Source organism: Amblyomma mixtum, unplaced genomic scaffold (assembly GCF_055824585.1).
Source record: "Amblyomma mixtum isolate Tamu unplaced genomic scaffold, ASM5582458v1 scaffold_27, whole genome shotgun sequence".
Taxonomy (NCBI): domain Eukaryota; kingdom Metazoa; phylum Arthropoda; class Arachnida; order Ixodida; family Ixodidae; genus Amblyomma; species Amblyomma mixtum.
Genome location: NW_028317724.1, coordinates 526,680 through 662,500, shown reverse-complemented (window position 1 = coordinate 662,500; position 135,821 = coordinate 526,680). Strand labels below are relative to the sequence as shown.

At 48.2% G+C, this 135,821-nt stretch overlaps 2 protein-coding genes and 1 pseudogene across 2 annotated transcripts; 1 reads left to right on the top strand and 2 right to left on the bottom strand.

The window, feature by feature from the left end:
- Positions 1 to 33,164: 33,164 nt before the first annotated feature.
- On the bottom strand, positions 33,165 to 69,699 carry LOC149324521 (branched-chain alpha-ketoacid dehydrogenase kinase-like). Its single transcript, XM_089565460.1, has 11 exons — positions 69,130 to 69,699; positions 63,966 to 64,034; positions 63,584 to 63,694; positions 63,468 to 63,515; positions 63,284 to 63,403; positions 61,304 to 61,402; positions 58,356 to 58,429; positions 55,270 to 55,398; positions 49,898 to 49,990; positions 46,869 to 47,030; positions 33,165 to 33,721 (listed from the first exon to the last, which is right to left on the bottom strand). Exons 1-11 carry the CDS (start codon positions 69,283 to 69,285, stop codon positions 33,577 to 33,579), a joined length of 1,206 nt encoding a protein of 401 aa, XP_089421586.1. The 5' UTR covers positions 69,286 to 69,699; the 3' UTR covers positions 33,165 to 33,576.
- On the bottom strand, positions 37,526 to 40,425 carry LOC149324522 (uncharacterized; annotated as a pseudogene).
- Positions 69,700 to 71,178: 1,479 nt separating the features above from the next.
- LOC149324520 (large subunit GTPase 1 homolog) lies at positions 71,179 to 135,161 on the top strand. The gene is made up of 15 exons (XM_089565459.1): positions 71,179 to 71,473; positions 79,816 to 79,948; positions 83,617 to 83,740; positions 88,025 to 88,111; positions 89,235 to 89,321; positions 95,996 to 96,142; positions 102,932 to 103,013; positions 107,592 to 107,640; positions 111,668 to 111,774; positions 123,445 to 123,546; positions 125,774 to 125,919; positions 127,427 to 127,548; positions 127,864 to 128,069; positions 129,496 to 129,543; positions 134,542 to 135,161. Exons 1-15 carry the CDS (start codon positions 71,396 to 71,398, stop codon positions 134,695 to 134,697), a joined length of 1,674 nt encoding a protein of 557 aa, XP_089421585.1. The 5' UTR covers positions 71,179 to 71,395; the 3' UTR covers positions 134,698 to 135,161.
- The last annotated feature ends 660 nt before the right edge of the window (positions 135,162 to 135,821 follow it).

The window sequence follows — 135,821 nt, the reverse complement described above, 5'->3', positions numbered from 1 at the left end:
GGCTTGCGCGGTGGACTGGACTCAGGTCCTGAGGTGAATGACTCGAAGGGCTGGCGTCGCGACTTGCTGGGGGTGTCCGCTACATGGAAGGCTACCCCGCACCTCCACCAGATGTCACGTTGTAGTGACGGCAGTCCAGTGGTCAGGAAGACACCAGAAAGACTTGAAAACGAAGCTCTTTATTTGGGCTGACTTGCGCCCGCAAAAGAACTGGATCACTCGGTGGCGGCGTAAGCAACAAGTGTACTCGTCAATCGTCGAACTACGAATGCCTGCTGCTAGCGGCATCGGTCAATTTAATGCCGGCAAGGAAACTTCGAGATAACAGGTCGAGATCATCTAGAGTAATCTAGAAACAAGTAGATGCAGCTGTTCATGGCTGTGAACAATCGAGATTAGTCCGGTCGCTTCTCGCGTCACGAACAAAAATGATAACACCCCTTTTGTGCGGCCTTGCGCGAACGAACGGACGCTACAATGATACGTGGCAATATATATAGATATAGATAGATAGACGATAGATGGATAGATATAGATAGATATAGATGGATAGATATAGATAGACAGATAGAGATAGATATAGATATAGATGGATAGATATAGATAGACTGATAGAGATAGATATAGATAGAGATATAGATATAGGTTGGTTGGTTGGTTGGTTTGTGGGGTTTAACGTCCCAAAGCGACTAAGGCTATGAGAGACGCCGTAGTGGAGGGCTCCGGAAATTTCGACCACCTGGGGTTCTTTAACGTGCACTGACATCGCACAGTACACGGGCCTCTAGAATTTCTCCTCCAAAGAAATTCAACCGCCGCGGGCGGGTTCGAACCCGCATCTTTCGGAGATATAGATATAGATATAGATAGATATAGGTATAGATATAGATAGATATAGGTATAGATATAGATATAGATAGATATAGATAGATATAGATAGATATAGATAGATATAGATAGATATAGATACAGATAGATACAGATAGATATAGAGATGGATGGATGGATGGATGGATGGATGGATGGATGGATGGATGGACGGACGGACGGACGGACGGACGGACGGATGGGTGGGTGGGTGGGTGGGTGGGTGGGTGGGTGGGTGGGTGGGTGGATGGATGGATGGATGGATGGATGGATGGATGGATGGATGGATGGATGGATGGATGGATGGATGGATGGACGGACGGACGGACGGACGGACGGACGGACGGACGGACGGACGGACGGACGGACGGACGGACGGACGGACGGACGGACGGACGGACGGACGGACGGACGGACGGACGGACGGACGGACGGACGGACGGACGGACGGACGGACGGACGGACGGACGGACGGACGGACGGATGGATGGATGGATGGATGGATGGATGGATACTTTTATTCATGTCAGTTGTCATACAACATAAATCAGGCCTACCAAAGCCTCAAGGGGCTTGAGTGGCAGCGCCTGGCAGACAGCGAACATTGGCAAAACAAAGGAAAATAAAGACGTTGCAATTAACTTTGCAAAAAAAAAGAAAAAGGTCAACACACGTAGTGAAACAAATATATAGCTATTACAACATCAAGAGAGATTACAGTAATTTGAAATTAATACAGTAATATATTGTTACGGGGTTGGAGAAACGCAGGAAGGGCAAGGCCGGAGAACAAAGGAAGAAGAGGTTGAGAGTGTTGTGCCCCGCTGGACGCTGATTCCCGCTCGCCGATCGAACCTCTCGCCGCTGGCCTGTTGAACCAGCTAGAACACCCCGGCTATAAAGATTATAGCCGTAACATCTTGGTGGAGGTGCTGGGTAACGATCTCAGCAACAAAACGGCGCAGCAACAACTGGAGCAGCCCCGCCGGCGTCGTCGCCTTGCCGGCCTGGAACCGCTGACCGAAACCATGCAGTCTCCCGAAGAGCCATCCGCAGCACGAAGTGACGCTGCGATCCAAGTTTCAGACCAGCGTGTGGCCACAGCGACCGGTTCAACGCAGCACTATCGGGAGCCTCGCAGTTTCGCCGGAGCAGCAGGCGAGGACGTGGAGGAATGGCTGACCCATTACAAAAGGGTGAGCCGCTATAACCGCTGGGACGCCGCCACTCAGCTAGCCAACGTGGTCTTCTTTCTGACCCATACAGCTTTGGTGTGGTTTGAGAACCACGAGGACTCCTTCACCACCTGGGACCGCTTCGTAACTGAACTGCGACAGTGTTTTGGCGATTGCCTCGCGCGCCGCAAGCGGGCCGAGCAAACGCTGGCACATAGGGCTCAGTTACCGGGCGAAACGTGCACGACCTACATAGAAGAAATACTTAAGTTATGCAAAACAACGAACGCTAATATGACCGAGGATGATAAAGTAGGACATCTTCTGAAGGGAATTGCAGGAGATGTGTACAATTTTCTAATCACCAAAGGTGACTTGGGGGCCGTCTCAGACGTCATTCGGCACGTCCGCACATTCTAGACGTTGAAGACTCGTCGTATTACGCCTAAATTTGGGCGACTGGCTAACGTTCCAACTGTGGCCAGCGTCGAAGAGCGTTTTACGGATCTCTCAACGACGATCCGCCAGATCGTTCGCGAGGAACTTCTGAGATTAGAGCCCCATGCACGGTGTCCTCCATCTGTGCCGTCTGAAGTTCCCGTTTATCAAAGTTCTCCATTAGTAGTCCCCTCGATGCCTGGGCTGAGTTCTGTAAACACTGCACACACGTCCAGGTTCGGTGGACCCAGTCATCCCTATCACTCCTACCCACGCTTGGCGGACTTCGAATTGAACTACGATCCAGATTATGAACATCGTTCAAGACCGCCTGCACCCTCCTTCCGGCGCCCAGCCAGAAGGCCTGAGGACGCGCGTGGGTATTCAGTGCTTCCCGCCTCGTCAGAGTCTTCAAGCGAACAAGCTCCTCGTCGCACAGCTCCCGTTTGCCGCCGCTACGGCATCGAGGGGCACATTGCTCGCTATTGCCGCCGCCGTCCACCACCTCGATACGAGCGGCCCGTCCATCCTCCTCCGCCGGTCAACAATTCGTACGACCCTCCTTTTCAACGGCCCTTGACCTCGAGCGACTATCCTCTGCCCGACGGACAACGCAGCCACTCTCCCGTCTCCGACCGAAGTTTCTCACCACCCCCTTCCTCTTCTGTGCGCCGTTATTCGTCACCCCGGCGACGTTCCCCATCGCCTTCGCCGGGAAACTAGTCAGCGCGGCCGCGGGAGGTGAGGCCGCTGGAGACTGTGCGCTGCGTTTAGAAATTCCTCCCTCAATTGTTATGCTGAAGAACACAGTTCATGTGCTTGTAGATGGTGTGCCCACAATGGCGTTTGTACATACACGGGCTGTCTCATCGACTACGGAAGATCGCAGCTAAGCATGATGTGCAGCTGGTCTTTTCAGCTGATAACAAGGTCGGGAGAGTGTGCGCGGCAGTTCGGAACAGGCTAGACAAGACACTGCCTCGAAAATACCCGTGGGAGTGTACTGCCAGTCATGCCAGCGATTTCACCGCCTGCGAAAAGGGGGTTGTGTACAAGGTGCCATTGGCCTGCGGGAAGGTGTATTACGGCCAAACGGGCAGGTGCATCAATGTGCGGCTGCAGGAGCACAAGAATTCACTGGACTGCAGGAAACCGGTGTCTTCGAACCTTGTTTTGCACTGCCGTGAGTGCAAGGATCTCGGGACCAGCAAGTGCTCGCCGAACCTTGACAACACTACGATTGTGTACAAGAATGACAACGTGTTGTGTAGGGAAATTTACGAGGCATATAGTATCGCCAAGGCTCACAACACGTGCGTGGCCAAACCGTCCGTTACTATACGGGAAAAAGAGGTAGCTTATCTGGACAAGTGCTTTGCGTCTTGATAGCAGGAGCTGGCGGTGACTGTTGTGTTTAGTTTTCTTCTTTTGGTTTTTGACCAACGATTTTATCGCACTTTCTTCCTTTATAATTCTACGTGTTTTCGAATAAACTTCCAGTTGTTAGTCAGCGCTCGTGTCGTCTACTTCTTTCTGTCCTTGTGTGTCGCGCTAAATTTTTCAAGATGTATGTTAACCAACTCGCCCAATCTGCAGTTTTGTTAAATTACATTTCTAGTTCCTTGGGCTCTGTTTCATGTTTACCTTTCGACTTTAATAACCCAGCGGTTCTGTGTGCTCTCATCGCTATTTGTATATGCAGAGCTAGAACGGCCTCTTGGTATGCGCGACACCACCTATGCCCTTGTGATGTCCAGGCCCTCTGTGGCTGGTTGCAGCCCTCTCCCGGCCATTCGTCTAGGATCTGCCGCATCTTATCGTCGGAGTTGTGGCGACAAACTCGTTTTTACAAGGATCATTTGCGGGTTTTTTGTGGTAGTCACGGAGGCCAACGGCATCATCGGCTGCTTTCTGAGTGGATGAGGACCGCCGATCAACTTACGGAGTTCCTCTGGAGGACGATTCTACCAACTTTGCCTAGGAAGAGGGAGGCCCATAGACCCCAGGGAAAGCTTCTGACCCTTGGCGACCGTTCTGTGGAGGAGAGGCATCGGCATATTCTGGAACTTGGTCCGAAGTTTTGTCTTAAGCCAGATTTGAAGCCAGTCGAACTGTTGGCGATTCCGCGGATGATCGCTCGACATGTACCAGAGAAGGACAAGGACAAGTTTGTGACTGATGCTTCTGAGGCTGTTATCGGGAAAGGCAGGTTTTCGTCAGGGTCCCATCGCAAGTTCCAAAGGGTTGTGGACCATTTGGTAAAAAGTAATTTGAGGCCTTTGGTGTCCGACAAGGAAGGGTTCTTCGTCATCGTCCCTGATGAGGTGTATCAGGAAAAAGCGAAATCGGCTCTGCTAAAAAACTTCAAAGAAGTGGGTCTGAAGCCAGCCGTTTCCAAGCGAAAAATCATTGCCTGGTTAAAAGGCAAGAAGCTTGATGGTTTGTGCGAGAAGGTAAAAAAGGCAACGCAGATCCATCTTGACCTGTTCTTCACTGCGAAGACGCATAAGCCGGATATTCCTTTTCGGTCCGTGGTGTCTGAACGAGCAACTTGGCAGCACGAAGTGTCGAGTTTCCTCCTGAAAAATTTGAGACCCCTCAGGATTAACGATCCTTTCCTTGTCCCAAATTCTATGTCGGTGGTGCAGTACCTGTCGCAGCAGAACCCTGGAAATTGTAATGTACTTAGCGTTGACGTTGAGGATCTTTTCTATTCCCTTCCCCATGCTACCTTAATGAAGTGCGTCCATGAATGCATCGTCGAAGACAATGATGAGATCGCCTTCAGAAACGCCTGCAGCATGACGGTGGAGAGTTTCCTCGAGCTACTTTCAGCCTACCTAGAATCGACCTTCATCATGTGGGAAAACAAGGTGTACGTTCAACGTTCGGGAGTGTGTATCGGCTCTCGGGTTGCTCCAATTCTCAGTGATATTTTTCTATCGAAGGTAGACAGGAATCTGCAAGCTGATTTGAAGGACGTCACAAGACGAATTTTCAGGTAGTTAGACGACTACCTTGTCTTCATCAAAGGGGCCAGTAGCATCCGAACGACGCCTGATATTCTCAAGATCTTCAAGGATAGAGGTCAGGGCCTCAACTTCACTTTTGAAGTGCCAAGAGAGGGTTGTATCCGGTTTTTGGACCTGGAGTTGAAGTTAACCAATCAGCATGTTTGCTGGGTGTATGCTCCAAAGGCGGGTAAGCCCCTTCTAAACTTCCAGTCCCAGCATTCAAGACTTGTCAAGGACGGCATAGCCATGTCCGGTATGACCACAGCCCTGAGGCAGTCGTGTCCCCACCGACTTGAGGAAGGTTTTTTGAGGCAAGTGGCCAGACTACAAGAAGCTGGTTACCCTCAAAAGCATCTTGCCCGGCTTACGGAGCGACTATTGCTAAAACTGAAGCGCGAGGCTTTCCCCTCGGTTCAGGAACCAGCGGACCGGCCACGCCAGAAGGTTGCATGTTTGCCATACATACACGGGCTGTCTCATCGACTACGGAAGATCGCAGCTAAGCATGATGTGCAGCTGGTCTTTTCAGCTGATAACAAGGTCGGGAGAGTGTGCGCGGCAGTTCGGAATAGGCTAGACAAGACACTGCCTCGAAAATACCCGCGGGAGTGTACTGCCAGTCATGCCAGCGATTTCACCGCCTGCGAAAAGGGGGTTGTGTACAAGGTGCCATTGGCCTGCGGGAAGGTGTATTACGGCCAAACGGGCAGGTGCATCAATGTGCGGCTGCAGGAGCACAAGAATTCACTGGACTGCAGGAAACCGGTGTCTTCGAACCTTGTTTTGCACTGCCGTGAGTGCAAGGATCTCGGGACCAGCAAGTGCTCGCCGAACCTTGACAACACTACGATTGTGTACAAGAATGACAACGTGTTGTGTAGGGAAATTTACGAGGCATATAGTATCGCCAAGGCTCACAACACGTGCGTGGCCAAACCGTCCGTTACTATACGGGAAAAAGAGGTAGCTTATCTGGACAAGTGCTTTGCGTCTTGATAGCAGGAGCTGGCGGTGACTGTTGTGTTTAGTTTTCTTCTTTTGGTTTTTGACCAACGATTTTATCGCACTTTCTTCCTTTATAATTCTACGTGTTTTCGAATAAACTTCCAGTTGTTAGTCAGCGCTCGTGTCGTCTACTTCTTTCTGTCCTTGTGTGTCGCGCTAAATTTTTCAAGATGTATGTTAACCAACTCGCCCAATCTGCAGTTTTGTTAAATTACATTTCTAGTTCCTTGGGCTCTGTTTCATGTTTACCTTTCGACTTTAATAACCCAGCGGTTCTGTGTGCTCTCATCGCTATTTGTATATGCAGAGCTAGAACGGCCTCTTGGTATGCGCGACACCACCTATGCCCTTGTGATGTCCAGGCCCTCTGTGGCTGGTTGCAGCCCTCTCCCGGCCATTCGTCTAGGATCTGCCGCATCTTATCGTCGGAGTTGTGGCGACAAACTCGTTTTTACAAGGATCATTTGCGGGTTTTTTGTGGTAGTCACGGAGGCCAACGGCATCATCGGCTGCTTTCTGAGTGGATGAGGACCGCCGATCAACTTACGGAGTTCCTCTGGAGGACGATTCTACCAACTTTGCCTAGGAAGAGGGAGGCCCATAGACCCCAGGGAAAGCTTCTGACCCTTGGCGACCGTTCTGTGGAGGAGAGGCATCGGCATATTCTGGAACTTGGTCCGAAGTTTTGTCTTAAGCCAGATTTGAAGCCAGTCGAACTGTTGGCGATTCCGCGGATGATCGCTCGACATGTACCAGAGAAGGACAAGGACAAGTTTGTGACTGATGCTTCTGAGGCTGTTATCGGGAAAGGCAGGTTTTCGTCAGGGTCCCATCGCAAGTTCCAAAGGGTTGTGGACCATTTGGTAAAAAGTAATTTGAGGCCTTTGGTGTCCGACAAGGAAGGGTTCTTCGTCATCGTCCCTGATGAGGTGTATCAGGAAAAAGCGAAATCGGCTCTGCTAAAAAACTTCAAAGAAGTGGGTCTGAAGCCAGCCGTTTCCAAGCGAAAAATCATTGCCTGGTTAAAAGGCAAGAAGCTTGATGGTTTGTGCGAGAAGGTAAAAAAGGCAACGCAGATCCATCTTGACCTGTTCTTCACTGCGAAGACGCATAAGCCGGATATTCCTTTTCGGTCCGTGGTGTCTGAACGAGCAACTTGGCAGCACGAAGTGTCGAGTTTCCTCCTGAAAAATTTGAGACCCCTCAGGATTAACGATCCTTTCCTTGTCCCAAATTCTATGTCGGTGGTGCAGTACCTGTCGCAGCAGAACCCTGGAAATTGTAATGTACTTAGCGTTGACGTTGAGGATCTTTTCTATTCCCTTCCCCATGCTACCTTAATGAAGTGCGTCCATGAATGCATCGTCGAAGACAATGATGAGATCGCCTTCAGAAACGCCTGCAGCATGACGGTGGAGAGTTTCCTCGAGCTACTTTCAGCCTACCTAGAATCGACCTTCATCATGTGGGAAAACAAGGTGTACGTTCAACGTTCGGGAGTGTGTATCGGCTCTCGGGTTGCTCCAATTCTCAGTGATATTTTTCTATCGAAGGTAGACAGGAATCTGCAAGCTGATTTGAAGGACGTCACAAGACGAATTTTCAGGTATGTAGACGACTACCTTGTCTTCATCAAAGGGGCCAGTAGCATCCGAACGACGCCTGATATTCTCAAGATCTTCAAGGATAGAGGTCAGGGCCTCAACTTCACTTTTGAAGTGCCAAGAGAGGGTTGTATCCGGTTTTTGGACCTGGAGTTGAAGTTAACCAATCAGCATGTTTGCTGGGTGTATGCTCCAAAGGCGGGTAAGCCCCTTCTAAACTTCCAGTCCCAGCATTCAAGACTTGTCAAGGACGGCATAGCCATGTCCGGTATGACCACAGCCCTGAGGCAGTCGTGTCCCCACCGACTTGAGGAAGGTTTTTTGAGGCAAGTGGCCAGACTACAAGAAGCTGGTTACCCTCAAAAGCATCTTGCCCGGCTTACGGAGCGACTATTGCTAAAACTGAAGCGCGAGGCTTTCCCCTCGGTTCAGGAACCAGCGGACCGGCCACGCCAGAAGGTTGCATGTATGCCATACATACACGGGCTGTCTCATCGACTACGGAAGATCGCAGCTAAGCATGATGTGCAGCTGGTCTTTTCAGCTGATAACAAGGTCGGGAGAGTGTGCGCGGCAGTTCGGAACAGGCTAGACAAGACACTGCCTCGAAAATACCCGCGGGAGTGTACTGCCAGTCATGCCAGCGATTTCACCGCCTGCGAAAAGGGGGTTGTGTACAAGGTGCCATTGGCCTGCGGGAAGGTGTATTACGGCCAAACGGGCAGGTGCATCAATGTGCGGCTGCAGGAGCACAAGAATTCACTGGACTGCAGGAAACCGGTGTCTTCGAACCTTGTTTTGCACTGCCGTGAGTGCAAGGATCTCGGGACTAGCAAGTGCTCGCCGAACCTTGACAACACTACGATTGTGTACAAGAATGACAACGTGTTGTGTAGGGAAATTTACGAGGCATATAGTATCGCCAAGGCTCACAACACGTGCGTGGCCAAACCGTCCGTTACTATACGGGAAAAAGAGGTAGCTTATCTGGACAAGTGCTTTGCGTCTTGATAGCAGGAGCTGGCGGTGACTGTTGTGTTTAGTTTTCTTCTTTTGGTTTTTGACCAACGATTTTATCGCACTTTCTTCCTTTATAATTCTACGTGTTTTCGAATAAACTTCCAGTTGTTAGTCAGCGCTCGTGTCGTCTACTTCTTTCTGTCCTTGTGTGTCGCGCTAAATTTTTCAAGATGTATCTTTATGAAAATGCGAGATGAAATATGTATCATTGTAGATAGCAGCGCTCCCTCCTTTCAGACTATTCACCAATGACCATGTTTTCTTGCTGTTAAAACGTGCGTCATTAAACTGAGACCTAAAGTGGTTGCGCTTGGCCAGGTAGATCATGGCGTTGACACGGTTTCGTTCACGTTTAAACTGCAGTCCTAGCTCAGAACAGTTTGGGGCACGTCTTGATCGAGCCCAGAGCAGATCCTTCTCTATAATTGCTTCCAGTATTGCGGGTGACATCCACTTACTGTCTAAATTTCGTTGTTTAACTGTCACCATGCGGGAAGATTCTGCTTTGTGTGAACGAAAAACATCGACGAACCTGTCATATAAGTCCGCAGGGGACACACTGTGAATAAAAGAATCCCAATTATGCTTTGCTATTCTTTCATCAAGACGCTTATAATCAAGTACTGATACCTTTTGCTGGCTGTGCATAGATGCAGGATGGCTGGAACTATCTGTTAACGAGCAGCAAACGAAATAATGGTCTGCAAGCTTGAGCTCAACCACAGCAGACCGCACCGACAGGTTTTGAGAACGCACGTTGATGTGGTCGATGCAAGACGCGACCAGCTGCCGAGATAAGTATTCCTCACGTGTAGGGCTGTGGATTGTAGTCGCTAGTCCCCATTTTGATAAAGTGTCCAGATAATCTGCGACCGTTGACACAGTGGGGCGTAGAATATCGATATTCATATCACCAATAATGCAGACGTGTTCTTCGCGGGAGAATGATGATATTGCAAAATCAAGCTCAGCTAAAAAGATTCGACCGTTACAACACGGAGGGCGGTAAATTGTGAGAAGAACCAGCGACAACCGAGCTGTACTTAGGCGGAGCGCAACTACTTCTGATTGAGTGAAAGGAATACTAATTTCAGAAACGGACTAAGAATTCTTAAAGGGTCAGTCTACTGAATTTTATCGACCATATTTTCTTTGCGGCAATCGATAGCTCTTTACTCAAATTACCGTTTAGCCAGCTGTGGTGCTAAGGAGTGCGGTAGAACATTTTAAAATAGAATTTATTAATGTGGGAACACATCTGTATGAGATGGTAGTCTCATCTGGCAACCATCTGGATTTCCGCCGCGCGGCGACAAACATGGCGGCGCCCGTCGAAGCCGGACCTCTCGCTTCGGACTGAATTCTCGTTGTTGCTGCCTTTTTCAGTGCGTTCACTGGCCATAAATAGGGCGCCTGTATTTCGCTTCGTCTCATCTCGCATATAAGAAAACATATAAGAGATAAATTTGCTTTATTTTAATAATTAGAGCGACGATTCAGCCGCTCCTAGGCTTAAGTGGAGAGTCGGTTTGTTTACAGCAATGGTTCCCGTCCTGACGACCAGAGGGCGCCACTATAGGCTGAGTTTATTTTTGCGTCTCTGCTAGCATATGCTGAACTAAAAGTGGGAATGTGCCTGCGTTTTGCGTACGTGTAACTATAAATATTCATATTGACAGAAAAAGTGAGCGGTACGCCTTCTACAGTTTACTAGAACAAAACGTGCGTTTCTCTGACATTGGGGCATACAAATGGTACGTAGTATATTCACTTATGCTTCTACAAAAAAAAAAGACTACCACTTTCTTGAACAAAATGAACGTTTGGGGTCGCCACCATGCTTTTTACGCGACTTTTAACGCCGAAATAAAATATAAATTCCTGCCTAAACCGGGCGCAGACCCCTCGTTATTGATGTTATAGGGTGCCAACTACCAGAATATGCCATTATTTATACACTCATCTCGGTGAGTAGACTGACCCTTTAACAAAAACTGCGATTCCGCCTCCATTTCTTTGTAAACGAGTGTAAGAATATAACTGGTAGCCTGGCAGCGAGAAATGTAGTAACACGTCTGACGAAGCGTTCACTTCCGTGAGAGCAACGACTTCAAAACTTGAGTGAAAAGGGTGAGTTAACGCACAAAAATGGTCCCAGTGTTTCCGTATACTGCGAATATTAATATGAGTAAACTGAAATGAATTGCCTGTTTGATACTGAAAGAACTTCCGGACTTCAGAAAAATCGGAACACTTCACGAAACCTGTATCAGACATGGTTATGTTAGTTTCTCAAGATCCGAAAACTTGTTGATGCGAATGAGAGGTGCGCCTTCGGACTGCTTTGCAAGGACCTTCCCATTTTTGGTCCAGACGAACTCAAAGCCCTTTTGTTTGCCCCGAAACCTTGCTAGTCGGAACAGCTCACGATTAACCCGAGACAGGTTATCGTTAAAAAATAGCCGAGGAGACTGGTCGTCTTGCACCAAATCAGGAAGGCCCTTCCGAGCTCCAAGCCATTTCTACTTAGCAGAAACCGACTGAGTCTGCACTAGGATCGGTGGGATATAGTCGCCTCTGGATGGCAGCCGATGGACTGCTGAGATATCTGCTGGTTGAAAATCGGTAATGTTTAGCTTGCCTGCTAAGGTACTTAAGAAAGTGTGCAAGTTTTCATCAGATTTAACTGGAAGGCCGTGAATCTCGAAGTTACATCGTGTGCTGTATTGTTCGAGATTTATCTCTCCACTCATCCTGTCAATCACTTGTGTCTGGGAAACTACTGTTGAAGACAGTAGCCTGATTAGTGGTCACTGTAGCAAGCACAGAGTCATACCGTAACGAAAGGAAATCAATAGCTGACTGTATGTCCTCGACTGCTGAAACAACCTTTTCAATAGTTTCCTTGGCCAACAATAGTTCTTCCATTTTCACCATCAGTGCTGATAGTGGTAGTCAAAGTATCCAGCTTCACATTCAGAGCAGACAGTTGCTGCGAGAACGAACCACCATCGGGGTGGGATGCTACGTCAGGTTGCGCCACCGAATCATCCTTGCATGAAGGACACTTCCACGTTTCACGTGTTACCGTACTCATCTTCTTGTAGGCGTTATCAGTAACTGACGAGCAGTTTTTCCCCAGGTGAAATTCGCCCTCACAGCCACAGCAAGTCATAAATTTCCAATCTTTCGGCATGGCCTTTGAGCAAGAAGTACACAAAGAAGACATGGTGCAGTCAGCGGCAAAACACGAAAAGTGATTAATTACAACAGGTGTAACCAACACTCACCTGCCAATGTTTAGACCGGGACAAAGGTTTGCCGCTGACTGCAACGGTCCACGAAGTTGACGGCCTTTAAATAGTCGGTGATCGGCACCAGGGGGACATCTTTGGCAGGTCCAGAGCCATGAAGGCAAGGATGGCTTGCTATGTCGAAACAGCAGCTTTCTTGAGAGCCGCATGCGCAGATCAGTCACCAGAAGCAGTTGCGAAGGTGATGCCATTGCAGATACGAGCGGCTTTCCGGCTGATACTGTTCCGCGGCTTGCAGAGCCTGCCAAAAGCGAAGCAAATGTTTAGACCGGGACAAAGGTTTGCCGCTGACTGCAACGGTCCACGAAGTTGACGGCCTTTAAATAGTCGGTGATCGGCACCAGGGGGACATCTTTGGCAGGTCCAGAGCCATGAAGGCAAGGATGGCTTGCTATGTCGAAACAGCAGCTTTCTTGAGAGCCGCATGCGCAGATCAGTCACCAGAAGCAGTTGCGAAGGTGATGCCATTGCAGATACGAGCGGCTTTCCGGCTGATACTGTTCCGCGGCTTGCAGAGCCTGCCAAAAGCGAAGCAAATGTTTAGACCGGGACAAAGGTTTGCCGCTGACTGCAACGGTCCACGAAGTTGACGGCCTTTAAATAGTCGGTGATCGGCACCAGGGGGACATCTTTGGCAGGTCCAGAGCCATGAAGGCAAGGATGGCTTGCTATGTCGAAACAGCAGCTTTCTTGAGAGCCGCATGCGCAGATCAGTCACCAGAAGCAGTTGCGAAGGTGATGCCATTGCAGATACGAGCGGCTTTCCGGCTGATACTGTTCCGCGGCTTGCAGAGCCTGCCAAAAGCGAAGCAAATGTTTAGACCGGGACAAAGGTTTGCCGCTGACTGCAACGGTCCACGAAGTTGACGGCCTTTAAATAGTCGGTGATCGGCACCAGGGGGACATCTTTGGCAGGTCCAGAGCCATGAAGGCAAGGATGGCTTGCTATGTCGAAACAGCAGCTTTCTTGAGAGCCGCATGCGCAGATCAGTCACCAGAAGCAGTTGCGAAGGTGATGCCATTGCAGATACGAGCGGCTTTCCGGCTGATACTGTTCCGCGGCTTGCAGAGCCTGCCAAAAGCGAAGCAAATGTTTAGACCGGGACAAAGGTTTGCCGCTGACTGCAACGGTCCACGAAGTTGACGGCCTTTAAATAGTCGGTGATCGGCACCAGGGGGACATCTTTGGCAGGTCCAGAGCCATGAAGGCAAGGATGGCTTGCTATGTCGAAACAGCAGCTTTCTTGAGAGCCGCATGCGCAGATCAGTCACCAGAAGCAGTTGCGAAGGTGATGCCATTGCAGATACGAGCGGCTTTCCGGCTGATACTGTTCCGCGGCTTGCAGAGCCTGCCAAAAGCGAAGCAAATGTTTAGACCGGGACAAAGGTTTGCCGCTGACTGCAACGGTCCACGAAGTTGACGGCCTTTAAATAGTCGGTGATCGGCACCAGGGGGACATCTTTGGCAGGTCCAGAGCCATGAAGGCAAGGATGGCTTGCTATGTCGAAACAGCAGCTTTCTTGAGAGCCGCATGCGCAGATCAGTCACCAGAAGCAGTTGCGAAGGTGATGCCATTGCAGATACGAGCGGCTTTCCGGCTGATACTGTTCCGCGGCTTGCAGAGCCTGCCAAAAGCGAAGCAAATGTTTAGACCGGGACAAAGGTTTGCCGCTGACTGCAACGGTCCACGAAGTTGACGGCCTTTAAATAGTCGGTGATCGGCACCAGGGCGGCATCTTTGGCAGGTCCAGAGCCAATGAAGGCAAGTATGGCTTGCTATGTCGAAACAGCATCTTTCTTGAGAGCCGCATGCGCAGATCAGTCACCAGAAGCAGTTGCGAAGGTGATAGCCGTTGAAGATACGAGCGGCTTTCCGGCTGATACTGCCCCCTGGCTTGCAGAGCCTGCCAAAAGCGAAGCAAATGTTTAGACCGCGACAAAGGTTTGCCGCTGACTGCAACGGTACACGAAGTTGACGGCCTTTAAATAGTCGGTGATCGGCACCAGGGCGACATCTTTGGCAGGTCCAGAGCCAATGAAGGCAAGGATGGCTTGCTATGTCGAAACAGCAGCTTTCTTGACAGCCGCATGCGCAGATCAGTCACCAGAAGCAGTTGCGAAGGTGATAGCCGTTGAAGATACGAGCGGCTTTCCGGCTGATACTGTCCCCTGGCTTGCAGAGCCTGCCAAAAGCGAAGCAAATGTTTGCCGCTGACTGCCAAGGATGCTTTATGGCACATATGAACCTTTATGGCACATATGAAGCCTGCTTATGTTTCGGCCGCTTGGTGGAAACTGCGCATGCGGCGATCCACGGCAAGGAAAAGTGCTGGTTCTTAGGCTGTGTGGACTGGGCGTCGTAGGTTCTGCCAAGTGCAGCAGCAGTGGTGATTTTCTTATGTAGTCCGGTTTCCTGCAGATAAGCAGTGACCACAGCGTGGTGATGGTCACGCCTTCTCGGTTAAGCTGACCTTGGATAATCGTCCTTTATGACACATACGAAGCCAGCTTGTGTTTCAGCCGCTTGGTGGAAACTGCGCACGCGGCGATCCAGAGCAAGGAAAAGTGCAGGTTCTTAGGCGATGTGGACTGGGCGTCATAGGTTCTGCCAACAGCAGCAGTGGTGATTTCCTTATGTAGTCCGGTTTCCTGCAGATAAGCAGTGACCACAGCGTGGTGATGGTCACGCCTTCTCGGTTAAGCTGACCTTGGATAATCGTCCTTTATGGCACATATGAAGCCGGCTTGTGTTTCGGCCGCTTGGTGGAAACTGCGCATGCGGCGATCCACGGCAAGGAAAAGTGCAGGTTCTTAGCTCTGTGGACTGGGCGTCGTAGGGTCTGCCAAGTGCAGCAGCAGTGGTGATTTTCTTATGTAGTCCGGTTTCCTGCAGATAAGCAGTGACCACAGCGTGGTGATGGTCACGCCTTCTCGGTTAAGCTGACCTTGGATAATCGTCCTTTATGGCACATACGAAGCCAGCTTGTGTTTCTGCCGCTTGGTGGAAACTGCGCATGCGGCGATCCAGAGCAAGGAAAAGTGCAGGTTCTTAGTTCTTAGGCGATGTGGACTGGGCGTCGTAGGTTCTGCCAACAGCAGCAGTGGTGATTTCCTTATGTAGTCCGGTTTCCTGCAGATAAGCAGTGACCACAGCGTGGTGATGGTCACGCCTTCTCGGTTAAGCTGACCTTGGATAATCGCCCTTGGCAGCACATGCGAAGGCTCCTTGTGTTTAGGGCACGTGGTGCCAACAGAGCATGCGACGATCCACGGCAAGGAAAAGTGCAGGTTCTTAGCTCTGTGGACTGGGCGTCGTAGGTTCTGCCAACAGCAGCAGTGGTGATTTCCTTATGTAGTCCGGTTTCCTGCAGATAAGCAGTGACCACAGCGTGGTGATGGTCACGCCTTCTCGGTTAAGCTGACCTTGGATAATCGCCCTTGGCAGCACATGCGAAGGCTCCTTGTGTTTAGGGCACGTGGTGCCAACAGAGCATGCGACGATCCACGGCAAGGAAAAGTGCAGGTTCTTAGGCGATGCCGACTAGCCCTCGTTGCTACTGCCAGATGAGAGAAGCAGCAGCGGTGGGTTCCTTATGTAGTCCGGTTTCCTGCAGATAAGCAGTGATCACAGTGGGTAGACGATCACGCCTCCTGGGTTAAGGTGAGATTGGATAACATGACTTGAAGGCGCATGTGAAGGCTGCTTGCATTTCAGGCGCTTCTTGCAAACAGCGCATGCGGCGATTTGCGGCAGGAAAAGCAGCAGGTTCTTAGGCGATGTCGACTGGGCGTCGTTGCTACTGCCAAATGGGAGAAGCAGCAGCGGTGGGTTCCTTATGTAGTCCGGTTTCCTGCAGATAAGCAGTGATCACAGTGGGTAGACGATCACGCCTCCTGGGTTAAGGTGAGATTGGATAACATGACTTGAAGGCGCATGTGAAGGCTGCTTGCATTTCAGGCGCTTCTTGCAAACAGCGCATGCGGCGATTTGCGGCAGGAAAAGCAGCAGGTTCTTAGGCGATGTCGACTGGGCGTCGTTGCTACTGCCAAATGGGAGAAGCAGCAGCAGCAGCGGTGGGTTCCTTATGTAGCCTGGTTAAAAGTGCACATGCGCGCACAAGGAAAAAAAGGGGGCCGGGGACAAACCAAGTAACGCATAAGAGTCGCCAGGCTAGGCGAGTTGCATGCCGAGCTTTGCTAACCCACCAGGTCGCGTGCAGCATTTCTTCACTTCCTTGCGCAAGGAATATGGGGTGGGGGGAGGACAAACCAAGTAACGCATAGGAGTCGCCAGACCAGGCGGGTTGCATGCCGAGCTTTGCTAACCCACCAGGTCGCGTGCAGCATTTCTTCACTTCCTTGCGCAAGCAAGATGGGGTGGGGGAGGACAAACCAAGTAACGCATAAGAGTCGCCAGGCCAGGCGGGTTGCATGCCGAGCTTTGCTAACCCACCAGGTCGCGTGCAGCATTTCTTCACTTCTTTGCGCAAGGAATATGGGGTGGGGGAGGACAAACCAAGTAACGCATAAGAGTCGCCAGACCAGGAGGGTTGCATGCCGAGCTAGACTACCAGACTACAACCGCCTGTGTATTTTGTTCTTATGAGCTCATAGAATTGATCTGTCATTGTTTCATGCCTTAAGTCACGGTAATTTTATGTTCTATCCATCATGTTGTATGTTCTATTCTATGTTCTTTCTATTAATTTATGCCGTATATCACAAAATTTTATGATGTATTCTGTATAGAAAATGGAATTTATTTATCAGGGTGTACTGTGAGCTGTACTGTGTATAGCATCTTTTTTTGCATATAATCATTGACACTGTACAGCTGCCAAGTGCATGGGGGCCTGCAGCTCTGTCAAGCTGTCGTTTGTGACAGCTTTTACTGCCGGCCTCCAGTGTCGACCGTGTACCCTACGAAACAAATAAAGAGATTATTATTATTATTATTATTATTATTATTATTATTATTATTATTATTATTATTATTATTATTATTATTATTATTATTATTAGCTTTGCTAACCCACCAGGTCGCGTGCAGCATTTCTTCACTTCCTTGCTCAAGGAATATGGGGTGGGGGGAGGACAAACCAAGTAACGCATAAGAGTAGCCAGACCAGACGGGTTGCATGCCGAGCTTTGCTAACCCACCAGGTCGCGTGCCGCATTTCTTCACTTCCTTGCAAAAGGAATATGGGGTGCGGGGAGGACAAACCAAGTAACGCATAAGAGTAGCCAGACCAGACGGGTTGCATGCCGAGCTTTGCTAACCCACCAGGTCGCGTGCCGCATTTCTTCACTTTCTTGCTCAAGGAATATTTCAATTTCAATTTCAATTTCAATTTATTTTCGAATTTCTTTTACAGGAAATACAAACACTTTTTGGACCCATAGCCAGCGGCTAGTTCGGGTCCAAGTACACGAAACACGTAAAAGCAAATTCAAAAACGGCGGACATATACAGAAAAGCGTAAGCGTTGTACAAGATTAAAAGCAAAGCAGTCTAAATAACACTGGTAGATAACATTCGGCGCGGCAAAAGAAAGAAAATAGCTTTGAAAACATGACATGCAAAAAGAACTTTCGGACATATAAGTGTTAGTAAAAACTATCGTGTTACATACAAAGTACATAATAACAGAAAACTGTGACGAAAAAAGAATTTCAGGTTAAATCAATTATTTCAATTAAGTGTTTTTTAAACATACCAGCAAAATTGTGTGAGTTTTTAAGAGAAATGGGTATCGCGTTCCAAATTTTTACCCCAGCAGACTCCACTAAACGCTCACCATATACATTGCGGATGGTAGGGAGGTTGAAATTGCCGAAAGAGAGGTTTCTAGTGGACCGAAGCGGGAGATGTAGTATTGATGCATGAAAAGGGTGGTTGTGTCTTACTATGTTGTGAATACATACAGAGATTTTTAATCGGTACAATGAATCAAATGGAAGGATCATTGACTTGCGGAATAACGGTTTGCTGTGCTCATAACGGTTGGACTTGTTTATTATTCTTAATGCACGTTTTTGAAGACGGATAATAGGATTTAAATACGTATGGTAAGTTCCACCCCATGCTTCGACACAGTATGATAGATGGCTTTCGATGAAGGCGAAATAAAGCATTCGTAATGTAGAGATGTCAAATAATTCCTTAACCTGATGAAGAGCATGACATCCAGATGCCAACTTCCCGCAGACTGCCTCAATTTGGTGTTGCCAGTGTAAGTGGCTGTCAAATGTGACACCAAGATATTTAAATGAAAATGTGTGTTCTATTAGTGCATTATTTACAAGGATTCTGACATCAGTTGGGGCGATTAGTTTTCTTCTTGAATGGAATATCAGGTATTTAGTTTTTTTCGTGTTTATTGTCAGCTTGTTAGCTGAGAACCATTTCGCTATTTTATGGACTTCTTGATTCGCTTTTTCCTCTAGCTCTTTCATTGTATCTGCCGTTATAATTAAACATGTATCATCAGCATACATCAGAAGTTTTGAACAGCCGATAAATGAAGGTAAGTCATTAACGTATAAGGAAAACAATAATGGACCAAGTACGGATCCTTGCGGTACTCCAGTGTAAAGCTTGTGCGGTGAGGATGTAAAGGAATTCATTACCACAACTTGTTCACGGTCAGTGATATAACTAGTGAGTAGGTCGGAAATATTATGACGAAAGCCGTAGTGTTTTAGTTTTGTTATCAGTATAGAATGATCAACTGTGTCGAATGCCTTTTTTAAATCCAAAAATATTACTCCAACTAACATGCCATTGTGCAAAGCTGTGTTAATTTTCTGGGTAAGTGACAGAACTGCTGTGGAAGTTGAATGGTGTGACCTGAAACCATGTTGTTGTGTAGTGAGGATACCGTATTTATCTAAAAACTTGTTGAATCTGTTTGCAAGAATTTTTTCAAAGATGTTATTAATTGTGCTAAGAAGAGATATTGGCCTGTAGCAATTTGCGTCGTTCCGGTCACCGTCCTTATATACTGGTACTACCTTCGCTGTTTTCAATACAGACGGATACTTGCAAGCATTAACAGAATGGTTAAAAAGCGAGCACAAGACGGGACCAAGGATGTCAAAATTTTCTATCACAGCCCTATTGCTTATGCCGTCTAAACCTGTCGCTTTATTCGTCGGCATCGTTAAAACAACAGACTGTATTTCTTCTAGTTCAATTCGGAACAAAACAAAACTATTTGGAATCTTAGACTCAAGGTCTATTACATTTAAGTCCTGTAGGTTCTGCGCTAGGAGTGGGCCCATAGAGGCGAAAGTTGAGTTGAAGTGTTCCGCTGTCCCCCTGTCTACTGTTTCAGGGAGTATATGCGGAGCCTGTTTGCTACCCACAATGTCTTTGAAAATGTGCCAGAGTATTTTTGAGTTTCCATTTGCCCTCTCTATGCGTTCTCTGTAAAATTCTCTTTTACGAGCCCTCATCATCGTTACCGACTTGTTACGCATCTCCTTAAATTGACGCAGGTAAAAGTCGTTCTCTTTTTTATGCTTCCATTTCTTGTACCAGTAGTCCTTTTTCTTTAAAACTTCAAGAATGGGCTTATTCATCCAGGGACAAATTGGTATGCTGCGAGAGCGACCTTTGATCTTTTCAGTACTGTTTGATATCGCACCTGTAAGAATATTAATAAAGTTTGAAAATTCGGTGTCAACATTCTCGTGATAAATCTCATCAAAATTTACTGATAAAAGATTGTCACGCAATAGTTGGTAGTTTATCTTGTTAAGGCGGTGAGAAAAATAGGTTTCTGCTTTTGGCAAATTATCTATGTCGACAAATATGGGAAGGTGGTCAGACAAGGGGTCATCGAAAACATCAGCAGTAATACCTGTGGTGAAATTAACGAGTGCATGATCAATTAACGTTGCTGATGTGCTCGTAACACGAGTAGGTGTCTTGATAATATTTTGAAAGGAAAAAGACTTGAGTAAATATGCGTAATCGCTGTGATTTGCATTGTTCATATCAATGTTTATATCTCCCACAATAAGAATGCGTTTGTTTGGCTTTCGTGTCAGGAAGGATAAAATTGCTTCAAATTTATCAAGAAAAGAAGCTTGGCAAGAATTAGGAGGCCGATAAACGACACCAACTATGAGCGAGGGTTCTAAATGAATAAAGAGGGCTTCAATGAAAGAAGTGCTACATGTGACATCATGCAAGACAGAGAAATGTTGACCTGCTTTTACAAAAAACGCAACGCCACCGCCGCGAGTGGAAGACAGACGAGGATGAGATGTCATCGTGTAACCTGGAACGACTACACTCTCTCCTTTTTTCAGCCACGTTTCTGTTGTTGCGATTAGGTGAAATGTTTTTTTTTTGTAATGATAGAAAGGTGATAAGTAGATCTATGTTTTTTCGAATACTTCGAATGTTACTGTGAAAGACGGAAATGGTTTTGCTGCCATCCGTTAGCGATGCCATGAGGGAACTGGTTTGTTAGGGAATAGGAAAAGATACAGCTAAAATACTTTGTCGAGGTCTTCTTCGCAAGTCACATGAATGACCCGGGAAGTTTCTGTTTTCCGTAACAGTATTTTGCCTTCAGAAACCCATGCAAAGCGCCACTCATTCTCTCGTTTTGCCTTGATGGCCTTTCCAAGAAGTATCTTTTTCTCAGCACACAGATGTTCATTGATGAATACTGGGTCTTCTTCCTCAAAGCCCAGGTGGGATGTGTTCAGTCTGTGTTTTTTGGCTGCTTGCAAGACCTTATCTCGGGTAGCTCGTGAAAGAAACCGCACTATGATGTTGACAGGTCCCTTGGCCTTCGTTGGAACCCGGTGGCAAACTTCAACATCGCTCTCTGAAAAATCTACTTTAAGTGATTTGGCAACTTTCCCAATCACCTCACCAAGGTTTTCATTCGAAGTTACTGGAACACCTTTTATTTCAATATTGTTTTTCCTGCTAAACTGTTTCAGTTCCACCAACTCTAGCTTTAAGTCCTTCATCTCCTTGTTTAGCTTCAGGTTTTCCTTTTGGAATTCTTTGCTCTGAGTTTTCACTTCTGTCAACCCCTCTCGTAAGGACCTCATTTCGGACCGTAACTCCTCAAAGGTTTCGTTAATGAAGTCCATTGAGGAACAAACCGATGTGATTTCAGTTTTGATTGACTTAGTGGATGCGTCAATGTTTCTGACTTCATTTCTGAGCTCAGATAGGGCTTCCACAAATTTTGAAGTCATTTCTACAAGAACCTTTGCGACCTCTTTGATGCTACCTGGAGCCTTCTCACTCAGGGTGGCAGCGAAGCTGGAAATGGCGTCACCATTTTCACCAGCCATCACGACTCCAAAGATGTGCTCCAATGAATCAATACACGTGTATGATCAATACCACAAGAACATCACAGCTTCAGAACGGTTCAGCAGCCGCAAGGTCTACAATGTAATGCAGAGTGGTGAATTGGTTAACTCACCTGCACACAAGAAGTGGCGGTTAGCAGACGTAGAATGCGCGGCTGCCAGAACCGTTCTGAAGTGTCGATTGCAGTTTGCAGCTGGCTTATATGGTCGACGATGATGACGTCACAGTGGGGCGTTGTCAGACGGTCAGCCACGTGGAATGATAGCCGGTCAGCCTGATTGAGCTCTGGCTGCGTTGATTTCCAACTGCCGGTGCGCCCGTTGGGAATAGGGGGCCGTATCGAAAATGCCTGCACACAAGAAGTGGCGGTTAGCAGACGTAGAATGCGCGGCTGCCAGAACCGTTCTGAAGTGTCGATTGCAGTTTGCAGCTGGCTTATATGGTCGACGATGATGACGTCACAGTGGGGCGTTGTCAGACGGTCAGCCACGTGGAATGATAGCCGGTCAGCCTGATTGAGCTCTGGCTGCGTTGATTTCCAACTGCCGGTGCGCCCGTTGGGAATAGGGGGCCGTATCGAAAATGCCTGCACACAAGAAGTGGCGGTTAGCAGACGTAGAATGCGCGGCTGCCAGAACCGTTCTGAAGTGCGGGGAGGACAAACCAAGTAACGCATAAGAGTAGCCAGACCAGACGGGTTGCATGCCGAGCTTTGCTAACCCACCAGGTCGCGTGCCGCATTTCTTCACTTCCTTGCTCAAGGAATATGGGGTGGGGGGAGGACAAACCAAGTAACGCATAAGAGTAGCCAGACCAGACGGGTTGCATGCCGAGCTTTGCTAACCCACCAGGTCGCGTGCCGCATTTCATCACTTCCTTGCTCAAGGAATATGGGGTGGGGGAGGACAAACCAAGTAACGCATAAGAGTAGCCAGACCAGACGGGTTGCATGCCGAGCTTTGCTAACCCACCAGGTCGCGTGCCGCATTTCTTCACTTCCTTGCTCAAGGAATATGGGGTGGGGGGAGGACAAACCAAGTAACGCATAAGAGTCGCCAGACCAGGCGGGTTGCATGCCGAGCTTTGCTAACCCACCAGGTCGCGTGCAGCATTTCTTCACTTCCTTGCGCAAGGAAGATCGGGTTGGGGGAGGACAAACCAAGTAACGCATAAGAATCGCCAGACCAGGCGGGTTGCATGCCAAGCTTTGCTAACCCACCAGGTCGCGTGCAGCATTTCTTTACACTTCCTTGCGCAAGGAAGATGGGGTTGGAGGAGGACAAACCAAGTAACGCATAAGAGTCGCCAGACCAGGCGGGTTGCATGCCGAGCTTTGTTAACCCACCAGGTCGCGTGCAGCATTTCTTCACTTCCTTGCGCAAGGAATATGGGGTGGGGGGAGCACAAACCAAGTAACGCATAAGAGTCGCCAGACCAGGAGGGTTGCATGCCGAGCTAGACTACCAGACTACAACCGCCTGTGTATTTTGTTCTTATGAGTTCATAGAATTGATCTGTCATTGTTTCATGCCTTAAGTCACGGTAATTTTAAGTTCTATCCATCATGTTGTATGTTCTATTCTATGTTCCTTCTATTAATTTATGCCGTATATCACAAAATTTTATGATGTATTCTGTATAGAAAATGGAATTTATTTATCAGGGTGTACTGTGAGCTGTACTGTGTATAGCATCTTTTTTTGCATATAATCATTGACACTGTACAGCTGCCAAGTGCATGGGGGCCTGCGGCTCTGTCAAGCCGTCGTTTGTGACAGCTTTTACTGCCGGCCTCCAGTGTCGACCGTGTACCCTACGACACAAATAAAGAGATTATTATTATTAGTATTATTATTATTATTAGCTTTGCTAACCCACCAGGTCGCGTGCAGCATTTCTTCACTTCCTTGCTCAAGGAATATGGGGTGGGGGGAGGACAAACCAAGTAACGCATAAGAGTCGCCAGACCAGACGGGTTGCATACCGAGCTTTGCTAACCCACCAGGTCGCGTGCCGCATTTCTTCACTTCCTTGCTCAAGGAATATGGGGTGGGGGGAGGACAAACCAAGTAACGCATAAGAGTAGCCAGACCAGACGGGTTCCATGCCGAGCTTTGCTAACCCACCAGGTCGCGTGCCGCATTTCTTCACTTCCTTGCTCAAGGAATATGGGGTGTGGGCAGGACAAACCAAGTAACGCATAAGAGTAGCCAGACCAGACGGGTTGCATGCCGAGCTTTGCTAACCCACCAGGTCGCGTGCCGCATTTCTTCACTTCCTTGCTCAAGGAATATGGGGTGGGGGGAGGACAAACCAAGTAACGCATAAGAGTAGCCAGACCAGACGGGTTGCATGCCGAGCTTTGCTAACCCACCAGGTCGCGTGCCGCATTTCTTCACTTCCTTGCTCAAGGAATATAGGGTGGGGGGAGGACAAACCAAGTAACGCATAAGAGTCGCCAGACCAGGCGGGTTGCATGCCGAGCTTTGCTAACTCACCAGGTCGCGTGCACCATTTCTTCACTTCCTTGCGCAAGGAAGATCGGGTTCGGGGAGGACAAACCAAGTAACGCATAAGAATCGCCAGACCAGGCGGGTTGCATGCCAAGTTTTGCTAACCCACCAGGTCGCGTGCAGCATTTCTTTACACTTCCTTGCGCAAGGAAGATGGGGTTGGAGGACGAGAAACCAAGTAACGCATAAGAGTCGCCAGACCAGGCGGGTTGCATGCCGAGCTTTGCTAACCCACTGGGTCGCGTGCAGCATTTCTTCACTTCCTTGCGCAAGGAAGATGGGGTTGGGGGAGGACAAACCAAGTAACCCATAAGAGTCGCCAGACCAGGCGGGTTGCATGCCGAGCTTTGCTAACCCACCAGGTCGCGTGCAGCATTTCTTCACTTCCTTGCGCAAGGAAGATGGGGTTGGGGGTGGACAAACCAAGTAACGCATATGAGTCGCCAGACCAGGCGGGTTGCATGCCGAGCTTTGCTAACCCACCGGGTCGCGTGCAGCATTTCTTCACTTCCTTGCGCAAGGAAGGTGGGGTTGGGGGAGGACAAACCAAGTAACGCATAAGAGTCGCCAGACCAGGCGGGTTGCATGCCGAGCTTTGCTAACCCACAAGGTCGCGTGCAGCATTTCTTAATTTCCTTGCGCAAGGAATTTGGGGTTGGGGAGGACAAACCAAGTAACGCATAAGAGTCGACAGACGAGGCGGGTTGCATGCCGAGCTTTGCTAACCCACCAGGTCGCGTGCAGCATTTCTTCACTTCCTTGCGTAAGCAAGATGGGGTTGGGGGAGGACAAACCAAGTAACGCATAAGAGTCGCCAGACCAGGCGGGTTGCATGCCGAGCTTTGCTAACCCACCAGGTCGCGTGCAGCATTTCTTCACTTCCTTGCGCAAGGAAGATGGGGTTGGGGGAGGACAAACCAAGTAACGCATAAGAGTCGCCAGACCAGGCGGGTTGCATGCCGAGCTAGACTACCAGACTACAACCGCCTGTGTATTTTGTTCTTATGAGTTCATAGAATTGATCGGTCATTGTTTCATGCCTTAAGTCACGGTAATTTTATGTTCTATCCATCATGTTGTATGTTCTATTCTATGTTCCTTCTATTAATTTATGCCGTATATCACAAAATTTTATGATGTATTCTGTATAGAAAATGGAATTTATTTATCAGGGTGTACTGTGAGCTGTACTGTGTATAGCATCTTTTTTTGCATATAATCATTGACACTGTACAGCTGCCAAGTGCATGGGGGCCTGCGGCTCTGTCAAGCTGTCGTTTGTGACAGCTTTTACTGCCGGCCTCCAGTGTCGACCGTGTACCCTACGACATAAATAAAGAGATTATTATTATTATTATTACTAGCTTTGCTAACCCACCAGGTCGCGTGCCGCATTTCTTCACTTCCTTGCTCAAGGTATATGGGGTGGGCGGAGGACAAACCAAGTAACGCATAAGAGTAGCCAGACCAGACGGGTTGCATGCCGAGCTTTGCTAACCCACCAGGTCGCGTGCCGCATTTCTTCACTTCCTTGCTCAAGGAATATGGGGTGGGGGGAGGACAAACCAAGTAACGCATAAGAGTAGCCAGACCAGACGGGTTCCATGCCGAGCTTTGCTAACCCACCAGGTCGCGTGCCGCATTTCTTCACTTCCTTCCTCAAGGAATATGGGGTGGGGGGAGGACAAACCAAGTAACGCATAAGAGTCGCCAGACCAGGCGGGTTGCATGCCGAGCTTTGCTAACCCACCGGGTCGCGTGCAGCATTTCTTCACTTCCTTGCGCAAGGAAGATGGGGTTGGGTGAGGACAAACCAAGTAACGCATAAGAGTCGCCAGACCAGGCGAGTTGCATGCCGAGCTTTGCTAACCCACCAGGTCGCGTGCAGCATTTCTTCATTTCCTTGCGCAAGGAAGATGGGGTTGGGGGAGGACAAACCAAGTAACTCATAAGAGTCGACAGACCAGGCGGGTTGCATGCCGCGCTTTGCTAACCCACCAGGTCGCGTGCAGCATTTCTTCACTTCCTTGCGCAAGGAAGATGGGGTTGGGGGAGGACCAACCAAGTAACGCATAAGAGTCGCCAGACCAGGCGGGTTGCATGCCGAGCTTTGCTAACCCACCAGGTCGCGTGCAGCATTTCTTCACTTCCTTGCGCAAGGAAGATGGGGTTGGGGGAGGACAAACCAAGTAACGCATAAGAGTCGCCAGACCAGGCGGGTTGCATGCCGAGCTTTGCTAACCCACCAGGTCGCGTGCAGCATTTCTTCACTTCCTTGCGCAAGCAAGATGGGGTGGGGGAGGACAAACCAAGTAACGCATAAGAGTCGCCAGGCCAGGCGGGTTGCATGCCGAGCTTTGCTAACCCACCAGGTCGCGTGCAGCATTTCTTCACTTCTTTGCGCAAGGACTATGGGGTGGGGGAGGACAAACCAAGTAACGCATAAGAGTCGCCAGACCAGGAGGGTTGCATGCCGAGCTAGACTACCAGACTACAACCGCCTGTGTATTTTATTCTTATGAGCTCATAGAATTGATCTGTCATTGTTTCATGCCTTAAGTCACGGTAATTTTATGTTCTATCCATCATGTTGTATGTTCTATTCTATGTTCCTTCTATTAATTTATGCCGTATATCACAAAATTTTATGATGTATTCTGTATAGAAAATGGAATTTATTTATCAGGGTGTACTGTGAGCTGTACTGTGTATAGCATCTTTTTTTGCATATAATCATTGACACTGTACAGCTGCCAAGTGCATGGGGGCCTGCGGCTCTGTCAAGCTGTCGTTTGTGACAGCTTTTACTGCCGGCCTCCAGTGTCGACCGTGTACCCTACGACACAAATAAAGAGATTATTATTATTAGTATTATTATTATTATTAGCTTTGCTGACCCACCAGGTCGCGTGCCGCATTTCTTCACTTCCTTGCTCAAGGAATATGGGGTGGGGGGAGGACAAACCAAGTAACGCATAAGAGTAGCCAGACCAGATGGGTTGCATGCCGAGCTTTGCTAACCCACCAGGTCGCGTGCCGCATTTCTTCACTTCCTTGCTCAAGGAATATGGGGTGGGGGGAGGACAAACCAAGTAACGCATAAGAGTAGCCAGACCAGACGGGTTGCATGCCGAGCTTTGCTAACCCACCAGGTCGCGTGCCGCATTTCTTCACTTCCTTGCTCAAGGATTATGGGGTGGGGGGAGGACAAACCAAGTAACGCGTAAGAGTAGCCAGACCAGACGGGTTGCATGCCGAGCTTTGCTAACCCACCAGGTCGCGTGCCGCATTTCTTCACTTCCTTGCTCAAGGAATATGGGGTGGGGGAGGACAAACCAAGTAACGCATAAGAGTCGCCAGACCAGGCGGGTTGCATGCCGAGCTTTGCTAACACACCAGGTCGCGTGCAGCATTTCTTCACTTCCTTGCGCAAGGAAGATCGGGTTGGGGGATGACAAACCAAGTAACGCATAAGAATCGCCAGACCAGGCGGGTTGCATGCCAAGCTTTGCTAACCCACCAGGTCGCGTGCAGCATTTCTTTACACTTCCTTGCGCAAGGAAGATGGGGTTGGAGGAGGACAAACCAAGTAACGCATGAGAGTCGCCAGACCAGGCAGGTTGCATGCCGAGCTTTGTTAACCCACCAGGTCGCGTGCAGCATTTCTTCACTTCCTTGCGCAAGGAATATGGGGTGGGGGGAGCACAAACCAAGTAACGCATAAGAGTCGCCAGACCAGGAGGGTTGCATGCCGAGCTAGACTACCAGACTACAACCGCCAGTGTATTTTGTTCTTATGAGTTCATAGAATTGATCTGTCATTGTTTCATGCCTTAAGTCACGGTAATTTTATGTTCTATCCATCATGTTGTATGTTCTATTCTATGTTCCTTCTATTAATTTATGCCGTATATCACAAAATTTTATGATGTATTCTGTATAGAAAATGGAATTTATTTATCAGGGTGTACTGTGAGCTGACTGTGTATAGCATCTTTTTTTGCATATAATCATTGACACTGTACAGCTGCCAAGTGCATGGGGGCCTGCGGCTCTGTCAAGCTGTCGTTTGTGACAGCTTTTACTGCCCGCCTCCAGTGTCGACCGTGTACCCTACGACACAAATAGAGATTATTATTATTATTATTATTATTATTATTATTAGCTTTGCTAACCCACCAGGTCGCGTGCAGCATTTCTTCACTTCCTTGCGCAAGGAATATGGGGTGGGGGGAGGACAAACCAAGTAACGCATAAGAGTAGCCAGACCAGACGGGTTGCATGCCGAGCTTTGCTAACCCACCAGGTCGCGTGCCGCATTTCTTCACTTCCTTGCTCAAGGAATATGGGGTGGGGGGAGGACAAACCAAGTAACGCATAAGAGTCGCCAGACCAGACGGGTTGCATACCGAGCTTTGCTAACCCACCAGGTCGCGTGCCACATTTCTTCACTTCCTTGCTCAAGGAATATGGGGTGGGGGAGGACCAACCAAGTAACGCATAAGAGTAGCCAGACCAGACGGGTTGCATGCCGAGCTTTGCTAACCCACCAGGTCGCGTGCCGCATTTCTTCACTTCCTTGCTCAAGGAATATGGGGTGGGGGGAGGACAAACCAAGTAACGCATAAGAGTAGCCAGACCAGACGGGTTGCATGCCGAGCTTTGCTAACCCACCAGGTCGCGTGCCGCATTTCTTCACTTCCTTGCTCATGGAATATGGGGTGGGGGGAGGACAAACCAAGTAACGCATAAGAGTAGCCAGACCAGACGGGTTGCATGCCGAGCTTTGCTAACCCACCAGGTCGCGTGCCGCATTTCTTCACTTCCTTGCTCAAGGAATATGGGGTGGGGGGAGGACAAACCAAGTAACGCATAAGAGTCGCCAGACCAGGCGGGTTGCATGCCGAGCTTTTCTAACCCACCAGGTCGCGTGCAGCATTTCTTCACTTCCTTGCGCAAGGAAGATCGGGTTGGGGGAGGACAAACCAAGTAACGCATAAAAGTCGCCAGAGCAGGCGGGTTGCATACCGAGCTTTGCTAACCCACCAGGTCGCGTGAAGCATTTCTTCACTTCTTTGCGCAAGGAATATGGGGTGGGGGGAGGACAAACCAAGCAACGCATAAGAGTCGCCAGACCAGGCGGGTTGCATGCCGAGCTTTGCTAACCCACCAGGTCGCGTGCAGCATTTCTTCACTTCCTTGCACAAGGAAGATGGGGTTGGGGGAGGACAAACCAAGTAACGCATAAGAGTCGACAGACCAGGCGGCTTGCATGCCGAGCTTTGCTAACCCACCAGGTCGCGTGCAGCATTTCTTCACTTCCTTGCGCAAGGAAGATGGGGTTGGGGGAGGACCAACCAAGTAACGCATAAGAGTCGCCAGACCAGGCGGGTTGCATGCCGAGCTTTGCTAACCCACCAGGTCGCGTGCAGCATTTCTTCACTTCCTTGCGCAAGGAAGATGGGGTTGGGGGAGGACAAACCAAGTAACGCATAAGAGTCGCCAGACCAGGCGGGTTGCATGCCGAGCTTTGCTAACCCACCAGGTCGCGTGCAGCATTTCTTCACTTCTTTGCGCAAGGAAGATGGTGTTGGGGGAGGATAAACCAAGTAACGCATAACAGTCGACAGACCAGGCGGGTTCCATGCCGAGCTTTGCTAACCCACCAGGTCGCGCGCAGCATTTGTTCACTTCCTTGCGCAAGGAAGATGGGGTTGGGGGAGGACAAACCAAGTAACGCATAAGAGTCGCCAGACCAGGCGGGTTGCATGCCGAGCTTTGCTAACCCACCAGGTCGCGTGCAGCATTTCTTCACTTCCTTGCGCAAGGAAGATGGGGTTGGGGAGGACAAACCAAGTAACGCATAAGAGTCGACAGACCAGGCGGGTTGCATGCCGAGCTTTGCTAACCCACCCGGTCGCGTGCAGCATTTCTTCACTTCCTTGCGCAAGGAAGATGGGGTTGGGGGAGGACAAACCAAGTGACGCATAAGAGTCGCCAGACCAGGCGGGTTGCATGCCCAGCTTTGCTAACCCACCAGGTCGCGTGCAGCATTTGTTCACTTCCTTGCGCAAGGAAGATGGGTTTGGGGGAGGAGAAACCAAGTAACGCATAAGAGTCGCCAGACCAGGCGGGTTGCATGCCGAGCTTTGCTAACCCACCAGGTCGCGTGCAGCATTTCTTCACTTCCTTGCGCAAGGAAAATGGGGTTGGGGGAGCACAAACCATGTAACGCATAAGAGTCGCCAGACCAGGCGGGTTGCATGCCGAGCTTTGCTAACCCACCAGGTCGCGTGCACCATTTTTTCACTTCCTTGCGCAAGGAAGATGGGGTTGGGAGAGGACAAACCAAGTAACGCATAAGAGTCGCCAGACCAGGCGGGTTGCATGCCGAACTTTGCTAACCCACCGGGTCGCGTGCAGCATTTCTTCACTTCCTTGCGCAAGGAAGATGGGGTTGGGGAGGACAAACCAAGTAACGCATAAGAGTCGAGAGACCAGGCGGGTTGCATGCCGAGCTTTGCTAACCCACCAGGTCGCGTGCAGCATTTCTTCACTTCCTTGCACAAGGAAGATGGGGTTAGGGGAGGACAAACCAAGTAACGCATAAGAGTCGCCAGACCAGGCGGGTTGCATGCCGAGCTTTGCTAACCCACCAGGTCGCGTGCAGCATTTCTTCACTGCCTTGCGCAAGGAAGATGGGGTGGGGGGAGGACAAACCAAGTAACGCATAAGAGTCGCCAGACCAGGCAGGTTGCAGTCTGCAAAGCTGTGTTAACGAAGCAGGTCATGTGGGACATTTCTCCAAAGGAAGTCGGGGGGAACAAACCAATGTGAATGGCCTGTTACAGGGCCCCTTTAGTGTCGCAGTGTACCATGTGTCACAAAATTCACCGCATTTTTGAAAAACCAAACAAAAAATTACCGACGATTACGTTACTTCCTAATGCGAAATTTGAGCGCAGCAAATAAGCTGTTTCACCTTTTCGATAGTGAGTCAACCCCAGCTGCGGAGTTGGTTTCAGGGACAACGCCGCCGATGCCGACACAAACAATATGATACCCTCGCTTCCGCAGCGCTAAGAACCAGGTCTAGCCGTGGGAAGGTGGTCACGTATTCGTCGACGTGCCGGGGCCTACGTGAAATAACCGGCGCGTCGGCAACTGAAGAGCACCCTATCCGCCACACAAGAACAGGTGGGGGAGGGACCCTTTCCTCCTCTTTCTGCATGGCGGCGACGGTGTTCTATGCAGTCACGTTATCTTGACTCTCTAGCGGCGTCAGCGGCATCCAGCGGTATCAGTCGGTCGCTGCTAGCGCTGGGGGGATGAAAGGGGGGCGGAGCTGGTTACGAGGCCGACGACAACGCCGACGACGACGCGAAACCCAGGAACGGACGCCAAAGAGCTGCGCTCTAAAACAGCGTCGCACGGGCGCGGTCTCGCCAGTTGTGCGTCGTTAGAAAGAGGGGAGAACGAAACCTCGGAGAGCGACTAGCCTTGTGTTTGTTGTGGCCCTTCAAACCATAGCTCGCCGGCGCGACGCCACGAAATTGCGTCAGCCCATGACGTCAAATCTTCGGGCATATCGGAGTTGTTTCCACTCGATGTTGACGGAGAGGCCGTATCCTTGACAGCGCTAAGTGACACCCCCTCCCTCTTCACTCGCGCGGCGGCGCCGCACCAGAAAGATCTTCAAGCTCCTCGAAGCCAGTCTGAGTGCCTGACCAAAGGGGCTGCGCGCCCAGCGCAAGAAGGAGATTGCACAGCCGATACTTTGCGTGTCTGCGCGCCTGCCTTGGCGCAAAGAACAAATAGATGTGAAGCGTGACTATATATGAAGAGCACTGACCGCTGTCGGTCAGCCTGAGCCGTCGTTTAAGCTTCAGGGAAGCGCGCTCGCTCGGGACCCCACCACTCGCCCAGCCATGGACCAGCGAGGCAGCGCGCGGCAGTCTGTGGGATGGTACCGTCATGAACCTCTGGTCGTCGGACTGTCGCTGTGCCCGGTGAACAAATTGTTTTTTTTGTTTGCCTCTCTCTAGCGTTTGTGCACCTCACGTGCAATAATTCATTTGTATTTTAGTTTTTCTGTAGTATAACTTTGCACGAGTTGCATTATTTTGTTAATAACTTGTATGTGCTCATACGAGCGATTGTGAAATCCTCTGTATTGTCGCTTTGCTGTATAAACTTTGTAAAAACCTGTATAAACCCATTCTCTGGGTTGCGACCAGCAAAAGCTGGGCACCAAACGACCAAACCCTTGTCACTTGGTAGTTGGTCTCTGCTGTGCTTGCCATGCTGAGTTGTGTCGGAGACCGCTAACCCCACACTCTCTAAGGGTGTCTGGGAACGCATGCTAAAGTGCGCGAAGTCGTGACACAATGGCTGCCAGCACAGACACACATCACGGATAACAAGCCATATTACGCATGCATTGTGGAAGCAAACTAAAAGCATACCACCGGCAAACAAACCATGGCAGCATTTGCCTCTGCAGTACAAGGTAAGGTGGAAAGGTGCAACAGGAGGGCACTCTCACTCGAAAGTGGCCGCTACGCATTTTGCTAAATGCCATCTGCAGAGTGCAAAGAAGGATGGTGTCTGCATCTTTCCGCAATCACGGAACAATAGTTCACAAAAGCACCACAGCCAACATGAGAGATCAATCAGAGGATGTGCAGGGTTGTCCATTCTTGGGGCGAACACGTGAGGGCCCAGCTAGGCTCCGCCGACAGCCAGTGCAACTGACCTGGCTCAGCCTTGAAGGAAAGTGAATGACCACCTCCAGCTGGAAAGCCATTAGCCCATATTTACACTTGCAGGTCCATGGTGGACAAGCAAAGAACAGAGAAACCGGGGAACACAAAAGAGAATTTATTTACAAGTGCTGGTACACCTGTGCCTTTCCGCCCAACATACTTCCACCAGTGCTGAGCGCACATTATGAGCTTGAATGAAACTGCTCACATATCACATTCGTCAAAACTATACTGGCTTTCTCTTACGAAGCGTAATTTGCAGTGCCAAAATGGCCGCCTCCTGGGTCACCACCATTGATGGATGGAGCATTTTTAGCCAAAAGAAAGCATACTAAAAGCCACTTGTGTGCACCTGCCCATTAGAAACGTCACATCAGAGAGTTAGACTATAATATTCTAGGGAGTATCTCAAAGGAAGACTGTGCAAGGCATTCCTCGACTAGAAGTCCGCAGCACTTGTCCAGACTCCACAGCAGCAGTCTTGCAAACATAAAAAGGGCAACTGCGGCCATCAGATGCGGAAACTCTCGCATTTGCCGTCAATGTGGCGCAGGCGGAGGTACACATCGGTGCCGATGCCCTGCAGGGTCTCCAGCGTCAGTGTGCCACCCAGGTACTCCGCATATGCACGAGACGTGGGCAGCCCAAAGCCAAATCTGGAAGAAGAAGATGCACCACCTCTCAGGAACAGTAAGCAATGCGAATTTTATCGGACAACTGGCTACCCCAGCCCGGTTAAGCCATTACTGCCCAGCGTACTTGTCAAAGTACAGTGCATTTTTCATTGATAAAAAAAAAATGACAAGCCAATATTCTGATATTTTAACTTCAGAAAACACCCCTATCTGAGCTGCTTCTTCTGTTCTATGGGTTGTGAAAATCAGGTAAAATTGGACGCACGCAGTGCGTGCAACCTGTTTATTTTTTTTACTTTATTTCCAATGCTGTTAGCAACTCTTTAGGACAGTGGGACACATGTGGCCCAACTTGCTTCAAGTGTCAACAAATGGGCAGCGGTGCACCGACATAGTATTTTTTTTCCTGCTAAATACTACAGAATTGTCAAACAAACCGTTGCGCTAGGCCTTTCTGTGTGAACAAGTGAGAAAGCGCTCAAATCGTGTCCCTGCCTTCTTCTGCGTCCTCATTTTTTTTGCGCTAGGTTTCAAAAAATGAAAACCGTTCTATATGCTTCTACAAGAGCAGATGTATAGGTGCCATCAGAAGTAAATGGAAGGCAATATTAACGAAAAAATTTAATCATTGCCCGCTCAATTCTTGCATCCTTAAATACATAAGTGCAGACTAATTGTGATTGTGCTAATTGCACTGTGCACCAACAAGCATCGACCATCATTCTCTAGATTTAAAGAAATTAAATTTTTTTTGACAAAGTCGCCTTCCATTTATTTTTGACAGCAACTGTAGAGTTCAGTGCAACACAGTTTTGTATGAAAAATAAATTTTGAAAATTGAGTTTTTCAGATTTCATTCAGTCAACTGCATTCTAATACTTATTGGAGGAATTTTTAACTCTAATGCAAGTTTTCTTACACAAAGAAATGAATGCGATACAGATACGTACCACATTTCAGGTCCTTTTAAGAACTCATTGGTACAAATTTGTCCTTCCTTTCAGTTTTGCAAAACCAATGACCAAAGCAATAGAAAATGATATCTTTTCAGTTTCTAGAGCCATCTTTAGTGAAAATGCACCATTTGTATGCATGCAAGACATGCGTACAGCTTGCATCTTATAACAGGTTAAGCTGGTTAAGGGGGGATGAGGGGATCAGAGCAAACTTTTTTATTTTTTGACATAGAGTGGTGAAATTTGGCAGGCTGGCTTGAAATAGCATCAAACAGACAGCTACAAAGTTTCATAATGATATCTTAAGTAGTTTTTATTTTATCATTGCTTATATGTTGATCACATGTTGCTTGCTCGTGGAAAGCCTAGCGTGACAGCAAAGTGGGTTAGGAGTCTGTAAATATTTTTAATAGTTACAGTTGAATCCCGGTACAACGAACGCCGCTTCAACAAAATTTTCGCCACAACGAAGTAATCTGCATTCCCCGTGAAACCCCCATAGGTCTTAATGTATTAAAATTTCCTCGAAAACGAAGTACTTTGCGAGCACGTGTTCGCTTCTACGAATTTTTTTTGCAAATTTTCGCGGGTGAGTGGCCCCTCCGTCTTGTCTTTCTTCAGAAGTTGAGTGCTGGAGAGCGACTTTCCCATTCCCGCAGCTAATTTTTTTGCATCGCAGACCGCTGGGGGGGGGGTGTGCGCACTCAATCGCACATCCTCCTCGTGCACACCGCTCGTTTGCTTGTTTTTTTTTTACTCCAGATGCCCACGTGATTTTTGAAGTGACGTCACGCCCCGCTCATTGGCTCTTTGCTGGCCTTCTTCGATTGATGTAGCTCATTGTCATGGTGCTCGGGGTTTCCTGTCAAGCAGGAAAGCACGTCATGATCACGTGCGAGTGGTGTTGGCTGGTAAGTGTTTGCGGCCTCCAAGCGAAGAGGGGCTCCTCGAAAGCGCGCGTAAAATGCGCCAGCGCACGCCATCTGCTAGCGTCTTAGGCCGCGCCATCTGCTAGCGTCTTAGGCCGCGCCATCTGCTAGGCACCGAGTGCGTTTCAGGCAGTCTGCGGACTGGTGGGCAGAGCTTCGTGCCCTGTCGGAGAAAAAAAAAAGGAAAACGCGAAGCGGGCTGGAATTCACCGGAAGTCAGTGCAGGAAGAAGCCCACTCCGCATCACCATTTCTTCCTTTGTGTGTGCACCATTTAGCGTGGTCACGTCGCGTCTCTGCTCTGCCGAATTCCTAGGATGTCGCCGCCAGCGAAGAAGCGGAAGTTTCTTTCGCTAGAAGAAAAACCGCGTATTATCGCCGAAGCAGAAAGCGGGAAGAAGAAGTCGATTATTGCCGCAGATTTTGGCATCGCGCCGAGTTCGTTATCAACGATACTGAAGAGCAAAGAAAACATCGGCAAGGCACTTGCATCGGGCACTTCAGCTCAACACAAGAAGGTGACGCAGCCAACATACGAAGAGCTCGATAAGGCTGTCTACACCTGGTTTGTCGAAACGCGAGCCAAGAACATCCCGCTTAGCGGCAGCATTGTTCAGCAGAAGACCCTCAATTATGCCTGTTTGCTCGGCCTGGATGACTTTAAGGCCAGCACAGGTTGGCTCAATCGCTTCAAAGCGAGGCACAACGTCGTCGGAAAAGTTTTGTGCGGGGAAGCAAGTTCTGCGGACACTGGCGGCGCCTCAGAATGGGTGGTGGACAACATGGCTGATATCATGAGTGGCTACGTGCCGTCCGATATTTATAACGCGGACGAGACGGGCCTCTTTTATGAGATGCTGCCAGTGAGGCCACTAGATTTTAAAGGGCAGCGTTGCCAGGGTGGCAAGCACAGCAAGAAAAGAGTGACAGTGCTGCTGTGCACGAATATGGATGGGCCGGACAGGCGTCCCCCGTTAGTTATTGGGAAAAGTGCTAAACCACACTGCTTCAAGGGAAACAGAAGCCTTCCCGTCAAGTACGTCGCTAACGGGTGATCGTGGATGACCCGTGCCATATTTGCGGACTGGCTTACGGCACTTGACCGCGACATGAGCAGGCAGAACAGAAAGGTTTGTTTGCTCTTGGACAACTGTTCTGCCCACCGCATCGACGACGTCAAGCTGTCAAGCGTTGAGGTGAGATTCTTCCCGCTGAACTGCACTTCCATAATTGAGCCGCTGGATCAAGGCATTATCAGAAGCGTGAAGTGTGCTTATCGGGAGAGGTTGATTCAGCGTATTCTTTTGAATATCGAGACGGGCAGGGAGACGAAGGTGGACCTCTTCATGGCTCTTCAGATTATAGCTGCTGCGTGGAACGTGACGCCTTCCACCTTGATCATCAACTGCTTCCAGCACGCCGGGTTTGTTGACCAGGAGGCGACCAGCACAGCTGCAGCCGCGGAGGATGACGCTCCATCATCGCCGACTCCGGGGATCAGTACGGCCTGGAAATCCCTCCAGGATGCAGGAAACATCCCTGGCGATATCGAGCTGGACGATTTCCTCAACGCTGATGCGGATGTGCTTGTTTTTGAGGAGCTCAGTGATGAGGACATCATTAAAAGTGTTCGCGAGCCAGAAGAGCCGCCGTCCGAAGCTGAAGACGACTCCGCCCAGGATTCATCCGCCTTGGCAACCTCGTCGCAGGTGATGGATGCCTTCGATGTTATTAGGAACTTTCTGGGCTCTCACGACGACGACGCTGCGATGGCTCTCATAACAGAGTGCGAGAGCCGCGTGACACCGCTGCTGGCAGCAAAACGCAAGCAGACAAAGCCTACGGACTTCTGGAAATAAATTTTTTTTTTCGCTCAACTCGTCTGTCGTTTTTCTCGACAACGAAATTCCACGACAACGAAATTTTTCGTACGCCCCGCCGATTTCGTTGTGACAGGATTCAACTGTACTAAGAATTTAGGTCTAGGTCAAGATTCTTTTAATTTTTTTTTAAATTCCTCTGCTCTTTTTCCAAACGACATAGTATGCACCTTCTCTTTATGTTTAGAATGTATCACGCTCCAATAATTGTGTAATAAAAAATTGTGAGGCTAAACGCTAAATCTGAGACTGTTTTGACATAAGGCACATTTCAGCGATTACAACAAAATAAACGGGATTAAAATCGGTGCTCCTACTGCCGTGCTATGCTTTAAGCTAGGTGATAAGCTCAAAACAAACTTTTGAGAAAACAAGCCTCCAAGTTCTTTATTTGCACACACTGCCTAGAATGCTCCTGCACTGTAATATGTGGTGTCCTTAGCAGCAGGTGTCTTCTTAGCCCTTTCAGGAGATGGGCTTTGTGTGCCTTCTTCATTCGCTGAGAGTCTTTCTCAGCAGCCCGCTGAAGAGAGAGGGCACCAGGGCTAAGGCCCAATGTTGAGCACAGATCTGAATAAGCTTTCAGACTGCCCGAGTTGTATCTCGAAACCGCTTTGTGCACTGCTGTTTCCACGGCAAACAGGGAGGCATGCTGGTCTTTAGACATTAGTGACCAAATCACTGAATGGAGACTCTCAGCTGCGTTTTGAGTTTTGCCTCCTCTGCACCGGGCCAGCAACTGAGGGCCCCAGAGGCGCTGGTACACAGGCAGAAGTGCTGCGACTCTAGCTGAGACATTGTACTTATGAGGTGGTGCTGGCTGCCCTTCTGCCTCAGCTGATCAGTGGTTGCACCAGCTAAGGGGGCCAGGGGGACACAGCTCATGATGGGGCTCACCATCTGTCGACACGATGTGGTAGTATGTCGCCATTACTGCCGTTTGCATTTTGTCGACTTCTGAGTGTTTCCGCAGAGCAAGGCCATAGTAGTTGGTAAGTTTCTTGATGAGCTGCTGTGTCAGGCCCCCCTTTCCACCTAGCGGCTCTCCCTTCTTAGCCTTGGATACCAAAGCACGAAGAGCAGCCCCCATTCGTTCCTGCACATGGTTTATGCAGTCTTCTTTTGACAGCTGCACAAAACCATAAACTTCTTCATCGCACAGAGTGCGGAACATGCGGCTGTCGCCATCACAAACTATGTTTGTGTAGCGCAAATCATTTACCCTCAAGGAGCGCCTGAACAGCTGCAGCGCAGCCTCGACCTCCATTCTGCCAGAATTCACGTCAGTGTTTTTCTGGCACTGGTGTTGCTGCTTCCATTCAGCATATTCGGGGTCACTTTCTGCTGGCTGTCGGCTGCACCGAAGGCAGAAGTTGGAAAGAACTATGCAGTCCAACACAAACCCTGTATGGAACTCGATTATACAGCCTACGCCAGTATGGGAGCTGTGGCCGCGTGTCAGCCACGTTCCATCATAAACTACTGTGACATTCTTTGAAAAAGTAGTTTCCATCTCCATATAAACCTTCTTCACTGCCTCTACAGCATCTGTGAAGATGCTGTGTGCAGCTGCTGCTGCGGCAGGCTTGAAAGTTTTTTTCAGGTGCTCTTCATACGTTTTGTGGTGTAACCCACAATGCGAGACATTCATGGTGGCCCAAAAGTCATTAAGAGCAGTTGCCCCTTTCCCAATGCCCTTTATTGCTTGCATTGCTCTGATGTTGACCTCAAAGGCTCTAGAACCGCTCTTCCTTTGTGAGGACCACTCAGACTGGCGGGTACCACAAGAAATGCATGAAAGGACCATCTTCACAGCTAGCCCCAGTTCAGTCTCGCGGTGCACTGTTAGGCCGGGCTGCTGACAAGTTGGGCAAAGCATAGAACCAATTAGCGAGTTCAAAGCTGCAACTTGAACTAGCATAAACTCTTCTTCTGGAGGAGCGGAAATGGTACTTTCCTGTGAGCCAGTCAGCGCGAACTTGCGCTCCGTTGCTGAAACCGCGTGAAGCGATTCGCGAACACGTGACGCTTGCACTTCTGCAGTTTCCGCAGACACAAATTGTGTTCTAAGGTGAGCTTGAATAGTGCAACATTCACTGGGCGAACAGTCAACACTGCAATGATCGGCAAGGACGGCCGCCGGCGCGTCCGCGGCAGCGAGTGTGCGCCTGCGTTGCAGCTCCATGGTAGTGCCGGAACTCGTCGATGGCATGGGACCGCGTTCTCTGGCGGGTGTCGTCTGCGGACAAATCTCGGCGTTGAGCGACTCATCGTAGAAGCACACCTTCGCTGCTCTGCAGTCAGGAGGCAATGACCGTTGCAAGCCCACTCCGTGATCTGTGCTGAACGAACTTGCGATGGGACGCACGTGTTCGGCGGCACTCATTGGCATGTTGATCGTCACCGATGAAGTAACGCTGCGCCCGTGCTTCGACGGCAAAAGATCACTATCACTGGCTGGTGCCCGACTCGGCGCAAGATCCCACAGCACATTGGGCGAAACATCGCCCAGCACGTCGGGCGTGTGCTCCGCCGATTCTGAACGGACGCTCGGCTCAGCCGAACCACCTGCTGACAATCACCGCTTCTTCCTTGCTGTGACGGGCTTGCGTTTTTGCTTGCCATAGGCATGCTTCGTCCGGAACTTCTTTTCGAATGTGCGTGGATCCATTGCGCGTGGTCGAAGTCCTCGAAACACCAGAGAAGGAATGGCTTTCTTGCAGCGGACAAAAGCAGACGCTCCTTGCGCCGGCGGCCATTACGCCGCGGTGCCGGCCAATGAGGAGGCGCCTTGCAACGCGCCGCGGCGCAGAGCCAATCGGGGCGCGGCATTCATTCGCTGCCTCAAGCTGCCGTCCCTCGGTTTTTCTTTTTTTGTGCGCTTGCTAGCTGGCAGGGGAGGAAGGGAAGGGCTGCGACGAAGAGCCGAGGAGTCGTGCTTTCCAGCGATACCAAAATGGCGGCGCTCCGTGGCAGGAAATTTGAGCAGTCACGCCGTGAACTTCACGGCTTTTTCGCAATTTTGGGCGGCTATCTTGATGCCGGCATTGACAAAAATATTTATTTAGAGTGCTTAGAGTTCGTTTTTCGATTAAATATTTAAGTACCAGGTAGAAATGATGCTGTAGATTCCGAAAAGCGTACTTTTCAAAAATAGATTTTTTTCCGCGATTTGATCCCCGCTTCCCCCCTTAAAGGGTAAAAGAAGCAATTCAGAAACACCAAAAGCATTTCTAGCCTTTGCTGAAACATTGCAGTTGAGTGTCACCCTGTGCGCACACAGGTTTAGGCTACCTGGCTTTGTCTTTTATGTACTATAACAACTCTTACCACAACTTTTATGTGCTATACACCACTTTGGGCCATTCCATGTCACTTACGCATCCTCCTGACACACCATAATCATGAACATGCTAACAACTCGTAGGCCCTATACACCTGGTGTTGATTTTAACATGTGCCATGTTTTAGCTTGTGCCGACCAAAAACCTTGTGTCTGGCGCTCTTTGGCCTTAGATGCCCTTGTTAGCATCATCATCATCACCCTGTGCACACACTGGCGTCGAGCCTATTCCACCCAACAAGTGGTTCGAATGAGACGTGAAAATGTGAGGCTGAATATGTGAGGCTGAATGACATGGAGGTGATTTGTATAGGCTGGTGCTTGTACTCACAGACTGCGACATACCGTATTTACTCGCGTAATAGGCGCACTCGCATAATAGGCGCACCCCTAGTTAGGGCGCGAAAAATCAGATTTTTTTATTTCCGCGCATAATAGGCGCACCCCGAACTTGGCACTGTGATCATACTGTATTTACACGATTGCAAGCCGACGCCTCGCCACCCCCCGCTTCCCAATCTTTATTTTAACAAAGTTTTGGCTGAACTGACAACTAGTCCCTACTAGTGCTGCTGTCGTCGCAGCTGCTGCGGACCCACAGCACGTACAACGACATCGCGTAGAACAGCCGCACAGTTTTCAGGGATGCTCACTTTAAACGCCTGTTTGGAAAGCTTCATCTCCAGCCGGAAACGTTCCCGACTTAGGCCCACGAAAACCTCGGCGCTTGGAGTCGCGTACGAAAATTTAGGAACGCCGCAGTCGCAACTGCCGCACTTCTCGGCCATGTCGTATTTTCCGACCTGCCCCACGCTTGCCGTGTTCGAGAGCAAACTCCCAGCTGTGTAGCTGTTAAGGTGCTTGCCTATCGAGCTAAAACAGCAACGCTCCGCGGCAAAGCCATAAACCACGATTACTATCGCGCTACCGCAAATCCCGCCACTTGACAACAACAACAACAAAAAAAAAAAAACGAGCTGGAGATGCTGATGGCGATATAGATAGCGAAAGCTCGCGGCGGAGGAAAACGACGATGATGATGATGAGCTTGACCTTGGGCGCTCTCCGTGGGCGGTATCTGGAAGCTCCTGTGCACGTGTGTGGCCTCCGCGATCAAGCGCCCGTTGCGCTCAGCCGGAGCCGATCGCGGAGGCCTCGGCGCGTGCATTCCAAAGGCTATTCCCGCGTGGGTCGTGGAAAGTTTGGGTGCGGTCCTTAGATGGATCTTTTTTTTTTTAACATTTTCTTCGCGAAAACGGGGTGCGGCCCGTACACGAGTGCGTTTACGCGGTGTGTTCAATTTTGCGAGTCGAAAAATTTCCGGAAATTTTACCCCGCGTAATAGGCGCACCCCGAACTTTGAGCCGGATTTTCTGGAAAAAAAGTGCGCCTATTATGCGAGTAAATACGGTATTACTAGCGCTAAAATACACTCAAAGGACAGATGCTTTAATGGTGCTTGCACTTGACAGCATAGCTATGCATCTAATTTTAACACAATTCATTGTTACTGATGGGCGCCCCGAATGCTAAGGTAGGCAAGCAGCAGGATGGAGACCATGCACAGGCCCTGGAGATAGCAGTGGGGAGGTATCAGTTGACTCCGCAGAGAGAAATAAAGTACAGATCATGAATACCTTCTTCCATAAACGAGAGAAAAGGAAGTGGATGTGGAAGAGCCCCGATCGCGAGACTAAAAATGAAATCTACTTCATACTGTGCGCTCACTCTTCCATCGTAGAGGATGCGGAGGTCTTCGGAAAGGTGTGTTGTAGCGACCACAGAATGGTAAGGTCTCGAATTAGCCTAGACTTGAAGAGGGAGCAAAAGGAACTAGTGAGGCTGAAGCCCATTAACGAATTAGTGGTTAGAGGGAAACTAGATTAGTTCAGAGCTCGCTTCAGAACAGATATTCGGCTTTAACTGAGGAAGGACCGTGATGATCAAGCTATGAAGAATAATCTTACAACTATCATTACGGAGTGCGCAGCAGAAGTAGGTGGTAGGATGGTTCAACGGGATACTGGCAAGATCTCTCAGGAAAAGAAAGATCTGATAAAGAAACAGCAAGCATGAAAGACTAACTCCACACTCCACGGACAGAAGAGAACTTGCACAGCGGTCAAAGTTAATCAATAAGCACAAGGTAACTGACATAAGAAAATTTAATTTCGAGACAATCAAGCATGCTCTAAAGAACACAGGTACCCTAAATGCAGTGAAGGCTAAACTAGGCATAGTCCAAATGCGTCAACTCTTTTTTTACCACACCATAGACCGTTGGTCATATATCTTCGTCAGACCGCGCGTACAGTATCATGGACATTTGTCTTTAAAGGAATGCTTAAAAAACACCTCATTCCCGTAGCCTAAGTGCAACTGGAAGCCAGAGAGCACTCGCTGTTAGTCCAACAAGCATGAAACAATAGGGGCACTCTCAGCAGCCTCCCAAGTTGGCCAATTTGTGTAAGCCAGATTTCTGCTCCTAGCGGCCAAACCGCTCTCAAGTTTCTCGTGCTTTTCCGTGATTAAAAGAAAGGTTTTTGAGGAAAGGAAATGGCACAGTATCTGCCTCATTTATCTGGTGGACACAGGAACCATGTCTGTCCTAAGGGCAGGGATAAAGAAAGAAGTGACTGAAGAAAGGAGGAGGTGCCATAGTGGAGGTCTCCGGAATAATTTCGACCACCTGGGGATCTTTAACCTGCACTGACATCATTGCACAGTGCATGGGTGCCCTTTGCGTTTTTCCTCTATCGAAACACGGCCGCCACGGCCAGATTTGAACCTGGGAACTCCGGCTCAGGAGCCATTTCTCGCAATTTTCATTGAAACACATTTTGTCGTGCACGTATGCAACTACCGTATATTGCTGTGCATAAGTTGACTTTTTTTTTTAGATGTCCTTCCAAAGTTGGGGGGTCGACTTATAATCGGAGTCAACGTATATGCGGAGTCCTAAAGTCGGCCTGTATGTGGGGTCAAAAGTAATTTCGACCGAGTCGCGTATAATATCACGCCCCGTGCGCTAGTAGTTTCATAATAGTTGTCACACACAGTGCGAAAGTGGATCTGCTTAAAAAAACGAATTTAATTGAGATATGCACCAAAGGTTTGTTTTAATACGATAGCAACTTGTTATCGACAAACCGTGGGCGTTCCACGGAATAACGGCCAAAGCCGGGTGGGCTGGCAATACTTGATATAAATGGGACAGCTACAAATCCAATCCAATCCAAAACTAGACCACACGTGACCAGTCACACGAGCTGAGAAGCATTTTCGCATGTTGTTGTACAACGTTGTTATGTAAAAATAAAATGGTAAATTGGTTTTTGGGGAAAGGAAATGGCGCAGTATCTGTCTCACATATCTCGGTGGACACCTGAACCATGCCGAAAGGGAAGGGAGGAAGGTAGGAGTGAAAGAAGAAAGAGGTGCTGTAGTGAAGGTCTCCAGAATAATTTCAACGACCTGGGGATCTTTAATGTGCACTGACATCGCACAGCACACAGGCGTCTCTTGCGTTTCTTTCGCCATTTCTGCATGCCGCACCACCTACGTGACAGCTAACAGCGGTTTGCGGTTTGTGTCACTGCCCGACGGATGCGTTGCAAGATGCCGCCGCAACCTTGGCAACAGTACAGTGCGCCTATCAAGCGGCAAGACATCCTCTGAGCAGAGCCGGAAAACGTCACAGCGGGGCGGAAGTTCGGAGTCTCAGAGCAGTGCGTGAGAGGCTGGAGAAAACAAAGAAGCAAGCTTTTTGCGTGCGCTGCTACATGCTGTTCCTTTTGCGGGCTGAAGTCTGGACAATACCCTGCCGTTGAGGAGGCGGTTCAAGATTGGGTTGACGACCAGAGAAGCAAGAGACTGAGTGTTTGCCACAATGACATTGAAACAAAGGCACGCGCTGTTGCGGAGGAGATGTGCATCCCGCGTACCGAGTTTAAAGTGTCTAAGGAGTGGGTGACGAATTTCATGAAGAGGAACGGCCTAAGCCTAAGGCGACGAACGACCGTATGCCGACGGTTGCCCGAAGCCTACAAAGAAAAACGGAGTGCCTTTCCGCAAATAGCAATGCCTAGCAATAGGACCGTGTCCGCAAAAGGGGAGTGCCAGGTCCGCCTGCTGACAACGGGCAACACGCACAACCGTTTCCCGGTCATGTTATGCTGTATGGCAGATGGGCACAAGTTACCGCCATTACTTCTGTGCAAGAGGAAAACGATCCTGATGAAGGAAAAGTTCCCACCAAAAGTCATCGTGCGGGTGAATGAGAAGAGATTTTTTAAAGATGAAATGGTCCTCGAATGGCTTCGTCTCGTGTGGTGCAGGCGTCCGGGGGCACTGCTGAAGCCCCACAGCATGCTCATCCTGGACACTTTCCGCGGCCACACAACCGACCGTGTGAAAAAAGCGGAAGCAGATGCGACCTGGTCATCATTCGGGGCGGAGTGACACCTATTCTTCAGCCACTGGATGTGGTGCTGAACAAGCCATTCAAAGACTGCATCGGTGCATTTTACAACGAGTGGCTCCAGCAAGAAAACCCGAAGACACCAACAAGGCGGCTGAAGCAAGCTTCTTTGGGCCAAGTGGTGCAATGGGTCAACAATGCCTGGTATGGACTACCAACAGACATGGTCTCTGCAGCGTTTTCCACGTGCAGCATCTCGGCACCGCTTCCGACGACCAGCGGCAGCAGTGGCTCATAAGATGATGATCGTGTCCTCACAAGCGACGACGAGTCAGAGATGTCTCGTGAATGAATAAATGTTTCTTTGTGACTCGGCCATCTGAAAAACTTTTTGGGCGAGCTAGGACTGCAGGGCGCAGCAGCATCGCCCTAAAGTCGGAGTCGAACTTTTTTTTGCCCAAAGGGGGTCGTGAGTTGGGGGGATTGACTTATAATCAGCAATATACAGTAACTACATAGCTCAGAAAAATTTCACTGAGTATTGGGGCCACATATGAGCCAATGCAAACTACCGCTTTCTGGGTATACATTTGCCCTTCCCAGCCAGAATACGTGGAATGTATATAAAAAAAAAAAGGAGCCGTTTGAAAAAACCATCGAATGAGATCCCACATCTGCCTGTGAAGGCGTACTCATCATTTCATAAATGTTATTTCATAATGCAGAGGGGTGGGTGTGTGTCAACTTGCATTTAGAGGAAACTTTCTTTTGGCCAGCAAGGGAGTTACACTGTAATCATAAAGCTCGTCCACTGCATTCGCCCAAAGAAATTTGTTGCTGTGGTCGGAATTTCAAGAACTGGTTAATGCAGATATTTTTCGCTGTTCCAGTGACTCAAATTAAGAGTTTTACTCTGTGCAGTTTGCAAAAGAAGCAACCACACCACAACTTGGATAATAGTGCATCAGTGCACACGCTTTGTTGCACAGCCAACCAATGTTCACCCAGCCATGCAGGCACTGCAACAGCGCCTAATTTCACAGGGTGGTGAAAGACCCCCCCCTCCGATGGAATGAGCTTGGTGGGCTTGAGTTGTGTGCCTCCAATGTGATGGACTAACAACGCGCTGCTTCTTCCAGTGGGGACAGGTGGTTGGGGCACTGCCACGCAGAGTTGTACTACAGGGCAGTGGGCTGGTGGTGGTGGAGTTTGTCTGGAGCAGCTAACCACTCATGCCCAGAATGCAAATGGAATAAACCGGAGGGAATTTTTCCCTGTCCTCCATGCTACCAGGACAAGCCTGGGCCCATATAGCTTCTAAAATTTACTCACAAGGAATGGTGGGAAAAAAGATTAGGTTCCACATCTGGTTTGGCTATTGTTGGGCCAATGCTGTGGATTCTGCCTCGGAACTGGTAGTGGTAGTACTGTGGTGCTCGCCTCTGTAAGTACATGGAATTATTCTACCACTGCCTCAATAAATTTAGAACAAGTGAATGTTCACTGTGACCCTGGTATGAAAACTACAGCATTTCTCGGAGATCTGCCTCAAGAGGAGTCATGACTGAATCCATGTTCTCTGCCAGCCCAGCCAAATGCGAGCCTTGCCAGCATTCCTGGATCCTGTGGAGGCGCACCTACCCGTGCATGGGTCCCCCCGCAGGTCCGTCGGCGGGGCTGTTCATCATGGTGCCCAGGAGACCCCCGTCGTACTGGCCCTCACGGGCACCGGCCGTGGAGAAGTGGTACTGCATGATCTGGCCCAGGTGCTCATGCGCAATGCCACCGCCACGGTCCGAGATCCTGCCACCCCAGAAAACACTGCACTCACTAAAACGTAGCAGGGCGACTTTTTTCCCCACAGACAACAAAGGTGAACAGTCAATCCTCTCCCTGCAATCAAGTCATATTTGTGAACACTGTTCCAACAACGACGAAAACAATGCACCTCACCACGTTAACTAGCAAACGACCAAGAGACAATATTTTGAGCATAAAGCACATCAAAGTGCCCTGTAGTTAACCAAGCACATGCTGCAAATATTTTCACACAATAATGTCAAACGAAACGTGAAAGTGCAGCCATTATTGTCACCTTTCTGTTTCACAAACGACACATACCAAGTGCCGTAATATGGTGTCAATGACAAAGTGTCATCATATGCATGCACAACCAGCTGTTTGTATTTTGGGAAGTGACATTGTGCCGATGATGTGAGGTTGTGCCGATGTGTGTCTCGACAACATGTGTTTTGTTTTAACGGGACCTTCTACAGACAGTGCTTCGGCACAGCAATGGGTGCATCCATTTCCGTGGTCTGCGCTAACCTCGCATTAGAAGCCATTGAGAGCCTGGCCTTTTCCCCGTTCAAACCTTCACTGAAGCCATTCCTGTGTTACACGGCCAACTGCTTCAGCATTATGCATTGCAGCGACGTACAGCCTTTCCTGAGATATCTAAAATCAATCCAGCCAACTGTACACTTCATTATGGAGAAAGAAATGAACGGACAAATCCCTTTCCTTGATGTCCTTGTCCAGAGGAACAACGGCAGGCTTGAAACCTCGGTGTATCGAAAACCGACGCATACTGGAAAGCACCTCAACTTTGAATCAGCACATCCTATTGGACACAAGCGTTCGGCCACCAAATCACTCTTTAATTGTGCGTTCATCCCATGCTCAAGCCCGGAAAAACGCCACTGCGAAATCGCCAAAGTGAAGGCAGATCTGAAAGACAAGGGTACCCCAGCAGCTACTGAAAAGCCAAGAGTGCTCCACCAAGCATCCAGACTTGGCCAAAAACAGAAAAACGCGGAAACCAAGCGTGCAAGTATTCCGAGCGCTGCGGCGGTGAGCGAGGCACTTGCATGTATTTTCAAAGGCTATGACGTGCACATTTCTCATCAGCCTACCAGCAAGTAGAAACAGCAGCTGGCCCGAGTTAACGACCGCCTAGATTGCTCAAGATACCCTGGTGTGGTGTACAAGATACCATGTCAAAGCCGTGACAGACGAAGGCTCAAAGAACATCAGAATGACATCATGAACAGCCACTCTACATCTAATACTTTGGCAGAACCCAACGCATCAACAGGAAACCCCATTGATTGGGACAAAGCATCTATCATTGCCACAGAGAACAACTTATCATTGCACCTCCTTTTGGAATCATTCCATATACACAGCACAAACCATGCTCTTGGCAGAACACGTGGTAATCTGGCAGAAATCTACAATCGCTCACTATGACAGTTTAACTGTATATAAGCCACCGTTCTTCCATGCAACGTTCTACGTGACCAAGGGACCTGTACGGGCCTTGAAACATCCCATTTCCCCTTTTGAACAATTTGTATGTTTGTTATTTCCACTATTGAAAGCACAGGTGGGACATACGGGACCAGCCAGCAACACGATTCATTTGTCTAATTAATCCTATGATTCAAGCATCTCAGCGCTAAAAGCTCAAACAAACTTATCCTCTGCAGCCTCAGGGTGTCACATAGCACGTCTTGACCTTTCTCATAAATTTTTCCACTCAATGCCTCCTGATAACTGGTGCATAACAAAGAGCGCACCGCACCGTCCATTCCAGCCACCGTAATGCAGTGCATCTCCCACACTGCAACTTTCATTTCATTTATTTTTTGCTTAAAGGCCCGAGGGCATTACATAAAAGGGGAGCAAAATCAAAACAGATAAAGAATAATTGGGTAAAAGAAAACAATAACAAATAGTGACAATGTGCAGCAGTTAGATGGTGCAAAGGGTGTACAAAGCTAAGTGGAATGAACGGGCTGGGAACAAAAACAAAATTTATATATGCAGCACTCATGCAATACAAGAACAAAGAGCGCCAAAGGCAAAAAGAAAAGTAACAACAGTCAGCTGCCAAGATGAACATGACGGAAAAGAAGATGAAAAATGGCCGTTTAGTTTTTCCCGGAATGATTTGCGGTCAGTGCATGATGCGAGGGTATTTGGCAGGGCATTCCATAGTGCCACCGCGTCTGAAAATAATGAAGACTTTAGTGCTGAGATGCGACAGTTGATGTGTGCAATGCCATGGCTTAGGCGGCCAGACGTCCTGTGCAGGGGCTCTGAGTGTCTTGTGCGCGGGCGACGACAGAAATGATGGAGAGAGGCAGGATATGATGTGGCATGGCATGAGTAACCAGACTGTTTCAGGGTGGTGATACTAGTTTTCCTTCAATAGCTACATGTTGGATGGCACGATTCTGTATGGCTTCAAGGTCAACAGTGAGATACAGGTGCCAAATGGTTGCTGCATGTTCTAGTTTTGGGCGAACTAGTGACACATGCTAGTTTGTTCACGTCAGGGGATGTGGCCAAGTTACGGAGCAGGTATCCTCCGAGTGTGCTTCAGCGCGGATGCTTTGAACGTGACCACGGTGTTAGATGGAGGCCCAGATATCTTTGGTGTCTCCCCTCTTGCCTGTGTTAGTCTTTGTGGTGCGTGAATGACAGCATGAAATACCAACTCGCCCAGCAAGTGGTTTTCATTCTGCAGGATAATGCAGGGCCAGTGGAAAATGAGCTGACACTGGAAATATGCCTCTCAGGTGAAATGAGCATTTGTGTTGCCCCGAGACGTCTCTAGGGAGGACCCCCCACACATCAACCAATGGCCGCTGCACGGGGCTCACCTGATGATGAAGTCAATATCGTTGTTTGCAATGGTGACAGTCACCGGGGGAAGGCTGGACTCCGGGCTGTCCATGTGGTTCTCCACTGTAGCGCTGCCAGAGGAAAAGATCGACATTGGAGGAGGTTCATTAATATTATTCGAGGAGGTCGACTGCCCGGGGTGCAGGGCCATCATCTGCTATGCTGTTGTGCTTCAATCCCCACCCCACACAGTCTTACCTTGAAATACTTAGAATAAGCACCCGCGTTCTGTGCAATGTCACCGCAGCGCGTAAAGAACCCAGGGTGGTCCAAATTCATCCGTAGTCCTCCACTGTGGATGCCGTGTGGCCCATGAGTTGCTATGGGATGGTACAAATTTTAAGCCAGCGAGGTCACGTCTTGTTTGTAAAGCCCACCACTTGAGCCTTCATCTACGGCATACCATCCGGGTAATCACTCACTGCGAGACTGCTTCCATGCCTTTCCTACAGAGAAGTGCCCACAGCGTTGGCATGGCAATCAAGTTGTGCGCCTGAGATGGTGACTATGTCTCACCAGCAGCTCTTGCTTTGAAATTAAGGACCTTCGATATGGATGCCTCAACAGCCCGAGATGGAGCTCCGTATTTGGAACACAAGAGGAAACTGACTCGCAAGGCCACTGCGAGTATAAATATCATGTACTTTCCCCGAATAAAACACTTGAAAGTTTGCCCTCTGTTCCGTCTCCCTTGTCTTATCGTGTCGTCTTTGTGTGCGCAAAAAAAAAAGAATTCTGAGAATGGCCCAACTAGACCCACAACGCATACTACTGGAAATCATGTATACCACTGTTAAGTGCACCACTGCAAATAAAAAAATATGCATCCAAAAATTTGAAGTCTCCACTCCTTTACATTGGTTCCAAAAGCACCACACATTCTCTCCTTCCACCAGCTGGCTGAAATGAATGCTCAGATTATGGTCCTGCGTTTTTATTCACTCCCGTAGCACAAGTGATCATTTGAGCAACAACACACTGCACCGTGAACACTTGCATCGCATTTCTATCTGAGTCTCCTCTTAGGATCATCTGGGACCGTGGCCGAGTGTCCGCCTCGCGTGCGGCAGGTTCAACCCCAGTGGGTACCACCCACAGTGGCTGTCCCCTGGCCAGGCTTATTTAGAGCGAGATGCTGCTGGGGAAATGGGCCTCTGACCCCCACCCTGAGGAGAAGAAAATTCAGGGAGGCACTTGGTTGACCCAAAGTGCGGTGAGGTGAAAGCCTTAAGCGCAGTGTTGCTGCTTGTCTCACTGATGTGTGGTTAAGGTGTTAAGCTCCACGTCAAAGAGTGGAACGATTGGTAAATTCGTTTTTGAGGAAAGGAAATGTATCTGCCTCGCATGTCTCCATGGATAAAGGGAAGGGAGGAAGATGGGAGTGAACGAAGACACCCTATTCACTAGAGGCGCCTTTGTTCATTTCAAACCATGTAGCGGCCCTGGTTCGATTCCCCAACTCGGCCAATTTACTACTCGGTTTTATTTATTTATCTGGTCTGAATAGAAAGGTTAATTAGGCTAGTTGGTTAATTAACTAAACCCAGTCCCACTTACTTGGAGCATCAGTATACCATCCCTTTAATTGGTTGCATGGTTTTTGCGGGAGAAGACTAAGGGGCCAAAGTCGAGCCCCCATGTGTAATTGAATTTTCATTCCTTCGATTCTGGTGCACACATGCAATCCTCCCAGGAGGAGCAGACAAAAGGCCCACGCTCCTCTGCATGAAAACAATTTCAAAGCATCTGACAGCTGCCAAATGATGGTGAAAAAAAAAAATACTCAAAATAGCACGACAATACTATTTAAGATGGCCAGCAGTAAAATCATCATCATTTATCATACCCTTAGAGGCCCCAGGCAGGCCATTACACAAAAGGGGGGGGGGGGGGGGGGGGGGTAGCACATAAAAATATATCACGAGAACATATGGTCAAAACACAAGAAATACTCAATCAAAAGTGCTCAGTTAAGAAGTGAAGAAACCACTGTCACAATAAGGACGAGGTGCCTGCATCTTATACTATACCGCAAGATGAGACATTCTTTGAGTCTAGTGGGATCACATTGGGTGACAACATGCTCGGGAAGCTGATTCCAACCCTATACATCATCATCATCATCAGCCTGACTACATTCACTGCAGGGCAAAGGCCTCTCCCATGTCTCTCCAATTAACCCTGTCTTTTGTCAGTTGCCGCCGCTGCATCCCCGCAAACTTCTTAATCTCATCCGCCCACCTAACTTTCTGCCGCCCCCTGCTACGTTTTCTTTCTCTTGGAATCCACTCCGTTACCCTTAAGGACCTGCGGTTATCTTGCCTTCGCATTACATGCCCTGCCCAAGCCCATTTCTTCCTCTTGATTTCAACTAAGATGTCATTAACCCGCGTTTGTTCCCTCACCCACTCCGCCCTCTTCCAATCTCTTAACGTTACACCTATCATTTTCCTTTCCATAGCTCGCTGCGTTGTTCTTAACTTAAGCTGAACCCTCTTTGTTAGCCTCCACGTTTCTGCCCCATAGGTGAGTACCGGTAGGATACAGCTGTTGTATACTTTTCTCTTCAGGGTTATTGGTAAGCTACCATTCATGATCTGAGAGAACCTGCCATATGTGCTCCACCCCATTCTTATTCTTCTAGTTATTTCCCTCTGATGATCCGGATCTGCGGTCACTACCTGCCCTAAGTAGACATATTCTCCTACTACTTCCAGCACCTCGCTACCAATTGCGAACTGCTGTTCCCTTGCTAGGCTGTTGAACATTACTTTGGTTTTCTGCATGTTAATTCTTAGCCCCACCGTTCTGCTCTGCCTGTCTAACTGATTGATCATGCTTTGCAGTTCTTGTCCTGAGTGGCTTAGCAAGGCAATGTCATCAGCGAATCGCAAATTACTCAGGTATTCTCCATTAACTCTTATCCCCAACTGTTCCCATTCCAGTCCCCGGAATACCTCCTGTAAGCAGGCAGTGAAGAGCATTGGCGAGATCGTGTCTCCCTGCCTGACACCTTTCCGTATTGGAATTTTATTGCTGAGTTTATGGAGAACTATAGTAGCTGTACAGTGTACAACTGTATACAGTGGCTGGTAAAAAAGTTTTGTTAAAGGCGTTAATCAATCCACATAAGCGCTGAATGCTCATGGAGTTGAGCAAACGGGATGACATGTGGACAGGTGGTGCAGACTGAGAAAGTTGTAGCATAGTTCATGAAGCAGGTATAATGCGCCTGTGGGCTACTGGGAAATAACACTGCTGATGCTGTGGTGAAAGTCGTAATTTGGAGATATAAAATGAGCTGCACTGTTTGGGATAAATACAAGTTTGTTGATTAAGTACGTAATGTAAGTGAGTGAGTGATGAGGGGATTAAGTAAGTGATGAGGGAACTAAAGCTGAAGCGCACTTGAGCTTCATGCGGATTAAAGTTGCGTAAGCCAGCTTACAAATGGAAGGCAGGAAGAGTGAAAGTGACCTTAAAAAGAAGCCCAGTGTTCTTGAAGTATATCATCAATGAGTTTTGTGAAATGCTCATTCCACGTCAGTTTGTCTCTGATTAAAACGCATAGATGCTCATATGACTGCCTGTGATATGACAGATGAGTTTTGTGAACATGCATAGGTGAGGTTAGATAATTTATGTGAGACTTGCATGAACTGACATTAAGCCATGTTTAACTCCATCGTCCATTATGAGCACCAATTTGCGATCTTTCGCAAGTTGACCTGAAGGGTCACTTGGCCGTCGTGCGAAGAAATGAAACAGCACAACACGCAGTCGTTGGTGGATAGATGAATGAATAATGACAGGTCAGTGGGGGTGTCATTTACAAAGATGAGGAAAACATCAGCCCAGGGACGGAGCCCTGGGGCAAGCCAGTGTGCACTGAAAGCGAACAGTTCACCCAGGACAGTGTCAGTGGATCGATACAAAGCCATGAAAGCTCAAACATCAGTCACTGGTGAGGGGTGCGATCAAAGTAGAGGTCAGCAGTGAATTCAAAGAGCTGGGTCTCGCATGAAAGGCCAGGGCGGAAGGCAGACACTGTGTGTTGTATTCAATTTAAAAATGACGTGGGACAATCGCGTCCATTTCATTGCCAACCAAATGTCGCAAATTATTGGCATAATTTATCGATATCATCAGCTATTGCCACCAAAAGCCATGTTAGCAGCATATCATCCGTTGTTTAGCTCCTGCTTCAATCCAACTTGGTATGGGGGAAACAGATGAAAACATAACAAAAAAATTGCGCATCTTGCAGGAAACCTTTTCAGAATGACTGAAAAAGTTCCTAGAACATTCCACACGCAAGCACTTTTCCCTGAATATAAAATACTTCCCACCAAGCTATAGCATTTTCATTTATGCGACGCTTTAAAGCATGAAATTAGTAATAATACGCCTTTTCTGCATGAGCTGGCCAACACTGAACCAAGCTGCAAAGTAGCCTAGAGACCGTTTACAGCACGCAGTTCTTCCGCTTGAGACCAGATGGTGCTCAGAACAAGGCACCATTACGGGCCTCGTAAGTCGTGCGCGTGCTGAAAGTTCTTCCTACGGAATGATGAAGGTAAACAAGAATCACTGTGCCCAATCAGTCTACACTTGATAATACTACTAGATATCCAAAATGCTACATATCCCCGAAAATACTAGATACCCAAAAACTCAAAAGAATTTTATTTATTTATTTATTTCAGCACCCAAGGGTCCTTGCAGACATTGCATTGGGGGGGATTCATCAAAGACGACTTAATAAGTGTACAACAATACAAACAGCTGAAAACAAAATAATCAATCTAAGAAACGTGGTATAAAGTAATAAGACAAAGGGAAAAAAAATACCTAGGAACAGGTATTTGAAAAATATCAAAAATTAAAAATAGAGCACGGTAGGCAAACAAAGTAGTTCAGAAAAGATAACAAAAATTCCACCTTTGGAAGTCAGGAAACATGGCATCTAACATTTCTCAGAAGGTAACGGCCGACATACACACACCCAAGCAAACGAAAAAAAAAAAAGCAGTGAACCAAAAAGAGATAAAAATGCACATCACTCTAGGTTGCAAGGTTCTAAATATGACAAAAGAGCTGTTTGAAATGATGATGCTTCAGCGATAAGCGCAACACTAGAAGGAAGCCAATTCCGCTCTTCAATAGCCAGGGCCAAAGGTGAGCTTGAGCAAAAATGGGCTTTAATCTTCTTGATAAGACCTACACGAGCCTATGTATGTGAAGCTGGGGGATTATGTGTGTTGCTGCGGTAGAGCGCATGGAAAAAGATAACCGGCTGAACTTAGCCAGACCTCTGCATGAGAGATACCAGCAGACCAAAGGCACCCACCGCACGGCGTTCTTGAGCAGCTCTGGGATGATGTAGTCCAGGGGCATCTGGATGTACGGAAAGGTGCAGTTGAGGTGTCCGTTGTACTTGAACGGGGGCGCCTTGCCGTACTTGTGCACAGACACCTGCCTGCACAGGAGGGGAGGCACCCTCAGCCTCCACCCACACTGGCACTGCGTCCCCATACAAGCGCAACCAGTGCAGCCATAGATTTCATGCACGCGCTCATTAAGAAAAAAATTCAGCAGGGACTCTGAAAGATGCTTACGTGAGGGAATGCAAAAGCACTACTGTCTCTGGGTGAACTGACAGCCGCCCACATACACACACGTGCACGTGTGACAACACCCCAACACTGTTTGACTGCATAAGAGAATACGAAAATTGGTTCCTGGGGACAGGAAATGGCGCAGTAACTCTCTCAGACCTTGGTGCACACCTCAACAGCACCTTAGGACTGGGAAGGCATATAACTAAAGGTGCACATGTCACAAGCTAGCCTCCAACTTGACTAGCATGTGTAAGCTAATGAGAAATTGTATGCCACCACTCGGTAGGCTGTACAACAAGTGGTTGCACCACAAGTGCAGGTGCGAATGTTGTCGGGAAAACTGGCACCACATGGAGGTCGGCCATGGGGAGCACATGCAGACATGAACATGACTGTCTGAAGTGGCAGGGCTCGGCTTGCTATGTGCATCCTACGGCCGCTCTGTGATGTCACCCTGTTTTTCCTGCCACCACTGGGTTTCTCTGCACCATCTGCACACACTAATATATGCCACCAGCTTTTCTCTTAATGGAACTATCAATGCTTTGGCATCAAAAATACCATCGCTACTGCTTGTTTGACAATGCAGGCTGCAAAAATTGACAAAGTTTATTGCGCGTGTATGCACCTCATTTCGTTCGGAACTCCAGGCCTCTTTACATCCCTGGCAAAGCTGCCTTATCTTCTGCTGTGGTTCATGATGTCAGCATGCACACAGCAACTTTCTCTCCCTTTCCCTCACCCTTCGGGCATAAAGCCAATTCACGGGGGGGGGCATCAATGCAACTGATGCGGACACTTACAAGTTTGCTCCCGTTTTGCATTAACTTTAACTCATGCAACATGCGCCAGGGCATCCTCTGTGCACAGCTGTGCTAACTAAAGCTGCTCTTTGGGAACCATGAAATCATCTCAACAATAAGCTAGTCCAAAAAAATCAAATTTCACTGAAAAAAAAATCACATCATGTAAGAGGAACAAGTCAGTAGTTTCATCCACGTTTCAAAGCTCTTCATGGCTAAATCTCACTGCGCATCGTGTCGTGGGGACACGCTTTACTCGTCCCCTATGGTTCGCTTCCCCGCAATGCACCCTCCTTAGCCATGTTACTTTAACTAACAAGGGAGGGCGCTGGCATCGCAGCACCACGAGCGCCACGAATAGCATGCTTGCTACCCCCGTGCGGGGGAGAGACGGCTCTCTTCGGCTGGGGACCAGGGAAGCACGCTGACAATCACGTGCGACGCTCCCCTCTCCGGCAGGGCCAATGGGGAATCCTCGTGGGGAGGAACGTTCCCCTGCATCTCGTCCTGTCTGGCCATGGAGTATCCCTTGCCCTGGCGTGGGCGAGCATTCGCTCATAACCGTGCTGGTGAGTTGGACGTCCTTGATTCCTCAGCGTATTTTGTTGCTAGCTGGCGTTACTGTTGTTGTAGCAATACATGTCTTGTTTTTATCAGCCAGAGTGTCGTTCCTGTGTTCCCTCAGAGCAAGGCCCGCTGTGGTCGGCGTGCGCTCGGTAGTTTACGCGATGACGGGGTGGGATCCGGTGGTTTTGAACTGTGTCAGCCGCAGTTAAGCGAGGAAAACGTATTTATTTCCCCAATTAAAACCCAACAGTGTACACAAGGCGACCGCTTTCACAAGCTCGACCTACAATGCCTGTGCTGCCTTCGGCATGCCACCGACGGACGCATGGGTGTGGACAAGGTCAAGAGGAGAAAACTGCGAGAACTGTGGTGCGCACGAAGAGCCCTGCACGAAGCGGTGAAGATGGCAAAACGATAAGAACCGACAAGCGGCGCTAGTCTTCGTCATTAGGCCTAGCGACAATAATCAGGGACAACTTTTTTTGCCAATGCACCAGAGGCTAGGCAGGACAGGCCCTGGGGCAAAAAGGGGAAAGTTGGAGAGAAGGGTCCCTAAGCCTGAGCAGCCCACTGCCCACGGCACATTACCTTGTCCCCGAGCACAGAGCCAAAAGCAGCATCATAACCAGCAATATGCACTCTGCGGCGACTTGCGTTCAATAACAGCTGGACCAAGCACTTGACCAACTGCCATCAAGCGCAGGCTCGATGGTTACAGAACGTATTGGGAAAGCTTGCCAGTGGTAAAGGAGCACAGACACCTCATTTTTCGCTGTGTGTTTTCTATGTAATGATGCGTAAGACGTTAGTATACATAGATCACCATGTGGTGTTTGCCTCTGAGCGCTAAGTAATTTATATCCAATTTCTCTCTCATGCTGTTTCAGTTTTGGTCTGTGACATCAATGGCTGTGACATCAACATTGTGCAGAGGTCACTTGACGCATTAAAGAACTCCACTGGAACTCATTCATTATAACTCACTGGAACGTTATGGCTAGCCTGCCTCAAGAGACAATGGATGGAGAAGCAGCGATTCTATTGCAGTTTTTCCATGCTTCACGTGACATATACAAAACTTTGACATTAAAGAGCTGGTGAAACCGAGACAGCACAAGAGCAAATAATGCAAATAAGTAAACATGCCACCAAAATTAGGTGTCTATACTCCTTCAAACAAGTGATCGCAACAGCAGAAATCATATTTCTACAATGGGTGATGAGCACAGACACTCGTTGAATTCAAGGCTCTAAAGCAACAAGTACTCAAAAATGCTGGCCACAGTAGGTATACTTTCTCACTGAGAGACAGGGAAGCCAAGCACAGCAGCATCCAATACCTGTCCCCAGTGAAAATAACTTGCTCTCTGCAGGCCATCTGTCTGGCAGCAAAGGACACAACAGCACTGAGATACACTAAGCTGGGGAGGAGAGGGGTGGCATACCGGACAAAGTCGGCCCACTTCTCAATGACGTCCTTGGGCCTCATGGCTGTGTTGATGATGCCCACATGATGCGGCTGTTGGTTGGGAGGAGACGCAGGGTTACACTCGCAGCAGGCCACACAGTCACAAGAAATGCCTCTTAACACTGCCCTCGATCATGCCAGAACTAGTACCCAATTTTGGAAACAACACTTTCAAGCAAACTAGCAAGCACAATGAAAACGTCTGCAAACTCCCAAGCTTATTACAGAGACACATGCAATTGCAATTTTGCATTTATAATTTGTAAATGTGGGCAGGAATATCAGCTTGCAGGGTGAGAGTTTGCTTGCAATGTGCTCTGCAAACATGGTGGCCACTGGCATCGTGTCACCACAAAGCCAGATGACATCCAGGTGGGGAAAACGCACCACCAATTGGCAACTGCCACCTCCACAAAATGAATACACACAGTTCTTAAAGGAGTATAGACACTCAACTTTTGGGTGCGGGTTTTCTTCTTTGTAAAGGCACAAAAGGCATTACTGTACCCAGATTCTCCTATGACTGCTAAATTTGTAATTAAATGTTTCTGCCATACTGCTTCTGTTCCCGTCTCAACAGCTGAATGATGACCGTGACGTCAAAGAGTGCTTATAGGCCACGCGAGGCATGAAAAAAGCGCAATATAATTGCTGGTTCTACATTCGTTGTCTTCCTGCTCTTGAGGAACGCCAGCTTTAGCATTGTAGTGGATTAAAATGATGAAGCAGCAACTATATTGCAGTTTTTTCATGCCTCACATGGCCTATAAGCACACTTTGGCATCATAGTCATCATTCGGCTGTTGAAACTGAAGCCAAAATGTGGTGATTCATGTAAAGTAGTGTCCTCTGCATCATTGTAGAAAAGAAAACGTGCCACCACAATTAGGTGTCTATATTTGTTTAAAACCTGACTCAAATGAATTCCTCTACACATTTAAGACACAAAACTCCTTCACGAAAAATAACCCTATTCCATTCTATTCCCCTCTCCCTCTAAAAGCAACCTCTCGCCTCCTGGCACACAGACACACCTTGATGTGCTTCCTAATAATGGTGGACAGATGCCAATGCACTCAGGAGTGCACTCACACTGCCCCCCAGTGAGAGCAGAGATGGGTGAGCAATGGGTGAATGCGCTGACAGCTGAGGGAAGCAAACACTCATGGCCGAGGGTGACGCAGCACGTCTCTGGACAGATTCTGCTGGCGCATCCGTTCAGAGTTGGCATGGGCGCAGGCCCTTCGCAGGTGTAACGAGCTGCAAGGACGTCTTCTGCCATGCCTCCTACATAAGCTCGAGCTCATGTACACAGAGCTGCTGAAACAACCACTGCCCGCTTGTCGGCACACACATTTTTCTACACCCGGGTGTGCGCATAGCAAAACTGCAGAGTGGCCGTAATTATTTCACCAGACCTCCTACTGCATGCCCAAGGAAACTGACATATTTGGCCTGGCCCCTGAACTACACAGGCTTGGTCTGTGCACTTTTCGGCAATGCCCTGCGACAAAAATCAGGCATGTGGTTTTACAAGCGTGGTTTTAGTTGCAATTATTGTTGTTTTGATGCGCGTTTTCCTTTTCTCAGCGAACTGCTTTTTCGTGCTTAAATTATTTTTTTTCACTTATTTGTTTGCTATCGTGACAGAAGTGCCGTCGCAAGCCACTGCTCACTTGCTGCAAAGGGGTGGGAACTTTGTCAAGCATTAATCACTTTTATTCCCACCCCCTCCATCAACGGTGAAGGAAATGGTTTATTATTATATAGCATGGAATATGGTGATGACTTGATGCTCACGGTATTAGACAAAATGGTAGTATTTAATATATTTAATACGCCTCAGAAATGCTCATGTCATTCCAATAAAGATCAAACGTATTGGCGATTTTCGGTAGTCGATAAATGGTGGCAACTAAATTGGCCGCTCTGTTTTTGACTGAGTACATGGATGTTAGAGAGAGTGGACATGAGTATGGGTGAGTGGTTGTGAGTGCAAATGAACATGAGTGTGACTCTGAGTAAGGAATTATTATAGTGAATGGTTGCGAGTGTGCGTGATTGTGAGTGTGAGTGGGCATAGTGTGATTGTGAGTAAGGGACTGTGATGGTGAGTGGACATGTGTGAGTAAGGGGTTGTAAGTGCAAGTGGACAAGCGTATGAATGGTTGTGAGTGCAAGTGGGTGTGTGTGGTTGTCAGTGCTAGTGGACACGAGTGTGATTGTAAGTAACAGGCTGTGACTGTGAGTGGACACGAGTGGGCCACCTCTTATGGCGCCGACTATGGTTGCACACTGATCGTGTAATTTTCTAGAAAAAGCAGAGCCTGCAGCAGTACAAAAATACACCAATGGCAACTCATGCACACATATACAAGAAACACACCATCACACAATACACTTATGCTGAGCATAAATAAATGGTGTCTGTTATAAAGACTGTGCATTCCCCCAAAACCTCAACAGAGCACATAATACCTTTGAATCTTGTCAAAGTTGTAGTGCACAACATTAAGAGCTTTACAAAACTGAAAAGTCCAAAACACAGAATTTAAACTGAGTCGAATAAGCTGTGCACCTACAAGTGTGAACTATTGTTCAGTAACCTGCAGCAACCTAAGCATTTTCTTTTTTACTATCTAGTAAAAAAAAATGATTTCAGAAACAATATAGTTACTTGATGGTTTTAATGTCTAGTACGTATTTGTAAACTACGACATGTTATTTGTGAACAGGCAAGTATAAAATGGGAGCACCTGGACCAGGGGCGGATTTATAAACCTTTCTTGGAGGGGGAGTCCCATTTGAAGGACGCTTTCCCTGTATAAAATTTCTCGCTTGAGGGGAGGTGCAACCTCCCCTAGTAAATGGACACAAAGCCAACTGTGGTGGCTGCAGTAGCTACCAGCCGCCCCCTGCACTCACCCGGTCCTTGCGCAGCGCAATGTGGTGCTCCGCCAGCATCCGCATTCCCAGGCGCGAGGTCAGCGTACGATCCAGAAAGGTCTTCACCATTTCGTCTTGCTGCGCAGAAGCCATGACCCGCCCCAGTGCAACGCTTACCACACGTGATGAAAAGGGACACACTTCCAAGACTGCAAGGGGACACACTTCCATGGTAGAAGGAGTCAGCAACAGTGACAAGGGGAGGCGGTCGCCAGCCCCAAAACCTGCCACGCCACACAAAACTCGGTCAAGTGCTTCGTTGAAACACAGAGGAGGACGTTTCATTATACAGTAAAATCTCATTAACTCAGTCTTCACGGGAGTGGAAAAAACGTCCGAATTATCCGAATGTTGAATTATCAAACGGCCCCCCCCCAAACTGCCAAAAAGCGTTCGCATGAAAGCGAAATTTATTTTGTGGGAAGCTGGGCAATTGTTGCCTCCTTTTAACACAAAGACTGCCCAACAAGAGCGATTTCTCGCAGTTCCATTGAATGTTTTAAATCATGCACGCTATCAGGAGTGGCAGAAAAACTGCTCCGCAATGGTAAAGTTCTCTGTCGCTTCTTTTCAAAACGGTAGCACTGGAGCTCCATGTGTAGTATCGCATGCAAGGAGGCTTCACCACACAAACAGCAAACAGCACGTGACAGGCGCAGAGTTTCAGCATGTTGGAAGAACGGAAATACCACGCGGATGAAAGTGAGGGAAGTGTGCACTGGCGACAAAGCGGGAAGACGCCTTCAAAAACAAACAAAAAAGGGTCAGCAAACAGGAAATCGTCGTACCAAACGGTGTGCAGCTTGGCTGGCTCACTGATATGCACAGCCGCCATTGCCGTGGGCTGGCGACGAAGCTCCAAAAACAAAACTGTGTGGCCCGACTCTCTCTCGGCAAGAATTAGCCGATCGTCAACACGCCTGCCTTAGCGCGCTGATTAGAGGGGCATGGGAGGAAATTTAATTGCAATTCAGGCCTGAGGACGAACATCTGGATGATCACATGTTGAGCAGGTAATAACTTGACACGGTGCCCCTTCGGGGGCTCGTCTGAACTGACCAATGAGAGCCTCACGGTGTCCATTTCCAAATGTTGTCCAGCAAGAATTTTTTTAATGCGCTTTGTAGAAGCCGAGTTATCTGTAGTGAAAATTTGAATTTCAGCGTCTTCACGCCTTTCCCTCTCCACTTGTCACTTTTTGCACGCTGGAAGGTCGGCGCTCCTCTGCATCTCTATCATCAGGCAATTTTCCCGGATACTGTGGTTTTGCCACTGTCGAATTTATGAAAATCAGCCAGGTATACGACCCGATCGCTGGTGAGTATTTAGGAAGTCTTGAATACGAATACAAACTGAATATCAAACATATTTGATTCGTATTTGAAATTCCAAATAGTCACCCACCCCTAATCAAAAACCAATGCCATAGAGAAACCATCATTCCTCCCCTGCCTTTCCGTGCTGCCCTACCACGCAATCCCTGATCAACAAAGCCCTACTAATTATCTGATAAAAGCAGCTCACAGCATAACACCGACATGGCTTGCTGGGAAGAAAGTATTCTGTACCACTGCCACTCTACACACACAACGATGTAAACAAGGTGGTTTCCACCTGCTATGAGTAGCACAGGGACCAATACTGTGGCCCCAGAAGCAGCAAAGGAGGGCTGTGCAGTTCACGCGTTTCACTTTGTTCTCCCAACCATGCACTCCCGCTGCTTTGCAGGTGCTCGCAGAGGACTGCACAGTTATGGTCAGGCCATGACATGCTGCTGGCTGGGAACACAGCACTAATCATCAACAGCCTAACTTGTATGTCCACTCCAGGACAAAGGCCCACAGAAATTCCTCATCTCATCTGTCCACCTCACGCTCTCCTCTAAAGGGAGTCTTCCCTCTGCACTGCATGGAGGTGTCATCATCCTCTCAAGCCCCCCTGGAACAGCAGAGAGGTCACCTTGATGTGCTTGCGACACTCCTTGAAGCCGGCGGCCAGCTGCGTCACCACGTCCTTGTGGTCATCCAGCACCTGCTGCACCGTCTCCGAGTAGCGGCTCTCAGACTCGAAGTCAGTCACCTGCACACCACCACCCTCCAGGATGTACCTCCTCCTCCTTGGGGCCAACCTGTGTGGTGCTTACCGGCGGGATCTCCGTGAGCAGGTAGAACGTCTGGGTGTAGAGTTCGTGCTGCAAGGAGAGAAGCCACGTGCAGTGCAGGGCAGACGGGAGAGAAGCACAGTGCTAGGCATACTGACCACCGCCAGGATGGTGGGGTTGCAGCCAACGATGAAAGGCAGGTTCCGGAAGCCAGCAATGCGGTGCGCGATCCGCACCGGCAGCTCCTTGTGCAGGTACTGGGCGCTGCGCTGCAGTGCCGCAGAGCGTGAGACGCACTTTGCGAATATGCTCAATCAGGAAATGTTATCTGAAAACCTTCGGCCAATTACTAATCTAATATGATAGCTCGGTCGCAGTGAATGGCACATGCTTGTGACCACTGTCAAGGGCAGTTCTAGGAAACACCATAACCACACGGCCCAGAAATTCACAATACAGAGCGATCAGTGACCAGAGAAGTTATTTCCGGTGCATCACGCCATGCCATGCTCCCCCAACAGCACCAGTGGAACCACTCACCAGCAGGTGGCTGCCGTCCGGGGACTTGCCCGAGTACAGGATGGTTGTTGGCGTCAGCCGCACTGAGGGCTGCAAAGGAGCACTCGTTTAGCCTGCATTCACCGGAGGTGTGTGACCCCCCCGTATCCCAGTAGATGTTTCCTCTCCCAGCCACAGAGCCGTGGAGGGAAATCAAAGAAGCATTCATCCGTTTCTGGAATGAGCTGTGCCAAGTTGGGCCTCAAGCCAATCTCAGTCATTTCTGCCTACACAGCAGTTATTGCCCTGGGTCAAAAGCCCAAAGTGGTGAATACCCTGGTGTGTATGGACAGACACAACCAGGGGTGCAGAGGGCGTATACATGGCTAAGTCAGCTTCGCCACAAATTGCAGCAGAGGGCTTGCATAGTTTCATGTCACTTGTTGGGCATGTCCTTCATGATCAGTAAAATTAAAGCAGGTTTGTGCACTGTTTCGGAATCTATCATCAGTCTGAACACACCCATTGCAGGAAAAAGGCCTCTCCCATATCTCTCCAATTAATCCTGTCTTTTGCCAGCCGCAGCCACCGTGTCCCCGCAAACTTCTTAATCTCAACTGCCCACCTAACTTTCTGCCACCCCCCTTAGGCTGCCTTCTCTTGGATCCCTTATCCTTAACAACCATTGGTTATCTTGCCATCGCATTACATGCCCTGCCCAAGCCCACTTCTTCCTCTTGATTTCAACAACAATGTCATCAACCTGCTGTTTCCTCACCCACTCCGCCCACTTCCGATCTCTTAACATTACACCTATCATTTTTCTGTCCATACCCTCACCCACTCTGCCCACTTCCAATCTCTTAACATTACACCCATCATTTTTCTGTCCATAGCTCGCTGCATTGTCCTTAAAGGTGCACTGAAGAGGATTCTGAACTTGTCTTTTTGCCGTGGGAACTCGATCTACATGTTCCTAGCATTCTTAGAAACTGCGACTTATTGTCCCATGTGGCCGATTTCCCTAATTAAATCGAATTACCGTCCCGCTCCCACCTTTATTTTTTGAATTCTCCCCGTACGGTGGGTGGAGTCGACCAAAGCATGAAGTGCCTTCCAGCCAGTCCCGTGGAGGCTTTGCTTTCGCTTTATTTTGTTTTTTAGGTTTCCATGAATAAATAGTTTCATTCGCAGATAATATAGCCGCAAAATAAGCCCGCAGAAATAAAAATATGCGCAGACTATTTGCTACTACGGACTACTACGTATTACTCCGCCGATGGTAGAGCGGCAAGCCGTAACGGGACTGGGTGAAAGGCACTCCGCGCGTTGGTCGGCTCCGCCCACCGTACGGGGGAGAATTTTAAAAAAAAGGCGGGAGCCGGAGGTTAATTCGATTTAATTATGGAAATCTGCCACATAGGGCAATAAATCGCAGTTTCTAAGAAAGCTCGGAACGTGTAGATCGAGTTCCTGTGGCAAAAAGACAAGTTCAGATTCCTCTTCAGTGCACCTTTAACTTAAGCTGAACCCCTCTTTGTTAGCCTCCACGTTTCTGCCCCATAGGTAGTACCGGTAAGATACAGCGGTTGTATACTTTTCTCTTGAGGGATATTGGTAGACTGCCATCCATGATCTGAGAGAACCTGCCATGCTACACCCCATGCTTATTCTTCCAGTTATTTCCCTCTCATGATCAGGATCAGCGGTCAATGCCTGCCCCCTAAACAGACATATTCCCTAACCCCTTTAAATGCCCCGCTGCCAATCGTAAATTGCTGCTCCCTTCCGAAAGTGTTCAACATTGTGCATATTAATTTTTAGACCCACCGCTCTCCTGTGCCTGTCATCATGCTTTGCAGCTCATCTCCTGAGTGACTTAGCAAGGCAATGTCATCAGGGAATCGTAGATTACTCAGGTATTCTCCATTAACTCTTATCCCCAACTGTTCCCAATCCACGCCTTGGAACACCTCCTGTAAACTGGAGGTGAATATCACTGGTGAGACAGTCTTGCTGCCTTTACGGAGGACTATGGTGGCTCCAGTATTTTTACATAACGCTCTTCTAGACCCTGATTCCGTGATGCTTGCATGACTGGTGAGGTATCTGAATCGGGTTAGTATAGCAGTGTTGCATGCAGTAGCAGTTAACGTTATTCTTCATAAACTCTTGTCACAACTCATGTACGCTTGACGGAATTGACGGAAAAGAAATAACAGCGCTTTTTGAAGACGGGACAGAGAACGAGACAGACAGCTGTGCGTTTGTTTAGATAACATTCCAGTAAAATTCTGGAGCTCCCAAATTGTGGCCGGACTTGCTAGCTCGTCCTCCTCAAAGGAACCAGTTTTTGGGGCCCAATCTATGATACTGGCTCGTGATCATGTTCCAAGGTTTTGATGAAATCCAATCAAATTTCTAAGACCACATTTATGAAAGCACTTTTTCTAGTAACCTTTTTTCTACATCTCGAAGCCCTTGCCTGCTCAACTGCAACATTAATGAATGACCTTAACGAACGGCTCAGAAATTACACCCTCCCTTGACGATTGGTTCTGCCCTGCGCATCTCAGTCTGCAAAGTGAATCCGGTAGCTTCCTTTGCAGCACATCACTGATCTGAGCTTCAGCACTCAGTCCACCCTTGGCAACAAGAGCTTCAGTGTGCTTTCTCAAGTGATCACACAGTTTCTGCCGAAGCTTGACTGTGAAACTTTACGGAAAATTGTCCGTCAATAAAACCGCATGATGCACTTGGTTTTCTGATAGCCATCAGCCATTTTTTTTTTTATGCGTGATATTCTGCCGGCCACACAAGAAAAGGCACAGCAGGAAAGCCTGTGTGCATCGCGTCATGGGGAGTGTAATCCGCTTTTGTCAGTCAAATTCAACAGTGGTGGAGACCACATCTGGTGCTGCTATCAGGGCTGCGCCAATACAAAGCAGGAGCTTTCTATTACCCCTACAAGCTTGCCACTGAATGTGAATCTGCTCCTCCCCCAAGTTTTGTGCATCGTGGGAAGATGTCATGCTATGTCTTCATCGTACCATGTCCACATTGCTGCTTACACATTGCGTTTTTGTAAAACAACTAGCCCATAGCACACCATTCTTTTGCTTATTCATTTAATTGGTTTATGGGGTTTAACGTCCCAAAGCGATTCAGGCTATGAGGGAGGCTGTAGTGAAGGGCTCCGTAAATTTTGACCACCTGGGGTTCTTTAATGTACACTGATATCGTACAGTACACACGCCTCTAGAATTTCGATCGCCGCGGCCGGGATTGAACCCACATCTTTCGGGTCAACAGCCGAGCACCATAACCACCGAGCCACTGCGGCGGCTCTGATTTTTTAGAGGAGGGAAAAACTTTCCCACATACTCTTATCAACGCCACGCCTATGCTCAGGATGCACACCATTCTCTCACCCAGCCCAACTCAAATTCACGCACTGGTGACTGTCTATGTCTGCAAGGTGTGTGCAACGACCATGCCCTGTTTTAACTTGCCTCTCTAGATCACCTCACCCGGGGCACTCCTCAGGGTGCTCTTCTGTGTGCTACCCGCCGCCGCGGTGGCTCAGTGGCTATGGTGCTCGGCTGCTGACCCAAAAGACGCGGGTTCGATCCCGGTCGCGGCGGCTGGAATTTCTTTGGAGGAGAAATTCTAGAGGCCCGTGTACTGTGCGATGTCAGTGCACGTTAAAGAACCCCAGGTGGTCGAAATTTCCGGAGCCCTCCACTACGGCGTCTCTCATAGCCTTAGTCGCTTTGGGACGTTAAACCCCATAAACCAAACCAAACCTTTTAAATCTTGCCTCCCAAGTAGCCAAACAAAACAAACTTGATCACATCTTTCACGACATCACTCTCTGATGTTCGTCTGGCTCTCCCTGTCATGGACAGGACACTCCGCAACATGGCTTAGATCTCGACTAAGCCCCACTGGCCTGGAGAAATCAAGCTTCTCAAGCAGTCTTCATACCAACGTACCCAAACCACCTCATCTCCCTCTATCCTTCTCTTTCTGGCATCCCCCCCATCACCCCTTTGGCGTCCACCATACCGTGACCACTCGGTAACCCACCTCCTTCGGCTTGCCGTCGTCACTCTGCGTTCAGGCCTCCATGAGGATCATGCCCTCAACGGGTTCTAGTACTTTGTACCTTACGTTTCTTTCACCTAGACTCAACACTCTCTGCCCTGGCAGGCCTCTACAAGAGGCAGCTCTCAACAACCCCCTTTCACCACCTTTACCACTCAGCTGTTCCATCCATCCTAGCCCAGCTTTCCCTCATCTGCCAGGGTCAGGCATCTCCCCCCCCCCCCCCCCCCCCATCATCCATGCTTGCACCCAAAATCTACCCTCTCTCCTGGACTCACAGAGAACAGCAATGCATGTGTACACACCCACCTTTTTTCTGGGCTAAACTAACCGCAGGTCCCTGTCATCCGGCAATGGCATATTTCTTGTCATTACAATGTCAGCACTACAATACTGCACAGTAACGACAGTAAGAGGAAAGCAACAATTTTTTGACGGCGTGTGGTAGAGCACCACACTTCCTTTGTATTGCACAACATAACCCAGAAAGGAAGACAGAACATGGTTGAATGGCTTCATCATTGTAACATGTGTACATTCCTTTCTTTGAGTGAACCTCCAGTTGAAAGTTAGTGTCTCTTTTGTCTTCCTGCGTTTTTCTGAGCTACATCCTCCTACTACCAAAACCAACTAGGCCTGCTTTCGGTTATTCGAACATTATGCTGACCTCACCTGCAGCAGCGTCATGCAGGAAAAAACACCCGTGACACGATGAGATTGACGCTTAACCAAACCTCTTCCCTTGATAAACACTCCCAGTACTGTTCATGCTCAATGAATAGCAGCGATCGGCACTGTCTGACATAACGGTGCTGACCACTGACACTTGCATTTGGGAAAGCTGCCCAAATGGCACAAGTTTTTCTCATTGAATCGTGTCGGACTTTACGAGTGACACTTTCGCCCTGCCTTTCTGCAAGCATTAACTGCTACCTAAAAAACTTGGACACAACGTTTAGCACAGCTCTGGTTTCTGTGACAGCGCAAATTACTGGCTTCGACACGCTGCTCGAAGACACCGACGACTCTTCCTCGGAGCACGTGCGCGCCAAACGCGGATGTGGTGAGTGGCGCAACCGGCAATGCAAAGGGGTCGCACCTTGGCAGCGGCGACGTCGATGGCCGACTGGTTGTAGAAAGACTGCACGGTGCGCGACTTATCCTTGGGGTTGAGCTCGGCGGTGGCGCCCTTGCTGGCGTACGCGATGGAGCGCACGCAGGACCGCCGCAGGCCGCGGCCGGCCGCTGTTGCCATGCTGCTGCTGGTGCGAGCTGCTTGCACGGAGGAGGAGGCCTGCCAGCATCGGGAGTCGGCTGCTGTGGGCACGGCGCCGCATGGGAAGGCCACCACTCACGAAACTCGCAGTGCCGCCATGCACAGCCACATCACGACGATGCTGCTCGGGAGCCAGCTGATCGGGCGATTTCTCGTTAGGCTACTCAACCTCGCCCGCACTTGAAACGCTCAAGTGTGACGACCGGAGACAGAGGAAAGGACGGGCCGCTTTTGCCTTTTGCGATGGCCGCCAGGGGGTCCCGATAGAAACCATAGAGCTATATCGAAACCGCAAATTAACAACACAGTTGAACAAAAATAAAGAATAATAAAGCTGAGCATGGTGGCAATTGCCACCACCTCGTTTCAAAGGCGGCGCTCCTATCCATCCATCCATCAGAAAACAAGTATATAGTTAAGCAACGTTTTTAGATCCCTTTAAGTGCCTCATTGACGATATAAAGCAGTTTGGAGACGATGCCGATACAGTGACCTAGAATAGTGCCGATTATTATTCTGCTTGGAGACATGAATGGCCACATCGAGGATCTGGATGGATTTTAACGGGAAGTTAATGCTAGACTTCTGTGAGCGGTACAACTAGGCACAACTGGGCACAATTAACCCAAAGTGGTCTCTATATGTGACCTCCTTGGCACAATAATTGTCGATAGAAAAACTAAATGTGAGGGAAAAATCACGTGGGAATCCCGTAAAGGCCGATTCACACGACGGTCCGTTCGCCCGCGGCTAGCGCACTACGTGTTCATGCGTCAGCACAATTGAGAGGCGCGCTGTCGGCTTGCGGCCAGCGCGCCTCTCAATTTGCTGACGCATGAGCACGTAGTACGCGGGCTGCGGGCGAACGGACCGCCGTGTGAATCGGCAGGCATTGCGGGTAGCTTGGTAGCTTGGCGGGTAGGTAGGCTGGAAACGCTGATTGGTCGATGGTATCTCCAGCCCACATGCCAGCCCAGTTGCCAGAGCTAGCGCACGCATCTTCGCGGGCCGCGAGCGGAGAGGCACCTGTGCCAACGTTACTAGTTTACGTGGTCGTAATCTAGTAACGTTGACCTGCGCTTCCTTGCGCGGGCCGACAGCGTGCCTCTCAAATGTGGACATGAACACGTAATGCGCGGGCCGCGGACGAACGGACCGCCCTGTCACGGCCGCTAAATACAAAGCGCAAACCTCGCTTTGCGCTTTGCATCAAGCGGCCGTGGTCCTGTGAATCGGCCTTTAATGATCTCCTGGTGGTCAAAATTATTCCAAAGTCCTCCACGACGGCACCTCTTCCTCTCTTTTTTATTTCATTCCCACCTTCCTCCCTTCCCTTACGGCGCGGTTCAGGTGTCCACCGAGATAAGTGAGACAGATACTGCGGCATTTCCTTTCATCAAAAATGGCTGAGGCTTAGCTAAGGTTAAGCCTAGTCAGATGCGAAGCATATTGATGGCTAGGCTTGGTAATACATGGCTTTCCTTGGTTGAATGCTTGGTCATTTTAATACAACCACTAGACATGTAGCAAGGATTGCCGTGGCAGCTATATACGGGATCATCGGTGAATTCAATGCAGAGTGTACAACCGCTGCCCCAGCACCGGCTACAACAGCATTCTTGGCACCCATGGAAAGTACCCCCAGCAGCAGCAGGCAGCGCCTCTGATGTGGAGCCTCCACCGCCGCGGCCGACCGCGCGAGCCGGCAGCCCATCTCTCCTCTGCTGTGACGTCATGTTGTCACGTGGTCAGCCGCCGCGCCACTGATGTGGAGCCTCCACCGCCGCGGCCGACAGCGCGAGCCGGCAGCCCCTCTCTCCTCTGCTGTGACGTCATGTTGTCACGTGGTCACGGTGGTAGCTCCACCGCCGCGCTCGACGGGCTATAGTGTAGCTCTAGTAATATGCTTCGCATAAAAATCAATTTACCAATTTTAGCAGAGCAGCAGATTTCACACGCGGCGCCATCTGCGAAAGCCAAGCAGCCGCAGTTTCGGATTTTGTAGGCTTCACGCAAATAACGCAAGCGTGGTGGTTCGTTTGGTGGTCAACGCACGTGCTTCTTGTTTGGGTTGTGCGCACCGCTCGTCATGACCAAGAAGAAGCACGCCAGTGGCCTCGGCCGCAGCCTGATCAAGCAAAAGCCGACGAGTCGACTCTACGACGCCGTAAGTCGCGCTGTCTTATTTTGAGGGACAGGTGCACCCTGCGCGTCAAGGCGCTGTTTCCCGGAATGGTGCCGCCGGGCTGTCGCATTGCTGGTGGCTCTCGACCACTCCGCACGACGCTGTGAGGTTTTGGTTAAACGGCAGCAGCCTCATTGGCATGATTTCTGTCGATTTTTTGCCCTCTGTGTGGCAAACAAAACTTGGAGCTATCTTGCGCAATGCTGGCTTGCAGTGCCGCTGTCAAGCGTACCCGCTAGTTCTTCCGGTTTCGAAAGTAACTGCGATACCAGGCGGTAATCTGAGTGTCAGCAGACTGCCCAGTCCGAATTCAGATTTTATTTATTATATCATACTTATGACGGACGGTATTTATGCGGGGCAAAATTAGTTTCTAAAGCCCTTTCGAAAACACAGGCAATATTATTGCGATCACCTTTCTTGCAGACAGCTGTTACCCTTGCAGTCTGCGCCCGCAGCGGTGGCAAAGTGCTTATGGCGCTCTGCTGCTGACCCGGAAGACGCGGGTTCGATCCCGGCCGCGGCGGTCGAATTTCGTTGGAGGCGAAATTCTGGAGGCCCGTGTATTGTGCGATGTCAGTCTACCCCAGCGAACCAAAAACCTCTCGGAGACGTCTAGATAGATGTCCCTGAGAGGTTTTTGGTTTGCTGGGACGTTAATGAACCCTGAGCCCTCTACGGCGTCCCCATAGCCTGAGTTGCTTCGAGGCGTTAAGCTCCCATAAAACAAGGGTCTAATCGATTTGGTTGCATTTTCTGCACTAGTTGTATTGAACACTGCACACATTTGTTCGAAGTGGCGCATGTCGTGGAGAGGCTATGAAGTTTGTTAATTCCAGAAGTGGTCTTTTCCGTTGCGTTGTGCAGAGTGGCACAGGCAGTTCGCCGGTTCAACGGCTACTTTGAAGAGGAAACTAACTTTTAATTTGAGAGGTTGTTTAGACTTCCGCTCGAGTTCAGGCTGTTGCGGTTCTGTCGAAAAGTGACTGCAGTTGTCCGCCAATAACAGAAGGAAGTAAGAGTTGCCTGATTCACAACAACTCGTGTTCGCTGTCGGCGGACGGTGGCTGTCAGAGACTAACTGGCAGGCAGAGGACGGCGACCTCATGGCCAGTTGCTGCTGTAAGCAGAGGTGCGGATGATGCCGTAGGGAGTCAGTTATCACAATCGTTGCGATCACCCACGTATTAAAAAACATCTGCCTCTTATAGCACCAGCGTTGTGCATGTAATAACAATATTAGCACATAAAAAAGAAATGGTGTACAACACAAGGGATGCATTTCAGGAGAGCAAGCTGCCAGGCTAGTTGGTGATGCATGTTATGAAGAAGTCAGTTCAAAAAACTAGGGATAGAAGGATGTTTGTCTTACGTGTCCTCTCTCCTGTCCCTAGTCCGTTTTTTGCGCTGACTTCTTCACACCACAAGGGATTTTAGCACAGAGCATGAATACAAAAAAAAAAAAAAGGGAAAATTACAAGTACAAGTGTCAAAAGCTCAGATATAAAGGTCACAATAATGAATAGCCACTCATCGGCAATAAACAGAGAAAATAATATGTAGCACAGGTGTCAGAAGTTCAGGAAAAAAGCTCAGACTTAAAACTAACAGTATTGAACAACCGCTCATCTGCTGTAGACAGGGAAAATAATGCGTAGTGCAACTATTACAACCAGTCAGTAACAAAAATATTTAAACTTGATGACCAAGTACAGTGACACCCCTCTCTGTGACACCCCTTTATGCGAAAGCTGATTTGCCTTTCCTTTCTCCTGCTGGGTGCCGAGCCATATTGGAATAGTTGGAAATGAAAGAGCCGACTTGTACGCTCCAGAAGCTCGCAGTCACGAAATCAAAAAAGTTAGTACACCGTATAGAGACTGCATTAAATTAATACATTCTAACTTGAAAGCTAAATGGCAGACAACTTGGGACAATGAAATAAACAACAAACTGCATTATGTAAAACCTGTCCTAGGGGAATGGAAGACCTGTACGCACCAGGAGCGTTTTAAGGAGGTAATTTTATGTCAGCTCCGCATAGGACGCACACACCTGACACATAACTTCCTAATGACGAAACAAGACGAACCTCTTTGCGAAACATGTGGAGACAAGCTCACACTAATCCATATTTTAATATCATGTTCAAAACTCGAAACACTAAGAAAAAAGCACTTCACTCAATTTTATAATGAACACATTCCTCTCCGTCCAATGCTACTCTTGGGTGACAATGCATTTGTAGATATAAGTTTTGTTTTTAGCTTTTTAAGAGAAGCTGGTTTTCTCGATAAACTATAAATTTTAACCTAATGCCTTATTTGTTTTTGAAACACCCCAGCCACTTTCTCACTCCTGAGCAGATGGCTGAGGTCCCTATTTTTTAATAAAGGAGTAATTACTCATTGACGTCCACCCGAGCGCAGCCATACGGCCGCAAAGGAAAGCTATACAGCTTTCACAGAAACTTCGTAGTTAAAGAAAAATTCGTCCTGGTCCGGGGTTCGAACCCGGGACCACCGCCACACCGGAGCAGTCGCTCTACCAATTGAGAGCACTGTTCCCACTTCGAGTTGTAGATCAATTCGCTCTCGCCCTACCATAAGCTTGCCGTCCTGGTTAGCTCAATTGGTAGAGCGACTGCTCCGGTGTGGCGGTGGTCCCGGGTTCGAACCCCGGACCAGGACGAATTTTTCTTTAACTACGAAGTTTCTGTGAAAGCTGTATAGCTTTCCTTTGCGGCCGTATGGCTGCGCTCGGGTGGACGTCAATGAGTAATTACTCCTTTATTAAAAAATCTACTCCACCAACACTGTTCCCACTTCGAGTTGTAGATCAATTCGCTCTCGCCCTACCATAAGCTTGCCGTCCCGGTTAGCTCAATTGGTAGAGCGACTGCTCCGGTGTGGCGGTGGTCCCGGGTTCGAACCCCGGACCAGGACGAATTTTTCTTTAACTACGAAGTTTCTGTGAAAGCTGTATAGCTTTCCTTTGCGGCCGTATGGCTGCGCTCGGGTGGACGTCAATGAGTAATTACTCCTTTATTAAAAAATCTACTCCACCTTGGGGGATTCCCCTAAATATTTGGTCAACACTGTTCCCACTTCGAGTTGTAGATCAATTCGCTCTCGCCCTACCATAAGCTTGCCGTCCCGGTTAGCTCAATTGGTAGAGCGACTGCTCCGGTGTGGCGGTGGTCCCGGGTTCGAACCCCAGACCAGGACGAATTTTTCTTTAACTACGAAGTTTCTGTGAAAGCTGTATAGCTTTCCTTTGCGGCCGTATGGCTGCGCTCGGGTGGACGTCAATGAGTAATTACTCCTTTATTAAAAAATCTTCTCCACCTTGGGGGATTCCCCTAAATATTTGGTCAACGAGGTCCCTATTCCATCGGTTCGGGACCTTGAGATCCTTGCTCAGCCAAGGATGGCTGCTGAGGTTACCAAACCCCTTTAAAGCTTTTACCATAAGTCAATTTTAAAAATTTGTCTTATATTTTTACTAGGTTGCATGAATTAACTTTTTAGGCCCTTTACACCGCCGTTCATTTAGACTTTTGTATAACATCCTACATAAAACAATTTTCTATACCCTGAGCTTGGCGCATGATAGCCTCAGTCACTTATGCGCCATAAAACACAACATAACGCCTTTCCTTTCTCAGGGGCGAAAAAAAAAAGACTAAACCTTTTTTATTGTGTCATTAATAGCTTAGTGCATGTGAGGAAAGAGCGATATATAAACGAAATATGAACACGCATAAGCCGTAATAAACATAGTAGACATGTCCAAATAGAGAAATTTCACAAGGACTGTTTCAAATATTCCTTTTTTCCTGTAACAGCGTCCGAATGGAATGGGCTGCCAAACGAAGTTCTAAATGCACAATCTCGAGAACAATTTTCCGTCCGTCTTGCTAACCATATAAAGCAATACATACAGGGAATCTTTTATTACCTGCCATTTTTCACCTGTATTTTATGACTGTACTTTGTTAACACCGTTTTATTGTTGGTACTGTACTGACTGCATCTTGTTCCTGCTGGTCTGCGTCTGCCACAAGTTTGATGTTGTGTCCACTCCCAGGTTGGACCGATAGTATGTACAAATAAATAAATAAACAATTAAATAAATAAATAATTAAATAAAAGCGGGCGGAGTGGGTGAGGGAACAGACACGGGTTGATGACATTGTAGTCGAAATCATGAAGAAGAAATGATATTGGTCAGGGCATGTAATGCGAAGGCAAGATAACCGCTGGTCGGTAACAGAGTGGATACCAAGAGAAGGCGAGCATAGCAGGGGGCGGCAGAAGGTTAGGGGTGCGGATGAGATTCAGAAGTCTGTGGAGATACGGTGGCCACAGCTGGCAGAGGACAGGGTTAACTGGAGAGACATGGGAGAGGCCTTTGCTCTGCAGTGGGCGCAGTCAGGCAGATGATGATGATACAGCATAACGAGACGATGGATATACTTCCGTCTCCAAAGGTTGTAGTATCGACCAAGGCGGCCGTACAAAGAGACAAGACTCAACGTAAACTGGGAACAATCACAGTTTAGTGGACGTGGACAAGTATATGTAGAGAACGAGCACGTGACACAAACAGCTGATCATCAAATACACATAAACACAAACAAGCAAGTAGCCAATTCATCAGTTCGAAATGAGAACCAAAACCATTGGATACAACAGCGTTGTTTTATCTTCCGTTGAAATATTTCACGCGTGAAACATTTTGAGAAATGTTCAGAATATTGAACTTTATATCTGCCCCCCAACTGTGCACTGTACAGACCTGAATTTTTTTTAGCTGCCTATGTGCCATAAAACACAACACACACACTGAATTTTTTTGGACAAAATTGGATGTTTTGTTTGAACAGCCATACCTGCTGTGGTTTAGCAGATGAAACGCGCCTGATTTTGAGTAAGTCGCATGTGTTGGCATACTCTGCAAATAACTTGCAAAAAAAAAAAAGTAAAAGCTGGCTTGTATATTTTGCAGTTTTTTTTTTTTGCAAAGTTTCAGAGACAGGGGTCCACAACCTGCCCTTTGACATTTTTAAAACATGTTACACTATTTTTGTATTCACAGAGTGTGAGTGTGATGCGGTCTGCTACAACTAGGGGGCACCCAAATTGGTCACTGGGTCGAGAAGAACTGCCTTGCAGTGCTCTATGTCGGACACTCGCCTCGTTTGAGGGTTCACCCTTGGCCGTGTCTTTTTGGGAGAGAATGCGAGAAAGTGCTGAGAGCAGTGCGGGGGGCAGCAGGACGGCCTGGCTTTCGGAGGTGCTCCCCATCTGCGCACCTGTTGTCCTCCTCGCTTGCTTTGCAGCCAGTGCCATGTCCTGGAGAGACATACCACAGGGACACTTGCAGTGTCCAGCCCTAGGAAATTGTTTTTTTGAGAAGACCAGTCTGAGAAGCCGACTTCAAGTGCGGGGACACACTGGGACCAGAGGAAGCTTTCATTCCCGAACAAGCTGCTGTTGAAGAGCTTAGCCATTGTTGCCGCTGAAACCATCACCAGTGGTCAGAGTTGCTACTCTCAGGAACAAAGTCCAGTCAAGTCTCACTTGGAAGCACCTGTTCTCAGTGGTCTCTCATTTGAAGCATGCCTCTTCTCACTCTCATAATGCACGCTGCTAACACCTCTTCTCTGTCGACGAAAGGTCCGGTTCCTCTGTCATCGTCATCAGCCTGACTCGCCCACTGCAGGGCAAAGGCCTGCCCTGTCCTGTGCCTGTTGCTTCTTGGGATCAAGGAACACAACTTCCCTATTATGTAGGCAGATAGGCTTGCTGACGTACAATCCTGTTTTTTTTTCATGTGGTAAGCTTAGCTTTTCTGTGTTGGTAATTGTACAGGGGGTTTGAACAAAATATCACTATAATGTTTTCGTAGTGATATTTCACCAAAATATCGCCATATGGTCCGAAAAATGTAGCCAATAGGTATGATGTAGGTGGTGTTTTTTTTCTGCACCAAATAAACTTGATGGGATTTGTGCACTTGTTGAAAAAAAAAAAAAGACTGAGCCTCAAGTGATGTGTGGGATTAAGCACGGAACACAGTTTTTGCCAGGGTGTTGTGTGTAAGATTCCTCTATCCTGTTGACAAATATACAGTGACCAGAAAAGGCGGTGCAATAATGCTTGTCTGAAAAAAATATCTGCATACATTATATTCATCAAAGTCCACTAATTTAGCTGACCATTGCTGACATTACCAATCTTGTTTTGCTTCCTTACATCATAGTGTTCAAACGCCCTGTCCGACTAACAAGAGGAATTGGCAAAGCTTGCCACATGAAGAAAAAAAAAAAGCCTTGTATCTGTCTGCATGGCTCCTTGATCCCGCATAGCAGCACATGCGCTATGTTTGGTCGTCATATTGTTTGCCTGCGCTTTCCTGTGAATAAACTTCACTTGTGAGTCAGCACTGTGCTCCTCCCTCTTCTGTTCTCCTCTTCCATTTCTGTTGGCAGCATAAAATAGGGGTGAAAAACAGCAGCAACCATTGCTGCCTTTGCTGCAGTGTTTTATCTGCAAGAGGTGGTCGATAGTGTAAATTATTTTTATTTTTTCATTTTTGGCTAACTATGCGGATGGTGTATCAAACGATAGTACCTTCCCATGGAAGGTGGAGAAGTTGGAAGGAGGAGCTTGAGTGGACCAATGGGAGAGTTTGCCTTTTCAAGGAGCTGTGCAGGTCCCAGGTCTGTTTCCTTTTTCCCTTTTGATGGAGCCTGCAGCCAGTGCTACTTGAGCCTCAGATTAACTGGTCGATGGGCTTACTGCCATCGCTCATGTGGGGACCGAAAACCTCTTCTGTGAAAAGAGTTTGGGCCTTGTTCACAGTGAAGGGATGCAAGTGATGGTTGATTGTAGAGGCGACAAGATGTGACATAAGCAGCGGGTGTGTATTGGGCCAGATTGCCTGCATTTCAGTTGACTGTGATTGCATCGTCTGAATGGGGAGGCAATCCAAGTAAAGTATTGTCGTCGTCTTGTTATGATTTCCGATTATCTTCGGGCTTGCCAGTTGATGCCATGGCCCGAGGAGACAGCATGTTCAGCCAGAGCATTTGTTGCCCCATGCTTCTCGTCAACATGATTGTTGTGCTCTTGCAGTCTTTTCTTGGAATCGCCCGTTGCTTGCGCCAATGTACACATGTTCACGACCAGCGCAAGGTCCTGTAGATGATGCCCGAGATACGAGGCCTGGTAACTTCCATGCTCCTGCAGCAACACCTTCAAGTTGTCTCGAGCAAAAGCACTGGAAAATTGATACGCGCTGCATATCACGACCAGATGCAGGTTTATCTTATGAAGACTCCCTCATCCGTGTAGTTTAGTTGCGACTCAAACCGAGGCTTACTATGACATACCTTATACTTATGTCTAGTTGGTAGCTACCACAGTATTTATAATGATTAGCAGAGGGTGGAGTGCAGGAAAAATTTCCAGGCAACCATTTAGGAGGTGCAAATTGCAGTGCCACCAGATCGTTTAATCCTTCCTCAACTGCCATGTTTCTAATGATAGAGGATGCAGCATTTCCAATGGAACAAACAGAAGAAGTAGTTGGCCTGTGTCATCGATAGGGTAATCACCAAAAGCGGCAGTTTTGTGAGAAGACTAAATACAGGCGTTGTCAACAAGAAAGAAAAATGGCTGTGGCTCAGCTCGGCTGGGCCGAGTTATATGGAGTGAAAGGCAAAAGAACCAGTGGCCAATGTCGGCGCGGAGACGTTGGCAGCGTCCGCCGCCCTGTTCCGCTTGAGATACTCTGCCATACAGCCGCCTCAATTGTGTTTGCGGCACATGCGAGCTCTCCTTTTCAACCCTCCGACATGTTATCAGGCATGCGACACAGCTGGCGAAGCGAGCAGAGGCGAGCGCAACGACAAGGAAATGGTGTGACCTCATACCAAACAGCGGCGGTGGCTCCGCGGCGAGGCGCGCGGCATGACGTCCTGCCAGATGGCACAGCGTCCGCCAGCTGCAGCGGTTGCTAGGCAACGGCTCAAGGTCGGTCTCTGTGCCTCCTCGGAGCACCGCCACAGCGAAATCGCAAGTTTGTGGCCAATGTAGCTTTTGTTACAAACAATGTGTGTGGTGGCACCGATTCTTGGGTGACTTGTAACCATTGGCAGCTCGTCCTTTTGGGTAAAGACACCACAGAACTGGGAACAGTGATTGGCAAGGTAGCGTATGGAAGGTTCTCGTGGCTTTGTTCTTCCAACCACTGCTCACGTGGCAGGTTGTCTTTCAGTGCAGAACAAATGTGCCCATGGTTCTTTTTTTTTGCAGTCGGCATTGCACACAACTGAGCTGAACGATGGCTACGACTGGGGTCGGGCCAACGTTACCAGCATCACGGAGCAGAACGACTTGGAGGAATTCCTGGCCACTGCTGAGCTGGCAGGCACGGACTTCACCGCTGGTAAGCTGTCACTTTTCTGCTGGCTGCCACTGCGTGTATCCAGAGACAAAAGCAGCTGTGTTGCCACCATGTCACATCTGGGCTTCCCCTGGCCGGTTAGATGCATATGGAGAGAATCGAGCAGGCTCTGAAGAACGGAGGTAGCGGTCAAGAGGAAACTAGGCATAGGAAAAATCAGGTGTGTGTGTTAAGAGACCAATAGCTAAAGTAGCCCAAGAGTTCGGCATAAATCTATACAGTAGCAAATGTAATCAGAACGTTACTGAGCGAGAGGCAGTAGAGCACCGCATGGGACATCCCGCCAGTAATGAAGGAGGAAGTAAAGAAAGCCTTGGGAGCAATGCAAAGGGGGAAAGCAGCTGGTGAGGATCAGGCAACAGCAGGTTTGTTGAAGGACGCAGGAGAGACTGTGCTAGAAAAACTAGCCACCCTGTATACGCAATGCCTTGTGACCTCGAGCGTACCTAGAGCTTTGAAGAATGCTAACATTATCCTTATTCATAAGAAAGGAGACGTCAAGGACTTGAAGAATTACTGACCGATTAGCTTATTGTCTGTTGCCTACAAGGTGTTTGCTAACGTAATCGCTAATAGGGTCAGGACAACCTTAAGACTTCAGTCAGCCAAGTGATCAGGCAGGCTTTTGTAAAGGATAATTGACAATAGACCATATTTGCGCTATCAGTCAGGTGATAGAGAAATGCACAAAATATAACCAGCCCCTATATAGAGCGTTCATTGATTACGAGAAATCAATGAACCCTTAAAAGTAAGGAACAAACCAAGACACACTTCCAGATGCAACCTTTCGTTTTCAGCAATTTACACTAACGTTCACAGTTATCTTCCGAAGCGAGAGCTCGTGTCCAACATCAACAGACAGCAATCTGCTCATCTTAACAGAAACCTGGCTAAAGAATGACGTCACTGATAACCAAAGTTTTGGCAGACCTACCTGACTTCCAAGTTTTTCAAAATGTCCGCGAAGGATCAAGGGGCGGTGGGGTTCTCATAGCCGTTCATCACCAAATTTTAGGTACTCTGGTAAATATCAAATCAAATCTTGAAATACTCTGGTTACTAAGTCGAGCATCACCAAAAACAGTGCTACTGGAAGTCTGCTACAGGCCTCCCCATTCCACACCCGACCTTTGCAACGAACTCAATAATAACTTAATTCATCTCACAACAAGCTACCCAGATGCCTCCATTCTCCTTTTCGGCGATTTTAACTTCCCAAACATTGACTGGTGCAACCTCCCATCTTCTTCAATAGCGGGTCCTGCAGAGGAAAGGAATTTCATTGACATCTGTTTGAACTTTAATTTGACACAGTTAGTATCACAACCAATGCGCGTCACGCCTGAGTCCGAAAGCATTCTGGATCTTATTTTGACAAATAACCCGGATGCCCTCCTTTCCATTGCATATCTTCGAGGAATTAGTGACCGTAATGTCATTCATGCTACCTTCTCATTTCCTGTAACACCAAATATGACTCAAAAGAAAACTATAAGACTTTACGAAAAAGGTAATTATCACGCGATAAATCATGAACTTGATACCTTCTTTCCCAGCTTCAAAGCTGCATGTCACAGTCAATCGATACAAAATAACTGGGCGATGTTTAAGAAATAAGTTAAATGATTTGGCTAATAAATGTGTACCAACTGGCAACATTCACACCAGCAACCAAAAACCATGGTTTGCTCAATCCTTAAAAAGACAGAAAATAATAAAAAAAGCCTCTCTATTGGGCGGCTAAAAACAACTCATTTCGATGGCAAACCTGCTACGAAGCTGAAGATGAACATTTGACTGCAATCTGCAGTGCAAAGCGTTTATTTTATGCTACTACACATCCAAATTCGTTGCGTACTAACCCAAGACAGTTTTGGCTAGTAATAAACCCTCACCCACAGCGCGCTATCACTCTCACCAATGATTTACAAGAAACCATTACCGATGCTGAATGTGCCAACGCTTTCAATTCCGCATTTGCTACAGTTCTCACGAAAGAAATCGAAACACCCTTTTCTTTTCCTTATTCCAATATGGAGGGTACCATGCCAAACATCACATTTTGTGAAGACGGAATTTCATGCATAATCCAGAAGACTAAGCTGTCGTCATCATTTGGCATTGATGGTATTAACTCTAAAATTCTAAGGAACACGAGACACACGGTTGCTTCATACTTGTCATTGCTGTTCTCCCAGTCACGTTCTTCAGGAACCATGCTAGATGATTGGAAAGTGGGAACGGTCGTTCCAGTCTACAAAACAGGTAACAGAAACTCTCCATTAAATTATCGACCTATCTCCCTAACAGGCGTGGCGTGCAAAATCATGGAACATGTCATCTACTCTCAAATTATTTCTTTCTTAGACTGTAACAGCTTTTTCATCCCTCGCAGCGTGGGTTTCGCAAAGGTTTCTCCTGTGAAACCCAGTTAGCTCTTTTTGTTCATGACTTGCACACTAACATGGACACTAATGTGCAAACTGACGCAATCTATCTGGATTTTGCAACAGCCTTTGATAAGGTATCTTACCAGCGCTTGTTACTAAAATTTTGAACTGCTGAACCTAGACCCTAACGTTATAATGTGGATACAGGAATTTTTGTCCAATCATACGCAAATGGTTTTAATCAACAGTAACTTATCTAGACCCCTCCCAGTAACTTCTGGCATGCCCCAAGGATCTGTCCTTGGTCCTCTGTTGTTTTTAATATACATTAACGATTTACCTCAGTGTATTTCTTCTAATATACGCATGTTCGGAGACTGCGTCATTTACCGCACAATCAAAAATATATCTGACCAAACTGCTCTCCAGAACGATCTAATCAGTGTTTCAGCTAGAATGGGTACAACAATTCACAAATGACGCTAAATGCCAACAAATGTAAATGCATGTACTTCTCCCGCCGGCGCAGTCCCTTTTGTTTCCCTTACACAATTCCTAACACACCCAGTGCAGTCTCATAAATACCTAGGTGTAACCCTCTCTCACGATTAGCATTGGAGCACACATGTCACTAACATTATCTCTGCAGCTAACAAAACCTTTCTGAAACGTAATCTGCGAAACGCCCCGGAACATGTAAAATTACTAGCTCATAAATCACTTGTCAGGCCAAAACTCGAACACGCGTCGCCCATTTGGAATCCGCACCAAGCATATCTCGCCGACGCATTAGAATCAGTTCAAAATCGCGCTGTTAGATTTGTTCGTGCATCGTACTCATATAATATCAGCGTTTCATCTCTCAAAGCAGAATCTGGTTTACCACCGCTTTTCTGTCGACGTCGCATTGCCACCCTTTCACTGCACCACAAGTTCTTTTTTTCGTCCCTTAATCAAGCACCATACTTCACAGCAGCAGCACGCATATCATATCGAACCAGTCATCCACTTCAAGTTGCGCGCCCACGTGTCTGGACCTTCACTGCCTCATTTTTTTCCCCAACCGCCACAGACTGTAACGGCCTTCCCCACGAAATCACTTCTACTACCTGCCCATCTTGGTTTTTGCAACTTGTATCTGACCATTTTTTCAGTAACTGTTTACCATGGTCCTTACTGTAAAAATCCACGCCTTATGTAATGGGGGACTGTTGAGGTGAATATAAACTGAGCTGACCTTGCCCTGTGGTGGTGCAGAGAAGCGGAATGTGACTGTGGTGGGCACGGGTGGAGTCGGGCGTGGCGTGCTGTCGGAGCAGGAGCGTGCCAGCTTGCGTGACCTGCACGAGCAGCACCGGGACCTCCTGCGCATTCCCCGCAGGTGAGTTTCATTCATTCATCCAGGGCCTGCATAGTTATTGTGCAGTGATGCACCAACAGAAACACGCATACACAGGCATTGCTAAATCACGCACTCAGTGCTTGGTGAAGTGCTTCGTTTGACGAGATTGAGACAATTTCAGGCAATAAAGCATGCCGCTGAGTAGTTGTTTGAACAAAAACCGACCAAAAGCATCGCTCCTAAATGAAATACTCCGTGGCCTTGAAGACGTGGTCCTTTCTCTGTTGTATGTGTGTGGGCGGTTTGGTGCACTCATCTCGATCTGTGCCAGTTGGGCAGTGGAAAATAATGTGAAAAAACTTGAGGTGCTGATGACCCTCTAGATTAGGCGACCCAAGCAATCATTTAGTATGAGCCATACTTTAGCACCTGTCATAATTCCTCAATATATGGGTGCCAGCAAAGCAAACGCAGGCATATTCGAGCACTGATCGTGTGTATGTAAAGTACAACTTCTTTTTTCAGGTCACATGCACACTGTTTGAAATTGCACCTTACAAAACCAAGAGGAGATTTGCACTGTAATTTCCAGGAATACGCTCCAGTATTTAATCGCAGTGGCTCTATGTAGGACGACACTGTTTCCCGTCTGGTGGATCTTTTTTTGTGTGGTCGTGGTGGTGGTGAAAACATTTATTTAATCATAGGGACAGGTGTTGGGGGTCGTGACCTGAAGGGTCACGCCCTTACAACCACTAGGTGGGATGCCTAGACAGGTACCCCATTGGCGTTTGCCGCAGCCCGGGCGCGCTGCGTTTTAAGGCCCTTTGGGCCTCGAGGGTGCAGCAACCGGACAGGGTCGCCTCCCAGTCCTCTCGGGTGGGGATTGGGATAGGGGGTAGGGATGGGTTCTGCTGGCAGGCCCACACCATGTGGTAAGTGTCAGACACCTCCCCACAGTGTGAGCACCGCCCGTCGAATTGAGGATCGAAATGTTGCAGAGTTGCCGGGCACAACATCGTGTTGGTGAGCAGGCACAGGAGTACCCGCTCGTTGACCTTCCCCAGCCCTTTGTGTAAAAGCCGCATGCATTTTTCAACATTCAGCGCGATTCCCCTGCTCATGCACCCAGTTGCTGCATTTTTAATATACAGTCGCCGAGTGATATTTTGGACTCGGCGGGACCTCGAAAATGGCCCGAATCATCGAAGTCCGAAAAATCCACAAACTGAAAAAAAAAAAAGACACTTGACGCGGCCACAGGTCTGCCGCGAACCAGTGCGCACGAGGCAAGAGCAGGCAGCTTGTGTGGACACTCGCATAGAGCGAGAGGTAGCAACCCCCACCCTCCTCTAACTGCCCCGTGGCATCCAAGTCGTGGCAGCTGTCCCGTTTTCAACGCACTCTTTTTAGGCCACCTCGGATGGGAACAATGGAGAACCAATAGCCACGCCTGTCCCAGCCAATTCGTCCGACTCTGTTTAAATCCAAGATGGCACCTTTCACTGTAGCGGGGCTTGTTTATTTGTTTATTTATTCGAATGCCCTAAAGGAGGCTATTACACAGGGGGGACACACAATAACACTGTGTTCAATATCAAAGGTAGAGAAAAGAGAGAGACAAAAAATACAGACACTATGTTTTGAAGTACATTAAAAAGAAACAACAACAACAACACTACAGGGCAAATAGAAAAGCGCAAAAAAAATTCAAACAGCTGAGATAAGAATACAAAAACAACGCAGAAAAAATGAAAAATTTAGGGCAATATTTCTTGTGCTTCCGTATATTATTGTGCTTGATATTTGCAGGGAAAAAAGTGTTCTTGAAAATAGCCTCATTTGAAACGTGTTGTTTTCGAAATTTTTTCGAGTAAGCGACAACTCTCGCACAATGGCGGCAATAAGCCTGACATATTCTTTCACACCTGTACTTTTGAGATGCAAAGTACATCCATCATGACTTTCATATGTCGATTCTTATCTCATTGCAAATTTGAGCTGTATATGAAATCGCTGCCTCTGCTATGTTGTTAGCAATTTTTTTTTCCTGAAATATTAGCATTTTCACAAAACAAAATTCACTGCTGTCCTACTGAATAATGTGTGTGCAGTGTGTAAAATAACCAAGAATGTTAAAAATTTAAAATATTTGGGCAGTTTGATCTTTCTCGTCCCCTTCTGTGCATGCAGTGCAGACATTTATTAGTGTACAGATTATTGTGGGTGCATACCTTTAAAAGCGGAATGCTGGCTAATAATAATAATAATTCTAAGAAGTGGAGTGCTGGAACAGGGAGACACAACAGTGCAGGTGTGTGTTCTTGTCCATTGTTGTTGACCACTGCCAGCACGTTTAAATATGGCACAATTGCGTGGGCTTTGATGTAAGAAGAATAAAGCTGTAATCACTAGGGATTAGTGTGTGTCCTGAAGCAGCAGATATTGCATGAAATTTTTTGTAACACATATGCAAGCAAGTTTTAAGCACTGAATGAACTGAAACAATAAAGCACCCTTGGTGTGGCAGTCTGGATTTAATTCTCCCTAAACAGCTCAAGCTTTTATGCTGCGAATTGTTTTTTGGTTTCCTGTGTGACCTAACCGTCCCCAGTGAGTTGCTGTGGGAGCCTTGGGGTGGCATGCTGTGGGAGTAAAATTGTCGACACGTAGTACTAGGTAGTGCGCTACGTCGCTTGGCATAGCAGGCTCCCTATTCGGCTGCTGGCTGCCACAGTTTGCCAGCTGGCCTCTACTGTAGGGCACCTCTGGACTCTCTCAGTCCAGGTCTTGGCACGGCATCTGTTGACGTCCCTGGCCGTGCATTTTCTGGGCTTGTTTACCTCGCTGTGGCTCCGACACTACTGTCCCCATGCTGGCGGAGCTGCATTGCATTCAGCACATTTAAGCCTGTGTGGCCAAGCGAGGCATGAATTACCTGCAGGTGGATTTGCCAAACTTGTCCGACCACCTGAGTCCATCTCTCTCTCTCTTTCTTGTGTGGCCGTGAGTGGAAGCACAGGCAGGGAACAGACACTTTTAGTTGGCCGTACAGAACGGGCTTACGTACGCAGGCAGGTCGCAGTTGCGCATGCACAGAACGTTCCGTACCGCTGGTCCGCTTGCGTACGTGGCACATTGTGGGGCTTAAAAAATTGGGGGAGATAAATACGTTCTCCCCGCTTAAGCGCGGCTGACTCAGTTCAAAGCCGCGCGGACCCCACCCCGTGGTCGCGTACGCTACCGAGCGCACGCCAACCACGGCGGGCCGTGCTCTGCGGGAACAAAGGAACGACACACTGGCTGACACAAACAAGGCATTTATTGCTATAGCAACAATAACGCCAGCTAGCAACAAAATACACTGAGGAATCTAGGATGTCCGACTCACCAGCACGGTCACGAGCGAACGTTCGCCCACGGTAGGGCAGAGGGAATAACTCCGAGGCCGGACGGGACGAGCTGAGGGGAACGCGTTTCCACACGAGGTCGCCCGCCGACGAAGAGCGAAGCTGCGAGCGAAACGTCCGTTCGCTTCCCGGTGCCGAGGGAGAAGAGACCCCGTAGCTCCCCGCGAGCGCGCAGCAAAACACCATCCATGGCGCTGGTGTCGCTGCGACGCGAGCGCCCTCCCCTGTTAGTTGAAAGTCACCGAACCGAGAGGAGTGCTTTGCGGAGGAGCTAACCACAGGGAACTAGCGCGCTGAGGGAAAGCGAACGCAGGGGACGAAAGCGTCCCCACAACGTTAAAGGATGCATTGACAAGATGGCGGCGCCCTGCTCGCCCGCTTCAGAATAAATGCATGTCACTGCAAGATTCTTCGACGCGATAGCTCGCTCAAATGGTTGTGGTTCGCTTTTATTTTACACACTCTAGCCCACGCGTAGAGGTATAAGCGATAACTAGCCCCTATTTTTCATATAATTTGGCAACTTTCAAGCTCTTAGGCCTAACTGAATGCAGTGTGTTTACCTCGCCAGAACGGCACCTGGCGAAGCAGTTGTCTAGCTTTTAGTCATTTGTTACATTTTGTTCTATTTGCAAAGTTTTTCTTGAAATGAAAAATGGCTCGCAATGCACCCGTCCTAGTTATCAGTAATTAAGGATTAAAATTTCTTCAACACAGCGTTGATGTGCTTTGGCGTCTTCTCACTAGATAGCGCTACCGTTTACGTGTGCCCTTGAGGGACACTATGGCACGGCCAATTAAAAGTATCGTGTTTACACTATTTTCAGTGTACCCAACAAAGTAAACGATGCGTGCACAAACTTAGTGCGTACGCCCAACTAAAAGTGTCTAATGTGTGTCTTCCTGGCTGCAGGCCCCCGTGGGACGAGAGCACCAGTGCCGAGGAGCTGCACGCCTGCGAGCGGGAGAGCTTTGTGGCCTGGCGACGCCAGCTGGCCGAGTGGGTGACTCTCTCCTTGCTTCACTATAACAACTGCACATGCCATGCGGATGGCCGCTAAAAGCGTCATTGCATTGGCACAACTGCCAACGTATTTGCTGAGAAACCACATTTTCCAGGAGCACGTTAGGACGCTCTTTTGGGTTGGATTTTGTCACCAGGCTTCCACTACATCATGTGCATTACAGTCAAACCTTGTTATAACGAGCGCTGATATAGCAAATTATTGGGTAAAACAAAGTAAAAGCAAAATTTTGACGATTGTTTGTTTCATTTGGAATTCGTTTCGCATAGTGAAACGAGAAATTATAGATTTAATGTGGGATCAGTTATATTGAAGCAATTTTTCATATTCACGTGACTTGAAGTGTGTAAATGAGGCAAAAAAAAAAAACTCTAAAGATGCAGTATTTCAGTCGCCCACAGAAGTATGCTTGAATTGCTCACGCTTCTTGCACGCCTTGCCATGTAGGGGCAAGTAATGAAACCAACCACTGCGCAAACTTTGGCGTGCAAAATGGTTGCTCAGGAGCATAACCAAGCTCTATAGTAAGAGTGCATTCGCAGTGGGGCAGCAACAAGCAAGTTGCTAGCATGTGGCTTTGTAGACACCCAGTGATGGGACACCTCAGTCTGAGTGGTTGGACAACCGTCTTGCCACCCTTACCAACAAGCTGATTGGCCCTTTTTAATTCTGCCCAGGCTAAGACTGGGAAGAGCCAACCAGTTGTGCGTGCTGCACTTGCAGCCACTGCACCTAGTGTGTTGTGGATGCAGAATCGAGGGGCAAAGCACTTCACGCATAGCTCGCTGCCCCTGGTCTCTCCTTTGCATGAATTTTCGTGTAAATGGGGCTGATTTCGTTGAAAACTTTCTCCTGTCAGGTGCCACAAAACAAAGGATAGGTCATTTTTTAAAATGAATTGATATGTTCATGTGGCCCGCATCACTGTTTGTGTGCATTTAATTTTGCTTTCCAACACGGAATAAAAGGTGAGGTACCTTTGTACGAAGCTTCAGATTAAAAAACTGGGCTCTTTTGCTACTTGTTTGTGTGAATGCTGAGCTGGGTCACAGCAGAGTAGGGGGCCGTCCAGAATGTGTGCATGTGCTGGCTGTGCAGGTTGCAAGAGACAGACGGCCTGATGATGACGCCCTACGAGAAGAACCTTGAGTACTGGCGCCAGCTGTGGAGGGTCATCGAACGCAGGTGCACTTCCAAGCATGCACCTTTCTTTCAACATGTGGGAGAAGTTTCCCGAGGAAGGAGACAGTCGTGGCTTGCTGTTACAACTGTCACAAAGCAGCAAGAGATTATTTTCAGGGAATTGCATTTGTTCCTTACTGTTATTACTTACTGGAACCCCACGCCTTGAGTGGCGATAGATTATCTTGGATGCCTTCAAGGGAAATGATATCTAGGGAAAAGCACACGAGTATTCCATCACTCGTCACTGCACCACAGAAGTGTTTAGGCTAACACCAAAGATAACAGTGGTTAAAGATGACCCCCCCCCCCCTCCCCCCCCCTCAACGGATACATGCCAGAATAAACAAAGAAAACAGGCTGACCCTACTCCAGGTCAAAGGAGAGGCTGTGAGCAGCAATTTCAAGAATTATTTGCACAGTATAGAGTCCTAGCAGAGATGCCATCGATGGGCAAAGTATGAGGAAACTATGCTTTGGCAAGAGATTTAAAACAGTGCAAGGGAGAGAAAGTCTAGATGCTTTCACATTGTGTTCTGTGCCCTCGTGTGGCCACAGATGCTGGCCTTTGAGTGCAAATGGGCTCGTAGGTGGCAAAACATCGCCCCAGTGCCGCTGACGCCATCAGATCACCCGAAAACACACCCCATAAGAAGTGCGCACTTTTTTTTTTGTCTTGTCTGTGATAGGCTAGTTTGGCAGTGTGGCCCAAACTTTCAGTCGCTACGCACACGAGTGTACGTAACACACGCTGCCTTGTGTGGCGTGCCTTTTCCACATCATTGTGCTGGCATTCTAAACATACAGTCGACGACCGAAAATTCGGACGCCTGATTATTCGGACTTTTTCGCGGCACCGCGACATGGCCCATAGAGCCAATGTGTAAGAGCGCTTGAAATTTCGGACACACCGCAACTGACCACTCGATTTTTCGGACCTCGTTCGCACTCGCCACCAGTACCCAAGCCGCCATATAATGTGTACAGTGGAACCTCATTAATTCAGACTGCAGGAAATATCGAAAACTTGATCAAACAAAACGAAATTCAAGCTTAAAGGGAGCCTCTTGCGACGCTGAAATTCTGCGCGAGTCGGCACATTGCGCTCGCGTGTTTTCGAATTCATACTGTCCTTGAATGTCTTCCGCTGCACGAACTTGAACCGTAGTCTGAGTTCACGGAACTCATCTGTGCCGAGTCTTTAGTCCCGAACACGGAACGCGAATACGATCGCGGAGGCTACGCGCACGCCGTGGCCTCCGCGATCGAAGCGCGCTTCGGGCGCGCCGCCGGATCATATCGCGGCCGCGATCTGCTCCGGCGCCGCGCCGTTCGCGGAGGCCGCGCGAGCGCACCGGAGCTTCCAAGTGCCGTCTATGGATGGCGCCGTGATCATTATCAACTTTTTTCTCCGTCGCGATTTTCCGCTATCCACATCGGCATCAGTATCGCCAGCTATAGCCTTTCGTGGCGTGTTAGCATGCGTGTTAGCACGTTCGCCGTGATAGTGGCTTTCGCGTGCTGCCGCCGAGCTTCACAGTTTTAGCGCGATGGGCAAGCACCTTATCAGCTACACGGCTGGGAGTTAGCTCTCGAACGCGGTCGGTAAGCGTGCGGCGGGCGGGAAATTCGACGTGGCCGAGAAGTGCGTCTGATGATGGTGCAACCAAAAGAGAAACACAAGCTGCAAAAAGCGTGCTTTCCGAGGCAAGCCGTGCGAGTTTCCTGAACTGGAAGAAGAGCTGCTCCTCTATGTGATGGAATTTCGGAACAACGGCTACGCGTTGACAGCGGACATGCTGCGCGGCTTCTTTTGGCATGAGCGTGCACCAGAGCGCAGCACCAGCTCATGAGTCTAAATACTTCGCGAGTGACGATTGAACGTAGAATAAATGTCGCTCATTCCCTGGTTGGTGTGTTTTTACATAAAAAAATTTTTTTTTCGCACATCGCGTGTATGGGCCGCACCCCGAAAATTGGCCCTCGAATCTGAAAAAAGAAAAGGTGCGGCCCTTATACGCGTTTATACGGTATTTCGCGTGGCGAAATATAGTCACGAGGAGCTTTAGAATGTGTGCAATACAATTGGCCGCTTTCTCCGGCATAGTGGTAATAAGTTCGTGATTTTTTCGGTGAAATTTGATTTTCCGGACTGCCCGATTTTTCGGTCGTTTTCGCGGTCCCTAGAGAGTCCGAAAAATCGGTCGTCGACTGTACCATATAAACACTTGTACGGGCGACACCCTGTTTTCCCGAGGGAAACATTAAAAAAAATAAAAGATCCGCGTAAGGGAAGCACCTGAACTTGCCACAACCCATGCGGGAATACTATTGCCTTCTAAATGCACACATTGTGGCCTCTGCAATCAGCTCTGGCTGCAAGCAATGGTGTGCTTGATTGCAGAGGCCGTGCACACACACAGGAGCTTCCAGGTGCCACCTACGGATGGCGCCCAAGGCCACAGCTCATCATCGTCATCATTAACTTTTTCCTCCACCACAAGTTCCCACTATCCATATCAGCATCGGAATGACCAGCTCCAGCTTTTTGTGGCTGTCAAAAGGCACAGGAGTAGTGATAGTGTGTTAGTTCATTGTAGTTGTGGCTTTCATGTGCTGCTGCCGAGCATTGCAATTTCAGCACGATGGCAAGCACCTTTCTTTTCTTCAAGTTTAAACAGCACCAACTTTTCGGACGAATACACAGATACACATGACAGGACGGGTGCCGTCTATCATGTCTATCTGTGTATTCGTCTGAAAAGTTAGCGCTCTGTTTAATTTCGAAGAGAAGAAAATGCATCACCAACTGGCCCCGCAACGTGTTTTACTAGGCAAGCACCTTGACAGCCACACGGCTGGGAGTTTGCTCTCGAACACGGCAGGTGTGGCAGGGAATGCGACATGGCCGAGAACTTGTGTCCAACGTTGGTGCAACCAAAAGGATTCATGAGGAACACAAGCTGCAAAAAGCACGCTTTCTGAGGCAAGCCGTACGAGTTTCATTTTGTTTCATTACCTTAGAGACCCCTTTCGGGGTATTACATATGGGGTGGGTTACATACCATTGGTGAGATTATAATATTTGACTGTGAGGAGGAACACTCGTCACAAACGTCGATGGGCAGGTGATGTCAGTAATGACGTGGGGAAGGCCGTTCCACATGATAGCTGTTCGGGGAAAAAATGAGCCAGAAAAAGTAGTGCTTCTAGTGAGCGGACAAGCAACATAAAATGGATGCATAGTGCTGTGGGATATGTGTTAAGCTGGTGCTAGGTATGGGGTATGATTAAGCGAACTGTGAAATATCTTATGGAACTTGAAGTAGAAATGTTATAGCTCAAAAAAAAAAGACACGGACGACAGAGACAAAACACACACACAAGCGCTAACTGTCAACTGAATTTATTCGTCGAAAGCCACACCTTTTATAGGCCGAAGGGTCGTGACAGAAAAGATGACAAAAAACAAAAACAAGGGTTGTGTCAGAGCCATCAAATCGCGAGTGCATGCGCGGGTAGGCAAGGGCATCACACTTCCGTTTATCTTCCATCTAATCAACGGGCAGCGGCATTAAAATAGTCAATCTCAGCCCGGAACAGAGATTTTTTATTTATTTATTTATTTACATATACTGCTGGCCAATGTTTTGGCCCAAGCAGGATGGGCATACAAATTTAGGACACAAGAAGAAGAACATATACAATGCGAGAAAGAACACATGGGAAACAACACATTTCTTAAAAACAACTACAGTAATCCCTCGTTATAACGAAATCGCTTTACTCAAAATATCGTTTTATTCGAAATTTATTCCGGTCCCGACCCAAACACATGCATTTTAAGCCGCATTACTCGAAGCGCACAAAGAGCTTAACCCGCTTAGAGCGAAGTGGCAAGCGGAGGCATCGCCGCCGCCGAGTGTAAGAATCGCCGCCGTGGCAGCGACCCTTTGTGCATGCACTGTCAAATTAATACCGCCGACGAATTAGACTCATGCAGGCATAGAACAGGCCACAAAAGTGCCAAAACCACAATCGATGACCTGCCTGGTAATGGGCGCCAAGAGAGTGCCGAGTGTCCCGTGCTCAGCGAGGCCAAATTCCATGGTGCAGCGCGCCCGAACCGTTAATCTCAGTTGGAAGCGCATTCCTAGTGCTCCCCGTGACAGAATCCACAAGAAAATAAAGTTTTCCTAGCGCTTTGCGATTCCAGAAAACCGCGGTGTCTTGGATGCTGAAAAGTGGCCGGTCATGCTCGATTCGCGCCATTCGACGAGACAAACGGTCTAAATGCGTGGTAGGGTCACTGAATTTTGTTGTTACGGCGGGGGACATGTGTGAAAAGCGAGCGCGATTCACCGCGGCGCGAAGTTGCGAAGGCGTCGCAGCGTCCGATCGCAGCTCGCCGGCTGCGTCATGTCAACGACGGGCCGCCCGCGGCAAACGCTTCGACGAGTAGCGGGGGCCAACGCGAGCGCGTAGAGCCACAGCGTCATGATGACGTAGGGCGTGCTCCTTTGAGCGGGGCCCACCGGGCCGGCCTGCCCATGGCTGGTCTCGACGTGCTCGCTCGCTCGCGCGCGCCGAGACCAGCCGTGGCCTGCCAGCCTTTCGCTGTGGCAGTGCTCCGAGGAGGCAGAGAGACTGACCTTGAGCCGTTGCCTAGCAACCGCCGCAGCTGGCGGACGCCGCGCGGCGTCACCCACCAGCTTCCTCGCAGTTGTGGTGCAATTAAATCTCGACTGTTTTAGCTTTTTTTGAGCGGTCGCTTATATCGAATTATCGCTTATAACGAATTTTTTCGCCGTCCCGCTGACTTCGTTATAACGAGGGATTACTGTATATGATAAAACTAATATTGGGTAATAAATGGCAACAACACATCTCATGTATGGTAAGAATTCAAAATGCATGACAAATAACTCTTTTGGAAGGAAAACAGGATATGTTAAGTATGCAAAATATGGCTTTCTAGTCCTTTCACAAAATCTTTGCTTTTAAAAATGTTGCGTGGTAAAGAATTCCATTTAGTGATCGTGCAGGGGAAAAAACTATATTTAAATGTGTTAGTGCGAGCGAAGATTGGGGCTAAGGATTGTTCATTGATGCACTCGCTGCCAAGTTTCTGTATGTGGTAGGCTTCTAGGCTTATCCGCACTGTCTTGTCTTTACTTTTACCAATAAACTTTTACCAATAATACCTTTACGAATAAATTCAGTTGACAGTTAGCGCTTGTGTGTGTGTTTCGTCTCTCTTGTCCGTGTCTTTGTTTGTGCTATAACATTTCTACTTCAAGATGAGCTACCAACTCGCCCAACAGGAAGTTTTAATGAATCTTATGGAACAGGCAAAGGCTAGCTATGTGACGACAAGTGCTTAGGTTCAAGAGTTCAAACTGAAGTTTTAATGCTGTTATGCTGGTGTTGAAAGAGTAGTTAAAGTGAATGAATCTTACAGCGCAATTTTGCAAAGCTTCAAGAGTGTTAGCAAGATAAGTTTGATGGGGATTCCAGATAGGAGATGCATATTACGGCCTAGACCGGATGAGTGACTTATAGGCGAGTAGTTTTACATGTGGTGGAGCATGACGTAGGTGACGTTTCAGAAATCCCAGAGATTGGTTTGCTGATGATATGATGTTAGTGATATGAGTGCACCAGGAAAGATCACTGCTTAAGGTTACGCATTGTGAGATTGTAAAAGTTCAATAGCAGATTTGAGGATAGCGTAGTTAAAAACGAGGGGCTGTTGGCGGCGATGGAAGGAGACAGGTTTGCATTTGTCAGTATTTAGCTTCGTGAGCCATCGGTTGCACCGGCCATGAACGACATTAAGATTAGTTTGCAGAGCTGCTTGATGAGACATGTCAGTCATTGTGTGATGGATGATGCCATTTTCGGCAAACATGTTACATGTTAGATGTGTTGGTAAGTCGTTAATAGAAACAGCAGTGGACCAAGGACAGAGGATGCCACACGCTGCCCGTGGCGCTCCCGTCACACCTTAAACCCGCAATGCTGTTACTGGTATGCATGCTGCCAAGGTCTGTGGTGCAGAAGGCACGAAACTGAGGAACAAGCTAACAGGAAGTAATGCTCTGAGATGAGTGTTGACAAAAGTGCGTGTTACTTTGCTCATGCCTGTTGTCAGAAGTGCACCCAAAAGGGGAAGAGGGGGCAGCCTGGGTGGAACCCAGTTTGAGAACCCTTAGAGGGAAAACTCCCTGGCCGGTGGGTGAAAAGCAAATTGCACCTGAAAGAGGTGGAGGTCTGTTAGCGCTGTTGAGTTGAATTGCTAAACACTCCAGAGGGAAGTTGTGCAGCAGCCTGTTGCAGCAAGAGTGGAGCATGTGCCTGCCTTTGTGAACTTGGTTCTCTGGGGCTGAAAAAGAATGACTTGCCTGGGCAGGGAAGAGTGCTGTGTGAATGCTTTCCGCCTTTGTATTTGAGTTGGGTTAGAGGGGTATTTGGAGGTAGTAACCATGATATTGTCACTGTCCTTGCGCCACTAGAGACATGGTGGAAATGCCTGAGAAGCCATGTTTGTGCCAGGTCTCCATGGTTAGGTGAATGGAGGGGAAATGCTTTTGGTGCGCATGCTGTGCCAATTTGCTTGATGAAATTCATCTTGGCAGACTGTCCTAAGAAAGTGGATGGGTGGGTGGGTGTGTCAGTGATGTGGTGGTGCAGATAGTGGATGCGAGGAACCCCCTGCTGTTCCTGTGCCAGGACCTGGTGCAGTACGTGGCCGAGACGAGCGGGGGACACAAGCGCAGCCTGCTGCTGCTCAACAAGGCCGACCTGCTCACGCCAGCTCAGCGGTGAGACTCCCTGCACACGAGGGACAAGGCAGACAGTACCGATTTCCCACTGAAATTTGTTGAAAGACAAGCTGAGAACATTTACACTGTGTACTCGTATAATTTGCACCCTGTGCACCTTCATTTTTTCCCATGTTTATGAGAGAAAAAAAAATAAAAGGGAGGGTTTTAAGGTAGAGTTAAACCGAGTAGGACGTGCAAGAGCAGTTGAGGCAACTGCCTTATCGTCCATGCATTGGCGGAGCAGCTGCCTGCACCGCTTTGTCAGAGGTTGAGGGTGCTCTGCTGGCAGTGAACCAGTCCCTGCTGCAGCAGACCACCATCCTGCGCTTGGGAAGATTGGTGCGGCTGCGAAAGGTGCGAGGGGCCGATTCCAGGCCCCAGCTCGCTTAAGCAGCTGCAAGGCATTTGCTGTGCAATTTGCCCCTATTCAAGCCTGGCCACACAAAATGAAGTGGCATACGTACGGGGGGACAGTGCTTCGCATCGTCTGCCGCTTCACTTTCATGTACGGATGGGACAGACACACTGGCACTCTAAAGAGCGCGGCCACGTACTCCTGTGTTCACTGTAAGAGTGAAGTAGCCTGTACGTACGGTATGGTTTTTGCATTACGGCTTTACTAAAACAAATTTTGTACATCCGGAGAAGAAGGTACTAGTCAAGCCCACTTATAACAATATTCAAGTGCCATGGAAATACCATTGTTATAACCAATAATTGTTATAACAGGGTTGTGCCGAAAAAAAGAAAAGATGACAAACTTCAGAGCATTTATTCACAGTAAATATCCGGAGGGGTTTGATTGTTCTAATGCCTGTAAAAGAGCTCGTTAATTCGAACTTCAGGGAACTGGAACAATGTTCACCGTTACCGATGACCAAAGCACCGCCATCACTGCGCCACCGGGAGCTTCGCGCACCTCCACGTCACAGGAATCAAGCCAGCTTTTTGGAAGCTATTCTTATGGGAAATTCAAGAAGCATGCAGAACTAAGGGTGCGGTGACAGCTGACAAGAGAAAAACCGCGCTGGCTGCACGCACGCGCACTGCACCGACTGATTGGGGGTACGCATGGCGTGCGTAGCCAATGCAGCAGCTCTCCTGACGCAATGATGCCTGCCTCTTTTGCTTTCGTGGCGTTGCTGCGCCAGCTTAGTCCATTGGTCAGCCCCACATGCGCACGCTTATGTGTTGTAAGCAAGGTTTTTAGTAAAACGAGCTTCTGGGCAAGTTGGTTACTTTGCTTCCACATCACTGCAGCGTAAAGAAGACGAGCACAAAGGAAGAAAACACTTACGACACGGACAAACGCTGCACTCACAACTGAATTTTATTTCGCCATCAATGGGAAATATAAAGATTCCGCTGCTAATGCGCGCGCAGGAAAGTACACATGCCATGAATAACAAAGATACATGATACATCAGATACATCTTATCGTGTGGCAGAGAAAAGATCACATTCCGCTTTGTACAAATGAATAGAGGTATCGCTTACACAAAATTCACCCTTTTTCTTTATATGGTACGCTTCTAGTAGTTCACGTGCAGTTTGATCTTTGCTTTTTCCTAGAATCTTTGCACCGTCAAAATGAGGCGAACAATCCTGGCAAGACCTGCAATGTTTTACTAAGTTAACATCTTCATCGTTCTTAAAATTCCTTTCATGCTCCCTCAATCGATCATTGACACATCTGCCAGACTGGCCGACATAGGCTTTTCCGCATGACAGTGGAATTTCATATACCACTCCTGACTGGCACTGTACATGGGGCGTGGTATGCTTTTTCCCGCATCCAGATTTTGTAGCCTCCTTACCGGAGATACGAGGGCACAGTTGGCCAAGCTTTTTCGGAGCCGAAAAAACGAGTGGCACCCCAAACCTATTCGCTACTTTTTTCAAGTTATGCGAGACTGCGTGCAGGTAGGGGGCAACTTCCGGACGCACAGTGCGCTCAACTTCCCTCGTCTTCGTGGACGTCGTGCTCTTCTTTACCTTTTTCAGGAGGGTTTCGGCAACAGCCGTCACGATCGACTGAGGGTAGCCCGAGTCCAATATTCGTGCCAATTGGCCGTCAAAGCTGGTCTGCATTTCATGTTCGCACGATTTATCTAGTGCAGATTCTAGGCATAAGTTCACAATGCTTCTCTTTATTATTTTAGAGTGTGCAGAATCATATGGTAAAAGTCGTTTTTGCACACGTGGAGAGTACCGCCAACACACGTGATCCCCACCGAACTTTAAACGAATATCTAAAAACTGTAGACATTTCTCTGTTTTTGGAACTTCGCAAGTGAAAGTCAATCCCTTTCCACAGCATGGAAGTCAATCCCTTTCCACAGCTTTTAAACAGCATGGAAAGGGATTGACTTTCACTTGCGAAGTTCCAAAAACAGAGAAATGTCTACAGTTTTTAGATATTCGTTTAAAGTTCGGTGGGGATCACGTGTGTTGGCGGTACTCTCCACGTGTGCAAAAACGACTTTTACCATATGATTCTGCACACTCTAAAATAATAAAGAGAAGCATTGTGAACTTATGCCTAGAATCTGCACTAGATAAATCGTGCGAACATGAAATGCAGACCAGCTTTGACGGCCAATTGGCACGAATATTGGACTCGGGCTACCCTCAGTCGATCGTGACGGCTGTTGCCGAAACCCTCCTGAAAAAGGTAAAGAAGAGCACGACGTCCACGAAGACGAGGGAAGTTGAGCGCACTGTGCGTCCGGAAGTTGCCCCCTACCTGCACGCAGTCTCGCATAACTTGAAAAAAGTAGCGAATAGGTTTGGGGTGCCACTCGTTTTTTCGGCTCCGAAAAAGCTTGGCCAACTGTGCCCTCGTATCTCCGGTAAGGAGGCTACAAAATCTGGATGCGGGAAAAAGCATACCACGCCCCATGTACAGTGCCAGTCAGGAGTGGTATATGAAATTCCACTGTCATGCGGAAAAGCCTATGTCGGCCAGTCTGGCAGATGTGTCAATGATCGATTGAGGGAGCATGAAAGGAATTTTAAGAACGATGAAGATGTTAACTTAGTAAAACATTGCAGGTCTTGCCAGGATTGTTCGCCTCATTTTGACGGTGCAAAGATTCTAGGAAAAAGCAAAGATCAAACTGCACGTGAACTACTAGAAGCGTACCATATAAAGAAAAAGGGTGAATTTTGTGTAAGCGATACCTCTATTCATTTGTACAAAGCGGAATGTGATCTTTTCTCTGCCACACGATAAGATGTATCTGATGTATCATGTATCTTTGTTATTCATGGCATGTGTACTTTCCTGCGCTCGCATTAGCAGCGGAATCTTTATATTTCCCATTGATGGCGAAATAAAATTCAGTTGTGAGTGCAGCGTTTGTCCGTGTCGTAAGTGTTTTCTTCCTTTGTGCTCGTCTTCTTTACGCTGCAGTGATGTGGAAGCAAGGTTTTGCTGGTGTGGTTGCAACATTTCCTTATTTTTTTTTCTGTAATGGTTGACACTCTCAATTACCGGATTTAATTGTTATAACCAATAATGTGCCTTGACAGCATTGCTATAAGCAGTTTATTTTACCATAGAACACATGGCAAAGCTGATGGTGCCATGACTGACCATTGTTATATCCGATATATTGTTATAAACAGTATTGTTATAAGTGGGCTTGACTCTGCGTAGCAGAGAAAAATTACGAGGAACTTTAGCGACTAAAGTGGATAAAGCCGAAAGCGCGAATGCTGCATTGTGCTACACAGTTGATGCGCATGTAGCGATGAATGCTGCCACAAGTAAAGTGAGCGACTACACTTTCACATTCTGTTGGTGCATTAATTAACTGCCAATTAATGACGCTTAATCTTCGCCTTTAGGAGTGGAGTGCGACAGCGTGTTGTAGCGCTGCCAGGGAGCCCACAGAACGCCACCACCCGTTCGGCGCAATGCCTTGCCCTTTGAATGCAACACTTTTTGAGGAAAGGAAATGGCGGGTAATTCTCTGTCATCCACCTGGTACAGGAAGGGAGGAAGTGGGAGAATGAAGAAACTGAAAATTGTATTCGAGGAAAGGAAATTACGCAGTAACTGCCTAACAAGGATGAGCCATTAAAGGCTTTCGCCTTAAAAAAAAAAAAGTAGGCAGAGACACTTAGGACTGCTTATGTGTAAGATGATGTAAGCCTGTCCCTCACTGTATGGAAGGGGTCACCGCTTGCAGCCGGATGCCACACAGCTGGCAATTGTACTTCTACACGGCTTGCCGCACCCCGTCTGATCTGCGCGCTAACTTCGTGAAGGCAATCGCTGCTGTACTGTGGACTGCGCTGCAATAGCTACTGCCCATATGTGCAGAATTGGTCTTTCTCTGCTCGACATGCATGGGTCCCTGGGAGTCCCCTCCCCACATCGAGAGAGAGAGAGACGGGTTTTCACTCAGTGGAGCAAGTAAGGCTTGCACATTACAGATCTGTTTCTACGGGGCCATGCACTGGATAGCCATTATGGGACATGCTCTGGGGCATAATGTGCTTGCTGAATCGTGGGGAAGATGAACTTTAAACTGGGCATACTGCTCCTGCAATTTATTTGCAGCAGCACTTGTGCTAAATTTATGCAAGAGTGTAGCTTCACACTCATCAGACCTGTGGCACGAATGTGGCGCTCCGTGTGAGTGGTGCCGAACCACAGGCGCGACATAAGCATCACGACACAACAGTGACCTCCGTTTGGACCGCTTGTGTCATTGTGAAGACGTAATAAAGCTGGCCATGGCCACCACCTGGTCAATCTGGCCGAGCAGAGCCAGGCAGAGTGGGTGGGGCCTCGACTTTCTACGGTTTGTCGCTGAGGCGTTGACGTCACACGCCTCCAAACTTGAGCTTGGGATCCCTGTTTTTGCAGCAGCTCTAACATTTAGCACTGCATCAACTTATTGCAGAGGCCTTTCACCTGGCCGACATGTGCAAGCTGGCAGGAAAGGGATCTGCGTACACTTTGAAGCCACCATCGGCTGGCGCCACTTCCTCTGTTGCATTGTGCAGAAGAAAGAAAACCATTTTTTAAAGGAATGTCAATTTGGGCTTGTTGCAGCTCTCTGCATTGTCTTTACTGAAGCTGAGAGGTTTACCTCGAATGTAAACCGAATGAAAAAAAAGCATTCACTGGGACTAGAACACGCATTTTATTACGCTTGCGACACTCATAGCACGCCCAATGCTCACTCATTGTCGTCTTCAGTGACATCGCTGTCCTCTTTGTCGCTGGCTTCCTCCCACAGCGAACTGTGCTTCCGCCCAGTGCGTTCGAGATGCCTCACTTTCGGAAGGCCCGCACAGTCAGTGTTGGCCAGAATTTCGTCCCATGCTGTGGCAACGCAGTTCGTCACTTGGCTGCACACCTGATGCACCCGGTCGCTGTGAGCTGGGGTTCTTGCTGGGTCAGCCCGTCCTTGCAATGCTTCCGCAGCCTATTCTTAGACGGCTTGTTGATGGCCATTTTGAGCAGTTGCAGCTGGCTCGTCAGACCTCCGGGTATTGGTACCGCAATGTCCATACCGCCTTCCGAAAGCACAGACTTCACAGCATCTGTCAAGTGCCCGTGGTAGGAGTCATGAACCAGGAGTGACTCCTTGAACAACAGGGCCGTGGCACAGTGTTGACAAACGGTCTCCACCCAATCTCCAACAAGGGCACCGCACCTCCATCCATTCTCACGAGCGCACACGAAGGCGTTTTTAGGGAAAGCCTCTCTGGATGGAAGCGTCCTGCGCTTAAAAATGATGTAGGGTGGCAGTTTTTGCCCATCGGCCGTGCAACACAGCATCACAGTAATACGTTGCTTCTCGCACCCAGCAGTTCTTACTTTCACCCGTTTTGGCGCTCTTCTTATTGACTGTGTGCAGCGTTGCCGGTTTGGCCCAGTCTGTACTCCTTCTTCGGCCGGTTCTTGAGAACGAAGTGCTGGAATGGCACCAGCTTCTCCTTAAAGTCAGGGGGTAGGATTTGGCTCACAGAAGTCTGCCGCCGCAGGCTGAGCCCGGAACGCATCATGAGACGAGTGACCCAGCCCCTGCTGGCCTCCGTGCGATGCCTCAAACGTTTGTGATCTCCCTTGCCTTCGCCTCTCTTATCTCCATCGTCACGGGCATTGCACTTTCCCTTTGCTTCCTGACAAAGTCTGCAACATCCTTCTCCACCTCGTGGTGTCGCCCACTCTTGGGTCATTCGCTTTGCCACCGGTGCACCTTCTTCTTGTCCACACCGAGGTCGTGTTGGGCCTGTGGGTGTGAAGAGCCTCCTCCAAAACTACCTTCCGGTTAAAAGCCGTGGTGTAATGACATCACTTGTTGGCCGCCATTGTGTCTCGAACATGGGCGCTTCTTGAGGTCACACGACGACGAACACAAGGAAGCACAGAACGACGAGACCTTAAAGATGAGCTGGAGATTGTGTCCAGGTCAGTTTGTATCAAAGCAGTATTCTTAATCACACGATAAACTGCACAATCATCAGCAAGAAGTTTCATTGAACCTAGGAGGGTGGGATGTAGGCTGTTAATATTAATAAGAAAACGTAAGTTACCAAGAACCGATCCCTGCAGCACACCAGATATTACTGCAATTAACAAAGTGTGAACTTGTTAACTTGTTAAGCTGTTAACTTGCACAAATTGTTTGGCAGGATTCAATCCACGCCAGTATGTTGGGGTTGAATTTTCCTTGCTAAGCTCTGATGTAGGGGAGAGTAACTGATGGAATCTGGTTGTGGTGCTCACTGAGTTGTTGCTACAGAGAGCGATGTGTGTTGCAGGCAAATGTGGCGCCACTACCTGGACTCGATTGGCATCCAGGCAGCCTTCTTCTCTGCCCTGCTGGAGAGCAAGAGAGGAGAGGTGGGTGGCCTCTGGGAGCACGCATTCCACCCGTGCAGGCCTTTCCTCCTTGGGCCCCCCAGGGGTCGAGCTGGGAAGGTGCCCTGCAATCGGAGACTACCCTAGGCTGCTGTCCCCCCCCTGACTCTTTCCAGAGGGAAACTGTTATTTGATGCAAATAGTAATTTTCTTGAAGTGATTTCTAAGCAGATATTCCAAACATTTCTGGCACTGCGTGAAAAGAAAGCATGAGGGAGGCTTTGTCTCACTTGCTGAATCCTTTTGCTCATCATGCGGAAGCGCAGCCGAGCCGTGCTGATGTCCGTCTCCACCACAGGTCTCTTTGGTTTGTCTGCCCCCCCCCGGTTCAAGGGGTGCACTGCTTGGCTGGCTTGCTCTCTTGGAATTGAAAGTGCACAGCTGTAGTGCAGCCGTATAGCAGCCCCCATGTGTAGGTCGGAGAAGATGTGATCCTTGTATAAAAAAACGTTAGAGGGCACTGCAGAAACCACACTGGAGTCATTGACGCCTCCTCGCCGCCTTTAATTGGTCCTCTTTGCCTCTAGTTGCTCCTCTTTGCCACTATATTGATTGTGACATCGCGTCTGACAATCAAATCACAAGTTCACCTTAAACCACAGTTAATGCACCCAACTCTGTAATTAATGTGTATTTAATTCACAATTCATTTTCACTCAGTTCACATTTGATGCAATTAATCCATTTAAGGCACTATAATTAATTTAATTCTAAATTAACTAATTTAATTAGGAATGGATTTACTCCAATTCATCTTTAATTCATTCCAATGCATAACTAAATCAGATTGTACCAGATTAATCCACATTGATTTATAATTAATTCATCTTAACCACTCTAATGCACTGCAATTCATCTTCTTTTACTACTGGCCTTTGTATAATTTGTTATTATTGATTAGATTTCGATTAACTTCAAAGCCTCCATTGTGCCACCTCGGTATTCATTTCGGTCATTCAAATTTTGCGCCATGGGTTGGCTTCTCCCACCTTTTCGGTCACGTGGACCAATCACATGGTACTTCACATGGTGTGTCACGTGGCACTGCACTTCCGGCGATTCAAATTTCGCGCCACTCCCAGCCCACTTTGGGTCACTGTTTTGGCTTTGATTAACTAACTATTGATCCTGTCGGCAGCACAAGTTTTGCGCCGCATCCTCACATCATCGCCCTTCGATCATAACCACTTTTTAAACTATATCTCTTTCTAGTTTCCCACAATCGCTGCGGACACGGTTTTGATGATAGAAAGCCGCCGACATAGCCTAGCAATGCTTTCACATTGATAAAATGATGATTTTGGCAACCTTTGCGCTGTTCGAGGAAGAGTTAGGAGCAAAAGAATCATTGAGTGTGATAGAGGACGATAAATCTCGATGCACATTAAATTTCATGTGGAGTAATTAGTTAATTAATGAGAGGCGGAAAAGTCAATTAGCCATTGAAATAGCCACGGACGTTGATATAGTGGGTGGATGTCAAAACAGCCTTAGATGCTGAAATTGTGGTACCATACGCAACCAAGCCGGATGAACGTTTGAAATGGATTAAAAGGTGAATAATTAACATTAATTAATCAAACAACACATTGAAAACTATTAATTAATGTAAAAATTAATTACAAACCATTAATTAATGAAATGTGCCAAAAAAAGTGATACAGTGGTTGTAAATGCGGTGGCCTTAATCTATTGATTTTAACACACGATGTACCAGTGAATGATTTTATTAGGTTTTTAGATCTTTCGCTTCACTTCACTTTATCTCATGTTTGTTGGGCTTTTGAGCGCTGTGGTGCAAAGCCAATCTTGCCTTTTTCATCACCTCGTTCAAAGCTGGTGAAGAGAGCGATTGTTTTTATTCTGTGCTTTACAACGCTGTAAAGAAGTCTTGTGTGCACAGGTTGGAGCGCAGCATCTGCAGCCAACTGAACCGCCTGACACCGTTCAGACGTTTTAGGTTCTGTTGCAGAAAAAGTTGAGATTTGATAGGATAGGTGAAGAGGAAAAGAAAAGAAAGATTGTCGGGGTACCGTATGTACAACCTGAAAAGAACTGGGAAACCCCTGTCATGTGGCAAGTGTTGCATTGGCCAAACTGTGTTAACGAAAAATTAAAGGAGCACGAATATAATGTCTCTCGTGTCGCCATCACTGGCCACATAGCGAAGCACTGCAGACACTGCAAAGACGATGATGGCACTAACGTCTGTTTTCCACTGTATAAGCAATGCTCTGTGACAGCAGAGAACCGTGACTCGCTAGCAAGGAAAATAATAGAAGCCCACCTGACAGCTAGGACCTCAGAAGAATGTGTCAGTGCTCCCTCTGTTAGATAAGGAGGATCGTCACTTTGATTGTCAGTGTTGACTTGTGCCTGCTGCAGCGGTGACATTATTTCCCACATATGACACACGCCTGATGTACTGGTGATTTTGAATCTCACGCAAGTCAAGAGTGCCTGTATCCTCTCCAGGCAGTATTTATGCTGGCTGGCTTTAGTTGTGAGTGAGTGCCCTGTGTTGTGTCTCTCCTTCTCTGTCCCATCTGTTGTTATGGATCACTGTGGAAGTGAGGGCATTGTAGCCAAAGTTTAACTCTATCTGAATTGGCTACAGTACTTGGGCTGCCTAACTCCCCGTTATTTTTGCTAGGGCGTCAGCTCACTGAAAATCAAATCCTTGACTCCTGACTGAGCGGCACGAATCAATGCTAGTTCACCTAACAAAGAGCATTCAATGCGGGTTATGGCCATGGAAATGGATTCGAGGTATGGTTGTGGATTACTATTCCCTGTAGGTCCAGGGTTCAGTTCAATGTTCAACACTAACAGAAGGCAAACTACCGTATTTACACGATTGTAAGTCGACTCGAATGTAAGTTGACCCCCCCCCCCCCACATCACAATTCTGAAAAATAAAAAAAAAACTTGTAGGTCATTTAAACTTTATCTTTAATAGTAGAATGTGACGTTACTATCCTGTGGCCTCCGTTTATCACCAGCCGCTATCGGCTGCCGCACGCGGGAGTGCCCGTGGGCACATTCCAAAACAAAAATGTATTAGTCACTGGACTACTCGTCCACACTTGCGCCATCGTCCTCGCTAGTGGTACCATCGTGATCGCTGCTACTGTCCCACAGCTCGTCGTTCTAACATCGTCATGCAGCGAAATCCTGCATTTTGCAAACAGCCACATCGTGACATCGCGTGGAACAGCTGAAAATTTTGCCTCGTTGTAGCTGCCACTCCTGTATCACTCAGTGCGAAAGTCGAACTTGCAGCCGGCGCGCAGTTCGTTTCTTCGGCATAAAGAATGACAGACATCTTGAACGTAGCCGTGAATGAGCGCCGGTCGCTTACCAGACCTGGAACACAAATGACAAAGCACTACATTGAGAACTTGTGAAACGTGGCCAGCAGTAGTCGAATGCGTCAGAGCCAAAGAGAAACTACGCGTGAGCGCGTCGGCTCTTCCATCAGCTACCGACACTCCCTGGCGCCACTGCTGTTCCGAGTGGGGGTGCCGCCACGATTGGGAACAGCAGCCCTTCCATCAACTACCGACGCTCCCTTGGGCGCCGGGTGCGTGGTTGAAAGTAAACCGAAAAAAAATTTGGACGACGCCTATTAAGAGTAGAACGCGAATGTGTTATCAGGCCGACCAGCCACGACAGTCCAGAACAGCACACAAACTGGTTTATTCCAAGCACCCCACGTATTGGCTTCAGCTAAGAGGGCGCCACTGGTGAGCCAATGGGTGGCCACCCCAACATAATAGGGACATCTCAGGGTCATGGGGCCTACCTGCCACCAATGCTTGTTGTGGCACCCAGCTCTGCAAGGTGGCAGAAATTGGCCAGGGAGGCTCTGGTGCACTGCAGAGATATAGACGAGGGCGTGAAGGAACGAGCTGTGAGGAGAACTTGTGTGTGGAGGCACATCAGCAATCGGGCGGCCACAGACATGCATTCGGTGTTTCAGAACAGATGCCTGCATGGTTAACAGATGCAGCTGGTGAGGCAGAAAGGCCTGAGGTGGGTGGAGCTCGAAGTGCATGTGCTTGATGGGGAATTTTATGAAAAGGGGTAGATTTTCAGTTCAGGGACAAGCATGCATCTACTGGAAAGGTGCTTTAGCATAACACTAGAGCAGTTGTAAGAAAGATTGGGCATTTCATATCTTTTTTGAGGCATGGAAATCTGGTGCTCTTTACAATCAGAGTGATTGAATTTTTTTTTTTCTGACCTTGAAAAATAGGTGAGTATTAGAATTGAGTAAATTTGGTATTTGTTTGAGATGAGTACTTGTAAATTTCAAACACCAAGCATTGGGATGGAGTGAAATATCGAATGCTTTACTACAGGACCAAATATTGAAAACTGCCTACAAACGATGGTGCATCAAAGTTCTTTTCTGCGTGCATTGCTGAGGCTAGGCTGCACTGCCGTTTACGTGCAAGCGCTGATCACAGAGCCCTTACTGACATCTGGAGTGGCTTTGTGAAAGTAGCCAGAGAGCGTATAATGTTTGTATTGAGCACAGCCTCCTTCTCCCTGCAGGAATCCGAGGAAGATGTGCCAGAGGCCCCCCATCAGCCGCAGGGTGCAGGTGAGCTTCCATTCATTGTCATGTGCAGGTGGTTGGGCCAGGGACGTCCCTCGTAGCCCCACAACTTTTTGCTTGTGGCCAACAGAATCCTGGTTTGGTCTTGAAGGATCTCGTGCTCGGCAAGCGATACAATGCGATGCAAAAGCAGTGCGGTCTAAAGACTCCTGTTGCTTGCTAGACAAAGAAGCCAGGGTACCCTTCTGGGACCTGAACAAGAATTCCGGTAGGTTTCTCGCAGATGAGTGCAGTCCCTAACCTGCCCTATAGGAGAGGTTGGATCAAAGTGTTTTCCATCACCAAGCCAGCTCACCTTTGGTTGCACCTCTAGAAAAGGAACTTTAGGGCAGACACATATTTGCCAGTTCGGCACTCTTCTTCATGGTCTACTTATGCCTCGTTTTCCACTGTTCATTTTTAGAAGAGGTGTGCGAATATGAAATTTTTGGTTGCATACAAATATTTTCAAATTATTTTGAGTATCAGTGCAGCTAGTTGAAACTAAAGCCAATCATCGTCCACTGCAGGGCAAGTAAACCCCGACTTAAAGTTCGTCCCTTGTGCCAAGGGTGTGGTGCATAGTGTTCCCTTCACGTGCGGCAAGAACTGTATCGGCCAGACGGGAAGGTGCTTGAATGCCCGCTTACGCATTCGCAACACCTACGTCAACACAAGACTTCTTTGGAAGGGGCCCCTTCCTCAAACCTAGCCTTGCACTACAAAGAATGTCGTCGTAACTCCTCAAGGCCTACTGCAGAACCATGTGCTGCACTTTTTAACGATACTAAGGTCTTGTGCAATCACAAAGGTAAACTAACTAAAGAAATCAGCAAATCATTTCATATTTGCTAAAACCACCACACATGCATCCTCGTTCATGAGTCTGAACTATTGAATCTTGACCACCATGACTGAAGTTGACATCTTATCAATGTTGCTGGTGTAGATCATGCGTGCTCCTGGTTTTGTTAGTCAGTGCCTCTCCCGTCTTCTCTATTGTCCCTGTTGCTGCGCTGTTTGCTTCAAGTATGAAACATCGATATTTGTGTAGTACTCGTTATCTTACTCACTTGGTGGTAGGCCCAGAAGAGAAAGCACTCAATGGAAATTACGTAGCACAGCTTAAAATGGTGCGAGACGATCGTCCCTTCTAACAGTGGTTGTTTTCAGTGTGAAACATTGTTTGGCCATGGTGCACCCTGTGCACTCTGCCACAGTGCAAGGACATTTATGAGATTGCTTTTGGACAAGGGAAGGAGAGGAGGCTGCACGGGAAGTGGAAGCCATAGCGAGGAAGAGCTGTGCACACTCTTTGCACTAAGCAAAAAGCTAAACAAGTTTGCACTGCTCGCGTGCTAGTGTCCGGGGTATAAACGTGTGAGTTATATTCGGACATTGCCTAGTAGGGGTGGGGTAAATCTAATTCAGCTAAACCTCGCCTACGTAACTTTGCGTCCATAGGACACCGTGTATTTGTAGCTTCAATACAACGAAGAAGATTTTGCCACACTTTCAGTGTTGCAAAATTTCATCGCTGGCTGGAAACGAACCCGAGGAAGAATTGCATTGCGGACGCGAGTGGTTGAGCAGAGCGCATGCCGAAGTGCACATTGGACCACGTGCGTGATGCGGGCGTTGCCCAGCTTTCACATGCAGGGCTGATGGGCAGAGGCAACGACAACCGCATTGACGGGGCAAGCTTGGAGGCTGGCCCTTCTGTTCTGTGACATCATTGGCATAAGGGTCGCACAATGAGATGTGTCTCCCTAGTCGGTTGTGAGCTGTTGTGAGGAGTGATCTTTAAAGTTATTTCTAAATTATGGGGTCCACACAGAGGCTTCAGATTGACTCGAATACAAACAAGGACCACCTCTGCAGATTGTCACAAAGTGCGTGCATGCTTGTCTTCCTTTTTTCTTTTGCGACCGAGGTGGCCACGGCGCCGGTTCTTCGCAAGCATGTCGCGACGCAGCGGCAATAATTTTGCACCCCTCTCCGTAGAAACAGTGCAGCATATTTTTCTAGAATGCCCAGTGGATGCTGAGGAGCGACCGCATAACAAACATCTTATGGAATCAGACTTTCAACTGCATGCCTTTGACTGTGTATTGTGAATCTTAAATGCTGGAGACACTGGAGGGCATCCGTCTGATTTGACGCCTTTCTGCAAACACTGTCCAGCGTCCTAGACAAGGAGAACTACATATGCGTTGGCAGGAAGTAGTGTAGCCATTAGCACGCTCGGCTGTGGAACGGAAGGATGGTGGTTTGAATCCCATCGAGCGCAAAGATTTTTTTTTCTGGTCTGTCTAGAAAAAGCGTGACACCTCTGGTGACAACCTTTTGTCGACAACGATGAGGCATTATAGGCTTTCGCCTTAAAATTTCACAGGAAAATTAGTTTCATGGGTGTCGACAGCGGGATAGATGAAGTCTTTAGAGGTGCACACCTACCGTGGCCTGTGTTGTGCTGTGGTTGCTGTCGCTCGTGACCTGGGTCGCTAGCGATGTTCCGGCCCCGTGAAGTGGTGGACTTTTTTCCGGCTGTTCATGATTCGGTTGCGTCACGAGTGCTATGACGTTTGTACTATTGAGAATTTATTTCCGCCTGCTGTGCGGCGGCTGTCCATTAAAAATGCACATTGCACGATCAGAAAACCAACGACTGCACTGGAGAACTGAGAGGAGGAGGAATGGCAGATCTCGCATCGGTGTGGTCACCCGATTACTAGGTATTCAATTTGCGAATTGAATAATTCGAAAATTTGCTATTCGATTTGAGTATTCGCTCACCCGTAGCTATGAGTGAATGTTCGCCCACGCTAGGGCAGGGAAGAAGCTCTGAGGCCAGATGGGATGAGCTTGTAGGAAAACGTTCCCTTGAGGCCTCGTCTCGCTGGTGGAGAGTGCTGAGCCAGCACATCCGCATGCATGCGACCAATTCCTGAGCCGAAGAGAAAAAGAGCTGTCTCCTGTGTGGCTGTGGCAATCGCGCCATCCGTGGCACTGCGAGCCGGCGCCCTCCCTTGCTAGTTGAGGTAACTAGGAAAAAGGAGGAAGCATCGTGAGGAAGCAAACCAAAGGGGATGGAGTGGGGCGAGCCCCCCCACCACGCAAACTCTGTCCTCGCTTAGCTTCACCTCCAGGAATGTATACTGTGAAGTATGTTGAGCAGTGGCAAGAGGGACGGTCTGGTTTTTTCAAGTTTCCCGAGGCCATGTCTGGTGGTGTAAATGTTTTGCTGTGCAGCATGAAGAACTGTCAACCAAACCAGTACCTAGAGACATTCGAGTCAGTTTTAACGGTCACTTACACTGTTTGGCTCACAAATGTCGATTGTAGGGATCCAGAATAACTGTTTCTGCTCCCTAGTAGCCACCGGTGCAGTAGCGCACAGATAGCGGGACCAAGCGGTGCATTCCACACCCTTTACCGTATTTATTCGCATCTAGGCAGATAGTTTTTTTTTTAAAAACGTGGTGTGAAACTCTTAGGCCGGCTTAGATTTGAGTATTGTGTCGTTGTATGCGTGATGAACTCTGTGCTTGTGCTGCGACAACGAGGGCCTTCCCGAAGAAAGGCCGCCACCCTCAAGCGGAATCAGCACTGGTAGGCCCTTGCAGTGACCACACAGGTGCTGCAGGCCAAAGCTGGCAAGGGAGCGAGGCATTCCACGGGAAATGTGCGAGCTAGCTCCATCAGACTGCATTAAGCATGCTTTGCTAGGAGTTGTAGCTGGCTGCAGCCAGGCATGGCATCCTGGAAAGCTTCGTCTAAGTGAAGCATTTGCAATGCACTTGATGTCACAGAGGACAGCTGTGACGAGGACGACTGAGCAGGTTTGAGGAGATAAATGCAGTTTGTGCGCTGCCACCCAATGTCTTATTCTCACTTGTCTTTTTGGCCGGCTTACATTGAAGAAAATTTTTTAAAATTTTATTTATTTGGCCTTCAACTTTCGGGTGTTGGCCTACATTCTAGTAATTTGCCACTGGTGGATGATGAAGGCCCTGTGGCTTGCATTGTGCAGAGGCATCACCTGGGGGAGCGATGTGCAGCGCAGAGGAGTTGCTGCACCTGTTCCGCACTGTGCACCCAGAGTCTAAGGAGCTCACTGGCAAGACTGTCATTGGACTGGTGAGCCTTGCTTTTCCAAATGCTCATACTGCGGGTAAATATTAGGCATAACGTTTTTTTCGGTTTAAAGTGAGTTCCAAGTGAATACAGGTGAACCAGGATATATCAAACGGGGATCGCGGACAGTTGGACATATAACAACTGGCAATTCAAAACCTTGTCGGTGACCTAAAAGCAAGAATAAATCGCACTTGCTGTGTAGTACACAGTGTGGCAAATGTGTTGCTGGGCCTGCCTAATTATCTTTGCCATACGTCACTGTGTTTACCGTACGGCGGCACTAAAACTGGCTAGTGATGCCCACTGGCATGCTGGGAGCGCACTGCTTGCTGAGCGTCACTGTGGGCTTCATGTCTGTTTTGCAACTGTTTATCATCTAATAGAATAATCGCTCATAAAAATTAAGGTGAGGGCCCCCGCCAGTTAGGTGGGCTTCACCGCATGACAGCAGTGTCACCCTCAGGACCAGCTCACATTTATCTCGTCACACCGTTTTGCAGCTCACATCCATTTCCAGCAGGTGAGCCGTCTCTGAGCACAGTTTGGAGAAGAGCTGCTTGCAGGGGCAGTTTCGAATGACTGCTGAAATTGCAGTTCGAAATACACAGCATTTTCAAGGAGACAATTTGTGTGACCCGCCGCGGTGGCTCAGTGGTTATGGTGCTCGGCTGCTGACCCGAAAGACGCGAGTTCGATCCCGGACGCTGCGGCTGAATTTCGATGAAGGCGAAATTCTAGACATCCGTGTGTTGTGCGATGTCAGTGCACGTTAAAGAACCCCAGGTGGTCGAAATTTCCGGAGTACTTCACTACGGCGTCCCTCATAGCCTAAGTTGCTTCGGGACGTTAAACCCCAATAAACCAAACCAAACCATAATTTGTGTGTTAGATATAGACAATAATTTGGTATATCTGGGTTTGAGTGTGTAATTTTCTTCAAACAATTCCTAAGTGAATATTTCAAACACTCCTGGCCCACAGGAAAGGTTGAATGGCACATTCAAAGTACAGTAAAACCTCGTTAAAACGTACCCGCTTAAACAGTACTTTCGTTTTAAAAGTAGTAAAGTCAAGTCCCCGACTGAGCACCCATTGAACATAATGCATTTTGCATCCGCATAAACCGTACCAGCTTATCGCGGTCGTATCGGTTAGCACGTACCATTTTCACTTTTCGTCGCACTCGCGCGTGACGAATTCACGCCAGTAGCACCGACCCAAAGGACGGTTCGGCTAGCGGCGCAACAATCTTCCCTAAATACCGCCGACGGGACGGCAAGCCACACAGCTAATGAGAAATTGGCGCCAAAGTTGGTAATCATACAACTAGCGCCATCTTTGGGTGTTTTTTGCCGCGGCAGCAATAACCCGTGGCCTCCGCGACGGCGAGCCGCCGGAGCTGATCGCGGAGGCCATAAACTACCGCAGTGGTAAGAAAAACGCACTGATCTCCACTAGGGGAGCTGGATGCCGCATCGGGCGATCGAAAGTGAAGCCACCGGAAGTAAGTGGCCTTGTCCCGGAAGTCAGCCTTTGGCAGTGCATGAAATCGGACCTCAGCACGGTTTTTCAGTTCCAGTTTTGTTTTCCCACTTAGCATTTCGTCTTTTCGCCGTTCTCGTCTTTTTCCATGACAATGCCTTCCTGTTGCGCCGTCAACTGAGCGAGAAAACCAGCGGAATCTTCGGGAATGGCGTTTCAAAAATAAGGGCCCATTGCATCTCAATGGGACTACAGTAGCAGACGACAGGACGCCGCTACGCACAGCAAGTATGGAGCCTCGTCTACTCGGCTCGGTGTCGTCTCGTTTGCCTAGCTTCGCCAACTGTGCTCTTTACTGCGATGCTTGTTCCCATGCTCAAGCCCAAGTTATGCTATCAATGGGGGATAAATATAAGAAAGAATAGACGAAAACCTTCACCAGGCAGCTGACATTGCAGTGACAATTTTTCCGAATAATGTTTAGACAAAACCGGAGCGACGGCTAGGCTACTATCTGGTGAGGTGTCGACGGTGTTCGGTTGGTTCACATTAGCGCCTCCAAAAGGTATGGCACTGCTTTTTCGACGGAGCGTGTCATGTACTGTTTCGTATTGTAGCAAGTTAAGCCTGAATGGTCTTTAATTCGTGGTGCTTGGTGCAGTTGACTTCTAACAGCGCTTCTCACGCGCACTGCACCATTCGCCTTTCTTGTCAGTCGTTCCTCTCGCGCTGTGCCTTTTCTTTGCTGCACGAAAATTCGGTTTTAAGGTGACCTAGCCTCATCGTCATTCCACTACTTCTCCTTTACGCTTGGAATACAAGAACCAGGCAAGAACATAGTGTTTAATGCACGTACCCCTTTGCCGAGGCAGGGTGAGACCTGCATGCCTGTTTTCTTCACTTTCGAAGAAATTACAGGGTTCTGCACACAATGCTCACATTCCTCGCGTTCAGCTTGCTTGTTCCTTTCATATAACAGCAGACATCACACGAAAACAACGCAAAAAACTGAGAACGAAAGGGCGAAAGACACGACTTTTTGCATTGAAATACACAGCAGACACCCGACTTCCGGGACAAGCGGTCCAACTTCCGGTGGCTTCACTCGCGCTCGTCTCGGAAAGCGGGAATGCGGCATCCAGCCACCTAGTGGAGATCAGTGGAAAAACGTTGGTGGTAAGTGAAAGCTCGTTAATTCGACCCCCGTTAATTTGGAAAATCGGGTAACTCGACGCGCACGCGAGGTCCCTACAATTATACTTAAGAGTCTATGGGGCGAAACTCTCGTTAATTCGAACAAATTTTGTCGTGCGTCGGTTAATTCGACTTCACTCCGCAGCCCGCAAAGCCGGTGCGCCGAGAGTAAAAAGAAAAAAATACTGCCACGAGCGGCGCTACTGTACTGCTCATAGGCGATCCGTATGGTCACCGTCATCAGCAGCGTGAGAGAGGGCGAGGGAAGCGAGGTTAGCCAGCGGGTTAGCGGCGGCCGAAGCAGCTGGCGTCTTTTTTTTTTGTGCTTTGTTGTGTCGCAGCAGTCGTGCGCTCCTTGTTGCTGTTTTGTTGCGACTGAGAGAAGGGTGAAAGGAAATTGCACCCTGCCTACTGGCTCAGCCTGGCCGAGCCGCCACCGCTGCCTAGTGCAGATAGAGGAGAGTTAAAAGATCAGAGGAAAGATAAAGAGAAAAGATAAGACGCGTGTCGCAGCAACAACCGCGAAGCCGACGCTGGCTGAAAGAACAGATAAGCGGCCAAAGCCGCGCTCCCTTCACCTCCTCCCCGCGCTACTTTCGAGTGGGTAGCGCGCAGTGCCTGCGCGCCGGACAGTGATGAGGACGACGTGGAAAGTGAGTGTGATTCGGGCCCAACAGTGGCAGAGGCTGCGCGCGCTGTAAACGTGATGCGGCTGTTCGCTGAAAAAAGGGGACTGGCCGAGAAGCTGGCTCGCGGCCTAAATGAGTTTGAGGCTGCTGTTGTCGCTGCCAGAACACCGCGGCGTCAAACGAAGATTGCCGACTTTTTCAGTGCAAAATAAAGGCTGCATGTTTTTTTTTCCTTCTTTCAACTACTACTGATCTCTGGTTTTGTTTTTTGGCAGGTAAGTGGGCGATTTTATGCTACTCCTGTTAAGCGGTACTACCGTTTAGTACGTACTTTTTCCGGGTTCCGGCCAACTACGGTTTAACGAGGTTTCACTGTAATGTATCTTTTGAACACACAAGGCCGTTACAAGAAAAAAGAGAGCATGTATCGCAGCTGTGTCAACTTTCCCATCGGAAATTGGGGAAGCCGACCTGCTTGTGGCGCCGAGGTATCTGTGGGGTGTGAGACCTATATGCATACCTGCTAACTCTCCCGAGTTGGATTACATCTCTTGATTGTACGGACGTGGCCTCAAATCTTCCAAAAAGTGGCTGCCACAGCCCACCTTTTTTTTTACTCTAATTTTTATTATTCTTTTTTTTTTTGCATGCTATATGCTGTATAACGTCCTATAATGTAACCATGCCCAGCAATCCAGCTATGTAACCAGTAATTCAGTTGTTATATGATTGTGGGTGCGCTAGCCATGCTAGGCTTCTGTTGGCTTTCCCAGGTCGTCGAGTGAAGTGCGGAACGCCAAACTACTCTTTGTGTTTCCCCGAGTTGGAACGATCGATGGTGCTTTCGAAAGCCAAGAAGAAGTACTTGCAAGTATTTCGGAAATCGTACATGATTGAGTTTCCTTGCTTTTTCAGTTTGCAAAAAGGTGACAAGTATGGATTCTGTACCACGTGCGCCCGTGATGTGAGCGTTTCGCATGGTGGCAAAAACGACATCAAGGTACACATTGCTTCACGAAAGCATAAGAACTATGTTCGTGCTGCAGAAGTGCAGGGCACCATCAGCAGTTTCTTTCAAAAGACAGTGTGATCCATGCAGAGTGCCGTTTCACGGGATTTCTTGAGGAACACAACCTGCCACTAAGTGTGAGTGATCATGCAGGACCGCTATTTCAGAAAATGTTCCCGAAATGTGACGACGCGAAGTGCTATGGATGTGAACGTACCAAAGCAACTGCCATCGTCAGGGAAATGGCTGCCGACGCTGAACGGTCAATGCTGGAGTCTCTGAAATGCTGTGATTTCGCATTCGCTGTGGATGGAAGCAACCATAGCACGTCGCAACTGTATTCCATAGGGGCAACTTACTACGTCGAGGAATCGCAACATGTCGAAAGCTGATTGCTTTGTTTGCAAGAACTCCATGCAGAGGCCACCGGGTGGGAAATTGGAAACCTCGTTCTAGACGCACTCAAGTTGCGCGATATACCCATGGAGAACTGCATTGCATTTTGTGCGAACAACGCCAACGTTATGATTGGGAAAAAGAACGACGTGGCAGCTGTGCTAGAAGAAGTCTCTTGAGAGTTTGCCAGTCGTTGCCTGCCTGTGTCACCTCATCAATCTTGCGGCCGAGAAAGCTTACCTGCTTACCTCCAAAATTCGACAAGGTGCTCGAGAAGAGCGCCAAGCGAAAAGACAGGCTTATCGAATTTCAAGAAATGCATAACACAGAGGTGCGAAAGATTTTGAAGCATGTTCTGACGCGGTAGCTATCGCTGGGAAAGTGCCTGACCAGATTGCTGGAGCAGTGGCAGCCCTTGGTGAGCCTCTGTCTAATGAGACAAAGCCAAAAAACCAGCAGCGTCCATCCTTTCTAGGGTCGCATCAGATCCCCTAGAGAGCTACAGCTTTGGGAGAAGATAAGAGGGATGAACTAGAGCAAGATCCCCAAAAAAGGAAGGAGCCAAGAGGCAAGATGGATGCAACCCCTGCAGAGAGAGTGAAGCTTTCATCCGGGGCTACCGGACATGCCAGCTTGACCCGTGAGGAAAGGCTGTTCTACTTCCTGACCTCTGACGTCAACTTGGCGTATGGCCTTTTCTTGAAGGGGGTGTGGTCCCTGTTTTTGAAAAAGTGAACTGCCAACTTCAGTCCCAGGCACCTCAAGTTCATCTACTCCAGTCCCTCTTGGTGCACCTCCTGAGGGTCCTTATGGCTGGTTTGTCAATCCCCCTGTCATGAAGGCAAGTGCTTCACCACTGGAGGTTGCCTACCAAGATATAAAGAACCAAAAGGCCAATGAAGATCTGGTCCTTGGGAGCAGCACATCATCTGTTGTGGAGAGGCTGCCTACCAGCGACAAGGAGCAGTTCTCTTCTGCTGTTCGGCAGCACTTGGTTGTGGCATGTGACTACATAAGGCGCAAATTTCCACTGGAAGATGAAGCCTTGAAGAAAGCAGAAGTCGCCAGTTTGAAGTTTTTTACCAGCGCATCCGTCAAGAGCCTTGGCTTCTTCGTTGAGTCCTTCCCGCAACTTCTGTCCCAGGAGAAGAACAAGTTGAGAGAGGAGGCCTTGGATGCCCTGGAAGCAGAACTTGCAGAGGCGTATGTTGTTTCTGAAGAGATCCTAAGTAAAGAGAGGATTGATATTCAGTGGTCAGAAGTGGGAAGTATCTCTAGCATAGATGGCAAAGGTGATGCTGCTTGCCATTCCACTCAGCAATACTGAATGTGAGCGGATCTTTAGCATGGTTGAGAAGACTAGAACGGAATTCCGGTCTTCGCTTTCCAACAAAACTCTCGGCGACCTCCTCATGGTCACCAAACCGGACGTTGTTTTGAGCAGACGTATTCTGACAAGTTCTTGAAGCTTGCGAAGTCGGCAACTGCCAGGTCCCTGCAGTCCTGCAACAACACAGAGATCAGTTCATAATAAACTATAGTGGGCCGCAACTCTCACCTCTTTTAAATGTTGTCAGCCACAATAATTTCCAAATTGCTTAACTACCCCCCCCCCCTGTCGTGGCAGTCTCCCGAATTTTCATGTTGCTAGGTTGGCAAGTATGTATATGTGGGGCCTCAAACTGCTGCTAGTTAAGGACATCCTTCACATTTCGCGCATAGGTCGAAGGTGACTGTTTCTTTGGAACAATGAAGAAATCATCTACATACCATATTTTCCGGTGTATAAGACGCGCCTTTTTTTCAAAAATCTTGCGGGTGCGTCCTATACAAGGGTGCGTCTTATATGCGAATTTTTCGGCTTTTTTTTTTTTTTGCGAGTTCAGAAATTACTCAGGTTCATGTTCAAGCTTTTTTCATCGGAAAAATATCGCTACCAATAACGCGGTTGTAACGCGGCTATAATACGGGGACCGCCATGCGCAACTTTTTTAGGTGAACTTTATCATGAAACGGCGTGGACATGGGCGTTCGGAGGGGGGGGGGCAAGGGGGGGCGGCTGCACCCCCCTGGAAAATCACTCACTCAAACCGTGAGTGATGGCCGCACGCCAGGGGCGGTGGTGCGCTCAGGCAAAAGGGTAAAAGCAGCCCCGCTTCCACGCTTTGGGTCACATCTGCGAAATGCCGCGTCCGGGCGCGCGTCTTTCCGCCGTTTTCAAACCACGCCATCGTTAGCTCTACTGAAGGGCGACCTGTTCCAGACATACAGCGGCACCAGCGAGCATGTGTTTCGAGCCGTCTTGAGATGGGTGTCTGTTTCTTTGATCTCTAGAGAGATACCGACACGGAGGCAGACAGTGCACAGGGCATCTTGTTTTCGCCTTCGTTACGCCGGCCACCGATGAATTCTTCAGGAGGGAAGGACAAATCAGCCGTGTCCACCCCCGCTTTGTCGGGCTGCTCAGGGGCAAGCGGGCGTTGAGTTGGCGCCGCCGCCGCTCGCTGTCTCCTCCGATCCACGGGAGAGCGCAGTCCGGTAGAAGCGCCGCTTTCAGAATCTCCGGCAAAGGGGATTAGCTGCTTTTGTTCACGGCGACGCAGTCTCCAGAGGCGCCCCCACACCAGCGTTCTTTGTGTCTTCTGCGAAAACCAGCGCCTTTGCTCAACGCAGCCCGATGGCGCCTGCCTGGCTCGCCTGTCACCTCTGGCTGGGCCTCAAATCACAAAAGCGCCCATGTACTGTGCGTGTCAGTGCATGGTAAAGAGACCCAGGTGGTCGACATTATCCGGAACTCTGTACTACTCCGTCCCTCATAGCCTGAGTCGTTTTGGGGCTCTGAACCCCATAAAAACAAAAACAAATTTTCCGACCGGAGTGGCGAGCGTCCCTTCCCCTCGGAAGTTGCGCGGCGTTCCTTTCACCCCCAAAGTGCGCATTCGAAGATATTGCGGCAAGTAAGCCCTTGCACGTGTGCGCGCCTCTGTGTTTGTGCTTTGGTGTTTTTAGTGGCCGGTTGTCAGCGAAGCTGAGAACAACCAAGACAGCGGACGAGAAAAAACGAGCGGCGAGCAGTGTGTGTGCGGTTGCTCGACTGTGCGGATGCGCGAGCAAGATGGAGCGAGGTGTATGAAGCTGCAAGCGTGCATTTATCTTGTAAATAAGTTTTCGTTGTATATATAGTCATCTTTTGTTTTCAACGTACGCGTTCAACCGTTTTTTCCAATCAATGTGTATGATGAGTGTGCACCGAGAGCGTGTAATGAAGCACAGAAGTTAATTTATCACATGTGTAATTACGCAATTCGCCCAGAAAAATCCGAGGCGCCTACAGTTGCTGTTCAAGGAAGACTGACTGAGTGACTGTAGTTGCGTGTTTGTGAACATATTGTGCTGTGTGCTGGTCATCAATCCGGGTGAGTCGAGAACCCGTATGCAGCAAGACTGAGCACTCTTCTCCACGAAGTGATAGTATCTTTTTGCATTTTTTATTAATTTTAATTGTTTCTTCGTTGATAAACTCCAATGTACCTCTCCTAGCCGCGCTTTAATTTGCTGTTTGTAATTTTTCTTTCATGTGTGCATTTTGCTTAATTTTTATTTATATATAAATAAATAAATTTACTCCGCAAATACTGCCTTTTTGCTACGAACATACCCCCCCCCCCCCCTCCCCCCTCCGGCGCCAACAACCAACGGGGCCCCCCCCCTGCAAAAAATTCTGCGGACGCCCTTGGGCGGGGATGATGACTTCCGGGATCGTAAACACGCGGCCGTATCGGAGGTCCCAAGCAAAAGTAATGTGAGATGCCAAAAGATGGCGACAATCGCTCTTTTTGCCATTGTCAAGACAAGCCAAGACCAGCCGGCATTTTTTTTTAGTCTCCCTTTGCAACTTTGTTTGCACAATGCACGTACTACGTCCACTGAGCAAAGAGAATGTTTCAGCTGCATTGCCTCCACAAACGGGCAAACTTTTTGATAGCACATCCGAAGATGAAGACTTCGAAGGTTTTAAGTAAAAATAAAATGTTATGGACATAAGGAGAGTTCTTTCGTTTCTTTTTTTTTTTTTTGCTAAAACGTGGGCGGGTATGGCAAGAGTGTTGCCTTATCGATCACTAAGCGTTGCTTAAGAACTCACAGGTACGGTGCATTTCACGATGGTCACACAAGCATGTTTAATTAAGCCTCACTAGCCTAACTGGGTAAATTGGGGTGCGTCTTATACATGGGTGCGTCTTATATACCAACTTTTTCAATGACAGCCTGCATATATGGCAGGTGCGTCTTATACAAGGGTGCGTCTTATACACCGGAAAATACGGTATTTAAATGTCTTTATCGGCTCAGGTAATGCTCAGGTGGTCATAATGGTCATATTTACCGGTTAGCAAAACTTGTAGATGGGCTAGATGGTGCATAACTTTTTTTAAATGAAATAATAGGGCTGGCAAAGGCACTCACCAAACGGCCGAGAAAGACAAGGACACTCGCTAACTCTCATCCGTCAGCCAGACCAGCAAATATATGAGGAAACCTTGAATACAAGACATGCGCAGTACTGCACAGCAAACAGTTGGCAAGCCATGGAAACAAAACAGTCACAGAAACCGGTCAAGAAAATTGATTTCCGCCTTCAAAAGCTTGACAGATGTATTGCTAATGCAACTATCTCCTTTCTTCCTAATGTGAAAAGCTTCTAACAACTCACGTGCTGGTTTATAGCGACCTCTGCCCAGGATCCTTATCTCACTCAGCCGCGGCTCACACGCTCTGCAGTTCGCACATGTACCACCCCTTAACGCCCTCAAATGCTCCCCTGCACGGTCACTTACGCAGCACCCTTTGTGGATCCATAAGGTGGCCCATCATCGGAAGAAAGGGGCGAACCGACACGGTGTCCCGATTGTATTTTCCAAAGAGACGCTCCCAACTTTGCTCACGCATTTCGGGTGCTTTAAAATATAAGGGCACATGCCTGACGAAGCATGCTGAGGGGTTGGGGAACTGCTGTACCGGAGTTGGTTACGAGATTCCATTGACCTGCGGGAAGGCCCACATAGGCCAGACTGGGCGCTGCTTAAATGACCGTGCAGGGGAGAATTTGCGGCTGTTAAAGGTGCAGTCAAGAAGAATCTGAACTCGTCCTTCTGCCGCGGGAACTCCATCTACACGTTCCGAGCATTCTTAGAAACTTAGACTTATTGCCCTGTGTGGCCGATTTCCTTAATTAAATCGAATTAATGTCTGGCTCCCACCCTTCTTTTTTTTTATTCTCCCCGTACGACGGGCGGAGTCGTCCAACGTGTGGAATGCCTTTCACCCAGTCCCGTGGCGGCTTGCCGCTCTGCCATCGGTGGAGTAATACGTAGTAATCCGTAGTAGCATATAGTCCGCGCGTATATTTATTTATGCGGGCTTATTTTGTGGCTATATTATCTGATTTAACAAAACTTCAGTTTGGGCTAGATGGCGCATAGCTATAAATGAAATGAAATGAAATGAATGAAATGAAATGAAACTATTTATTCACGGAAACCTAAAAAACAAAATAAAGCGAAAGCAAAGCCTGGCTGAAAGGCACACCACACATTGGTCGACTCCACCCACCGTACGCGGAGAATTAAAAAAATAAAGGCGGGAGCCAGACGTTAATTCGATTTAATTAGGGAAATTGGCCACAGAGGGCCACAAGCGCTGTATCGTCTTGTCTTTCTTCGTCCTTGTCTTAGGAGTGCACTGTGTTTTTCCCCCAAGGGCAATAAGTCGCAATTTCTAAGAATGCTCGGAACGTGTAGATTGAGTTCCCGCGACAAAAAGACAAGTTCAGATTCCTCTTCACTGCACCTTCAAGGGGTGGGGGCACGAACTTGGCAGCACACTGTGCGAACTGCAGAGCGTGTGAGCCGCGGCTGAGTGAGATAAGGATCCTGGGCAGAGGTCGCTATAAACCAGCACGTGAGTTGTTAGAAGCTTTTCACATTAGGAAGAAAGGAGATAGTTGCATTAGCAATACATCTGTCAAGCTTTTGAAGGCGGAAATCAATTTTCTTGAACAGTTTCTGTGACTGTTTTGTTTCCATGGCTTGCCAACTGTTTGCTGTGCAGTACTGCGCATGTCTTGTATTCAAGGTTTCCTCATATATTTGCTGGTCTGGCTGACGGATGAGAGTTAGCGAGTGTCCTTGTCTTTCTCGGCCGTTTGGTGAGTGCCTTTGCCAGCGCTATTATTTCATAAAAAAAAAACGCATAGTTAACAAATGTACGCTAATATGAGAGCACGGCATGTCGTTTGATGAGCAGTGCATGTGTGCAGTTATGGAAGACATTAAAGTTTGACTGTTAGTCAGGTGCTTTCATTCATTCATTTATTGATACTGTCAGCCTCTGCAGGTTAATACAGGAATGCAAAATTAAATAAAAGCCTTATGCGAATTTTTTTGCGCATTGAGTCTTGTGGAAAACCAGCTGACTGGTCCCGCATTGTACATCTTATCCGAGAATTGATCTAATTGCTCTGGTGACTAGTGCAGGAACCACACATGCAACCATGTGATGGCAAAGATGCAAGCATGACAAAACTATGTGAGAGAATTGCATATGACATCTTTCATGCTATCATTGGCGATATCGAAGATACGCTGGTTTTCATTGTCTACGCCTGTGGGCAGTCCACAGAGCACACAGTTCTGACGTCTATAGCTCTACAGGAGCAGCGTTTTGGCTAGTTGGTGAACCACGTTTGCATTGTGAAGGCGCTCACAAAGACAAGCACACTCCTTGTTTTTTTGAGTGCTTTCTCAATGCAGCTCATGGGCACTCAGGCATGCAACTTTTGAGAGTTTTTCTCGAAGCGCCAAGCGTAGTTTTTTGACCCAAAGCCAGTGATGCCGGCTATATTTATAATGACACCATGGCCATTTTGTGCTTAGTGCTTGGGACGATGTGTGCGTGCAGGTGGGCTACCCCAACGTGGGCAAGAGCTCGACCATCAATGCCCTGGTGCGTAGCAAGCGGGTCTCGGTCTCCACCACCCCGGGCAAGACCAAGCACTTCCAGGTGGGCTCTCTTCTTCTTCCTCCGTCCTCCACTGTTGTGTGGTATACTGCATCACCCGTCGGGTGTAAAAAGACTGCGGTATCTCACGGGACGAACAGCCAGTCAGCAATCCATGAAACCAAAACAAAGCATGCCTCGTTGCAGTGGGTTTCTCTGTTTGGTCTGCCATATTAGGGATTCTAAGATGGTGGTCGATTGGTGTAGTTAGACCAAATGCTAATTAGATGCGCTAGAACTCCTGTTCTCACTTCAATTCCAGTACTTAGAATCATTGTTCATAAATGGAAGTTGTTTGGATAGCAGTAATGGGTTAATGGCCCATATACCGTATTTACTCGCATAATAGCCGCACTTTTTTTTTCAGAAAATCTGGCTCAAAGTTCGGGGTGCATCTATTACGAGGGGTAAAATTTGCAGAAATTTTTCGACTCGCAGAATTGAACATACCGCATAAACGCGCTCGTGTACGAGCAGCACCCTTTTTTCCTGAAGGAAATATTTAAAAAAAATAATGATCTGTGTAAGGGCAGCACTGCTTGCAATTGATGCTGCTTGCAATCGTGTAAATATAGTATTCATCACAGTGCCAAGTTTGGAGTGCGCCTACTATGCACGGAAATAAAAAAATCTGCTTTTTCACAACCAAACTGGGGGCGTGCCTATTAGGAAAGCAAGCTGCTGGGCTAATTGTTGATGCATTTTTCGAAAGAAGTTAGTGCAATAAATGGACAAGGGACAGAAAGAAAGGACACATAAGACATTCACGAGCACTCGTGAGTGTCTTACGTGTCCTTTCTTTCTGTCTCTTGTCCGTTTTTGTGCGCTAACTTCTTCAAAAAGTGTGCCTATTGTGCGAGTAAATACGGTATATGGTATTGGTCATTGTTTGCTTAACATGTGTAGATTTCTGGAAGTTAAAAGTTAAAAACTGTGTTGAAGAGGGCATTTGGTTTCATTTTCAAGAGGAGTTGTGCTCAGATTCAGTGTAGTTAAACCTCGATTTAACGAAGTTTGTAAAATTGGTAGGTTACTTTGGATACTGAAATTCTGCTACATCAAAATTTGTCTCCTAGCATGCTAATAATCTGCTAAAAACGCACTGCATGCGGATAAATAAATAAATAAGAAGGTGCTTTAATCCTGCCGTTTCTTTGCCAGCAGCAGCAGCAGTGCGTCTGCTAATGTTGCGACCTGCCTCGGTGTGTCTAGCGTGCCAACCTCCTCGTGGGTGGTGGGAATGTCTTAAGTTTTGGTTTTGCCGCCTCTAGTGAGTATCCCGAGCTGCCGACGCAGTGTCTAGTCTGCCCCCTTCCCCTTACTGTCGTTTCTTACTTGCCGGGAGCCTTTTAATTAACGATGACACACCAACTAGCCCAACTTTCCACCTTGATTGCCAGATCCTCCAGCCAGGGAAATGAAAACAGGCCTGCCCCGCTCCTCTGGTATGCCGCTGTAAGCGTGTGTGTGTGTCTTTTGCACATACGCGCATTGTCTAAGTGAGAAGCGAGGTTGTCAGGTGTAAGGCTTCACAACTGATGGTTCTGCCAATGCCTTTCCAGTCCTTCGACCAAGCTTTGGACATCTGTGAATGCGAGGCATGCGGTTTTAAAACACAGCTGGTGCATCGTGTTAGGTGCTGGTTTTGGACGAGATAGCGCAGGCTGCCAAGGGTGTGCAGATGCTAGTGCAAGCGTATTTGTGTCTGCCTATGCGCCCTGTATGTGAAAGCTGGGTGGTGCTTCGCTCAACCACTCATGCACACGATACGATCTGGTGCGTTTCCAGCCAGCAACGAAATTTCGTTACATTCAAAGTGTGGCCAAATCTACTTCTTTATATTGAAGCTAAAAAATACATGGATACAAAGTTACGAAAACTGGATTATTTCGTTGCATGGGGGTTTTTATCCCATCCAGATTATTTCTGAATGCCTTCCCCGGTGTAATGAATGCCCCTCCATGATTGGATAGATTTTCTGGGAAACGAGTGTGTTCACTATGTGGGTAAATGTGGACATTGTGTGTGCATGGTACAAAGCCCTGTGCAGCGGCAGTGCAGTGTCACTGCCATTTAAGCACAAACTGCCAACAGCTTCTTCTCGTGGCTGTTGTGTACCTGAGTGGAATTTCAGGTGATGCAGATGTGGCTCCTACGCAGAGTTCACAGTCTCAGTGGAGGGGGTATGAGTTGGGGAAACATGGGTGCATCCTTGTGTGTTTGTTGGCAGACGCTGAACCTGGACGAAGAGCTGTGCCTGTGCGACTGTCCCGGCCTCGTGTTCCCCAACTTTGTGAGCAGCAAGGCTGAGATGGTGATCCATGGCATCCTGCCCATAGACCAGATGACCGACCACGTGGCCCCCGTCAACCTTGTATCCTCTGAGCCATGCAGGGGCCCCGACGCAGGCTGCTCTACACCCCCGGGATGGTCACTGATTGAGGGTGCACTTCACCGCATGTTTTGCATAGATTTAAGAAAAAAAAAAATTTTGCACATTAGCCATGTCTGCAAAGTTAAGTGCACAAGATTTAAGCATTATATCTGAACAACTTTCCTCTTCCACACCTTGTGGAAATTCTCCAGCAGACTCGGCAAAATGTGACAGAAGACTGGTTCAACATTCGGGGCATTTCTGAATGCATGCTATGCATGATGGCTATCTTAGTTATTTTTTTTTTCCGCAACAAAAATTTTTGCTTTTTCATTTTTGTTTGGAAAGCAGTTGCCAGAGGCATGTCTAAACTGTAAACAAGTCACATGAGAAATCTGCAGATCAAAAATGTAAAACCAAGACGTCATTGCATACAATGGAGTTCTGTGAGTGCAGCAAACAAATGGGTTCAGTACAGACATAACTCTCATGAAGGAATCTGCTCCACAAGGTGACCATCTAGTTTGGAACGCAGATTATTCGAGTGTTTCCCCAGTGTACAAGGCGTGAGCAAAAGTGGAGAGACCACAGCCGCTATCTTGCTGCGGGGGTGCTCCGAGTGAGGCCAAACTTCGCCCTTGCTCTTGTGGGGGGGCCCATCAGGATTGATAAATTTCTACTGCTGACAGTCGTGACGAACGGGTGTACACATCACAAAATGTCCAAGGTATGGTGCTGTTATGCAGTAAGTTGGCAACAAAGTGGTGTCAAACCATTGCACTCTGGAGTGGTAAAAGCTGGTGTGATTTTAGTTGTTTCCTATTATCTCCACACTGAAGAAAGAGTGGTTTGTGAACTCGTGTGCACCATCTTTTCGCCCTCTGACGTATCTAATAGCGTTTTAGTACGAAAGCACTCATACGCTCACCAGTGCCGACTGTGAATCTTGTCTCGGTCTTTCTTGTGCTGTCGCCTAGTAACAGTGGCGGCATGTTGAGTTAAAAAGAAATTGAATAAATATCTGTGACTGGGAGTTGAACCCCCAGCATCAGCAGCAGAGTGACCTAATGCCACACTAGAAATTTATGAAGCGTGCAAGAGCAAGTTTGTCGTCACTCGGGGCTGCTATGTCGCAGCGAGCGTGTGCTGCGAGATAGCAGCCCCGCAGCCGTGGTCTCTCCACTTTTGCTCACGGCTGTACAGTGCCACTGCAGTTCACTGAGCAATCTTATTTCGAGTGGTTTTTAGCAGGGAGACTTTGGGGCAACAGTGATTTGGGAAGGACCTGAAAGGGGAACGCATGACAGCTTGGTGTCATGTGCTTGGTATCACAGCATCCCTGGGAGGTGCATGGGATGAGAGTGGCCTGGGGGAAGAGCCTGCTCCAAGGGGTGCAGCTGTGCTAGTTTGTGCTATGGATTTTGGTGATGAATAGAAAATTTGAAGAAGGGGGATGCCCCCCCCCCAGCAGGAAATGGGAATGGTCCTTGACGACCGGTGTGTCCATGTCGCGAGCCTGATCCCCCGGCACGTGCTGGAGTCCACGTACCACATCTGCCTGCCGGCCCCCCACGAGACGGAGGACCCCACACGGGCGCCCACCTCAGAGGAGCTGCTCAACGCCTACGGCTGTGAGTGCACACTGTGTCTGGTTGGTGCCATGTCTTCCTTTGGCCCTCCTCAGCCACCTGCAGGGCCCTCTTAGAGTGGGGGATGAGCATTTGAATTCCAGTATGGTTTCCAGAGGGCCTTGCAAATCAATCATGAGCAGCAGTGTTTGAATGCCACAGTGTTCACGCATGCATGAATGGGTTGCAGAAAGTGTGCGGTGTGGGCCACTGCAGGGGCTGCGTTTAGAAGGAGGCTCGACATGTGGGATATCCTTGCACATCTGCTCGCTGTGTGCAAAGAGCGGAGTGCCACAGAGGGTGGTGGTGATGTTGCAGACATGCGGGGCTTCATGACCCAGAGTGGGCTGCCTGACAACCCCCGGGCATCGCGCTACATCCTCAAGGACTTTGTCAGCGGGAAGCTGCTCTACTGCGTGGCCCCACCCGGTGTCAGTCAGGAGGAGTACCACACGTTCCCTGCTGCCAGGGCACGGCGGCCATTGCTCACCTTTGAGGAGCCACGAGGGATGCGCAGGATGCAGGTGAGGGTCACTCTGGCGTCACCCCCTGGGAGCACAGGGGGCTGAAACAACTCCCCTGAATGCACCATTTAGTTTTATGCTCAGCACAGTTCACCAACCCACGGCCTCCTCCACTCAAGGGTCGGTTTCCTTGGGGACAGGGTAAAGGCACACGGTGGCTTCACAGAGGACCTCAACTACAGCCCCCCCCCCCCCCCCCCCCTCCGTAGGTACAAGTGAAAAAGCTGGGCCGCCGCGGTGGCTCAGTGGCTATGGTGCTCGGCTGCTGACCCAAAAGACACGGGTTCGATCCCGGCCGCGTTGGCTGAATTTCTTTGGAGGAGAAATTCTAGAGGCCCGTGTACTGCGCGATGTCAGTGCACGTTAAAGAACCCCAGGTGGTCGAAATTTCCGGAGCCCTCCACTACGGCGTCTCTCATAGCCTTAGTCGCTTTGGGACGTTAAACCCCATAAAACAAACAAACAGAAAAAGCTGGGTAGTGAGATTTTCTCAGGTAAAGGACTGGGCTTTCTGGTGGGCCAGACTAGGGGTCGACTTGGCAGCACAAGGTTCTTCCGAGGCCGAGTTGACATTGGTGGCTTGTGAAAAGATCCTGCTATAATGTTGAGCAGTGCCCAGTATTCAGCTCTTATTTTCATGCATCGAATTCAAAACATGTCACTCTGTACTCTGTTTTAAATTTCTTTTTAAACCAGCCTTAATAGACCTCTGCTGTTTATTAGAAACGTCAGTTTTGTGTTCTTGACTGCTTGAGTAACCTTCCTCTTTCACATATGAAAAGGTTGCATCTGGGAAATTATTAAAAACTCGTTTTCAGGGTCTTTGCATCACATTGTGGCGTCGCATACCATCACGCCTATGGGAATACTAGTTGAAACTTGGTTCAGCGCAAAAGACGAACACAGAGAAAGGAAACGACACACGAAGCACTCCGTGTGTGCCGTTTCCTTTCTCTGTGTTCGTCTTTTGCGCTGAACCAAGTTTGTCCTACCAACTAGCCCAGCACGAAGTTTTGTTGATGCCTATGGAAGCCTGTGCTTTTTCTCCCCAGTGCCAGCTTTACACTACCAAAGAATGATAATAAAAATAGCATCTTTCACTGGACCTTTAAATTATGGGCCACACCATTGGCTGCTAGCATGCAAGCAGCCACTGCTTGGCGTCTGTCTCTGCAGTGCGCAGCCCTTGAGTGAGTGTTTTTCTTGAATTTTTCCACTCCTCATTTTGGTTGATGCCAATGAGAAACACTGCTTTTGATGTGGAAACGTGAATTCAGGGAATTGGTGAGTAAGTGTTCCTTGCTCCCAAGAACAGCAGCTGAGTGGAATAACCTTAGTGACATTGAAGTTCCCTCCTTCTCTGATAATTTGTTGGTTCTTCTCCTGCCCTGTTTGAGACCAGTGGTGTGTCATTTTGCTTTGACAGGAGCAGAGAACCACAAGCAGGGACATTGACCGAGGCTTCTTCCACAAGGTGGGCTGCCTCTTCTCTCTTTCTCCCCCCCCCCCCCCCCCCCCGTAAGAAGGGAAGGATGATGGTTCCCTTACAGTGCGACATGACATGGGGTGGTGCCAGTGTTTCTCTAACCACACTTGTCTTGAAAGTCTAACGGGGAAGTGCGAGGTTCCGGGAAGTTGGCAATGCATTTAAAGGAAGAAACAGCGCTAGGGAACACGGACACACGAAGAAACGACACACACTCGAGCGCTGACTCACAACTGAAATTTTATTCGGTGGAAAGACGCTTAAGTATCAAACATAAGAGGGTGGGCAACAGGGCTGCTGCAGCGATAACCGGCGATCAGTGTGGTCGTGTCGTGTCACAAGATGACAAAAAAACACAACAGGGAACAAAAGAAAGTTATAAGCGATAAAAAAGACGGTGTAAAGGGCTGCGAAACGGTGGTCAGGTAGGTAACATTAACAATAAACCATGAAAAAGTACCCAAAAGGGCGGGGAGTGATCAAAACTATGAAGGACACAGATGAAATTATACATGTGAAAACATAAAAATATAAAAACGTGAAGAAGGTAAAAGATTTAAAAAACTTTCTTCGCGTCGTTTCTTCGTGTGTCTGTGTTTCTTTTCGCCGTTTCTTCTTGTAACAGGGAAGCTGGTGTTAAAAAAATTTTCAGGGAACATGTGTTCTTGTGTGGCTAAGCAAAATATGTCATTTAATTTCATGTAAAACTGTTACGTTATGTGACTTTTTGCCGAAAAGGAATGTCGCTGCAGGGAACTTGTTGAAATGCCTGCCATTAGTTTGTCTTGACATCAGGGAATGCAGTAAGGGTAAATAAAAGTGCCTATCATAGAAGTTGAGGTTTTCAGGTTGCCACAAATGGGATGAAAAGTTTGCATTCCTCGAATTTCATCCTGTGACAACAGAGAAAGTTTGTACACAGATATTTGGACCGATAGCCAGTGAGGCCAGTCAGCGGTTGAATACAAATAACAACATATAGGTCAGCCTTTACGCACACATTGTAGAAAACAAACATTGTAGCCTAGCTTCGATTCCGAGAAAGAGTCGCTTGCGTGCAAGTTTAAAATTCCCAGCTTCTTTTGTTTCAGTTGGCAACAAGTTCCAAATTTTCGCTCCTGTAAATTGCATCCATCTTTCACCATACGCATTGTGGCAAATAAAAGATTAAGATTACTATTACTGGCTTGCCCACTGTTGCGGCTAGTATACTGAATGTGCAAAGGCGTGGAGGTGGTTGGCTAACAAGAAAGGATATTTTGTCGTTGTGTAAGGTTGTAAACAACATGATCTGCAGTGCGTCAAAGATGTTATTATAAGAGCTATTTGGTGGAGGTAATCTCATGGTTTTCAAAGTGGGTTTTTGTACTCTCAGCAGTGGTGATAAATATGTTTTTGTGCTGTTCTCTGTGACTCACTGCAGTAACTCAAATGACTTACATAGTGAAAAGCACAGTGGTCTAAGAATAATATAAGTATATAGTTATCTAAGTGACCACACCTACTGCAAGGTAAAGACCTCTCCCATGTCTCTCCATTTAACACGGTCCTTTGCCAGCTGCCCGCCGTATCCCCGCAGACTTCTTAATCTCATCTGCCCACCTAACTTTCTGCTGCCCCCTGCTACGCTTGCCTTCTCTTGAAATCCACTCCGTTACCCTTAAGGACCAGCGGTTGTCTTGCCTTCGCATTGCATGCCCTGTCCAAGCCCGCTTCTTCCTCTTGATCTCAACTAGGGTGTCATTAACCTGCATTTGATCTCAGATCCATTCTGCCAGCTTCCGATCTCTTAACTTTACACCCATCATTTTTCTTTCCATAGCTCACTGCGTTGTCCCTAACTTGAGCTGAACCCTCTTTGTTAGCCTCCACGTTTCTGCCCCATAGGTAACAGTAAGATACAGCTGTTGTATACTTTTTTTTTTTTTTGAGGGATATTCATGATCCAAGAACCATTCATGACCCAAGAGAACCTGCCATATGCGCTCCACCCCATTCTTATGCTTCTAGTTATTTCCCTCTCATGATCTGGATCTGCGGTCACTACCTGCCCTAAGTAGACATATTCTCTTACTACTTCCAGCATCTCTACACTAATTGTGAACTGCTGCTCCCTTGCTAGGCTGTTGAACATTACTTTGGTTTACTGATCATGCTTTGCAGTTCATGCCCTGAGTGACTTAGCAAGGCAATGTCATCAGCAAATCACAGATTCAGGCCCCGAATACCCGCTGTAAATGGGCATTGAATAGCATCAGCGATATTGTGTATCCCTGCCCCCACACCTTTCCTTATTGGAATTTTATTGCTGACTTTATGGAGGACTACGGTAGCTGGGCAATCGCTTTAAATATCTTCCAATATCTTCACATAACGCTCTTCTACACCCTGATTCTGCAGTGTCTGCATGACTGTTGAGGTTTCTACTGAGTCAAATGATTTCTAGTAATCAGTGAAGACTCTATTGTTAAGTGATGGCAAGCCGAAGAACTAGACAGGATGACAGATGACGATGATATTATTTGATGACTGCGGGCCTAGCACGAGCGCACCTACCCTCGCCACTGCCTGCTTCATCGTCTTCTAGTCTGTCACAGTATATAGGGGCTGGTTATATTCTGCGCATTTCTCTATCACTGGATTGGTAGCGTGAATGTGGTCTATTGTCGAATATCCTTTATGAAAAACTGCCTGATCATTTGGTTGATTGAGGTCCAAGGTTGTCCTGATTCTATTAGTGATTACCTTAGTAAGTATCTTGTTGGCAACGGACAGTAAGCTGATTGGTCTGCAATTTTTCAAGTTCTTGACGTCTCCTTTCTTATGAATCAGGATAATGTTGGCGTTCTTCCAAGCCTCTGATACGCTTATGGTCACAAGGCATTGCATATACAGAATAGTGCGTGGAAAGTGCCGCTGTGCTTTTGCCGAAGTGAAACTCAACAGGCCTTGCTAAGCTGTCATGTTGTGTTGACGACTCTGATTGACTGCTTAAGATGACGTTTGCTGCGAGTTGAGGGGGACGCGCGCTGGGAAACTAAAATCTAGTTTTTTCTGGTATTCAATCAACCCAGACAACAAAAGAAACCAAGGTATACTACGGAATGAAGGGTCAGAATTTCAAATACACATGTTGTACAAAATTTTCAGAAAACATTTCATGACGTTACCTTTAACCCTTTTCTGTTCCATCATGGATACAGTCGAACCCGGATATATCGAATTCAAAGGGGGTCGGAAAATAGTTTGATGTAGCGAAAATTCGATATACAGATACAGGCTAAAACTACACTCACGATCATAACAAATTGTGGCTTACCGTTTGGAACAGCCACGAATCACATAGTATGGGCACGCAATGTGAAAGCGCTTTATTTCGCGGAAAAAAAAATCACTAATTTTGGGCTGCTTTTTCCTCTGGGAAACGAAGTTCAAAACACTGGTCTCGATCTTCTCGAGGCTGTCCAGGTGCAAGAGCCCAGTTCCTTCCATTTTGCCGCAACAGCGTCGAATCAGGCTGAACGCTGACGCCAGTTCAGTGGCTGTGCACGGACGCGTTTTTTCAACAACACAGTTGCCCTCGTCGTCGCTAGAATCGGCGTCTTCAACGCCAGCTATTCCGGCCACAATGTCCTCATCAGCGAGATCGGCTACCGTTTGAACTTCGCTGTCAGTCACTTCAGACGGAACGGCGCCGGAAAAATTGGACAAGTTGCGAAACGCGTCGTCCAAGCACTCATCGTCATCTAAATCTTCCGGACATTCATCTCCGGCCACTTCAAGGCCTGCCTTTCCAATACAGTTGGCTACTGTTGCTTCACGTCGCGCGTTGAAACCCAGGCACACACAAGAAAAACACGCGAGGCGCAGATGGAGCGGTCCGAGCGAAGCCTATGCGAGCGGCAGTCAACACGGCTGCAAAGGAGCGACAGAGGGGAAAAAATGAGGAGGGAGAAAGATCAACGCTCTGGGCTTCGCTTTTTTTTTTTTTTTTTCCTGAGCTCTCTCTTCTCCCCAGACCCACGAGCGACCGTTTCCTCTCTCCCTTTCCCCAGGAAGCGTGGCTTGGAAACGTTGCCGCGCACTCCCTTCGCTGAGCTCCAATGACCTTGACCAAGCACACGCCAGCGGTACAGGAGGAGGGGGAAAGCTCACGCCGGTGGGGCGCAAAAACAGGGGAACTGCGGAAATGTTCGCCGCTGAGGCGGCTGAGGACCGGACAGGAATGTCTTTGGGGAAAGCGCACCTTCCAGGGGCGCGGCGTTCGATATATCCAATGTCCGGCGAAAATGGAATTCAATATACAACGCAACTGTCCTATACTTTTACATAGTATTTTCAAGGGGGTAATCTGTGTGTTCGATATAGCCAATAATTCAAAATATGCGGGTTTGATATATCCGGGTTCGACTGTAATGTAGTTCTGATTGATGAACAACAGCATATCAAGGAGTCAATTTCCTGATTAACGCGCAGTAAGAATTCCAAGCATATTGAACAAAAAAGATATTCAAAAGACTGCACGAAGTATTCCTGTTTTGCCCAAAATGTGCAAGACTGGAATGAACTTCCCATTAATATTGTATGTGGACGGAGCTGTGAGGAATTCTCCTTTCTCCTAAAGGAATTGCTGAATTACATATGGTGGTCATGAATTATTTTTTTGTTTTTTTTTTTGGTTGTGACTGTATTTCATGTACAATTTTTCTTTTTTGGAATTTAGCATTATGAGTGTGCTATTTATGCAACGACCCCAGTCCTTTTTATGTAGGACTGATAGTATTGTAAATAAGATACTAAAGTTATTCCATTAATGTTTTATAAGTGTTTTCTTTATTCTAGCTTTTAGTTGTGTGTGGTGCGTATAATTAACGTTTTGATTGCAACAAGTACAGTGTGGTTTAAGTGTTAACACTGTAATCCACAAAACACAGTGGGATGCAGTACCAGTGTGCAACCAGAGAGTGGTGTGTGCTGCCTGTGCAGGCTGGTCCCCAGGCGCACGTGAAGGGCCGCCTGGGCGCTGCCCCCCCCCAGGTGGCGGCCGATGCGGATGCTGCTGCCGCCAAGCCCTGGAAGAAGCACCACAATGGACGCAAGAGGGAGAAGCTGAGGCGCCTGTACGCCGAGCACGACGCCTGATGGGGCACTGTTTCCTGTCTCATTGTGAATTAGCAATTTGGGTGTGGACCCTGATAATTTGGGCGGTCCCATGCTGTGTCTGCACTCGTGTTACGGAACATAAACCCAAAGCTAGTGGGGTGGACACTGACTGAGAGCAGAAGGTGAGGCCCCATCGCTGAAAGCATGCCGGAAGTCGCTCACCTTATTACAAAGGAGCATTCTTGGGCATAGCAACACAGCGGTGGAACCAGGTGCCTACTTTGGATGGAGAGGGGCCAGTGCACACCTGAACGTGTCTGCAACCAAATAAATGGTTGGTTTGCCCTCAGTTACAGCCCTAATTTTCATCTGCATGTTGCAGACAGTGACCTGTTTGAAAACAATTCATTGACACCTGTGGGCATTATCACACACTGTAACAGCACTGAAAACAAAATAAAATATTCTTTGCAGCATTGTGGATAATTAGGAAGCAGCACTAACCAGCGTGTACTGATTTTGTAATTTGCCTGAAACGCCCTACCCAGCATTGTACCATAGTCCTTCAGTGTTTTCTCTGGTCGCGAAACTCTGCCCAAAGTTTCATGCAGAGACAGCACACACCGCTAGTGGCACGGCTGTTGGCGAGGGGGCACGAGTGGCTGCACAAGCCACGTACGCAGCGGCTGTTTTCCGGCCAACAGGCTCACGTTCACTTCATATTTGTGCTTTTTGGGGATTGGCATTTGGGCGCGCTCTTCGTCGCCGTTTTCAACGCATTTCAGACCCACAGCTGAGAATTCTCCACCGTTCAATTTATTATAAAGCTCTTGCTAAGTATCGCTCTAACGTCAGAACCACACATGATAGTTATATAAAAGAGATCTGCTCCACAGCTACACGTAAATATCTCTTTGGTAAGCCATATAAAGATGCTTTTGGCTAGCTCAGGTGCCCTTCCATTATCCCTCCTCTACGGTACGCTGATGGCACATATACTGAAACGCTTCCTGACGCTATACAGTTGCTCCTTCGTACACATGTCGCTACAGATGATTCTTCCCGTGATCTCCCTTTTCATACTCATGTTCGGGACATGTCGTGTCCGGTCGCTGTGTTGAATGCAGCGAAAGACGCACACGGTACTTTAAGACTTCGTTTAT

Coding starts and splice junctions, on each gene's coding strand:
- LOC149324520 (XM_089565459.1), top strand. CDS start 71,396: ATGACCAAGAAGAAGCACGCCAGTGGCCTCGGCCGCAGCCTGATCAAG. Junction 107,641..111,667: donor CCATCAGCCGCAGGGTGCAG/GTGAGCTTCCAT, acceptor TGCATTGTGCAG/AGGCATCACCTGGGGGAGCG. Junction 129,544..134,541: donor ACCGAGGCTTCTTCCACAAG/GTGGGCTGCCTC, acceptor CTGCCTGTGCAG/GCTGGTCCCCAGGCGCACGT.
- LOC149324521 (XM_089565460.1), bottom strand. CDS start 69,285: ATGGCAACAGCGGCCGGCCGCGGCCTGCGGCGGTCCTGCGTGCGCTCC. Junction 49,991..55,269: donor CTGCTCAAGAACGCCGTGCG/GTGGGTGCCTTT, acceptor TTCCTCTGGCAG/CGCTACAGTGGAGAACCACA. Junction 47,031..49,897: donor GATATTGACTTCATCATCAG/GTGAGCCCCGTG, acceptor CTGGGGTGGCAG/GATCTCGGACCGTGGCGGTG.